The sequence below is a fragment of the Rhinopithecus roxellana genome, chromosome 9, assembly GCF_007565055.1.
Source record: "Rhinopithecus roxellana isolate Shanxi Qingling chromosome 9, ASM756505v1, whole genome shotgun sequence".
In the NCBI taxonomy this organism is placed as follows: Eukaryota; Metazoa; Chordata; class Mammalia; order Primates; family Cercopithecidae; genus Rhinopithecus; species Rhinopithecus roxellana.
In genome coordinates this window covers 74,021,812-74,165,990 of record NC_044557.1, presented here as the reverse complement: position 1 = coordinate 74,165,990, position 144,179 = coordinate 74,021,812, and the positions used below count along the sequence as shown (strand labels likewise).

Sequence of the window (144,179 nt, the reverse complement as noted above, 5' to 3'; positions counted from 1 at the left end):
AAAATATAAATCAATACCAACAAGATCTTTTGAAATTACACAGAAACATGGAAATTAACAATTGGCTCACCAACTCTTGGGTAAACAATGAAACTAAGGTAGAAATAAAAAAATCTTTGAAATTAATAAAAATAGAGAAAAAAAAACTTGCCAAAATCTTTGGGATGCAGCTAAAGCAGTATTGAGATGAAAATTTATAATGCTAAACACCATAAAGAAGTTGGAATAATATCAACTTACATGACACCCAGAGGAACTAGAAAACACAAAATAACAAACCAACCTCAAAGCTAAAAGATGAAAATAAATAACAAAAATTAGAGAAGAACTTAATGAAACTGAGTCCATAAAATAGATCAATGAAACCAAGAGTTGGTTATTTAAAGGAATAAACAAGATTGATAGGCAGCTAGCTAGATTAACAAAGAAAAAAAAGAAGATCCAAGTAAACACAACCAGAAATAACAAAAATGGCATGAAAACTGATCCCACAGAAATACAAAGATCTTCAGAGACTACTATGAACACCCACATACATAAAAATTAGAAAATCTAGATGAAATGGATAAATTTCTTGAAACAAACTCCCAAGACTGAACCAGGAAGAAAGTGAAAATTGGAAAAGACCAATAACAAGCACTGATGAATCACTAAAAACAAACAACAAACAAAAAAACTACCAACCAAAAGAAGTCCTGGACCAGATGAACTCACAGCTGAATTCTAGTAGACATACAAAGAAGAACTTGTGCTAACGCTAGTAAAACTGTTCCAGAATATTGAGCAATAGTGACTCCTATTTAACTCAGTGTATGAAGCCAGGATCATCCTTACACCAAAATCTGGCAGTGACAAAACAAAACAAAAAAAAAAAAAAAAAGAAAAGAAAAATTTCAGGCCAATATCCCTGATGAACATAGATGTAGACATCCTCAACAAAATATTGTCTAAACGAATCCAACAGTACACCAAAAAATTAATTTACCATGATTAAGCAGACTTTATTTCTGGGAATCAAGGTTGATTCAACATACACAGATCAATAAACGTGATTCAGCATATAAACAGAATAAAAAAAATATGATCATTACAATAAATGCAGAGAAAGCTTCTTGATAAAATCCAACATCCCTTCGTGATAAAAACCCTCAACAGGTTAAGCATTGAAGAAATATAATTAAAATAATAGGGGCCATCTGTGACAAACTCGCAACTAAAATCATTCTTAATAGGCAAAAGCTGGAACCATTCCTCTTGAGAACTGGAACATAATAAAGATGCCCACTCTTACCACTCCTACTCAACATAGTAGTGAAAGTCCTAGCCACAGCAGTTGGGCAAGAGAAAGAAATGAAAGCCATCAAAATGTGAAAAGAAGGTATCAAACTCTCTTTGCTGACAATATGATTCTATATATAGAAAACCCTAAAGACACTGCCAAAAGGATCCTGGGACTAATAAGTCACATTAGCAGAGTTTCAAACTATAAAATCAATGTACAAAATTTAGTAAGATTTCTAATCACACAGAATGTTCAAGCTGAAAGCCAAATCAAGAACACAATTCCATTTACAAAAGCTGCACAAAAGAAGAAATACCTAAGAATACATCTAACCAAGGAAGTGAAAGAGCTCACAAAAAGAACTACGAAACGTTGCTGAAAGAAATCAGAAATTACACAAATAAATGGAAAAACATTCTAAACTCATGAATTGGAAAAACAATACTGTCAATATGTCCATAATGCCCAAAGCAATTTACAGATTCAATGTTACACGTATCAAAATACCAACGTCATTTTTCACAGAACTGGAAAAAAAAAATCTATTCTAAAATTCAAATGGAACCAAAAAAAGAGCCTAAATAGCAAAAGCAATCCTAAATAAAAAGAACAAAGCCTAAGGCATTACATTATCTGACTTCAAACTATACTATAAGGCTACACTAATTGAAATGGCATGATACCAGTACAAAAACAGACATACTGACTAGTGGAACAAAATAGAGAATCCAGAAATAAAGCCACACAGCTACAACCATCTGATCTTTGACAAAGTTGACAAAAAGAAAAGCAATAGTGAAAGGACTTGCTATTCAATAAATGGTGCTGAGATAACTGGCTAGCTATATCCAGAAGAATGAAACTGGACCCCTACCATTCACTACATATATAAAAAATAACTCCAGATTGATTAAAGATTTAAATGTAAGTCCTTAGACTATAAAAATCCTAGAAGAAAATCTAAGAAATACCATTCTTGACATCAGTTTTGGCAAAGAATTTCTGATTAAGTACCCAAAAACAATTGTAACAACAACAAAAAAATTGACAAGTGGGACCTAATGAAACTAAATAGCTTCTTCATAGCAAAAGAAACTATCAACAGAGCAAACAGACAACGAACAGAACGGGAGAAAGTATTTGCAAACTATGCATCTGACAAAGGTCTAATATCCAGAATCTATAAGGAACTTAAACAAATCTAAAAACAAAAAACAAATAATCCTATTTCAAAATGGACAAAAGACATGAGTAGACACTTCTCAAAAGAAGATACACACATGGCCAACAAACATATGCAAAAATTATCCGCATCACTAATCATTAGAGAAATGCAAATCAAAACCATAATAAAATAATATCTCACACCAGTCAGAATAGCTACCATAAAATAGTCACACAATAACAGATACTGGTGAGGCTGTGGAGAAAGGAAACATTTATACACTGTTGGTGGGGATGTAAATTATTTCTGTCATTGTGGAAAGAAAGAAGTTTGAAGAATTCTCAAAGAACCTAAAACAGAACTACCATTTGTTCCAGCAATACGACTACTTGGTATATATCCAAAGAAAAATAAATTATTCTACCAAAAAAAATACATGCACTTTTATATTCATTGCAGTGCAATTCACAATAGTAAAGACATGGAATCAACCTAGGTGTCCACCAGTGGTGGACTGGATAAAGAAAATATGGTTCCATACACATTATGGGATACTATACAGCCATAAACAAGAACAAAATCATGTTCCTTGAAAAAACATAGATTCAACTAAAGCCCATTATCCTAAACAAATTAATGCAGGCACAGAAAACCAAATACCACATGTTCTCACTTATAATTAGGAGCTAAACATTGAATACACATGAACATTAAGATGGAAACAATGGACACTGGAGACTACTAGAGAGCAGAAGGAAGGAGGAGACAGGCTGAACAATTATATACTGGGTACGATCCTTGTTACCTGTGTGATAGGACCATCCATTACCTGGTTTGATGGGATCCCAAACCTCAGGATCACACCATATGCCTACATAACAAACTTGCACATGTAATCCCTGAATCTAAATTTTCTTTTTTTAAAAAAAGGTACACAGATTGAGAAAGAAGAATAAAACTATCTTTGTTCACAGAAGACATGATCATTTCCATAGGAAATCTAAATGAATCTTTTAAAACTCCTGGAACAAATAAGTGCTTATAAGAAAGTTGTAGGACACAAGGTTAAGATACAAATGTCAATCGCTTTCCTATATATAACCCTTTTCCCATTTGCCCAAAGAATACTCACCAGTGGGGTTTGCAGTTGCAGCATTGTCTCCAAGCTAACTTTGCCACAAAGTATCTTGCTTTTATTATTTTCACATCATTTGAGTATATCAACTTTGGAAACAAAAGATATCATTCTATTTATTGCATTCTCTTTTTAGTAGTGGTATTTCCACTTACAAAATACAGTATATCTCAATCACTGAAAATGTCAAATCCTAGAAAATACAGCATTCCTACACATGATATTAACATCATTCTTGAGTTGTAGTTTGCCAAAGACTAATTTGATGAATCTGATTTTTCTGAAATAGACAATTCTGATAATTTAGATAATTCTGATGTTAGCTCTGTTTAGAAATAATTCCAAGAACAGGATTTATATTTTATTTTCATATTGGAAATCAGTCAGATTTGTTTCAGCCTCAAAGAGTATGTTTATGTAGAATTAAATGAGCACTGGCAGTGAGCTGCATTTTTTTTTCTTTTTTCTAAACAGGAAACCAGATAAGCAAGGAACAAATGAAATTTGAAATTAAAACACAATGTAATATACATTAGCACCCACAAAAATGAAATGCTTAGGTATAAATCTAACAAAATATGTATAAGATCTAATACATATTTATACAAAATACATGTAAGGTCACAAACTAATAAAAAAACAAAGAAGAACTAAATAAGTGGAGAGATATATTATGTTCATAGATACGAAGATAATATTGACAAATGGTCAATCATGTTTTTCCCAACTTGATCTATAGACTTGCTGCAATCCTAATAAAAATCCCAGCAAGTTATTATGTAGATATCAAAAATCTGATTCCAAAGTTTACATAAAGAGGCAAAAGATGCATAGCCAACACAATATTGAATGAGAAAAATTAAGTTAAAGGATTGACACTATGTGACTTCAAACTTACAGTAATCAAGACAATGTGGTATTGGCAAAAGAATAAAGAAAGCTGTCAGTGGGATAGAATTTGAGCCAAGAAATTGACTCACATAAATCAACTATTCTTTGACAAAGAAGCAAAGGCAACATAATAAAGAAAATGGAGTATTTTTCAAAAAATGGTGCTGCAACAACTATGTATCCACAAGCAAATAAATAAATTTAGAAACAGACCTCATACAGACATACCCAGAATAACGTTCAGGCAAATATATGGACACCCATTGTCCCAATAAAGTTGATGCATAAAAATAACCATATAACATGTAAGCAAGTGAAGAAGCTGGAGTACGCATAGATACAGAAATTTACCCAAGGCCATACGATAAAATAGGGATCTGAGAGACAAACTCTGGTTTACCTCTCAAAGCTCCTAATTCTTCCTTTTCATCATTCTGTCTTAAAGTCAAATAGAATTAGGTATTCTGCAGTATTATATTAACGGACAGTATTAGGTAATATCGCAAAACATTTTTCCTAATAAAAAATTGCTCTTGAACTTTATAGTAATTACTTCTGGGATCTCTAAAGAAAATTACAAGTCCCGTAAATTAAGAACCACCAAGGATATTCTTTCTCCAAAACTGTGATAGGAGTCTGTGAATATCTGAGTTTAAACCAAGATGAACATGAGTGTCAGATACTAAAAAACAAAGATAAAACAAGAGCTATTAACACTGCTAAGGAAAAAATGTGCTATAATGAGTGTCTAAGTGTCATTGTCACTCAAACTGATCCAGATTTACCAATAAATTATTACATTATTTTTCATGTTTAACACTGGGACAGATAGCTAATTATTGTATTAGTGTTCTCCAGAGAAACAGAACCAATAGGATGTATGTGTGTGTGTACATGTGTAATTGTGTACATGTGTGTAATTGTGTAAATGTGTACATGTGTAATTGCCTCACACTATTGTAGAGGCTGGCAAGTCCAAAATATGCAAGGCAGCCTAGGAGGCTGGAGACCCAGAGAACAGTTGCAGTTCAAGTCTGAAGAGCAGTCTGCTGGCAGAATTTCCTCTTCCTTGGGCAGTCTTTTTCTTAAGGTCTTCAGCTGATTGCATAAGGTCCATTCACATTATGGAGGACAATCTGTTTTACTCAAAGTGTACCGATTTAAATGTTCATTTTATCAAAAAATGCCTTCAGAGAAACATCTAGAATATTGTTTGACCAAATATCTGAGTACTGTGGCTTAGCCAAGCTGACATATAAAATTGATCATCACATTTATCTGTGAAAAAATATTCAATATAATTTGTTATTAAGGGATTTCAAATTAAAACAACAAGATATCACTACATACTTAAAATCTGACAATGCCCAATGCTATAAAGGATGCAGAGCAACAGGAATTCTTATTCTTTGTTTGTGGGACTGCAAAATGAAACAGCCACTTTGGAAGACAATTTGGCAGTTTCTGAGCTTGAAAAGCTAAACGCAGACTGACATATGATCTAAAAATCACGCTGTTAGGTACTTACCAAATTGATTCGAAAACTTATGTCTACATAAAAATTTGCATGCAAATATGCATAGCAGCTTTATTGGTAATGACCAAAACCTAGAAGCATCCAAGATATCCTTTAATAGGTTAAGGTATAAACAAACTGTGACACGAATGTACAATGAGCTATCAAAACACAAAAAGATTTTGGAGAACCTAAAATGCAGATTTCTAAGTGAAGCATTCAAATCTGAAAAGGATATATATGGCATGATTCCAATTATATGACATCCTGGAAAAAGCAAAAACTATAGAGTCAATAAAAAGCCAATAAAAAGACACCAGGGTTTAGTGGCAGGAGAGGGAATAAATATGTGAAGCACAGGGGTTTTCTACAGCAATGAAATATTTCTGTATATTATAATGGTGTATATATGATGTTATGCAGTTGTCGATACTTATAAAGATTTGCAAAACAAAAAAAACCCCTATAATTTATGCAAATTTAAAAAATAAAAATTAAGAAGGTTAGTGGATCCCAGGAAGAAATGCAAACTCTGACAAGATAATTTAACTATATTACAAATGTATGAAACTCTGAAGATACAGGTAAAAGGCTGACTTAAATAGCTTTAGAAATAAATGGACTTCATAAGACTAAAGGCAAAAAGAACTGGACATAAGGACAGGGCTCTAGTGGATAAAGCCATTCTCCATGAAGGTAGGTGTTAAAAATTTTAATACTGCTACATACCTACATTGACTTTGAACAATTAAGTAAAAGCATGGTGGGTGGCTGGTGCCAGGATTCTCGGTGTTGGAGGAAAGCAAGAGGAGGAGGCTAGAATAATCCATGTGGTAATTGATTAGAGTTAAACATATCAGTATAATCTGAGTATACTAAAAGATAGTTACATAGTATAATATTTATGGATATGTATAAATAAATGACTTAGCACATACTCATATATATCTATGCTTTGTCAGCCGAGAGGCTGTATTAGTTCGTTTTCATGCTGCTGATAAAGACATGCACAAGACTGGAAAGAAAAACAGGTTTAATTGGACTTACAGTTCCACATGGCTGGGGAGGCTTCAGAATCATGGCAGGAGGTAAAAGGCACTTCTTACATGGTGGCAGGAAGAGAAAATGAGGAAGAAGCAAAAGCAGAAATGCCTGATAAACCCATCACATCTCATGAGACTTATTCACTATCTCAAGAATAGCACAGGAAAGACCGGCCTCCATGATTAAATTACCTCACCTTGGGTCTCTCCCTCAACATGTGGTAATTCTGAGAGATACAATTCAAGTTGAGACTTACGTGGGGACACAGGCAAACCATATTATTCCACCCCGACCCCTCTAAATCTCATGTCCTTGTTTCAAAACTAATCATGCCTTCCCAACAGTCCCCCAAAGTCTTAACATATTTCAGCATTAACCCAAAAGTTCACAGTACAAACTTTCATCTGAGAGAAGGCAAGTCCCTTCCACCTATGAGCCTGTAAAATCAAAAGCAAGCTAGTTACTTGTTAGGTACAATGTGGATATAGGTATTGGGTAAATACAGCCATTCCAAATGGGAGAAATTGACTAAAACAAAGGGGTTACAGGCCCCATGCAAGTCTGAAATCCAGTGGGGCAGTCAAATTTTAAAGCTCCAGAATGATCTCCTTTGATTCCAGGTCTCACGTCCAGGTCATACTGATGCAAGAGGTGGGTTCCCATGATCTTGGGTAGCTCCACCCCTGTGACTTTGCAGGGTACAGCCTCCCTCCTGGATGCTTTCATGGTATGGCATTGAGTGTTTGTAGCTTTTCCAGGTACACAGTGCAAGCTGTTGGTGGAGCCACCATTCTGGAGTCTGGAGGATGGTGGCCTTCTTCTCACAGCTCCACTAGGCAGTGCCCCAGTAGGGACTCTGTGTGGGGGCTCCAGCCCCACATTTCCCTTCTGTACTGCCCTAGCAGAGGTTCTCCATAAGGGCCCACCCATGTGGCAAGTTTTTCCTTGGGCATCCACGTGCTTCCAAACATCTTCTGAAATCTAAGTGGAGGTTCCCAAACCTCAATTACTGACTTCTGTGCACCCACAGGCTTAACACCATGTGGAAGCTGCCAAGGTTTCGGGCTTCCGTTCTCTGGAGCCATAGCCTGAGCTCTACATTGGCTCCTTTTGGCCATGGTTAGAGTGGCTGGGACGCAGTGCACCAAGTCCCTAGGCTGCATACAGCATGGGGACCCTAAGCCTGGCCCACAAAACCACTTTTTCCTCCTGGGCCTCCAGGCCAGTGATGGGAGGGGCTGCCGTGAAGGTCTCTGACATGGCTTGGAGACATTTTCCCCATAGTCTTGGGGATGAACATTAGGCTCCTTGCTACTTATCCAAATGTCTGCAGCCAGCTTGAATTTCCCCTCAAAATAATGGGTTTTTCTTTTCTGTTGCATTGTCAGCCTGCACATTTTCTGAAGTTTTATGCTCTGTTTCTCTTTTAAAATGGAATGCTTTTAATAGCACCCAAGTCACCTTTTGAATGCTTTGCTGCTTAGAAATTTCTTCTGCCAGATAGCCTAAATCATCTCTATCAAGTTAAAAGTTTCGCAAACCTCTAGGGCAGGGGCAAAATGCCACCAGTCTCTTTGCTAAAACATAACAAGAATCACCTTTGCTCCAGTTCCCAACAAGTTCCTCATCTCCATCTGAGACCACATCAGGCTGGACCTTATTGTTCATATCAATATCAGCATTTTTGTCAAAGCCACTCAATAAATCTCTAGAAGGTTCCAAACTTTCCCACATTTTCCTGTCTTCTCCTGAGCCCTCCAAACTGTTCCAACCTCTGCTTGCTACCCAGTTCAAAAGTCACTTCCACATTTTGGGGTATCTTTTCAGCAACGCCCCACTCTACTGGTACCAATTTACTATATTAGTCTATTTTTATGCTGCCAATAAAGACTGGGAAGAAAAAGAGGTTTAATTTGATTTACAGCTCCCCAAGGCTGCGGAGGCCTCAGAATCATGGTAGGAGGTGAAAGGCACTTCTTACATTGTGGCAGCAAGAGAAAATGAGGAAGAAGCAAAAGCAGAAACCCCTGATAAACTCATCAGATCTCTTGAGACTTATTCACTGACCTTCCCCTGGGCCCCTCCCACAACACATGGAAATTCTAGGAGATACAATTCAAGTTGAGATTTGGATGGGGATACAGGTAAACCATATCAGAGGGCCTAGAAGAAACAGCAGTCCAGTAATTGAGCACAGCTAGTGTCCAGATCTTGGTCTCTAATACCATTCTCAAAAAATAAAAATAAATAGAGATAATTGGATAAATGGCTAATTCTAGGCCTAGGGAAGGAACTGTACAAGATAAGCCTGGAGCATTTTGTAATGCCAGAGGGTAAAAAAGTGTACACACAAAAAATTCTTAAAAACCGAAACCAGAAACACCATATACATTTTAAATCTATGTCAAAGGGAGCCAACTGCTATAAAAGCTCCTGATAGCTGAAACTGAAACAATCTGAGCAACAATATAGCAAACAGTATTGTATCATAACTTGAAGTATAAAATAAATATCAGTCCATATTGGCATAAATAAGCGATTGAATAGATCAATAAATGTCAGAGAAAAGACAAATCTTTTCTACAGAAAATAATCCAAATAATTTATTAAGATAATCCATCCTATAAAATGGGAAGCCTAGCTTCCCACTCCATAAATACTGCCTTTTCCTAGGGATTTTCACAGCAAGTTTACAGCACAAACAAAGGAAAATAAAATGGATTACAGTAAAGAAACATGACAAACACTGTTTTAGCCATGTGTTCAGGATCAATAATCATAAATCATATTGATAGTATATACCTGTGATGGTTAATACTGAGTGTCAACTTGATTGAATTGAAGGATGCAAAGTATTGATACTGGGTATGTCTGTGAGGGTGTTGCCAAAGGAGATTAATATTGGAGTCAGTGGGCTCGTGAAGGCAGATCCACCCTTAATCTGGTGGGCACTATCTAATCAGCTGCCAGTGAATATAAAGCAGGCAGAAAAACATGAAAGAGAGAGAGACTGGCCTAGCCTACCAGCCTACATCTTTCTGCATGGCAAATGCTTCCTCCCTTCAAACATTGGACTCCAAGTTCTTCAGTTTTGAGACTCAGGCTGGCTATCCTTGCTACTCAAGCTTGCAGATCAGGCTGGCTATCCTTGCTACTCAAGCTTGCAGATCAGGCTGGCTATCCTTGCTACTCAAGCTTGCAGACAGCTACTCTGGGACCTTGTGATTGTGTAAGTAAGTACTTAATAAACTCATATATATGTAATATATGAGTTTATATATTATATATTCTCCTGTTAGTTCTTTCCCTCTAGGAAACCCTGACTAATACAGTTTTTGGTACTAGGAGTGGTTCTAGAGGAACAGAATATTAAGGATAAAGTTCTATCATTTGTTTTGGGGTTTCTGGAGTTGGCTGCTTAGTGTGAATAGACCCAAAAATACTAAGGACTCTACTTTTAATAGTATAGAGAACACTGATAGTACTTGACATAAACTGTTCAGAGAGTTATGCAAAACAAATGCATTTGACACTTCTGATTCACTGCTCATGAGAGGCAAGAAATTTAGTGTTTAGTGACTCTATACATAATACTTTTGACCATATGTGGAGAACCAAGAAATATAATGTAGCTGGTTGGTTGCTCCTAAGTTCAGTGAACAAAGTGATGAAAGAAAATGATGAACTTGAGGATTCTGTCTCCCAGCTTCAAAAGCAGATACTGAGCCGCAAATCTGCTAAGATTGCCCTGAGTGAGAGTCTTATCTCCTGTAGAGAAAGAGCTGAATTTGTGGAAAAACAGACTCAAGCTTTTATTTTGCGAGTGGCTGACCTGCAATGAAAGATGCATGCACGGCCTTGCCAGGTGTCTATTGTTAAAGTGAGGGCATTGATTGGAAAAGAATGGGACCCTGCAACTTGGAATGGGGATGTGTGGGAGGACCCTGATGGACCTGGGGACACTGAGTTTGTAAACTGGCTTTTTGCCAGAGGGAACACCTTTCCCATCCTCAGTAGAGGCAACATCTCCTCCCTGACCCATCCGCCATCAGTCTTTCCACATTTACCTGAAGAGATAAACTCTGTGCTGCCTGAGGCAACAGTGATGCCCCACCCCGAGGCAGTTTCCAGGCAAAATAATGTTGATTTTCCTCAGGGGCCACCCCAACACCCCTGTTTGCTTCTAGACCTATAACTAGACCCAAGTCCCAGCGGGCCTCTAGAGATGAGGTTGACCTATGAGAAGGTATGCTACATTCGAAAAGAACTGCTTGAGTTCTATAATTTATGTAAATAGAAATCTGGAGAACAGGCATGGGAATGAAAATTAAGGATATGGGATAAGCTCTTCTCTGTATGTCAGATCTAACAGTGGGAACCACAGTCACCCAACTATAAAATCTAAATACAATGGGAAAAATTGGATCACAAGGTAGCAGGAGCCTAGTGGTGGCACTCGACTATCAGAAGCAAGGTAGGCATGGCTACCATAATGGACAGCAGAGATAAATGAGCAATCAGAATGGTCTGACTCATGTAGAGCTCTGGCATTGGCTAATTAATCACAGTGTTCCTAGAAGTGAAATTGATTGGAAGCCTATTGCATTCCTACTTAATTTATACAAGGAGAAAACTTCTAGGTCAAATGGACAAAAGACTAATTTGAATTATAAAAACAGAGAATCATGGCCCCTCAGTCAATTTCCAGACTTGAGCCAGTTTACAGACCCAGAATCCCTTGAATGAAGAGGAGGCCAGGTCTCCTTGAGGAAGGACCCCACTACATTACCGACAATTAATGCAGTGAATCTCCCTCCCATCCTTCTCGAAGGAGACCTCCAGCCTTTTACCAGAGTAACTGTGCATTGGAAAAAGGAAAATGATCAGCCATTTTGGTGACTACTGGATACTGGTTCTGAACTGATGTTGATTCCAGGCAACCCAAAATGTCATTGTGGTTCTCCAGTTAAAGTAGGGGCTTGTGGAGGTCAGGTAATTGATGAAGTTTTAGCTAGATCTGACATACAGTGGGTTCAGTGGGTCTCCAGACTCATCCTGTGGTCATCTCTCCAGTGCCAGAATGTATAATTGGCATGGACATACTTAGCAGCTGGCAGAACCCCCACATTGGTTCCCTGATTGGTAGAGTGAGGGCTATTATGGTGAGAAATGCCAAATGGAAGCCATTAGAGCTGCCTATATCTAGAAAAATAGTAAATCAAAAACAATATCACATCCCTGGAGAGATTGCAGAGATTAGCACCACCATCAAGGACTTGAAAGACACAGGGGTGGTGATTCCCAATACATCCCCATTCAAGTCTCCCATATGGCCTGTGGAGAAGACAGATGGATCTTGCATAATGACAGTGGATAAGCTTAACCAAGTGGTGACTCCAAGTGCAGCTGTTGTACCCGATGTGGTTTCATTACTTGAGCCAATTAACACATCTCCTGGTACCTGGTTTGCAGCCATTGACTTGGCAAATGGCTTTTTCTCCATTCCTGTTCATAAGGCCCACCAGAAGCAATTTGCCTTCAGCTGGCAAATCCAGCAATATATCTTTAATGTCCTACCTCAGGAATATATCAACTCTCCAGCTTTGTGTCATGATCTTACTCAGAAAGACCTTGATTGCTTTTCACTTCCGCAAGATATCACACTGGTCTATTACATTGATGACATTATGCTGATTGGATCCAGTGAGCAAGAAGTAGCAAAAACACTGGACTTATTGGTGAGATATTTGCATACCAGAGGACAGGAAATGAATCTGACTGAAATTTAGGGATCTTCTACCTCAGTAAAATTTCCAGGAGTCTGGTAGTGTGAGACCTGTCAAGATATTCCTTCTAAGGTGAAGAATAAGTTGCTGAATTTGGCCCCTCTTACAACCAAGAAAGAGGCACAATGCCTAGTGAGCCTATTTGGATTTTCAAGGCAACACCTTCCTCATTTGAGTATGTTACTCTGGCCCATTTATCAAGTGACCTGAAAGGCTGACAGTTTTGAGTGAAGTCCAGAATAGGAGAAGGCTCTGCAACAGGTCCAGGCTGCTGTGCAAGCTGCTCTGCCACTTGGTCCATACGAACCAGCACATCCAGATGCATGAGGTGTCAGTCAGTGGCAGATAGGGATGCTGTTTCAAGCCTTTGGCAGGTCCCCATAGGTGAATCACAGTGGAAGCCTCTAGGATTTTGGAGCAAGGCCCTGCCATCTTCTGCAGATAACTACTTTCCTTTTGAGAGACAGCTCTTGGCCTGTTACTGGGCTTTGGTGGAAACTGAACGTTTGACTATGGGTCATCAAGTCACCATGACAGCTGAACTGCCTATCACGAACTGGGTGCTTTCTGACCCATCTAGACATAAAGTGGGTCATGCACAGCAGCATTTCATCATCAAATGGAAGTGGTATATATACAATTGGGCTCAAGCAGGTTCTGAAAGCACAAGTGAGTTACATGAGGAAGTGGTTCAAATGCCCATGGTCTCCACTCCTGCCACCTGCCTTCTCTTCCCCAGACTGCACTGATAGGCTCATGGGGAGTTTCCTATGATCAGTTGACAGAGGAAGAGAAGACTAGGACCTGGTTTACAGATGGTTCTGCTCGATAAGCAGGTTCCACCCAAAAGTGTACAGCTGCAGCACTACAACCCCTTTCTAGAACATCCCTGAAGGACAGCGGTGAAGAGAAATCTTCCCAGTGGGCAGAACTTTGAGCCATGCACCTGGTTGTGCATGTTGCATGAAAGGAGAAATGGCCAGGTGTGTAATTATATAGTGATTCAGGGGCTATACCCAGTGGTTTGGCTGTATGGTCAGGATTTGGTTGGATGTCAGGTATTTGGAAAAAGCATGATTGGAAAATAGGTGAAAAAGAAATTTGGGGAAGAGATATGTATGTGGATGGACTTCTCTGAGTGGTCAAAAACCGTGAAGATATTTGTATCCCATGTGAGTGCTCACCAACAAGGGGCCTCAGCAGAGGAGGATTTTAATAACCAAGCAGATAGGATGACCTTTTCTGTGGACACCACTCAGCCTATTTACCAAGCCACCCCTGTCATTGCCCACTGGGCCCATGAACAAAGTGGTTATGGTGGCAGGGATGGAGGTGACACATGGGCTCAGCAACATGGACTTTCACTCACCAAGGCTGAACTGACTGCAGCTACTGCTGAGTGCCCAATTTCCCATTAGCAGAGAACAACACTGAGCCCTCAATGTGGCACCATTCCTCAGGGTGATCAGCCAGCTATCTGGTGGCAGGTTGATTATGCTGGACCTCTTCCATCATGGAAAGAGCAGAGGTTTGTCCTCACTGGAGTAAACACTTACTCCAGATATGGGCTTGCCTATCCTGCATGCAATGCTTCTGCGAAGACCATGGACTCACAGAATGTCTTATCCACCATCATAGTATTCCACACAGCATTGTCTCTGACCAAGACACTCACTTTACAGCTAATGAACTGCAGCAGTGGGCTCATGCTCATGGAATTCACTGGTCATACCATGTTCTCCATCATCCTGAAGCAGCTGGATTAATAGAACGGTGGAATGGCCTTTGGAAGTAACAATTACAATGCCAACTAGGTGACAATAGTTTGCAGGGCAAACTAGGTGACAATAGTTTGCAGGGCAAACTAGGTGACAATAGTTTGCAGTTCTCCAGAAGGTCGTGTATGTTCTGAATAATCAGCATCCAACATATGGTACTGTTTTTCCCATAGCCAGGATTCACAGGTCCAGGAATCAAGGGGTGAAAGTGAAAGTGGCACCACTCACCACCACCCCTACTGATCCACTAGCAAAATTTTTGCTTCCTGTTCCTGCAACATTACTTTCTACTGACCTAGAAGTCTTAGTTCCAGAGGAAGGAATGCTGCCACCAGAGGACACAACAATGATTCCATTGAACTGGAAGTTAGCACTGCCACCTGGACACTTTGGGCTCCTCTTACGTTTAAGTCAACTGGCTAAAAAGGGAGTTACAATGTTGGCTGGGGTGATTGACCCAGACTGTTAAGATGAAATCAGTCTACTACTCCATAACGAAGGTAAGAAAGAGTATGCATTCAATATATGATATCCATTAGGCCATCCCTTAGTATTAGCATGCCCTGTGATTAAGATCAATTGAAAACTACAACAGGCCCATCCAGACCAGACTACAAATGGTCCAGACACCTCAGGAATGAAGGCTGGAGTCACTCCACCAGGAAAAAAACCCACAACCTGCTGAGGTGCTTGCTGAAGGCAAAGGGAATACAGAATGGGTAGTAGAAGAAGGTAGTCATCAATACCAGCTACGACCACGTGACCAGCTGCAGAAATGAGGATTGTAACTGTCATGAGTATTTCCTCTTTCTATTGTTAAAAGCATGTTTGTGCATGTATACTCTTGTACTAAGAAAATCTCTTCATTTTATTTCCTTTTCCTTTATCATGTGACATAAAATTTAGTGACTTCATATCAGCATTTAAGTATTATTAACTTTATGTAATAGTATTTGGGTTGGGGATTGGTGTGTTTCTGGTTGTACGAAGGATAGTTGTATTATTTTAGGTGTAATTATGACCATATTATTGTTTTTATTTGAAGATTATGTGTTATCTTAGAAGATATGTATGGGTTCAAGTTGAAAAGGGGTGGGCTTGTTATGGTTAACCCTGAGTGTCAACTTGATTGGATTGAAGGATGCAAAATATTGATCCTGAGGTGTGCCCGTGAGGGTGTTGCCAAAGGAGGTTAACATTTGAGTCAGTGGGTTGGAAAAAGCAGACCCACCCTGAACCTGGTGGGCACAATCTAATCAGCTGCCAGCAAATATAAAGCAGGCAGGAAAACATGAAAAAGAGAGAGACTGGCCTAGCCTCCCAGCCTACATCTTTCTCCCTACTGGATGCTTCCTGACTCGGACTGACTCTCCTTGCTTCTCAAGCTTGCAAACAGCCTATTGTGGGACCTTGTCCTCCCTACAACTAAAAACTGTATTAAGGCTTAATAGTTTTTTCAAATTTATGTCTAAGTCTGTTTCACAAGGAGCTACCTATTGAACTTTGCTGATTATACTAGTTATTGACTGTTATTTGAGATAGCAAATCTTCAACTAAACTGCAATATCATACACTGAAAAGCAACAACTTTTGGAGTCAAGACAAATTTGGAGTCTAATCACAATCTTGCCATGTTGACATTTTTCCTTCTTTTCAAATGGGAATAAAAATAGAATAATTTATATTTGTTATAAAGAGTAGAGATGATGTATATAAAAAGTAGGGCACTTATGATATGCTCAATACACAATATATTTTATTATATTCATGAAAAAATATGTATGCAGTATTTAAAAGTTGCATGAAACATTTTATTTTCATTTTTCTATTACATTATATTCACATACAATTTACAAGTTTTAGGCCAAAATTTTATTTTTGCAATTTTCATTTTAAACCTAAATACTATATTATATATAGTGTTCTATATATAATAAGATATATATATCTCTCCTATTAATCTTGTTCCTCTAGAGAACCCTGACTAACACAATAAATACCTTTGATATGATTTTTTGAAAATGAAATTTTACCTCTGTGATCTTCCTTCCAAAACCCCTAACTCCAGTCTAATCGTGAGAAAAACCATGGGCAACTTTTAAGATTGGAATCCTACAATAGCCTGAAATATTCCCAGAGAGAAGAATCCTACTGTATGGCTGACCAGTACTTCTCACAATTTTCAAAGACATCAAAAACAAAGAAAGTGTGAGAAACTCTCATCCAAGCAGATCATAAAGAGACAATATAACTAAATGTAATTAGTGGTATCTTGGATAGAAAACTAGGGCAGAAAAGGGTATTAGGTAAATACTAAGGACATCTGAATAAATTATAAACTTTATTTAATAATATTATATTAGTTATTAATTGTGTCCATTAATTGCAACGATTTAATGCTAACATGCAAGATGTTAATAACGGAAGGAACTTTGTAGAGTAGTATATGGGAACTCTCTACTATCTTAATTTTTTTATAACTCAAAAACTACTTCAAATAAAATCTATTCAAAAATTGAAGAGACTTAAAACACATTTTTTTTTCTGTCTTTAACAATGTGTTGTATCAAAATATGTCTTATTTTGTACCAGAGAGAAGGGTCTAAGTCACACAAAAAAGGGCCTTTAATGATTGATTGAAAGTCTCACATCACTTCTCTAAATAATTTATTTGATGCTTAAGGTGACCAAGATATTATTATAATGTTTAATAATTCAGCCTGTTAAATGTGAAGACAGGAGAATTAACAATTCCAGTGAAATAAGGGGTTGTTTAAAATTTCCTTGAAAAATACATTTTAGTTATTTTTTAAATGCTCATTTAAATGTTTAATCAAATTCTACATCCACACTGTCCACACTGCATGTAATCATTTGATTCCAGATAGATTATTTTATCTCTCAGGCTTACTTTACTTCGGCATAATTATAAGGGCATTATTTATTTGCTTGTGTTAGAAGACATCTACCTCTAGGCTGGGCATAGTGGCTCACATCTGTAATCACAGCACTTTGGGAGGCTGAGGCAGGGGGTTTGCTTGAGCTCAGGAATTCAAGACCAGCCTGGGCAACATAGTGAGGCCTGTTCTCTCTCTATTAAAAAAAAAAAAAAAAAAAAAAAAAAAAGCAAATACTTAGCCTAGCATGGTGGCACGTGCCTGTAGTCCCAGTTACTCTGGAGGCTGAGTCAGGAGGATCACTTGAGCCTGGGAAGTCATGGCTGCATCTCGCCTCTGCACTCCACCCTGGGCAACAGAGCAAGACCTTGTCTAGAAAAAGGAGAGAGAGAGACTCACCTCGTGCAAAGATTCTCATAAATAGTTGCAAGGATAAAAACAGATCAGTTTAGTTTGGCCTTTATATTTAAAAGGATACTAATATTATGTTGCCTATTCAACACCATTGCCATCTCTGATTATGACCAAGAAAGCTCATCTATTTTCCTTGAGAGGAAGATTTGGGTATTGCATTTGGGTATTGCAATCCCACTGACTCTGCATAATAGATGGATTTCCATGTCATTCCTGTAGGAAGCACCGGCTTATCTGAAAGAGGACTCTTAATCAGAATGTCTCTTTTAAGCTGCTCTTTTCCATGCCATTCTAGAAGATAGCTTTCATTGTCTTAGGCAAGGTGGTAACCTGAATATATCATATAAATATTATTATATCAGCATTATTATGTCATTACTATTTTTTCACTTCTATTTAAATAAACATTTCTACCCATGGTAAACATTGCCAGCCTGGGCGACAGAGTGAGACCCTGTCTCAAAAAATAAAATAAAATAAAATAAAATAAATAAATGAAAAAAACAAAGAAAAAAAAAAGTCATGCATCTATAGCTTAAGGAGAAGATGAGACTTCAGGGTAATCCAATCCTTTCCCTTTCCCTTCCCCCTTTCCCTTCCCCTTCACCTTCACCTTCTCTTTCCCCTTCCCCTTCCCCTTCCCCTTCACTTTTCCCTTCCCCTTCCCCTTCCCCTTCCCCTTCCCCTTCTCCTTCCTTCCTTCCTTCCTTCCTTCCTTCCTTCCTTCCTTCCTTCCTTCCTTCCTCTTTCTTTCTTCCTTTGATGGAGTTTTGCTCTTGTTCAGGAGTGCAATGGCATGATTTCAGCTCCTCCTGGATTCAAGCAATTCTTCTGCCACAGTCTCCCAAGTAGCTGGGTAGCTGGGATTACAGGCACCCACCAACACACCCAGCCAATTTTTTGTGTTTTTAGTAGAGACGGGGTTTCATGGTGTTGACCAAGCTGGGACTTGGTCTGGAACTCCTGACCTCAGGTGATCCACCTGCCTTGGCCTCCCAAAGTGCTTGGATTACAGGCATGAGCCACTATGCTTGGACCAGGGTGATGTTTCTGAAGAATCTCACATTCAGACTTCTCTGTTAGAGAGTGAAAACTAGCCTTATAACTAACTAATTCTAAATTATTTCACCATTTAAAAGAAAGAGTGATGGGTCCAGCATAAGGGTCACAGAAAATAAAGATTCTTTAGGTTAGCCAACTATAATCAGACAAGATCTTTGACTGTGGTTACTTTTTCAAATAACTGAGAAGAACCACATAGACTAGATATGCAAAGTGGTGTTTGTTTTTTGGGGGTTGTTCGGTACTTTTGGTTTGTTTGTTGGTTGGTTGGTTGGTTTTTGTGAGACAGAGTCTCACTCTGTCACCCAGGCTGGAATGCAGTGGTGCCATCATGGCTCATTGCAGCCTCAACTTTTCAGGCTCAGGTGATCCTCCCACCTCAGCCTCCAAAGTAGCAGGAACTACAGGTGCACACCTTCAAATTCAGCTAATTTTTTGTATTTTTCTGTAGAGACAAGGTTTCACCATGTTGTCCAGGCTGGTCTCAAAATCCCAGGCTTAAGTGATTCTTCCACCTTGACCTGTCAAAATGTTGGGATTATAGGCCTGAGCCACCACGCTAACCAATGTGCTAAGTTTTTAAGAAAATTGCATTGCAAATGAACCCACAAGCCTGGTTCAACATTAAAGCCAACCCAGGTTCTAAATCAGTCTAGCAGAAAGGAATTTTTAATACATTTCCAATTATTTTCTAATTAATATGTGATAATTTTATTATCAAGAAATGAATTGAATACATAAAACATCAAAAATAACTGATGGCTGGGCACAGTGATGAGCTTTAGTTCCAGCACTTGGGAAGCTGAGGGGAGAGGATCACTTGAGGCCAGGAGTCCAAGGCTGCAGTGCCCTATGATCTGGCCCATGAATAGCCACTGAGCAATATAGCAAGACTCTGTCTCTTAAAAAGAAAAACATAGTCACTGATGTTTGGAAACATTGTTTATAGTAGCCAGTAATTTTCAAGGTTTGATTCATTAAAGCCAGAGACAGATAGTCTGTAAGAAGCGTGTCTATGAGAAGTAATACATTGTTAGCAAAGAAGTCTATAAAATATAATGCAATAATTGCTCCAATAGAAGCATACAGAAAATCATGAGTTTTCTAAGTGGAGAAGTTGAAGGGAAGGGGTTCTTTTTTTTTTTTTTTTTTTTTTTTTTTTTTGAGACGGAGTCTTGCTCTGTCGCCCAGGCTGGAGTGCAGTGGCCGGATCTCAGCTCACTGCAAGCTCCGCCTCCCGGGTTCACGCCATTCTCCTGCCTCAGCCTCCCGAGTAGCTGGGACCACAGGCGCCCGCCACCTCGCCCGGCTAATTTTTTGTATTTTTAGTAGAGACGGGGTTTCACCGTGTTAGCCAGGATGGTCTCGATCTCCTGACCTCGTGATCCGCCCGTCTCGGCCTCCCAAAGTGCTGGGATTACAGGCTTGAGCCACCGCGCCCGGCAAGGGGTTCTTTTTAGAAGAAATAACAAAAAGAAGGGGTTCTTTTTATAAAGAAAGCCAGAAAAAAAATGTGTATATAATAGGGGGAAACTAAAGATAGAATTAGAAACTAGCTAAGATGAGATTATAAAGAATATAACAGGCTTTGAAGTCAGAGAATCTGGACTTTACCTTTTAAGCCAGTAATACTACTGCTGGTATGATGAACATTTTGTGTGAAATATTACAATCTTATAATCCTAATGATCATTTCAGTGTATATTAGAAAAATATAATCAGCACATTAGTGCTGTAATTTCATCAGTATCATTACCTAGGATTACATTAAACTGATTTCCACTAGTAATCCACCTTATGCAGAAATAAAGGCTGTGTTCATACATAATTAGAAATGTCTCACTCCCTCAGCAATTAAACCATCCATCATAAGCCTTTAGAAATGATTACTAGATAATTATCAGTTAGTGAATGTTAATCTACATGCAAGGTGATCAATTAAAAATGTCCAGGTACTGACAGCAATTGGGACAAAATATTTAATATCTGACAATGGTAAATTAAATACTGATATTGAATAAAGAAAACAAAGAAAAATTATTAACCTGTCAAAATAAATAAATACTCTATATAGATTACTCCAAACATCCAGAAACATAGAAAAAAAATAGTCAGTCATTCGGTTGGCTATGAATGGCAAAATTAAATGATCTAGCTCTCAAACCAATGTAAATAAATTGGAAGAGGGTAGTAAAGGAAGAAAAGCTGGCCAGATGGCGATCGCGACTGTAAATCCCAAGGAATTACAGGAATCATGCCTGTAATCCCAAGTACTTTGGGAGGCCAAGGCAGGTAGATCACTTGAGATCAAGAGTCTGAGACCAGCCTAGCCAACATGGTGAAACCCCATTTCTGCTAAAAATACAACAAATTAGCCAGGCGTGGCGGCACACACCTGTGGTCCCAGCTACTCAGGAGGCTGAGACAGGATGATCACTTGAACCTGGGAGGTGGAGGTTGCAATGAGATGAGATTTTGCCGTTGCACTCCAGCTTGGGTGACAGAGTGAGTCTCCATCTCAAAAAAAAAAAAAAAAAGAAAATCTAATTAACATGACCTTGGATTTTAAATATCATAAATGTTCAATTCTCAATAGGAAAGTTCTACATCAAATATCTATATGGGATGAAAATAGGAACTGCGTCCCCATAAGAATGAAAGTTTGAGATCATGCAGGAAAATATTTTTCCTTCAAATGGCTGAACATTTCATATAGCCAAGACACCAATATTGTAGTCATAATTCACTTAACTTAATCTTTTGTTAACTTTTTTTCTCTATTGACTACCTTTTGGAGATTTTGCCTTCCATATATATATATATTTGAACTTTGTATTAAAAAAATCAAACAGAAAAGTTACTGGTTACAACTGCACTATTAGCTCTGTGAAAGGTTACAAATTTCCCAGTCTTAACAACAACAATGAGAAGTCATATCATTTTGGGAATATGTAAACAAAGTGTATATCAGGAATGAATCCTGTTTTCCAAATGTAATCTTAGAAGTCTACAGATTTGAATACATCTTTAAATTTATTATTCTAATAATGTGATATAATATAATTATATATTTGAATGTTTTCTGCATTTATGAAAATTAAGTGATATCTTAAAATAAAATTTTTAATTTGGAATTTATTTGCACTACTAGAAAAATCTTTGCTAGGTTTCTGGATGAAGATGAGCATATGAGTTCATCACCACAGCAACCAAACCTGTAAATAATATTGTATTAGTCACAGGGAAAACAATGTATGCTGTTTCTAATATTTCTGCCTTTATCCTTGTTATTCCTAATTTATATGCAATCTAACTCTAAATTCAATATGTTAAAATTGTCCTCCCTAAATTAAAAATTGTATTAAGGCTTAATTATTTTTTCAAATTTATGTCTAAGTCTGTTTCACGAGGAGCTACCTATTGACCTTTGCTGATTACACTAGTTATTGACTCTTATTTGAGATAGTAAATCTTCAACTGAACTGCAATATTATACACTGAAAAGCAACAGTTTTGGGACTCAAGACCAATATGGAGTCTAATCACAATCTTGCCATGTTGACATTTTTCCTCCAATTCAAATGGGAATAAAAATAGAATAATTTATGTTTTTTGTAAAGAGAAGAGATGATGTGTATAAAAAGCAGGGCACTTATTATATTCTCAATACACAATACATTTTATTCTGTTCATGGAAAAATATGTATGCAGTATTTAACAATTGCATGAAACATTTTATTGGCATTTTTCCATTATATTATACTCACATATGATTTATAAGTTTAAGGTCAAAATTTTATTTTTGAAATTTTCATTTTAAATCTAAATTGTCAGCATCATCTCATTAATAAATACACAATTTCATTAAATTAAGAACCACTCTACCACTTTATGTCATTTTAGGGGAGCAGTCCTGTCCTATTTCACTGTTGGAGCATAGTCAAGGCTGAGGCAATCAACTAGGGGATGGCCACTACCCTCAGCGATCATCGTGCTGTATTTGCTATGGGTATATGAAGCAAGGCTAGGAGTCAGTAAGTAAGAAGATCATCTCTTTAGTGGAGATGCCAATATCAGAAGATGTGAGTCTGACACCGCAGGTGGCTATTGTCCACCTGAAAGGGGGTGAATACATAAAAAAAAACAAGCAGGAGTTAGGAGGGCCAAGTGATGGAAAGAAACATGATGTTTTGGATAGCGAGGCTCACAATCCAGATTTTATAATTACATACATTAGGAACTAAAGGATTTTTTTGCTTATTATCATTTGAGTTGCATTGCTATCACACACAATAGCATACATTTTTTTCTTTTTTCCTTTTTTTTTTTTTTGAGACAGAGTTTTTACTCTTGTTGCCTAGGCTGGAGTGCAGTGCCATGATCTCAGCTGACTGCAACCTCCGCCTCCTGGGTTCAAGCAATTCTCCTGCCTCAGCCTCCTGAGCAGCTGGGATTAAAGGCACCCGCCATTATACATGGATAATTTTTTGTATTTTTAGTAGAGACAGTGTTTCATCGTGTTGGCCAGGCTGGTCTCGAACTCCTGACTTCAGGTGATCCACGTGCCTAGGCCTCCCAAAGTGCTTGGATTACAGGCATAAGCCACTGCACCCGGCCTGATTTTTTTCTAAAAGTTTTATTAGAAAAATGTTCTTTTGACAAATTTACAATCTACCTGGAATTAATTTTTATATGGTGTGAAGTAGGGTGGATGCAGATGGCTTCCTTATTTTTAATTAAAAAACAACAACAATGACAATTCAAAATCATTATTAGAAAAACTTCCCTGCTCTGTAGTACCACATTAGTTGAACTTTCAGTGTTCATATAAGCGTGATTCTTCTTCTCAGATCCCTCATTCAACCTGTGAGTCTAATTTGGCCATCTTGTGCCATCTTGTGTTAATTACAGGTTTATAATAATTCTTGGTAACAGCTAGAGCAAGTCCTCCCATCTCGTTCTTACTCAAGCTTTTCCAAGATATTGTTGGCATTTTGAAATTGGCTTATCAATTTCATTTTAAAAACTTCTAATATTTATTATTTCATTGATTTAATTTATTAATTTGGGGAGAGATATATTTAAAATATTGAGTTTTCTAACTCTTGCACAGGCCCACCAAATATTTGAATCTTTTTAATTCTCTCAATTTGTTTTACTGTTTTCCATGTAGAGATCTTTTATTAGACACATTCTTAGGTACCTGATGTATTTTATAAATGCTTGCTGACCTTCTGTCCAGAAATCTTCCTAAGCTTCCTTAGTAACTTATTTATTTTTCATTTTCTATACACATAATCATATTATCTGTAAATTCTACATACACAATTCATATTATCCCCATAAACTACATTTTCACTTCTTCCTTTTCAATCTGTATATCTTTCTTCCTTCACTGCACTGCCCTGGCTAGGAACTCTTGTTCAATATTAAATGGCAATGGTAAAAGTGGGTGACCCTTGACATTCTTTTCTCAAAATGAAAGTCTACTTATTTCCCAGGGTTGGCTCTAGGGAGAGTATACCAATCACATTCAAAATATTTTTAAAAAATAATTCAAAGAAAAAGAGTCAAAATATGGTGGAGAGAAATGTGAAGGGAAAGGAGTGGAAAACATTTTCTTTATAAACAAAAAAGAAGAAGGAACACAAAACCAATTTAGATTTGGTGTACTTGGAAGTCAACAAGTAAAAAATGTCATTCATTGTCAGCTCTCTTGAACATTTTAATACTGATAACTTTAAACTTTCCAGGCACTGAGGTTTAGAAAACATAACAGTAGCATTAGATACAGCTTTGCAACTTACTGTCAGCTGTTTCCAAGCAAAGATCTTTAGGCATTTCAGTTATGATATTGCAGAATCTGTCAACCATGTAATCGATCCAATTGATTATCCAAATAATTAAAGCCACAAAATCAGTTGTTTTTCCCAATATTTTAAATCTTCTATGATCTAAATTTCATTTCCATGACTAGATGTTAAAACCACTCTCTCTCCCTGCCAAAATTAGGCTTGGTTTCTGTGGTAGCCAGCTTCCCATATGGCCACCAATGATTCTCACCTCTTGAGTATTCACGCTGTTGTGTATTTCCTCCATCCACTCCTAATGCATAGGGCTGACCTAGGAAACCAACAGAATATTTCAAGAGTTGGTGGTATGGGGCTTTCAAGGAAAGGTGATAAAATATATTAAAAACGTCTTCTTTGTCCTCTCTTAAATCACTCACTCTGGGAAAAGCCAGAGTGAGGCACCATATCGTAAGGAAGCTTAAGCTGACCTATAGAGAGGTCAGTACCTCTGATGCCTCTTGCCAACAGTCAGAACCAACTTTCCAGTTGTGTGAGTGAACCATCTTGAATGTGGATTCTCCAGACCCACTTCAGCCTTCAGATAACTCCAGCCGTGTTCTACATTTTGACTGTAATCTTGCGAGAGACTCTGAGCCAGAACCATGCACCTAAGTGCTTCCTTATTTCTGACAGGTAGAAACTGAAGATAATAAATGCTTATTATTATTTTAAGTCACTAAATGTGTTACACAGAAATAGATAACTAATACAATACCCTTACTATGTCCACCTGTAGTGCTAGTACTTCCCTTGTCATGACACTTTACTATAATTCCATTTTATAATAAATAGATATGTTTGTTCCCACCCACTTAAAGCTATTTGAGAACAGATTTTCTCTTTCATTTACAATTATAAACCTGGGCTTAGCACTGTGACTGTCACTTAGTAGATGCTAAATAAATACATGTGGTAAGAAGGAAGAGAAAGAAAGTTAGGGATCTTGAGGAAGGAGGCAGAGCAAGTATGGCTATATAGAACCCTCCATGGATTACACCCTGGCAGGAACACAAAATTAAACAGCTATCCATACAAAAATGCACCTTCATAAGAACCAGAAGGAATATTATAAGGTAAAAGGGTAGGAAGGAAAGAGAAAGACATTTCTGTTTGACCAAAACCCTCAAGTTTTGCATCAATGAACAGGGACAGCCCATATATATTTCCTGCACAAATGCATCAAACACTTCTTAAAGCAAACCTGACATACGACTAATGACTAAGCAAACTTATTATGACTGATTAATATGAAGTTTTTCTAAAACTAAAACCAAAATATTTTTTATTTGGATGTAAAGAAAGAATCATCTTTGTAGTTTAGTAAAAAAGCAAGCATGGTTTCCAAGAGTACCAACTGCCTAGGCTAGACTAACTGGTGAGTCTGAGTGGGCAGACAGCCAGAAATGAGCAGGAAAGGGAGCCCCTGGAATTTTTTATTTTTTTAGACAGAATTTCAATCCTGTTGCCCAGGCTGGAGTGCAATGTCACGATCTCAGCTCACTGCAAACTCTGCCTCCCAGTTTCAAGTGATTCTCCTGCCTTGGCCTCCCAAGTAGCTGGGATTACAGGCATGTGCCACCACACCTGGCTAATTTTGTATTTTTAGTAGAAATGGGCTTTCACCATGTTAGTCAGGCGGGTCTCGAACTCCTGATTTCAAGTGATCTGCCCACCTTTGCCTCCCAAAGTGTTGCGATTACAGGTGTGAGCCACCATGCCCAGCCACCCTGGAATTTTAAAAAAAGTTCTAGAGATGCTGTCCACTGATAGTCAGCACTGCCAACTGACAGTCAGTAAAAAGGACAATGGCTACATTGGCTACATGTGGCCTCATGGCTGAGCTCCTCTGACCCTAAAAAGACTTATCAGGTCCTAACCAGACATAACCATGCTAGAGATTTTCCCTGTTGATGACCATGCATGCTCCCCCAACAACTTGCCCCAGAGTAGCCTTTTGCTCATTATAATAGCATAAAACACACCCCTGCATGGAGATTTTAGATGCTAATGAGATAGGAAACATGTCTACTAGCATGTACAACCACAGAGCATGAGCACCCGAAGGGACGTCTCAAAACATGCTTGCAAGTGACACCCCCTCACACCCCTTCATGAATAATCATGTAAGATTCTCATAGAGTCCCCCAGCACAAGCTGCTGCTGGCTCATTCTTTTGAGCAGCCCACTCTGTCTCATCTTTCAGAGTGTACTGTCTCTTTAAATAAACACTGCTGCTACTATATTTCCAACTGGGTCAATCTAGAGCTGTCTTCCACTCCTCTCTAGAAATGTACTTTATCTTCTTTCAGTAAACTCTGTTACTTAACCCTTGTTATGCATTGCTTAGCTAAATCCATTCTTCCAAGTTAGACAAGAACCAAGGATTCCTACATTTCCAGTAACAAGTCCTCCTTCCAAGAGTCCTGTTGTTAAGATCCTCACTAGCATTTTACATAGAAATATGTTGTCAACTTATAGGAAAGTTTTAAATTTCACTTTTTGGGAGCCAGGGTTGTAGCAGCAGGCAGAGCAAATATCTAAGGCACAGAGAGAGATAACATTTAATAATTTTGGCCAAGGATTACCCAAAAGGTTTTCAGATATCTATGGAGGTTTTTAATACATATGAAATGAATGGAAGAAAATTATTTTTAACACCCAACTGCTTTCAAATTAAATGAAAGACCCTTTTGTTCCATGAACTACATTAATGCATTCAAATAACAAATATAGACCTGGAGCAGAGATTAGAAATTATTAGAGCCAGGCACAGTGGCTCATGACTGCAATCCTAGCACTTTGGGAGACTGAGGCAGGTGGATTACTTGAGGTCAGGAGTTTCAGACCAGCTGGCCAACATGGTGAAGCCCTATCTCTGCAAAAATACAAAAATTAGCCAGATGTGGTGCCGTGTGCCTGTGATCCCAGCTGCTGGGGAGGCTGAGGCAGGAGAATCGCTTGAACCTGGGAGGTGGAGGTTGTGGTGAATCAAGATCATTACACGGCTCTCCAGCCTGGGCAACAGAGCAAGACTCCATCTAAAAAAAAAAAAAAAAAAAAAAAAAGAAAGAAATTAAGTTAAAGAGAGATGATAATAGAGTTCCAGAAACCACCACCCCAGAGGAACAAGAAAGCAAGAAAAAGAAGCAAATAGGCCCAGAAAATTTTTAAAGATTCCCCCAGGAATTATCTTTTCATATAAGAGTCTTCTCCTTTGATTGTCTATTAACAAGGCCACTTTGCAACTCGGCAGATATAAGTTAAATTGCAGAAAACTAATAGTAATGCAAATAATTTACATTCATAGTAATGCAAATGAGTGATTTTTTTCTGATAGCGACACAATTTATTCCTATTCTATAGAAAAGGTGACCCAAACAGTGTATGTTATTAGCTTATGAGGTAGTAATCATTTTTATATGAATTGGTAAATTTATCTATATATTCCTGAAGATTAGACACACACACAGTCACATACACACCCATATATATGAAATATATGTATAAATATATATGAAATGCATATATATGTACCTGAAATATATATATATATCTATTTCAAACTTCAAATTCTCCTTTGATTAAGTTAAATACAATCTTTGACGTGTTCATTTTTTATTTTTATGGGAGTCATGCTTTTAGCATTTGGAAATTACACTTTAACAAAGTATTTAAAAACAGATCTGTTGAAAGTACATTTTTTAACAGAGGTAACTAAGAACCTTGTCTTCACATATTTCTGTGATATTTTCAACACACGTTTAACTTGAACACAATGTTGAGTGAAAAGGAAAGAACTCTGAAAGGAGAGCAAAGGCTTCTCTCAAAACGATTAAAATAAAATAAAATTTCTAAATGCTAATACACAGTGGATAATACTTTTACATTCCTTTTTAAGATAAGTAACTCTTATCACATGGTCATTTCCTTTAAAAAAAAAAGTTGTACTATTGCAAAATTGTATTTTGAACAATTTACGTATCTGGTGCTTATTGTGTTTTAGTTAAGTTCTATTTATCTATATAATATTTAGTATCAAATATCTAAAGTTTAAAAGAAAGTTTCTTTCTAGACAAAAAAAAAAGAGAGAGAGAGAGAAATTTCAATCAAAAAACTAAACCCAACTAATCAGAAATGTATTTGATCAGCAGCTTTGGGGTCAGGTTCTTCTGTGCTCTTGATTCACTGTAAGCCACAGTCTGTAATTGCACCAAATTCCAGTTAATAGACCTATGGAGTTCAAAGTAGTCCTTGAATATAAATAACCTGAGAACCAAATTTGATTGCTATAGTGTCCTGATAAAATAAAATCCCTTCTTAAAAAAATACACTTTTCCCTGTAAGGTGTGCTGAATTTCAGTTATTCCCTTTGCTTTGTTTCTTTTATCCTCCTGATTTTCATTTCATACTATTAGTCATGCTCATCTGATGTTCTGAGAAAAATGCTTTCTGTAGAAGCAAAAGAAATAATACTTTAATCCTATGGTTAAATTTGAGACTAATACACTCGTCTATGGGAATTGCCAATAAAAAAAAAATGTCATTATAAAAAATATAGGGCTAAATAGCTGAGTCATCTTTACCACAGAAATGTTGACATTCTGCTCTGATTTGGCACAAATTCCTGTTATTATTAATTTGTTTTGGGTGACTGATATCCTCACTCAAATTCAGCTGTTAAAAAGTATGCACAAAGGTGATTTTGAACATATCTTTTAAAACGCTCAGGTCAGTACTCTGGTTTCTCGTCACATCATATATATCTTTTCCTTTTTAAAATTCTCTGGTTGGGTGAAGAAAATGCAAATAATTATAATTTTGGAAAAAGTGAATGTTGTCTTAACTAACATATTTCCATGATATCTATTTTTGTTCTCGTTTTTATAACAAAGCATTCTCTCATTATTTCTCTTCATTTGTGAGAGCTTCAGGGTAGAAATTGAGAAGGGAAATGAAACTCCATGGAAGAACAGAAATAAAGAAGATGGAAAAATAACTGAAATACTTTTTTATTCTCTGCCAGTCTGCAAATTACTATTATAGTTGTATTAAACACTTTGTTCTACTTGCTTTGGAGGAAGCTGTAACCTTATCTCTCTTTATTATGACAAATTAAGACTCATGTTTTGATGAAAATGTACATGCAAACAATAGTTTTAAAATACTAATCTCATTTTCTACTTTTTCCTAGTAAAGAGGTGACTTCTCTCTCTTCCATACTCTATAGAATACTTAAAAAAAAATAAAAACACTCTGGTATTTTCATCGTCTCTCAAACAAAAAGTCTTTGATCATTATAATGGCCAGGATCACTTGGGGATAAGTCCTTTTTTGTTTGTTTGTTTGTTTGTTTTGAGATGGAGTCTTGCTCTGTCTCCCAGGCTGGAGTGCAGTAGTCCAATCTAGACTCACCACAACCTCCACCTCCCAGGTTCAAAAGATTCTCCTGCCTCAGCCTCCCGAGTAGCCAGGATTACAGGATTGTCCAACCACGCCCTGCTAATTTTTGTATTTTTCGTAGAGATGGGGTTTCACCATGTTGTCTAGGCTGGTCTCAATTTCCTGACCTCAGATGATCCAACAACCTTCGCCTCCCAAAGTGCTGGGATTACAGGCATGAGCCACTGCTCCTGGCCCAAGAATAAGTCTTTATTTAGTGTGTTTACCACTAGCGTCCTGAAAATTATTTTTTAACTTTAAAATGGTAATGTCAGCCTCTATATTTAATTTTTGCATATTTTGCCTTTTTCTCAAGAAAATAAACATATATATTGGAAGTCAAAATTTAAGAAAAAATTAAAGAGCTAATAGAAATTTAATTATTTTTCCATTCATTTTTCCATTCATAAATGTTATTTTGTAATTAATGCAGGAAAATATGCCAAATTTATTTCACTGTTGATAACCATCAGCAGCTATCAGAACTATGGACATCACTATCAGTCACCACTGGAAATGGTTTCATTTGAATAAATTAGAAATAAACAAGAAACATACAGATCTTAGAAGGACAGTTTTGAATCATGACAATCAAAGAACACACATGTTGTGGCATTCAAAATCTAAAATATCAAAATTTTGTAAATAGGTAAATAATAATTATGTCTTCACCAACAGATGTTGATAACTCCATGTTTGTCATAAGAGAAGAAAAGAGAACCAAATAGGTAGCAATGGTCTGATCATGAGTAAGATTACAGGCCTCCAACTATTTCTTCAATGTATAACTTTTCCAAGTGTATTAATACCTAAATAAGAATAGGAAAGAGTAAATTCCTTGACATCAATCCATTCTTACGAGAGTATTTGAGGATGGCAGAAGGGGCAGGGTTGCTTCTAATATATGCAACCCTGAGAAAAGACCAGAGTTTTAAATAGCACTGCAACAGAAACGACTTCAAGAGGAAAGCAACAGAAACTTATTTTAGAATATTTTTAGAAAATTTAGTTTAGAATGACACCAGAAGAATCTAATGAAAATTTTTAATGAGGTTAGTGCCCATCGATTATTTAATTCTAAAGCTAGAAACTGCTTTAATTCTAAAGCTGCAGAATCCAGATATAAAATTATAATATCAGCAGGAAGTCTAGCCTTCAACTTGGCAAATGTCTTGGGACCACGCATAACTTCTGAATACTGTTGTATAATGTGAATGTTCAGACAAGTGTGTAAGATCCTAAGGCTCCTCTATGATGACAAAATCATCTTTATCTCTCAAATTTCATCTCTGGGATTAGAGAAGGCCCAGAGAGGGCCATCCCATCAGCCTTCCAGCATGCAGGTTTTAACCTCAAAACCAATGTGAGCACCAAAAGTTAATATTTATTGAACATTTTATGTTCTTGGCACTATGCAGGTAATATACACACTTTAATTTTTGTAATGCCAACAATCTCATTATCAAAATTACAGATCAGGAAACCCAAAGTACTTACCCAAAGGTGGTAATTTTGAAGCCAAGATGTAAACCCAGAATTCTGACTCCACAACTGGTCTTAACCATTTCTGTAAAATTGGAAGGTGTATGTACCCAACATAGTTTAAGCCAGAGTGGTAAAGAATTTTGATAATGAAAGATCCTAGATTAGTGGTTCCCAAAAGCCAGGCTAAAGATTACTACCAGAGTGGCTACTGTAGAATCACCAGAGGCTCTTGTTAAATATGCACATTTCTGGGCCTGATCATCACCTAATCTGATCTTGCAGGTACTGGGTACAACCAGGTTTGGGTACCACTCATCCAATATGTGGTAAGGAGAAATGAGAAATGAGAGACAGAAATATGATCCAAAATCTACAAGACTGAGAAAGGATGGAATTTGGAATGAAGGATTAATAGAGTCGAGCTCCTACTTTCACGGCCATGAACATTGACAAAGGTGTTAGAATTTCCCTTTTAGATGGCTCCTAATGCTTAACACAGAGGCAGATATAGTTGTTTCGGGGAACTAGACTAGGCACTACCAAGTAGAAGATTATCTTCACTAAAACAGACCAAACACTGATTGTTTTGATTTGTATATTTTTTTTAGGCAGTCATATTTCAGGATGCAAAAATAACATGAACACAAGTGTAACACAATATTTCTGACTCTAATTTAAGTCTTTTGAGTCTAGTCAGGTATCCAGGAACTTATACAGATTGAAATGATCTGGTTGTGGAAATAGTATTATTAAAAGACCAGCAGGATAGATTAAAATCAACATCTTTTATTTGAACATCAAGAAAGTTATTGTCTCTAAGGGATATTCAACAGTGGGAAGATATAACTAAGAAAATTACAACATTTATGTTTGACAAGCAACTAGTTTTCTCAATGGAATATAACTGGCACTAAATGCAAAATAAATGAGATAAGTTAAGAGAATTTCATGATGTGTTACGTCTCTGACTTCTTTCATTCATGAGTGAAATCACTTGTGTCCCATTATTGCTATGAAGACTATAAAATCTTAGTTATAATCTTTGTACAGCTGTGACGCAAACCTCCAGTTGGAATGGCAGGATGTAAGAGTTGGGCGCAGTGGCTTACGCCTGTAATCCCAGCACTTTGGGAGGCTGAGATGGGCGGATCACCTGAGGTCAGTAGTTCAAGACCAGCCTAGCCAACATGGTGAAACACCATCTCTACTAAAAATACAAAAATGAGCCTGGGGTGGTGGTGCATGCCTGTAATCCCAGCCACTTGGGAGACTGAGGCAGGAGAATTGCTTGAACCCAGGAGGTGGAGGTTGCAGTGAGCCAAGATCCCACCACTGTACTCCAGTCGGGGCAACAGAGCAAGACCCTGTCTCAAGATAAAAGAATGGTGAATGGCAGAATGAAAGGTTTCTGATGATGTCACCAAGGTAAGGTTGGACAAATCCTGTGGGACAATTCCTTGAAGAAGCAAAGTAGAAGTGTGGAAACCCTGGGTTCCTAATCCTACTTTTGTTACCGAATATGCATGAGATATGATCAAGTTCACCTCTCAATCTCAGTTTTTGTCTTATAGAATACAGCTAATAATCATTGTTCTGCTCCTATCACAAGAAACAGGAAAGTCCTGAGCACCAAACAAGAAAATTGTTAGCCTGGTCTCTTGAGAAATTAACAGTTCCCAGTATTTAGTCTACTGGACCTGTATTCAACTCAAGATCCTATCTCTACTGAATTGTCTATTCCAACATCTCCCAAGTTAACTCAAAAGTTATTCATTTTCTCTTTACCATCTGTATTTACCCTCTTAATCCAGTCTCATGATTTTAAATATGCTTTCAAATTTATATCTTCATCCCAGATATTTCCCATGGATTCTAGTTTTGTATGTCTAATTACCTTTCCAACAGATCTGTTTAAATTTCTAATAGTCATCTCAAAATTTTCAACATAGCCAAACATCTACTCCATATTTTCTACCTATACTCTTCCCATCTCAACTCCAAGACTCATCATTCTTAATGCCTCTCTCTCTTTCATACCCCACATACAATCCATTAGCAACCTTTTTCAGTCTACCTTCAACATATATCTGGTATGCAAACACTTCTCCTGTTATCAGACTGGTCTAAGGCAGCACTATTCCTCATCCACTTGCTGATCTGCCCTGCCGTAGAACTTGCTCACCTCAATACTGCAGCAAGAGAGCATGTTTAAACATTAGTTAGATCAGGTTATTTTGCTGCTAAAACCCATAATGATTTTTCCCATCACTCTTAGAAAAAGCCAAAGTACTTAAAATAACTAATAATGCCCCAGGAGCAGTGGCTCTCAAACAGTGGTGAATTTTGTACCCCCAGGGGACATTTTGAAATTGCGGAGGCATTTTTGATTTTCACAACCGTAACAAACAGGAACAACTCTCACCATCATCTAGTGGGTAAATATCAGAGATGCTGAACATCCTACAATGTACAGGACAGCCCTGCAAGGCAAATAATTACCCACCCTAACATTTAAATATTGTAAAGGCTAAGAAACCCTGCTCTAGACCATCTGATATTTTGTGTAATTCTCTCTCTCTTCTTTTTTTTTTTTTTTTTTTTTTGAGGTGGAGCTTCGCTCTGTCACCCAGGCTGGAGTGCAGTGGTGCAAACTTGACCCACCACAACCTCTGCCTCCCGGGTTCCAGCAATTCTCCTGCCTCAGCCTACCAAGTAGCTGGGATTACAGGTGCCTGCTATCACGTTCAGCTTATATTTGTATTTTTAGTAGAGACAAGGTTTCACCATGTTTTGGCCTGGCTTGTCTCAAACTTCTGATATCAGGCGATGTACCCACCTCAGTCTTCCAAAGTGCTGGGATTACAGGCATGAGCCACCATGCCTGGCTTCTGTGTAATTCATGCTAGGATTGCTCACACCCCAGGGCCATTGCAAATGATGTATCCTGAGCCTGAAATACTCTATTAATCCTAATTCAAGTTCTTACTCAAGAGTCTCCTTCTCTAGGAAGGCTTCTCTGGCTTTGTTACCTACAATTGTACCCTTCTTTCTATCCCCACCACACACTCCCAGCACTCATTATCTCCATTCCTTGATTTATTATTATTTTTGCCACTAATTATAATTTTTCATATCTTACTCATTTATCTTCTACCACCAGAGTGTAAGCTCCTTAAAGGCAGGGATTTTTTCTGTTTAGTGTTTGTCACATGTGTATACCTGGTTCTTAGACTAGTGGCTGGCACATAGTAGGTCTAATATATATCTGTTCTGTGAATAAGGACTATAGAAGCACTAAAATGGTAATACAAATTGTCCTGAAATCTATGTGTCATCTTGAATTTTCTGTCACTTAAAGTAAAAATATAACCATTATCACATAGGAGATTCTGAAATTATTTAACACTAAAATGTTATAATAAAAGGTTTAGACATTAAAGTTCTAGGATAGGAATTACAAACTTAAATGTTTACATAAACCAGGCAACTGGAGACTCTGGGTAACTGGAGAGAGCGTGTCTAAATAAAATGAAGCTGCAGCTATTTATTGCCATCAGTTACTTCTAATGGGAGCTTACTGCCCAGAGTGGCCAGACTGGTTCATTTTCATCAAGGGAAGTGGAAGTATAGACTTTTACTTGAAATCTGATTCTTGAAAGTTAGTAACTATTTCAGTTATGAGATATGCCCAGTGGCTTGCACAATGCCACACAGTGCAGCACAATGCCCCTCCCAGCTAGTGCTGCCATTCCATAATCCATAATGTCTCCTGCCTTGGTGGAGTGAATTGGATGACATAAAAATTATAGAAGCAGGTTCACGGCCTTTACCATTCTCCACTGAAATCTAGAGCAAAACCAATCCTAAATAATCATTTCATGCTTCCTGTCTCCTCTGTCCCGTTGTAACACTGCTTTGGTCTTCTAAGAATATGGGCATTTTCCAAGTAGAAAACACCTACCACACCATCCACATGATGGGAAAAATAGGAAAATTAAAAGAGAGAAATTCTTACCATCTTCCCCCTATCCATGGCTATGTCCTACAGATATGGATAAGTTCTTTTCTAGTCCTATCATGGCATTTTTGTCATTGACCTGTTTTGAAGAATTATCTCTTGAGTTAAAATTGAGGAAAGAGGGTACTTAATTGAATTTTTAACAAATTCTATTTAACAATTTTATAGCTTTACAATACTCTATTCATAACAATTTCTTATGTAAACTGTATAGCTCTGCACAAAAATTAATTATTAAAATTGGTGCCATTGATTGTCTTAACTTAAATGATAGATTTATAAATATAAGCACTCAGTTAAAAATAGAATTAGGAAATGATATTTTATATCAAAAACCTAAGTTTTAGTCCCCTAAAATTTGTATATGAAATCATAGCTAGCCTACTAATTTTATTATAAAGATAATTTACATTTTCAACAATTTTGGGTTGTCATTTTGATATCTATTTTCTTAGGTCCAAAATAACGTTTTATTATATGAATAAAACAATTGGCAAGGTCATAGCCTGTTGTATACTAGGTAGTTCTCTAAAGAAGTATTTTATTACACCAATCATGAATCATTTGAAATATCACAAGTAAAGCAAGAGAAGTTCTACAGTGTGACATATTGCCATTGGGCTAATGTAGCCCTGAAGACTTCTTTTATCAGCCTTGTCATGGAATTCTTAGTGTGTGGTTGGAGTAATGGTTTAGATCCTTTATAAATAAATGATGTTGCTTTACTTGTGTCTTTAGACACACATATCAAGGCCCACAGAGAATGTTTTTCCAAAGCAATCTCTTTCGGTTTTATTGAATCACACAGAGGATGTAGTTACTGGCTCATTGACAGTCATCTCACAATGAGGTGCTGCTTTAGTGAATTCACTACCACCCACGTCGATCCTATGGAGTGCTCACGAATGAACAGCCTATAGTCCAAAACTGCTTCCAGAGGTGTTTTATTTGGCTTGTGTAGTATTTTTATTTCTCATGTTTTTAATCAAATTAGTTGCCAATATTGAAAAAGTGGGATGTTTCACATAAGATTCTGTGTTTTCCACTTCTTTAGACAAAGCAAAAGCTCTTGCAATGAGTCTGCATTTCCTTAGGGTAAAAATCATCAGGAGTTGGCCGGGAGCGGTGGCTCAAGCCTGTAATCCCAGCACTTTGGGAGGCCAAGACAGGAGGATCACGAGGTCAGGAGATCGAGACCATCCTGGCTAACACGGTGAAAACCCCGTCTCTACTAAAAAATACAAAAAATTAGCCGGGCGAGGTGGCGGGCACCTGTAGTCCCAGCTACTCGGAAGGCTGAGGCAGGAGAATGGCTAAACCCGGGAGGCGGAGCTTGCAGTGAGCTGAGATCCGGCCACTGCACCCCAGCCTGGGCGACAGAGCAAGACTCTGTCTCAAAAAAAAAAAAAAAAAAAAAAAAAAATCATCAGGAGTTAACAGGTGAGTCGCTCCCTGTGTAGTGACTCTGTGCTCTGTAGTTCGTTTCAGTTTCTACTCTTCCTATGGCCTACATTCTCCCTGCATACTTTTACATTCCCTGCTTGGCCTTGGAAAGGCCCCAGTGTGTGTTGTTCCCCTCTATGTGTCCATGTGTTCTCATCATACAATCTTGGGAAGTATTGAGGATCCCGAAAATGTTGTGTTTCTGTAGGTTAAATCTATTGACAATTTACCATATTATAAATTAAAAACTTAGAAATTTTTCATTACACCCATTACCTATTCACATAGACAACATATTTGTATAAAAATTAGCTATATAACCAAAAAATGATGAGTAGAGTGGCATTATATTATTTTGCAAAAATCTCTTTAATGTCTGGCTTAAGAAGAGACATGATATCTGCTTCTTCATACAATCTGTTTTGATAGATTGTTTCTACTGAAGAACATGCAGAAAACCTGGCCTCACATAGATATGTACTTAACTGAATTTTTAACTGGAGAAAGAAATAGCATTTCAGTACACTTTCCAGATAATTTTAAATGTTCTTCTTTGATGCTCCATGGTATTTTTTTAAAGATCAATTACCATACAAAATCTGAAATCATATCAAAAACTTTTCACACTCTACTACATTAAAATCTATTGATATATCTTGCATTTTGAACAAATATTTTGCCCATGCATGATTTCGTAACATCTTGTATCGACTATTTGGAAAATATTGTTTCACTAAGCTTTACAGATCTTCCAAAAATTGACGCTTTATTGTGAACAAAATTTAATATAACATATTAAATAACATATGTTAATATATTTACTGATCTCATTAGAAAAGTCTGACTGATATGTTATCCAACATTCTAGTTTTTATTCCCAAGCTTACATTTTACCATTGGCATTAACCAAATACTGCCAGCCGTTTTCCTTAAAATAAAGGACTCATTTTGTTCATTTGTGAAAAATGTTTGCAAAATACCCAAGTGTAAATAACGACAGTTTATCTCTCAGTCTTTCTTTCAAGTAAAAATGGTGTTCTATGAAAAAAGAAGCTAGTTCAGCTCACAATTCAAACGATTGCACAAGTGTTGGGCAATTATATTATACTTGGGCAAGCATTGTACTTCCATATGCTACAGATTTGCGTTACATTTACTTCCCATTTGTCATTCAAAGATTTAGTAAAGTTAATACATTTTGCTGTCTCATTATAAACATTTTTAAGCAAAATTAGTTTTTACACGTGTATAAAAGTGCAGAATACTGTGCAGCACTGTTGGATGCCACTGTCTTTATTCTTACTAAGGTGCCACAATTGCTTCATTCTCAATGCAAAATCAATACAGTAAAAAGGGAAAATAACATCTTAATGTTCTTATGAAAGCTGTTTGACTTTGTGGATTTACTGAAAATGTTGGAGATCCCAGGGGTCAGCTGACTATGCTTTGGGAACAACTAGCTTAGATTACTGGTTCTCATTCCCACAGAACCAGAAACTAGACTTCAAGTAGTGACTCAAGTTAACTGACTCCAGAGTAACTGACTCCAGAGTAATTGACAATCAAATCATAATGTTATGAGCTAGAAATGCAATTAATTAATTTCTAATGGAAGAGATTCTTTTTGAATTATCAGTTTGTTCAAGTATTATATTTAGAGCACCTTTTCTGTTACCTGTAAAAATATATTTTTCATCATAATGTATCTCAATGATTTTGGAGTAAGAGCAAAAGTTTCATAAATAATCTCAATTTTATCTCTTTAACTATGGTAAAGCTTGATAACCTTTTCTACCCAAAATAAAGTATACCTCTCCTGGGACATATTTGTGTCTGCTAAAATCAGTGCTGGATAAGCAGAGCTTCTTTGGTTCTGGAGCTTCCCTTTTCTGACCATGACTGGCAATCTTGACAGTCTTCCACAAGGCATAGCCAAATGATTGCTGCTGCTAATTAAACGATAACCACACTCCAGTTATGCTTCTATGAGACTAAACCTAGATCTTCGGGATTTGATTTTTAAGTGTTATTAGACTCTTCAGTTAAAAATACAGTTTTATTGTTGATTCCCATGAACAGTCAATCATATATGTTATGTGTAGATTTGATCAGATTAATACTTAAAGAATAATGTATTTTTTCTTTTTTAGTTCTTTTAGAGCAATTTCACTGTTACCCTTGTGTATCATCTCAATCATCCCATTAGATATGTCACTTTTCTTAGAGTTTTTCTATTACAATTATCAGAACTGTGCCAGGCTATTTTTTGTGGAAGCTGTCTGCAAAGTCTCTTTCTTTTATGTAGCATTTTTCTTTTGAATAAACTGAAAATTATCACTCCAATCAAATGAAGCCATCACTATTCTCTTTCAATTTAAAGCTCACCTACTCAGTCTGTCTACTATTTTCATTTGGAAATTAGAAATTCTGACTCATTTTTTCATGGAAATGTGAAAAGGGGGAAAAAAGCATATACTAAACGGATATTTAAATAAGAAAAATAACTTTAAAATTCAACACTCATCTGAGGATTTTATGGACACCATGCAAAAAGAAGTTGAACAAGCATATTATGTCTTAAAACTAATGGCAGCAACAAGATGTCATATATAAATAGAAAAGAATTAAGAAAATTGTGCAAATGACAAGCAATTCTGTGAATAGAGGGATGTGGTAAAATGCTGTGGAAAATACGATCTAAGATATTAGACATAGAAATGCCAGGCATCCTTCATCATTGGATCAACCAGTTTTAGAACTGAAGTATCCATATGTTCACTAGGCAATTAGAGAAAGGATATCAATAAATTAGAACCAGGACTTTCAGAGAAAGACAGAAAGAAAGAGAGAGGAAGAGAAAGAGAGAAAGACAGCGCTATGAGGAATAAGTAAGTGGTGAAAAACAAGTTTTCTACAGATTCAGATTTTTAAAAAGACATAACAAACAGCAACAGACAAGATGTAACTGAAGTCATCCATCAAATGAGTCCTTACCTGCTATCAAAGAGGAAAAATAGTACCTTGTAATAAAATCCACCTTAAAATTTATAAACTACTTTACTTATGTATTTTTGTTTTAGTCTCATAAGAAATCTAGTAGGTAAACATTCTAATGTTGTGTGTGAGGAAAAATGCTAACTGGCTAGATGATTGTCCCAAGGTCTGCCAGGAATTTCAAGTGTAAAGCTCAAGCCCAAGATTTCTACGTATTATTCCATCAGCTTTTCACACTCAATGCTACTTGCTAAGGTAAGTATTGAAAATACTCTTTCTAACCAAACTCAGCCATCTATTTCCTTTCCTTCTGCTTCTGGGAACCACATGTCTGAGAAACTAACATTACCATGGTGACTGACCGCAAGACAAGCTTGATTTCTAACCTTAGCTGGGCCTTCAGTGCAGCTTAACAGTAATTCTAATCATCACTTGTTGGCTCTGTATCTCATTCCTTAGCACATAAACTATAATAGTTACCACTTTCCTTTCCTTTCTGTCCCTGTCCTACTTTGAGCAAATTAACTCACCTTTGGCTCAACAGGGACTATGGATGCCATTTGATATAAAATTTTCCTCCACTAAAAACTTAGTTGTCTTCCCCTTATCCTTACGTCTTATCTTGTGCCTACCTCAGATGGAGAAATGCTGCTTTCTTTCCATCTATGCCTCCTCTCTCTGTCTATGCCTCTGATCTTCAGTTTCCAAACATATTCCTGTAACTAACTCCCTTTATATAATTTGCTTTCTTACAATTCTGTTTCATTTTCCTCCACTTTGCATCCACCTCAGCAGCTGTCTCATTTTCTCTTCTTCCTTTTACCATCATTCTCACTGAAATTTAAATGGCACTCCCTGGCCCAGTTTCCTCAACAATGGGCTACATATGGCCCAGAACATTAGACTTAGTAGAGAAGTTTACCAAAAGTTTCTTAAATAAATAAATGAATTAGTGAACATCTTCCTCCAGACTCCATCTATGATTTCTGAGCACACACTCCTGACTTTGAAAGATACGATTAGAAAACTACTTTGCAGTCCAAAAGGAGTTCTTGCATGAAAGAAGCATCATTTACTGCTTTACTACTTGGTTTTTCAAACCATCCATATTCCTCATGTTTTCCTTCCTTCTAATCTTTCTGCCACACCACTACCTTGCACACCTTGAATAGAGACTTCCATTCTTTACTCATCATACCATACGCTATTGTTGCATTATGTATTGCTGCATAACAACCCATCCCAAAGTTTGGTGGTTCAGCTGGGCCATTCTTACTTAGGCTCCCTTACATGGTGATTTGAGCTGAAGACATCTTCCGGCTTCTACAGTCACATATCTGGCCAGGTTGACTAGAATAGCTGGGGTCTGGCTGGGCCTTTCTCTGTTTACACAGCCTCACTAGGCAGCTACCTTGAGCTTCCTCATAAAATGGCATCTCAGGAGGTTGGATTCCTACTTTACAACTACTTTCTCGTGGTATGGGAGCATTTCAAAGGACTTAAGCAGGACTGCAAGGCTTCTTCTGACCTAGCCTTGTAGGTTATATAGCATCACTTTTGCCATATATTGGTTGCAAGGTCAGTCCTAATTCAAAGGGAGAAAACTACATAAGAATACTGGGAGGCATAGTTCATTGGGAAACTATGGTGTATGCAAAACTATCTTTTGATACTAGCTGTTACATATATTTGTTTATGTATATATCTGCTAAACTTCACTATCAAAGAACAGAAATTATGTCTTTGTGTGTCTACTGAATAGTAAACGTTTGTTGATGAAGTCAATATAAGTCAATCAGAAACAAAAATTACAAATGAATCAATTTCCATGAAACTATTTTTAAAGATTCAGGCCATTTCAATTAAAGACAGAAATTAGGATCTATATAAAGCAACAATGTTAAATGAACCTATAAAATAAATGATGCAGATTGAGTACAGTTTGACAAAAATTTACTGATACCAACCATGTATCTAGCATTGTTCTTGCCACTGGACCTCAAGTTGCCTTAAAAATAAATTAAGGCTGGATGTAGTGGTTCACGTTTGTAATCCTAGCACTTTGTGATGCCAAGGTGGAAGGATCACTCAAGCCCAGCAGTTCAAGGCCACCCTGGGCAACACAGTGAGATCATGTTTCAACAAAAAAATTAAAAATCAGCTGGACGTGGTGGCACACACTGATGTCTCAGCTACTTGGCAGGCTGAGGTGGGAAGACTGCCTGAGCCCAGGAGGTCAAAACTGGAGTAAGCCATGATCGTGCCACTATTCTCCAGCCTGGGCAACAAAATGAGATCCTGTCTCAAAAATAAATAAATAAATAGAAATAAAATACAAATTATTCTTTCTTTGTGTATATGTCTTTTGATGGATCAATACAATGATATTTATAATTGAAACACATCCAAAACATTAATTTAACTGTGAAAATTTATTGCCAAGATTATAGTAGACTCCAAAAGCAAAACCACAGAGAACTAAAGAGAGAGAGAGGGCAGGAGGGAGAGGCGGAAAACTAATTATTCCTTCAGAAAAGAGACTTGATACAGGTATGAAATAATTATTCAACAGAGATGCTTAAAGAAACTTCATAAAATCTGACAAATTTTTTAATCCATTTATTTAAAAATTACAGGTTTTAAGACAACTAAAAGGACAATATAATATTAAGCAATAAGGATAATCTGAAGAGCCTGATAAATTGAGTAGTGAACTATTAAATACCAATAAGGTTTTAAATTTCTATGAATATGCCATCTGCATATTTCCAATATATATAATATGTATAAATTTAAACTATACTATGTTTTATAAATGTGATACTTACATGAAATGATATCCTCAGAAAGGATTTCCATTTGCTTTGAAATATTATTTCAAAGCTGAAAAGCCTGAGTAATGTTATATAAGAAACACCAGATGGTAACCATATCATGCTATAATGAAATTTGCAAATGAAAACTGTAGAGGGAAAAGAATATTCCCAATGGTTGATATGCTGAAATAATTGTTTTGCTAAAGAGGCAAAAATTAAATCCAATTCGTATATTAAAACTAGAATGAACCATAAAAATGTTTCACAAAATAATCATCATCTACATTTATCCTAAAACGTTAAGTATTTAAAATGCCATTTACCAGAAGTCTTAAAATTATTCTAAAATTGAAATGTCACTTCCAGAAAAAATAAAATGTCAAAAACTGTTTTCTTCTCTTATCCCCATTCCTCACAAAAAAATGAAATGTTTAGAGCTACATTTGCCAATTTTTCATCACCAAAGTATTTCCACATTGCATTTACTCCCTTTTTAATTTTTTCTCAGTCTCTTTCATTTCCAAATCATCTACCTAGTTACTCTAGCCTCCCAAATCTCCAGCTCTTTCCTACCACAAGTGTAAAAACTGCAATAGGTTAATTGATTTTCCCTTAGCCAAATCAAATGCTTTTTGCATTAAACATCAAAATAATTGAACAGAGAGAACTCAGGTATCTATTTTACTCAACCTAATTTCAATGAGTTATAACCTGGTACCTTTGACAACTTGTCACATAGTACAAGCTTAAAAAATAATAATTAAAATTATGGATATAAAATTAAGAATTGAAATTTTTATTTTCAAAAATCACATGATTCTTTTACATAAAATTTCATTCAGGCATCTTAAATAAATGTCAGTGTTATCACCAGACGTACATATGACAATTTGTTAACACTGATTTCAATAAATATTTCCTGATGATGATTGGCATATTTTGTCCATATGTATGTTTAGTCTGTTAGTTACTTTTCTCTTTTTTTTATCAGCCATACACTATTTACTATATTTACGATGGTTAATACTGAGTGTCAACTTGACTGGATTGAAGGATGCAAAGTATTGATCCTGGGTGTGTCTGTGAGGGTGTTGCCAAAGGAGATTAATATTTGGTTCAGTGGGCTGGGAAAGACAGACCCATCCTTAACCTGGATGGGCACAATCTAATCAGCTGCCAGTGCAACCAGAATAAAAAGCAGGCAGAAGAACATGGAGAGATCAGACTGGCTTAGCCTCCAAGCCTACATCTTTCTCCCATGCTGGATGCTTCCTTCCCTCAAACATCGGACTCCTTCTTCGGACTGGCTTCCTTGCTCCCCAGCTTGTGGACAGCCTATTGTGAGACCTTGTGATTGTGATCGTGTAAGTTAACATTCCTTAATAAATTCCCCTTTTTATGCATCTATCCTATCAGTTCTGTCCCTCTAGACAACCCTGACTATTCCTCACAGTACTCTTAATAATTTTCTGTGGAAACTACAATAAATGCATATACCAAAATTATGTATGTACCTATGTCCCTTTATCATGTCATTTACAGCAAATAGAATTTGCTGGAAATACTATGTTTTTTAGTAGAGCAGCATGTAGCCTGATAATAAATTTAACATCTTTAATAAATACTCATTAACTGGATAGTGGATATATAAATTCATTAATATTATGGCATTCATTTTACTTTAAACAAAAATCACTTACAAATTAGTGGAGCCTCATTGGTGATAAGTTAAACTCTGCCAAATTCACAGCATCTCAATTCTAGTACTCTGAGCATCCTCATGTTTGATTAGAAGGGAGTCTAATATTTTCCAGTAATCTTCACATTCTGAGGGGGATAGAGTGTTGGAAGTTGATCTATGTCCTACACTGCAGTTCATTTCCTCTGGACAGCTGGCCTGTGGTGCTATTCTCTTCTGACCAATGAAGAGGCTCTTTCCTCTGCTCACTACCAGCTCTATTATAGAAGTTTCCCAAAACAGGGCTTCATGACTCTTAATAATACAGTTCTTTCCTTTAACAAGGATCACAGATTTAAGGCATTTGCCAGACAAACCCTGTAAATATATTTAGGGTGGCCAGTCTTCATAAAAAACAAAAGAAGAAGGAGAGGAGAGGAGAGGAGGGGAAGGGAGGGGAAGGGCAGGGAGGGGAGGGGAGGGCAGAGGAGGGAAAGGAAGGGGAGAGGAGGGGAGGGGAGAGCAGAGGAGGGGAAGGGAGGGGAGAGGAGAGGAGGGGAGGGCAGAGGAGGGGAAAGGAGAGGAGAGGAGAGGAGGGGAGGGCAGAGGAGGGGAAGGGAGAGGAGAGGAGAGGACAGGAGGGGAGGGGAGAGGAGAGGAGGGGAGGGGAAGAGGAAAAGGAAAAGGAAAGGGGAAGGAGAGGAAAGAAGGGAAAGGAAGGAAAGAAGAAGGGAGGGGAGGGAGGGAGGGGAAGGGGAGGGGAGAATTAAGACTTTGACCTGTGATATCTACCCTGCACTTAGCGACCTGCCTTACAGCTCGGTGTTATGTTACACTTTCCTATCTTCTCTCTTAGCCCTGCAATATTCCTCTAGCAGTCCAACTGGAGGTACCTAGCAGAGCGCCAACCAGTAAAGTGAAAATATAACATGCAGAATCATCAATGCCACTCAAATATCTCTTTTTGTAAGTTGCAATATTCGACACCAGGATCATCAGCCAACCATCTAAAACTTTAAAGCCTAAGTTCAACCATAAAAAATGAAAAACATTTTGGTCTTAGCCCCTTGTGGTTCTTAAGAATCGCTTTCATTTTCATATGCAGCATTTCACTGCACATATAAACTACTTAGTAAACATTGGCTCTTTTCCAGCTGGTTATATAATTTTCTTTCTCTTCCTATTAGAAATCTTTTGACAGTCACAAGCATTACACAGTCTTACCCTGTAATTTAGTTAAATGAATTCAAAGCTCAATCCTGCCCTCAAGGCTAGGGAAATGAAATAAAACTCATAAAAATGACGGTTAAGCATGTTAATGAGGAAACGTGGCACCACTAAGGAACTATTCAGAAATCTAAGATTGAGAGTGATAACAATGTAAGACAGCAACTTAGACAGAGAATGTAGGTAATAGGTTCATTGTGAAGGAAGGTGACTTATTTCAGGGTGTTCAGAGTTTCTCGTTAAAACAAATATTCCTAATCTCCTTCAGTAGTTCCCAGTGAAAAGATGAAAATCACAATGATGAAAGTATCACTGATTATTCTGTGTTTGTAAAACCTAAAATTATATATTCAATGAAAGAAGTTTCAGCTGGAGCAGCTATAAATATAGCATTTATATAATCATAAAATGAAGTTGATCAGAAATAAAAATTACTTAAGAATTACATGAGATAACCATTTTTCATATAATTATATTAACATGAATACTACTAAATAACTTCTGTTATTGATACCTACAGCATTGACAGTTTGTACTTAGACTTAATCAATATAGGAAATGACAATGTGTTCGAATGAATAAATAGCCATCATTAAATATGTAAAAGTTGTTATGGGAACACAAAGACATGACTAATTGAGCTAGCATTTATTTAGCACCTATTGCTAAGGGTTTGGTGCTTTACCTAATTGGTCATATTTAATTTTTACAACATTTTAATACTTTTGGTTCTTATAAATAAAAATTCATTTTATGGGTTAAAAAATAGGCAAGGGTCTTGGAGTTAAGTGACTTCCCGAGGCCATGCATCTTATACATGGTAAAATCTGTCCAATCCTAGACCTACACTCTTCCTTTTCCATATTCTGCCTCATAATCCTGACTGTAATGAAAAGAATTTCTTCTCACAATAGTTCTCGTGTTCAGATAGCCTGGCCACCTGCCAAAGTTCCCTTGGTTTTAATACTCACCTGGCATAGTGATTATCATTCTAACGTAACTTTTCCCATTGACTGTAGTCTTTTCCTAAATTCTCTTCCCCTTTGTGCCCCCTTCTTCTTGATCTACTAGATTTGTACAACCTATGAATTTGTAGAGCGGTACTCACACACACAATTACATACCTTCAATAAATGATCTGAACATCAGAAGATAGACTTCTGAAGACTGTCATAAAAGCCATATAAAAATATTATTCTCTGTAGATGAATCAGATTAGTTTGTTCAGAGATCCTTTATCAGCAAAAATAAATGTCTCATTATTAATTTGATATATCACATAAAAATTTTTATAGTTATCACTAATCATAATTGCACTCCCAGTTGCCCAACCACCTTTGAATTTTGTTACACTGTCTAGTATTCTTTGTGTATTAGTGAAAACCATAATCACTCCATACATACAAGATTCTTGTCTAGCTATTTTCACTAAATTGATAGTATAAGTTAAGGTTATCTTGACATTTTTTAAGCCAGAGCACTTTCTAAAATTATAAAGCTATCCTTTGCTGGCATTAACATCTCCAGCTTTAGATCCTTCGCTTTCCTTCTGCTTTAAGTTGTCATATGATGACTTTACTATTTCTTGAATTATTCAGGTCTATAACTATGTCTTCCTTATAACAATCCTGGCCGGGCGCGGTGGCTCAAGCCTGTAATCCCAGCACTTTGGGAGGCCGAGACGGGCGGATCACGAGGTCAGGAGATCGAGACCATCCTGGCTAACAGTGAAACCCCGTCTCTACTAAAAAATACAAAAAAAAAAAAAAAAAAAAAAAAAAAAAATCCTGCATCCACATAAAAGCTACATTTTCAATACAAGATAAAAAGTCTTTCCCCAAAAGTGCAAAGTTTATAAATTTTATCTTCTTTTTTCCCAAGTGGTCTTTATGCTGAATTTATTTTTCTTGAAGTGGTGAGGAACCTTAGCTTCAGACCTTAATCTATGGTACATATCAAGCAATTTAACTTTTTCATATAATGTCAGGACTTTTCTGTTTCTTGGGAGCACTGCCAGCATCACTAGTTGCATTTTGTATGAGTCCCATGGTGTTATTCAAGGTTTATGGTATCACACTAACATGATGAAAAATGTGTGAGAACCTCCAGAGATCACTTTTTATTGCAATACACAATTTACTGGAGAGACAAACTGCTCAGGAGGAGATGACTAGCATCACAAAGCATTTCAAGTACATATTCCTTGCAACACTTGAACTCACTGCAATAGCAACAGGAGGCGGCTACAAAATTATTATCGTAGTACAGAATGTAGTATAGTTAATTGTATACAGTTATGATTTAATTCTGTATCTTTCCATGTATAGTCTGCATATGTTTTAATACATTTTAACTTTTTATAATAAATGTGTGTATATATTATGATAGTAAATGATAAAATAGTATATATGTATGTATTTATGCATTCAGGACATGCCTAATTTTTTATTACTTTTTTTGATAGTTCTAGGTAGTTTATGTCCCAGTGTTGTCAAATTGTCACACATCTCCAAAAAGATTTCCAATATATTTTCTGAAAAAAATCCACGTATCAATGAACTCACAGAGTTTAAACCAGTATTATTCAGAGATCGACTATAATCCTCTCACTATGATTATAGATTTGTTTATTTCACCTTGTAACTATATCAGATTTTTATTTTTATTTTGTCATGTTTTAGGTACATACAAGTTTAGGATTGCTGTATCTTGTTGAAAAGTTGTTCCTTTTGTAATTGTATTTTTCTTTATCTTAAATAATGCTTACTGTCCTAATGTCTATTTCTTCTTATATTTACCAATTTTATTCAGTTTATTGTTTACCTGGCATGTATGTTTTATTCCTTTACTTAAAAACATTATCTGCTTTTATATATTAAGCATGTCTTTTGCAAGTAGCAGAAAGCTTGTTATTCCTTTACTTTAAAACTTTATCTGCTCTTATATACTAAGCATGTCTTTTGCAAGTAGCAGAAAGCTTTATCTGCTCATATGTATTAAGGATGTCTTTTGCAAGTAGCAAAAAGCTTTTTTTTTTTTTTTACTTCAATTAAATCTAAAAATAATTCTATATTAATTGATAAAACATTTTACATTAATTCTAGTCACTAATACATTTGGACACATTGCTAACAATTTTACTTACTGCCTTCTATTCATCAACCTTTTTCTTTGCTTACTTGTATTGTTTTAGTTTTTTTACCTTCTCTTATACTGGCTATTGAATTGCTGTGTTCTCCCCTTTCCCCGTTAGCTTTTGTGAAAGTTACTATTTTTCTAACAAATGATATTCAGTTTTTAGTATGCATGCTTAACAAAGTCTAGAACAAATTACTATATATTTTCTCAGCTAACATAATAAAAGATTTTAGATATAATTATTTAACTCAAATGACTGCATTCTTATCTTTGTCATGTATTTTAATTGTCTTGTTATTAAAAACTCAAGTATCATTAGAACTAGTGTTAGTTTTTATAAATAATTATTATTTTAAATTATCAGAATGTTAACCAATTCCTTTCTTGTTACTTTTTGTGAGGTTCAGTTTTCTTTCTTTCTTTCTTTCTTTTTTAAATGGAGTCTCACTCTGTTGCCCAGGCTGGAGTACAGTGGTGAGATCTCAGCTCACTGCAACCTCTGCCTCTCAGGTTCAAGTGATTTTCCTGGCTCAGCCTCCTGAGTAGATGGGATTACAGGCACCCACCACCATGTCCAGCTATTTTTTGAATTTTTAGTAGAGACAGGGTTTCACCAGGTTGGCCAGGCTGGTCTCGAACTCTTGACCTCAAGTGATTTACCCACCTCCACCTCCCAAAGTTCTGGGATTACAGGAGTGAGCCACAGTGCCTGGCCGTTGCGATCATCTTCTTATTCATGAAAGAAGTATTTATTTAGTAGATAAAAAACTATTTCACCATCAATCTTAAATTTTTGTTTAGCCAGTAAGGAACTATAATTTTGTAGCTATATTCTCTCCACTTCTTCAAGATATTATTTTACTATTATCTTATTTCTATTATTTAAAATTTGCTTTTAACCTAATGACTCTTACTTTGGAGGTGGGATTCATCTCGTAAGGATTTTAAGACTTTTCTGTTTTCTTTCAAGTTTTAGTGTGGCGATTATCTTCTCTTAAACTTCCTAATTCTATCCCTTTTCTTAAAAATTTTAATTGACAAATATTTCATATATTTGTTGTGTACAACATGTTTTAAAATATGTACACATTGTGGAATGCCTACTCTAGCTAATTAACATACACCTTACCTCACATACTTACCATTTTTTGTGATGAGAACACTTAAAATCTACTCTTTTAGCATTTTCAAGGATACAATACATTGTTATTAACTATAGTCATCGCATGGTACAATAGATGTCTTGAATTTATTCCACCTAACTACAGTTTTGTATCCTTTGAACAAACCTCCCCAACTTCACCCTCATCTCCAGTTCCTGGTAACCACCATTCTACTCTTTACTTCTGTGAGTTCAATTTTTTTAGATTTTACATATAAGTGAGATCATGCAATATTTGTTTTTCTGTACCTGACTTATTTCACCAAACATAATGTCATATGGTCACAAATAACAAGATTTCTTTCTTTATTTGTGGCTGAATCATATTCCATTGTATATACATACTATATTTTATTTATCCATTTATCTGTTGCTGAACACTGAAGTTGATTTCATATCTTGGCTACTGTGACTAGTGCTAGAATAAACGTGGGAGTGCAGATGTCTCTTTTATATGCTGATTTCATTTCCTTACAATATATACTAGATAATGTGGTGGTTCTATTTTTAATTTTTTAAAGAACCTCCATACTATTTTCTATAATGGCTGTACTAATTTACATTCCTACCAACAACGTGCAAGGGTTCTCTTTTCTCCACATCCTCGCCAGCATTTATCTTTTATTTTCACAGAAGCCATTCAAGCAGGAGTGAGGTGGCATCCCAATGTGATTTTAATTAGCATTTCTCTGATGATCAGTAATGTTGAGCACTTTTTTCATATACTTGTTTAGCCATCTGCGTGTCTTCTTTTGAGAAATGTATATTCAAGTTCGTTCCTCATTTTTGAATCAGGTTATCTTGCTGTTGAGTTGTTTGATAACCTTATGTATTTTGGATATTAACACCTTATCCAATGTATGGTTTCCAAATATTTTCTACCATTCCGTAAGTTGTTTCTTCACTTCATTGACTGTTTCTTTGGCTGTGAAGAAGCTTCCTAAATTTGATGTAATTCAATTTGTCTATTTTTGCTATTCTTCACTGTGCTTTGGGGGTCATATCCAAAAAAATCATTGCTCAGACCAGTGTCATGGAGCTTTTTTTGTAGTAATTTTCTAGTTTCAGATCCTATGTTTAAGTCCTTCATTCATTTCCCCTTGATTATTAACTATAATGTAATGATGTGAGATGGGGTCTAATTTTTTTCTTTTGTATGTGATATCCAGTTGTCTCAGCACAATTTGTTGAAGAGATTTACCTTTCCTCCACTGAGTTTTCCTGGCACCTTTGTTAAATATCTATCTCCTTAAAAAATAATTTGCATCTAATTTACTCCTTGTGATCATTCTACATAATTTCATAAGATAATAGTTTTCAGTTCTCTAATTATCTCTTCTGCTATTTCCAATATCCACTTTAACTCATTCATTAAAGTTTTTTGTTTGTTTGTTTGTTTTTTGAGATGGAGTCTCACTCTGTCACCCAGGCTGGAGTGCACTGACATGGTCTTGGCTCACTGCAACCTCCGCCTCCCGAGTTCAAGCAATTCTCCCGCCTCAGTCTCCCAAGTAGCTGGGGCTACAGGCACGTGCCACCACACCTGGCTAATTTTTGTACTTTTAGTAGAGACAGGGTTTCCACTATGTTGTCCAGGCTAGTCTTGAACTCCTGACCTCACGATCCACCCGCCTCAGCCCCCCAACGTGCTGGGATTATAGGCGTGAGCCACCACAGCTGGCCATCCATTGAAGTTTTTATTTCAATGCTTCTGTACTCTATTTTTAAAAGTTTTAATTTGGTCTTTTGCTCATAGTCTTTCTTTTCCTACTGTATTATTTCCTTATGGGTTATATTCTTCTCATCTATTTAATCATATTAAACAGACATACCTCACAGAACATTTTTCTGTTAGTATGCATCATGATTTTTATTTTCAAACTTCATAGAATATACCTGTCTCAGTGGTCAATGCAATATGTTTTGGCTGCTGTCTACATGGGATTTTTTTGTTTTTTGTTTTCAGTACTGACAGGGTCTCACTATGTTGCCCAGACTGCTCTTGCCTCCTGGCCTCAAGTGACCCTCCTGCCACAGCCTCTGAAAGCACTTAAATTACAGACATGAGCCACCATGCCTAGCTTATATAGAAAAATTTTATATTTGTGTTTTTAAACCTCAATACAATTCTTTTTTCACAAAGTCACATTTGGAGAAAAGTCTCAAGCTATAGTAACTGGTAAAATGTTAAAAGTTAGCATCAACTGTTTTGAAAAATCTTGCTGAGCATCCCACAAAGAGAACGTGTGTCTTGGATGTTGCTGGTACTAGAAGACAGAAGACATATTTACCAACATAAACAATGGCCATGTAAGCAGAGCTCTAACTTGTAAGAATCATTATCCTGAAGCATGAACCCTGTCATCTTTCTTGAAGATTTTTCAAAGCTTCCTCGTTTAGAACCTGGACCAAATGGTGAACTGAACCTGATATACTGCCTGAAATTACTCCTTTATCATTCACTTTGTGTGCACCATCGACTTTTGCCATTGGTTGCAGTAATCACTTCAATGCCCTTTCCCAATTCCCTTCTCTATGCTCTTCAAGCTTCAGGTTTTAACTCTTCTTGTTGAGTAACAATAGCTAATTACAGGAAAATGTCGTGGTTTTTATTGGAAACTGTTTGCATTTTTCTGACATATTTAATTCTGTTTTTGTTGCATCATAATGCAAACACAGTGTTTACAGTACAGCATGCAAACCATCCATTTACTGTATATAGGACAGTATTAAAGATGACATTGTTTTGTAATTAAGAAGCAATGTTCTAAGCATTTTACATGCTAACATACCTAGTAGTTTTTCTTAATTCGTATGTATAAGTTTTACAGTATCTTAGCTACATTTTAGGAAATTGGGTGTTTGGGAATAACATGCAATACATTATACATTATTATTTTTTCCATTTTAAATAATAGGAAAATCAGTTTCTAGTTTTCTTTCTATCTTTTTGGCAGAATACCTGGTTTTCAGTATTTTCAGACTATTCTGTTAGGTAAGGGATAACTATGGTTTTAGTTTTTAAAATCTTCTCTTTCAGTTTATCTATTATCTCAAGCTCTTAAGAGAATTACCCTCCTTAAAATGTCTGCAGGCTACATTCAAGTTAAGTTATATCATTGTATGGTCGTGTGTGTGTGTGTGTGTGTGTGTGTGTGTGTGTGACAGAGGGAGGCAGGAGAGAGACAGACAGATATTCTGCAAGGGATTGTTCCTCCTAATAAGAATTCTACATGACTTTATTTCCAGAAATGTCTTTCTTGAGAGGTTCACTGTTTGTTTCTTACTGCTTTGGGCCCCAGGGATGTCACCAAGCTTGGATCAGTTTTATGTTAAAGTTTCAGTTTAGAGATTTATTTGCAACTTGTGTATTGTAAATTCAGATATAATCCCTTGCTCATTGCTAGCTTGGAGTTTGTATTTCTTACAGAAGACATTTTTTTCTCATCTAAGGTATCAGAAGAAATAAGGTTGATGCTCTACATGGTGGTGGATGGAAGTTTTCACAGTTCTCTTCTCCAAAGAGAGCTGAGCCAGCTTCTTAGGGTACATATATTAAGTGTCCTAATTCTAAGTGTCTCTCATGATGGGCTGAGGCCTTTTTATCTGCTTTTTTGTGAATGTTAAACTCCCAAGCCCCTTAACACAAATGGCCTTTTTCTCGATTCTGTAAAGGTACAGGGATGCCCCAGTATCACCTTCTTAAGTCTACCACATTGGCTTTCAACTCCCAATTCTTGTCTAATGCCAAGGAGCTACATTTCTTCCCTAATAAATCATGTACACGTAAAGTATTTTTGTATTTCTAAATCTTTGCAATGGGAAGCATGTTCACATTCATTTGTTTCACCTTAGTCTATTCCTAGAATTGAATACTGTGTGAAGAAATTAAAACTCCTTATCTCAAATGGCTCAGTTTTTCGAATTTTTTGCACCTTATCCTTTTGAATGGATTAAAGCTGCTTTTCTCTTTCTCTCTTCCCTTTCCATGTGGTTACTGCAATAATAGGTGCTCAACCCTCTTTCAGGGGAGCATAGAACCAAGAATTTAACAGAATACATATAAGAACTGTGGTAGTTTGTATTATTGTTCACAAATATGAATATTTCCTTGCCCCATGATAAGGAAAGGTGTCCTCCTCTGCCTCTGTGAAGTTGAGTTTCACCATACAATATCCTAGTCAATGGACTAGCAGGTGTAATTCATTGCATAGTTGGATTGGCATCTCTTTTTCCTGACTTTGGCCACAAGAGAAAGACACGTCCCAGACAGAGTAACTAGGATAGCAAAATAGAAGAATCATATACAACATCTACAAGAAAACTAGATGGCAAGGTTTCACCAGCATCTAACAACTATAAAATCACGATAGCATGACATCAGCAATGTTGTGGTGGGATGAAGGGCAGAGTATAGACATAAAGAGAAAGCAGACGGACAGTAAAAATGTTTAACGAACCTGTAATAGAAGAATACTCAAGAAGCAGTACATCCTCACTGGAATGGCAACCAAAGCTAGGAGGAGGTTTTGGAAGATCCCACACAAGAGTGAAAGAAAGAAAGGAAGGAAGGAAGAAACCCACAAAGAACACTCGCTCTGCCAAAAACAAACAAACAAATCTTGGTGCTATCTGATGGTGCCGGAACAGTCTGGGCTAAAGGAACTCTTGAAAATAGCAAACAAATACTTTTCAAAAACAAAGCCCTGAGGAAGAAATTCCTGGAAGCAGAATTCAAATTACAGAGACAAAGGAAAGAAGAGTTAGATAAAATTGGAGAAGGGAAGCAGAAAGGGGAGCATTTTTTAATCACTTGGAGAAAATGACAGAAGGGGAAGTTCTAGTGCATGGGGGCTAAAAACGGTTTGCTGGTAACCCCACTCTTCTAAAAGAACATAAAGATGCATCTCACTTTTTAAAATATGTAAAAAAAAAAAAAAAAAAAAAAAAAAAAAAAAAAGAGTACATAATCAGATTCCACTTGAAATGATTATTTTTTTTAAAAAGATAAAGTTTTCCAGACATGGTTGAGCATAAGGTGCCATTGTGGGAGTTGACATCCCCCACAACAAGCACAGAAAGGTTCAGTGCAAGGATCCCAAGAGCCAGGACATCCACCTAAGGCTGTTGGTTCAGCTTCACAGGTTCTGCACAACTCCACCTTCAACCAGGTTGTGCTGCAGAGGTCGTTTATGATTCATACCAACTGGCCACCCTTGTCCCTTTCCCAGATGATCCAAAAGATAAAGCTTCCTCACCAGGAAAACAAACCGAATGTGGTTGTGGGAACCATAACAGATGATGTGCACATTCAAGGAGGTGCCCAAACTGAGGGTGAATACATTGCTGCATGTCAGCATCCAGGCCACAACCACATCCTCAAGGCCACAGACAAGATCTTCACCTTGGAACAGCTGGCCCTAGACTCCCCGACTGGCCGTGGCACCATCTTATTCTCTGATCCTTGCAAGGGCCTAGAGGTATGAAGATATTTCTGCAAGATCCCAGCAGCCCTACACCACCACAGCAAACCTTTTGTCTGCTCCAAGGGCCAGAAAACTAACCTGGGTTCTAACAGCTTATTTAAAAGATTTTTGGATGCTGAAAAAGAGTGAGCGAGAGAGAGGGAAAGAGAGAGAGAGATAAGGAAGAGAATAACCTCTCTATACTAAAAGAATTTCCAAAGCACATGCCCACAAAACGAGACAGAAAAAACAACCTAATAGTTCAAAATAAGCTGAAAACAATTTTTAAATGTTATGAGCTATAAAGAACAACAAAAATCAGAATTATAAAAACAGAAATGCAGTAATTATAGAAAAGGAAGATTTGAAAACAGGAGTGACAGAATTAGAATAATGAGAAAAAAAGCTTATTTTATAAATGGAATTAAAAGAAACATAAGAGTGAATAAACACAATAGACAATGATTTAGGAAAATTAAGCAACTGAAAACAGGAAATGTTTTTAAAAAGAAATGAAGAAGGAAGGAAAGGTTTGAGAAAGGGACAGATATAGAAGGTAAGCAAAGACGATAAAAAATTCATATCAATGACAGAAGAGGACAGATATCTATTCTTTCAGCAAATTTTTACCTACATAATATGGTGTTATTACCTATAGGCATTATGTTGTATAGCATCTCTCTAGAACATATTCATCTCGCATAACTGAAACTTCATGCCGACCTCTTAAGGGAAATAAAAGCGATTTTATTTAATTTTATTTAATTTTATTTTATTTTATTTTGTTGTTGAGACGGAGTCTCGCTCTGTCGCCCAGGCTGGAGTGCAGTGGCCGGATCTCAGCTCACTGCAAGCTCCGCCTCCCGAGTTTACGCCATTCTCCTGCCTCAGCCTCCGGCGTAGCTGGGACTACAGGCGCCGCCACCTCGCCCGGCTAGTTTGTTTGTTTGTTTGTTTGTTTGTTTGTTTGTTTGTTTTTTTTTGTATTTTTAGTAGAGACGGGGTTTCACCGTGTTAGCCAGGATGGTCTCGATCTTCTGACCTCATGATCCGCCCGTCTCGGCCTCCCAAAGTGCTGGGATTACAGGCTTGAGCCACCGCGCCCGGCCTAAAGCGATTTTAAAATTGGCTAACAAAACAAAATCCAAGACTCCGCTGACATTCCAGACTACTAAACCTTCCCAGACATTCTCAGCTCATTCACACCTTCATGCTTAGGTTCACGCCCTTTCCAATTCCTTTGTCTCTGAAATTTCTATTGACTTCTCAAGTGTTAGCATTAATATTACTTCTTCCATGAAGTCCTCTGTGATTGCTTTAGTCAGAAATTAGTCTCTAAGCAACTTTGTGCTTTTATAAGTTAATTAAATCTGACATATTAGAGGCAGTTGTTTACATGGTTCCTTCCTCACTAAAATATGAACGCCTAAAGAACAGGAACAGTGGGTAGTATGTTGGAGCAGCTCAATTATTGAACAAATGAACCAGAGACCAAAGGACACACCATTCATTTAATTATATCACTATAGAAATTCAATCTGATTCTCTATAATTACATTTGTAATTGTAACTGATTATTTCTTTTTTAAATTTAGATTCTCTTACATAATTTTAGATTGCCTCTAGGCATTCAATTAAAATTCTACCTCCCTACATAGTTATTGCTTTTAGATTGTTAAATATTTCTATGCAGGTCTGCCCACTTTGGAATCTTTCCTCTCATGGTTGTGAAAGTTTCTGAATTAATGAATACATCTTTATGGCATCGTTTTTCAAGTATGCTAGCAGGCTTAAATCATTCACTCTTTCGTGTTTCTCTTGCTTACCAATTCGCAATTCCCATTCTTTTTCGCTCTTTTAGGTTTTTATTCGTCAGCAGTTTCCAGTATTGTGTGCTTATTTTTCCATGATTTTTTAATACTAGAACATTTGATGCAGCATATGAAAGGATTATTTAAAACTCAAAAGTCAGCAATAATTACAATACAATTACTTCTGCAACTAACCATGTCTCCCTGTGTCTAAAACAGTATCTTACTGCTATTTTCATTATTCACTTGACTGCCCTGGAATACAGTGTTAACAGAACTATTGACTGTCTATTTTATATGTATAACCATGTCTCCAACTATTTATAAAAGCGTTTTACTTTCATTGCATTACTCACTTGCCATTCGTCAACCCAATGTTGCTTTTTCAATAGAACTCTTTACTAACTTTTACGTATGCATGAGTGAAGTTTCCTGAAAGTGCCAGTAAGCATTCAGTCTTTCTCTGGTATCAGCTATGCCTTTTACCCATTATACCTAGCAAGAGTATCTTGAAATTCAGTGCTTTAAATAACCTACTCAACCCAAAAGTCTACTTAACATAAATATAAAGATATGTTCATTAAGTGTGGAAAAAAATAAATTTACGAACTGATCAGAATATCAGAGTCAGTTTAACTCAAGATGTTCCAATATTTTCCATGTTCGTTTTTATTTTTCTAGGCCAGTATTTATGTTCAGATGATCTCTTGTATACCACTCAATCTGATATAAAATTTCATTTATCCAATAACCATGGATTTTATGAAAGAAACATCCATTTTCAAAAACTGGGAAGGGTCAGAAATTTTACTCGATTTGCAATCTAACAATTTAGCTTGCCACAGTGTCATGGATCCAGAGAGAAGGCAATAGATTCCTGCATCAAGGAAAAGGACTTTATTACTCACAGCATAGCAGGCAGCATGAACATCAGCATCCTTACCCAAGTTCCCAAAAGGTAATATGAAAGGCTAGACGACACCAGCACATAGTGGGTTGCATCACGGGAAAGAAGCCAAGGGCCCTAGCACCTTGTGAATGACTGACAAACACTGTAGCAATCAGCATACAAAACAATAGCCTACCCTCAAGGAACAACCAGTCATGCAGAAGCTATGCTGTAGTTACCTCAACGAACTTTGGTGTCTATGTGACCAGCTGCAAGGATGGTTTGGTATTAGGAGATGGATAAGTCTTGAGATCTGCGGTACTCAGCAAAATCACTTAGAAATGATCAGGGCCCATGGTGGACTGCCTCACCCAACACCACAAATCTTATATTTCTGTCATATAAAGAGTTATATAATGTTAGACTTGTATCCTAATTCTAACAACGATGACTTCATATTAAAAAATGTTGCAACAAAGCAGAACTTTTTAAAGCACATCAAAACTTAACCACATTCACAACCATCACGCTCTTCCCTTTATTCATGCTCGTGCATCAGCCTTCAGCTGTCTTTTATATAAATCTCATTGCTTTCACACAACAATGATGAAATGTCATTGAAATCACAGAGGGACTTTGTCTGGATGTCCATTATAGCCACAGACATCTGCTACCGCCCACTTCTCCATTTCTTCCTCTTTGAATTATTTTATGTATCTCCACACATTCAAATATTTCTTCAAAATTTAACTTTAACTTACTATATTTTCTTTCCAGTGAGTACCTTACTTATATTCCCCAATAATTAAGTCATGAGTTTCATTTGGAAAGTTTAAATCATAAGTTTTCAGATAAATCTATCAGATAAATTTATCTTTCAGATAAATCTATAAATCAATCTAGTTATAAAATGTACAATTTATATTAAATAGTTTTGAATCAGAAAAATACATTTCATTCATTGAATATTTTCAAATGCCATCAAGTCCTTGGGATATAAAGATAAATATAAGATTATTTTCTTTAGAAAGCTCATAAATTAATAAGAAAAATAAACATAAAACATTGTAATTAATGCAATAAGCTATGTACAAGGTAAACAGGTATTATAATACCAAGGAAGATATTATGAAGTCTTTACAATGTGGATGATCTGAGCCATGTTTTAAAATAAGAATAAGAGTTTATCAGACCAAGTGAGAGAGAATACCCATGGTAAAACCAGTAATTTGTTTCCAAAGAATAACATAACTGAGCCTCAGACCAGTAACTATAAGTAATAATTTTCTTCCTTCAAAATGTTTGTTCAAAGCAAAAGTCACCTGCAAAGGATGTTAAACAATTCAAAATATTATTTATTCAATGAACACTTTGGAGCACTTGCTGAGTGCTCCAAAATTATTAGCTTTGGAAATAGTAATTTCATCTGTCTAGTAATTATAGAATTTCCATATTCACCAACTGAATTAATTAAATCTAAATTTTATGGATTGACCAAGAAGCATAAAGATGCAATATTAGAATTCTTATGTGTGTGTGTGTTATTATTATATTACTCTTAATTTTAATATTACTCTATAATTACATGTTATTATTATATTAACCAATTAGGATGAATCATATGAAATTGCCATTGACAGTCCTAAATGGTTCCACCTAATAGGAAAAAATTTTAATTGCATAATGTAAATATTAGCTTTGGATTCTGATAGGGTGAATCTGAATCTTGCGAAACATGCTTATAGCCTATGCAACTTTGAGCAAGTTGCAAAACCTCTCTGATCCTCCACTTCATCATCTATAGAACAGAGATAGCAGAATCAACCTGAATTAGTTTTGTATTTAATTGCCTAAGAAAGTCCCAGTCACAGCAGTCTAACTAAACATGGGCTTTATTTTTCTCACATAACTAAAAATACTGAGGTAGAGAAACAAAAAGTGAAGTTATAGTTGATAATTAGGTCATCAAGAAGGGGAAGAAATTGGGGCTTCAAGAAGAGAAATTGAAAGGTTTATAAATGGCCAGGTGGCAAAGATGGAGGGGAGGGCAAAGGTTTGAGAATTTTTCAAGAGGTCAAAGCTGCAGAATTCTGCTTAAATTAGCATAGTTGCTTAATATTTTTGTTGTTTACCATGAAAGAGGTTGCTTTTGGATGAAGCTATTTCCAAATAGCTATTTAATGCCCCAAGTGATTATTTTTGCATCTCTATTCTTAGCATCCATTGTTCCTCACGTTTTCAAAGTGTCTGCTGAATGTTCAGGCATCAGGTCAGGTTTTAGGCAAACATTAGGAAGGGCAAAGGGCAAAAATCCTCTCGTGAAAGGCTTTGGGAAAAGATTCTCTCCCAGTGATTTCCACCTGTAACTCATTGGTCAGAATTGTGTCACATTCACAAACCTAGCTCCAGGACAGATTATGAGTTTGAATATTTCACTTTCTAACCACCATAATGTATAAGGATCAAAAAGAAGGAAATTGGAATAGATATTGAGTCCCCTTCAGTATCTGCACACTACTTTTATAGACATCTAAATATTAAATGAGGAAAACTATGTAAAAAATATGCTTAGTAAAGCAGCTGGAAAATAGTAACTAATTGAGAGCATTGTTAACAATGACATGATGATGATGGTGATAATGATGTTTTGACGATAATCATTAAATAAAAGTTTAAATCTTGAACATATGTAAATAATTGTTACTACTAAAGTGTATTTAAAATATATATCAATTCAATATCTTTCTCTGGTAAATGACAATATTGGTAACAACAAAAGTACTAATTAATCAAAGTGAAATTATATCTAGTTACCTCATATCTATAACTTTGCTGGAGTTAAGGGGTGTATTTTTAGGTTGAAAAACCTCGTGTTTGATTTCTTTCCAAAGTTTATTTTCTTGGAAAGTTTGAAGACCATCTGTGAAGTTATTTTGAGATATGAATGTAAAAAACTGCTATTTTATTCATTTTGAATGCAGTAATTTTTTAAGCAGTCTGAATATTCTCAGCAAGAAATAAAAAGTGAAGAAAAAAATTGGCAATGTAAGAAAGTTTTTTAGAAACACCAAAAAATTTATCATAGATCAATTTGTTTGGTTCCACCTAACTTAAATGGTTCTAATGATGCTTATCAATTAAGTTGAAACTCTTCCTATCCTTTGGTTTGGTTAGCTCCTACAGGTTTCATCTTGATCCCCTGAGTATCATTTCTGAAGCACCTGGTTGGATACATTCAAATCTCTCTTTTAAGCCTCGAGCTGCTGGATCTTTATCATCTGACAGCACAGGGGTAGCCATTGCAGAGGTGGAGGAAGGGCTAAGATATTCCTCTGCATTTAAGTCATCATCTTGTAGGTCAAAGAGACACATAAAAAAATAATTACCATATAATATAATTAGTGAGCTGCAGGGGCATTAACAGAATGTCATAACAACATTGAAGAGAAGGTTACTGGCTCTGCTTAGAGAATACGGAGAATAGTGAGCAAGGTCTCAAAGGATTGGTAAAACTTCCAAAGGCAGCAAAAGAAGAGGAAAGCACTTCAAGTACGTGACCAGTAAATTAAAAGGTCATGTCAATTGGTGTGGTGTGCCTGCAACAGAGGAGACGTAATGGGAAGTTTAAAGATAAATGAAACAGAAAGGAATCCAGGGTTCAGTGGTAAATGTCTCAATTTCTGTTATAGGACCATAGGGAACTATAGAAGGCTCTGAAGTAGCAGGTGAAATGAGTCAGGTTTGTATTTTAAATTGCCAGCTCTTGTATGAGTGTGGAAATTGGATCAGCAAGGGAAAAAACTGGCTTCAAGAAGAGAAATGGAAAGGTTTATAAAAGACCAGGCTAGTGGAGTGAGGCTAGGGCAGAAGGCAAAGGCTCGAGAAACATTCAAGAGGTCAAATCTATAAAATTCTGATTTAATTAACATGATTGTTTAGTTGTTATTGTTGCTGTTGTTGTTTACCACAATTTTGGTTTGCTTTTAAATACAGCTTTTTTCTCCTAGCCTATTTAAATATTTAAATAATACACCCTTCTCTTAAATACATTCTCACCTCTCCCTTTATTATTCTTCCACTTAACTATTTCTTAACTGCACATGGAGATCCTGAGCATTCCTCATGCATCCATTTAGCCACTAATTCATTCTTAATGTCCTCTTCATTTTTCTCTCCCTCATCTTGATACACACATTACGGCTATGTTTAGGAAATACAGGGATAAAAGTGTATTTGAACTATGAGAGTGATTGTCTTTTCATTTTCACTTATAGCCCCTTATAGATATTCAACCACACAATGCCAAAGTAAATCTCAATTCCATGAGTTAATGACCTTTTAGAGGTGTCATATTTCCAAAACATAGCCTATTTGATCCATTGAAAGGATCTTGCTTTAATATTAGCTCTGTGGTGAAAATATCTGTCTTGTTAATTCCCACTGTATAGTTATAACAACAGTACTTTGTTTTTTATAGTTCAACTAGCTGCTCAGATTTTATGTAAATATCATAAAATTCCCTTGGTGTGTCCACATTAAGAAAAAAAAAACATCTACTTGTCCTGCAGACAAAAGGGAAAAGAAAATTGTATACCCATCTCTTCCATAGTGTGGAGGGATGATACTATTTCTATTCTGATTATGAATTTCAAATTTTGCTTATCCTAACTTTATCACCACTTAATTAATTTGAAACTTTACTTCAAGCATCAGTAACTCAAGTGGACCTCATCCAAACATTACTGAATCAACTTTGATACACTCTTAGTGCACCCTTCCAGAAAGGAAACATATCTTCAGCAAATCGGCAAAATTTTAGTTTCTTACCTACAGAGAATTTTAAATAAGAAACCTTATTTTGTTTTTGTACAGAATAATATAATGCAAAACCATGTTGAAATTTTCAGTTCTATTATAATTGACATGGCTATCAGTCATTGCCTATAGTCTTACAGATAAATTTGATTAGATTTTTTCCACAATGAGTAATAAAAAAGCCTTAATAGAAAATATTATGACCAATATACAGATGCTAAGTTAATTTTAACACTTCACTTTTGAAATAAGAATACTGCAAAAAAAATTTTAGCCTCAAATTATTTATCTAATAACACTTACATCTAAATAATAGATTTCATGTATAATGAGAGATGCAAAAGGAGAAATGTCACTTATAATTTCTTTAGTTACAAAGGCAGCTGCTCTACATTGTGAAAAATTTAGTATGATTAAATTATTTTATATTTAATTAAAATGTCCAGATGCATATTTCCCTTTAAGATAATGATACTGATATTGTATGTCAGTCAAATAATAACCAGTATCATATTTTAAGTGCTAACAGTTATATTAACATTTATACAGAGAATGAATCTGACAAAAGAATTATTTAATAAAGGAGTTGAAAAAATCACTACTTGTTAAAATAAAACAAGAATCAAAATGTTATAATTTGAGCTCTTTGTCTCGCTTCTATGCCTTGGTTTACCTCAATTAATCATTCTGAGGCTTTCCCTCCATCATCTGAGATATAGTATTAAGCACTTTAACTGGTCCACAACAGCCCATAGAATGCTTAGCATAATATACATAAAGGTAGCTGTATTTTGGATCTGATTTTTGCACAAACTGTAATAACCATTATTCTGATGTAATTTGCTGTATAATAATTTTCTATAATTCACAAATGTATTCACATTGATAAAGACTTAATAGATAACTCATAATGAAACTTCCATGAAACAGCAAATTCTCAATGTGATGTTTCTATTTTACAATTATATTCTTTGTAATATCTTCCTTATTTCACCTATCTCATTCCATAAATTTCTATAAAAATAGAAGAAAAAGAAGAAACTTTGTTTTAGTAGTCTATGTTGGGTAGGAATTTCATATTTGGCAAAACGCTGATACTGTTTACTTTGTGACTCGGGCCTTTGTGGTCATTTGTTCTGTATGTACCGATATCCACATTTATTTTAGACCATGGGGCTCCATATGTATATTAAAAGGCATCTTATCATATTCATACATGCTTTTCCTTTTTTTTTTTTTTTTTTTTTCTTTTTTTGAGACAGAGTCTTGTTCTGTCACCCAGACTGGAATGCAGTGACATGATCTCGGCTCACTGTAACCCTCCGCCTTCCGGGTTCAAGCGATTCTCCTGCCTCAGCCTCCTGAGTAGCTAGGATTACAGGTGCGTGCCACCGTGCCTGGCTAATTTTTGTATTTTTAGTAGAGAAGGAGTTTCACCATATTGGTCAGGCTGGTCTCGAACTCCTGACCTCATGATCTGCCCTCCTCGGCCTCCCAAAGTGCTAGGATTACAGGCGTGAGCCACAACTCCCAGCCTCAAACATGCTTTTCCACACATGCTGATATAAAAGTCAAAAATGAGAATGTGTCCCCTATTTTGCTGGTTGCTTCTTTTTTGACTTGATAAAGCTTCTCAAAGTCTTTACCCAGGCCCTTTCAGTAACATGCAGCCCCATATAGGAGACTTCTTTTAGTAACTTAGCTCAGAAAAATAATCTATCAAATAAAACTTGATCAAGATCTAAACTATTTGACTTTATTGGCCTTGTGTTATTCTTTAAGATCTATTTTTAAAATCCAATACTTTTGTGGATGAGAACAGAACATTTAAGAGGTAAATTTGCTTTGAGCAGCATAAAATAAACATTCTACCCTAAGTGTAAATTAGTCATGCAGTATTTTTTTCTTCTGACTCTAGTGTCTCTGAAAAATTGAACTAGAAAACACATGTTCATGTTAGCTTGAGAGTAGGTGATGAAGCATGTCAGAAACCCATCATTTGAGTCACCTGAGGAATATGCCTCAGAGCAAATGTGGTTAGAACAAGGGAGTACAGAGTAAGTTTTCTACGGGGAATTTATTCCAGTTTCTTGAAAAAAACAAATGACAGTTTAGGGCACATAGTAAAGGATGATTTTTTGACATCTGTTTTGTTTTGAGATTGTCTATCATTTTTCTTTAGTAATTAATGTTTTTCCATAGATCATAAGGTGTTGGGCTCAAGATCTTTCTTAAGCTTCCATAAATAAGAACTAATAACGCAACCAATAAGAGGCTGTTACAGGAGCAAAGACGCAATTTATAATGACAACTCAAAATATTAAATTCCTACAATAAAGTTGGCCAAAAATTTCCAAAATTTATTTGAAAAAATCCAACTCACTGAAAAATACAAAAGAAGCTTTGAATAGAGAGAAAGGCATGCCATTTTACAGGATAAAAACATTTAATATTATAAAGATGTTAATTTTCCTTAAAATAAGCTATACATTTAACTAAATTCCAATAAAAATAACAGAAGAATGTTACTGAAGCCAGATAAGAAGATTATGAAATTTCTTGTATACAAATTAATCAAGCAAAAGCAGCTATTTTAAAAACTGAAAATGAAGGGTACTGAATCATGTTAGCATTACCAGATATAAAGACATATGAGGAAAACCAAATGGTTTTCAAGACAAACATCCCAATAAAACAGATAAAAAATAAAGTGCTGAAATTAACACAAATACATCTAAAAATATGATTATTAATGCTGCATTATTTTATCAGAGAAGCAAGAATATGAATTATAAAACTAATGATTCTTTCTTTGACTCTATTTTCTTATCAAAGAGATTTATTAAAAAGGCAACTGGCCGCACGCGGTGGCTCACACCTGTAATCCCAGAACTTTGGGATGCTGAGGCGGACAGATCACTTGAGGTCAGGAGTTCGAGACCAGCCTGGCCAACATGGTGAAACCCAGTCTCTACAAAACATACAAAAATTGGCAGAGCGTGCTGGCATGGCAAAAATTGGGAGGCTGAGGCAGGAGAATTGCTTGAACCCGGGAGGTGGAGGTTGCAGTGAGCTGCGATTGTGCCATTTTACTCCAGCCTAGGTGAAGAAGCAAGACTCAGTCTCAAAAAAAAAAAAAAAAAAAAAGGCAAACTATCGGTCAAAAGTTATAAAACTAATCAAAGGTCAATTAAATTGCTTTATTGAAATAAACTTCATTGCCAAGATGGGAACACAAAAGTTACTCTAACCCTAACCTAACTCGTCTTATACCTAGTAAACTAAAAGTCATCAAATTATTTATCCTTTTTTTAAAAAAAAAGGAGGTTGGGAGATGAAAAGAGAATTAACACTTACCAATAGTCTTATAATCTTTTGGTCTTCAAATTTTATGAGATAGATATGTTAGTCCCATTTCAGAAAATAAAGTAGCTTTCCAAAGATCATATTGTTGACACATAGTGGAGTTGGTATTGGTAATTAGTTATCTAATTCAAGCCTGTTCTTAAGTAGTAATATAAACTCTAATAATATAAAACTTAATTAAAATTTTAGTTTAAATGTTTACATACTAAGAGTCACACTCATGATGTAGAATAACAGATGTCTACAAGCTTAATTGTTCTAATGACAAAACAAAGACACGAAGGCTTATAGAATAAGGTACACAGCGACTACGTGAGACATTTTTCTGAGCTGAGCAGAAGCCAGTCACAACTATTCTTGCTAATCAGTTAGCATAGCTTACAGTTTTCAAATTCTTAGAAGTTTGTAAAGTGGAAAAGTGTGAAACAGAAGAGAAAAATCAGGAGTTTTGATCCTTGAATAAGAAGGCCAGTTGAGAGACAAGGAAAGGAATGTCCAGGAAAAACCCAAAAGTTACATAGACTACTGCTGCCAGTAACAGAGGAGAACAGCGAGGAAGGCCTCGATTGTTAAGGAAGAGACTCAGGTTAAATGAGGCATATGCATTAATTTAATAAAATTTAAAAATTTAGAATCACATTAACTACTAATCAATAAGAGTCCAGGCTTTGTTTAAAAAAAAAAAAAAAAAGGAAGGAGTACTGATTTGGTTGGTTTGAAGAAATTATTTAAACCCTACAGTCTGTAATTTACTCATTTGTAAAATTAATGGATTAGACCTTAATCTAAAGACCTAAGTACCCTTCCAAAGCTGAAATTATACTCATTTTCTCTTTACATATTTTACTTTTTATATCCCATTTTTGTTTTTTAAGTAATCTGACAAATGCTTATTCTTTCTGATTTTTTTGTTATGTAATATGTATCTTGAAAAGTATATTTGAGTTTAAAATTTTAAAAGTCTGATGTGATAACCACAAGCCAGCTGCTCAGGATTTGAGCCATCACCACTGCCTACTAGGCTGTCCTCAGTTACAGGTAAATTATATATAGAAAAGAACATCCTATTATCTGGCTTAAAAATCCAAATATAAAAAGGAATAACGTCAAAGACAGGAAAGAAATAAAAATGACTAAGAGGGGAGAGGGGATTTAAAATTAGTCAAGAAAAGCAGGAACTGCCACATCATTTGCAGGGCTCAAGGCAAAATGAAAATTCGAAGTCCTTGGGTCAAAAAGCAGAAGAAAAGTACAATTAAAGGTACTAAAACATAATTTTTTTTTCCTTAAAAATGTTACCTGTAAAATGTAATGGGGTAATAGTAATTCATATGTAACAACAAATTGTAAATATATATATATATATTTGGCATTATAATTGTATGCAACATAACAAATAATACTTTATTAATATGGTATCTTGATTGTGCATGTAAGTGTTCTGACTTACTTTTCTGCAAATTCGCCTTCCAGGCTGAATATTTCTTATCCAAAATGCTTAGGACTAGAAGTGTTTTGGATTTCAGATTTTTTTTCAGATTTTGGAATAGATACATTATATTTATGGGTCGAGCATCTCTAATCTGAAAATACAAATCTGAAATGCTCCAATGAGAATTTTCTTTCAACATCTGGTTAACACTCAAAATTTTCATACTTTAGAGCATTTCAGATTTTGTGCTGAAATGTAGTAGGTCATTCAAATTTAGAATTTTAGCAACTTCACTTTCAATCAATAAAATTGAAAGTGACAACAGTCACTTGGCAAATTCAAACTACATGTAACTTTTTAGTATTTTTACATTTGAAATGTAGCTTTCTGCTGAAACAACTGTTATTGGAGCTGTTGAATATTTTATAGGATGTGACAAATTGGGTTAAATTTCTAACAAATTACATAAAATATAAATTTGGTACCTTTACACCAACGTCTCTTGTGGAACTTTTTTAATAAAAAAATTAATTTATAATACAAATCAATTTCATGTAAGTCTGAATTTAATTTTAAATGTAATTGTATACCATTTTCACATCTTCTCTGACTTTTGCAACTTTGGGAGCATACAAGAAAACAAAAATGGTTTCATAATTTGTCTAGAATTCAAAACACCATTTATGCATTCTTCAGCAACAAGAATAAAATGATATTAAAGTTGTCATTCTTTTAAATAGTTGATTTGAAGTTTCATATAAAAATAGTGTTCTTTTCCATTAAATGCAACAATCTTTGAATTTCATTTCTCTTTGTAAGCTTGTAGACATTTGCCTTACAACATTGCAGCACTTTTAAAAACCGGAGATACTACACTCAGGAATTCTAATAACTGATACGTTTTATGGCAGTGTCCATGTGGACACTTTTATTTTGCAATAATATACAGAAAAGTTTACTGCTTGTGCAGCAGCAACTACTGTCCTGGAGGCCAGAGAGTTAATAATTCTGCAGCCACAGCGGGGACACGCTCCTAAGTCCCAGCACTGAAGGGCAAGGCCACACTGACTCCAGGTAGAGCCCCACCACTCCCCAAGCGGTGGCCACTGCTGTTACCACTGCCTCTACCACAGCCTCCACTGCCTGCCACTGCTTCTGCTGCCTACCATGCCATGGCCTTTGTCCTTCTGGGCCCAACTTCCAACCAACCGCTGGCTCTAAGCCCCATACTGTCCCCCACGGCCCCTCTTCCGACTGCCTAGAACTGCGTATGGGCCCAGCCACCTGCCCAGACTGTCTCTGGGTCCGACCTTCTGAATCTACGTGCTGCTGCCTCATCTTTGCGCATGCGCTATTGTCACGTGGTATTTCGCTTTAGAAACACAAGTCAAAGGTAAAATTATTAGGAATTTCAAAACAGAGATAGCAGAACATTGAACAATGCTAGTCACGAGAGGGAAGGAAAAGGGAGCAGAGTAATAAAAATTATTTTTAATGAACATAAGGATTAAATGACAGAATCATTAACTTTTTTGCCCAGTGCTTGGAGGGCATTGAATAAATACGGTTTCCTTATCCACACACAACTCCATCTTCCTACAATACCACCCTCATTAGGAACATTACTGCACAAGTCGCATGTCCAGGAAGCTGGCCGAGAAAAAGGGAAAAAGAAAGCAAGAAAGAAAGGAGGTAGGGAGGGAGGAAGGAAGGGAAAGAAAGAGAGAGAGAGAAAGGAGAGAAAGAGAGAGAAAGGGAGAGAGAGAAAGAAAGAAAAGGAGTTGGGTACAACAGATTAATGTAACTGCATGTTTTAGCAAACATTCAAATTGGTGTTTTTATTCAAAGTAGTCATAATGGAAGTTTACACATTTATACAAATGATGCTACCATGGCTCAAAATAACGTTCAGTTTGCTTCAATGGTAATTGATGAGGCACATGTGAAATCTAGTCTTCTTAAAGCAGTTTTCTTGTTATTGTTTTTTTTTGTTTGTTTTTACTACCAAGCAATAATGACTCAATGGACCAATTATTTACAGAATCTGCTTGGGATAACTCTTACCTTAAAAGATGAATAGGCCAGGCGCAGTGGTTCATGCTTGTAATCCCAGCACTTTGGGAGGCCGAGGAGAGTGGATCACTTGAGGTCAGGAGTTCGAGACCAGCCTGATCAGCAGGTGAAACTCCATCTCTATTAAATAGAAAAAATTAGCTGGGCATCTGTAATCCCAGCTACTTGGGAGGCTGAGGCAGGAGAATCCCTTGAACCCGGAAGGTGGAGGTTACATCGAGCCAAGATTGCACCATTGCACTCCATCCAGCCTGGGCAACAAGAGTGAAACTCTCTCTGTCTCTCTAAAAAAAGAAAAAAGAAAAAAAAAAAAAGAATATAATCAAAAGAATAGAGCAGAAAACAAAGCTATTCAAAACCCAAGGATTTTTTAGAAGGAAGAAGATAAGCTGCAGGGATAAATAGAAAGAGAAGGGAAAGTGACATCTGCCATTAACATACTATTTACTACCCTGGAAGGGCAGTGAAAGAGGAAACTATGAATCAATTATAAGTTGAAATGTTATTGGAGCTGATTCTTGACTAACGAGATGAAATGTTATTGGGACTGACTTCTGAATAACTAAAAAGTTTGAAAACTTGAGGAATTAGATCAGAGATATTAACAATACCAGCTACTCAGCAGGAAGGATATTTGATAGAGCAGAGTTGAGAATATTTATTGGAAAAAGAAAATCCATCCATGTTTACACTTCAGTGAGTTCATACACACACATACTTGCATACAAATTATATACAAAGTGTGTACTTTCTTGCCTTTATGTCTTTGTATATTCATTTCCTGTTACCTAGCAGACTCCTTCCATCTACCCCTGAATTTTCCAGTCATCTTTAAAATTCAACTCAAATTCCATGATATCCTGTGAAGTCTTTCCTATTTTAGGCACAGTTCTCCTCTTTATTCTCTCATGGATTTTTCAGGCATATTAATTACTTGTTTACATTTCTCTTCCTAAAATAGTTAGCTCCCTGACAGAGAAGCATCATTATTGCATCCCTTCTTCTACAGAATCCGGCATATAGAAGGCATGTATGTAATAAAAGCCTGTTGAATTAATTAGTTAATTTAATAGAGTTTAAGAAGGTGGCTTTTTAAAAACTTTAAAACAATATTTTAAAATGGCAGTATTGATCACTTGAGTTCAAAATGCCTACTTTTGGCTGGGCATGGTGGCTCATGCCTGTAATCCCAGCATTTTGGGAGGCCGAGGCAGGCAGATCATTTGAAGCCAGGAGTTCGAGACCAGCCTGGCCAATATTTACCAAAAATATAAAATTAGTCAGGCGCTGGTGGCGCACAGCTATTCAGGAGGCTGAGGTAGGAGAATCGCTTGAACCCGGGAGGTAGAGGTTGCAGTGAGCTGAGATTGTGCCACTGCACTCCAGCCTGGGTGACAGAGAGACTGTCTCAAAAAAAAAAAAAAAAAAAAAAAAAAGCCTACCTTTTAGGGAACTTTTATTTGTTTCAGTTCTGAAATTGAGTTTGAGATTTGATAGATTCAATCAATTCCCTTATTAGTTTATTGCTGTATCCTTGATCAAGTGGCTTCCTCTCTCACTATCTCATCTGCTTTTTGCATCTCTAAAATTGAAGTAATAAAAACTAATTTTTATGAAGATTAGGAGGATTAAGTGATAGAATCATTAATTTGTTTGCACAGTACTTCGAGGGCATTGAATAAATATTTCCTTCTTCACATACCACTCCAGCTTCTTAAAACATTATCACATTCATTATTTTATAGACATCCTCAAATGTGATGCACATAAATGAGAAAACAATGAAAAATATCTAGCACTATACTTGGCATACAGTAAGTTCTTAATATCCAGAATTTTTTTTCCTTCTTGCTGATTAGTATAGCACTTCCTTTTATTTTACAGTAATGACCAATAGTGAGAAAATACGGGCTAGGGAGGGCTGGAGAGTAGATAATGAGAATGAAATAAATGAAAATTGGAAAAAAATAGCCCACAAGTTGCCACTCAACTGTTATAAAATATATGTCAACCATTCTTCTGGGTGCTCTGCATACATCTGTTTTTTAAATCCACAAGACAAGCAGATGAAGTCAATCAAATCTGGACTCAAATTGTTGCTCTACAACTTGAAAATTGTGTAATTGTGGGAAAGTTACTTAGTGACTTTATATCTCTGTTTCTCATCACTGAAATGATAATCCACAAAATGTCTGGGTTGTTTTAAGGATTAGGTTCTCACTGTATAAAGTGCCTACAATCTAGCATGACCTAGTGCACAGGAGTTATTGCAGTTATTTAACTCACACACTATCACACATGGGGTCAGTGGTGACACGGACATCTACTGTCCATGCACATTGGGCTTTAGTTGCCACTCCTGTTCCTCCAAGATTTCCAACACCTAGCTAATTAAACATTAACTAATTACTGTGGCATACTTTTCAGGTATAATTAAGGTTATAGACCTTAAGATAAGGAAAATTTCCTGGATTACCCTGGTGTGCCCTATATCAATTGAGCCCTTTAAAGCTGAGAAATGTCTCCAGCAAGAATCAGGAGAGAGATGCCACACAAGAGGAAAGCAGAATAGAGACAATGCAGAAGGGGAGGTAGAAGCATAAAAAGAATCAAATTTCCATTGCTAGTGTTAAAGATGGAGGAAGGAGACCACAAACCAGAGAATGCAGGCAGCCTCTAGAAGCTGAGAACCCCCAGGCAACAGCCAATGAGTACATCGAGACCACAGTCCTGTAACTCCATGCAATTACACTTCAAACAATCCAAGACAACTTGAAAGGAGATTCATCCCTAGAGCCTCCAGAAAAGAAAGCACCTTGCCAACACCTTGAATTTGGCCTTGAAAAACCCAGATCAGAGAAACAGCTGAGTCACACTACACCTGGACTTCTGAGCTACAAAGCTGTGAAATGACAAACGGGAATTGTATGAAACTGTTAACTGAAGCAGCAATGTTTAATAGCAGTTAAAGCAAATGAATATACCCCATACGGAGAAGATTCAAATTATTATTGAGAATAGGAAATATTTGAATCCACTAAAATTGCAGGAGTAATGTTTGTTTAATTCATAGTGTACCTGTTTTCCATGTATAATGTTTTCAAAATGATGTGCAAATCGCCCTCTTAATGATACTAATAACAATAAGGTTGAAAAATGTAATCATATGGTATCCTTTGTTCATTTTCACCAGAGTGTACCAATATAGCAAAAGAAATATCTCTAAATAGGTACACTGTTACATTTAATTTTTAATATGATTTGATATACCAGCAGATAAATCTGATAACATGCCAGGGTTTTTAAGAAATAGAGGGAATTTTTACAGCTATATTTGATGGACATATTCAGTCACATTATTAGGAAGCAGACTTTGGTATCTGCAAACAACAGGCACAGAAATTCTTATGTGTACTGAACAGGAAAAATTAACACAAATGTTCCTGACAGCTGAGACTGAGCTATTAAAAACTGTGGGAATGCTCTCAGCAGAGACGCTACCAAAATAGAAAGCAATCTTTAATTGAAGAATGACAACTTGTAAGAAGTTTCTCTGTTTCCCACCCTGCCCTCCTGTGGCCCGATTTTTATTTTGTACTGTATATAGCAATTATTTTATCTCTGATCTTCCTAAGCATTGATTTTAAAGAAATATTCTACAGGATTTGTTGATAGTTTTCTGCCTTTTGGTTGGGAGAAAAATTTTCATTGATGTTCTTATTCATCAAGCTATAAAAAAGAGCTTTTTAAATTATAACCCCTAAATTCTCAAAAAGCTCAAGTCAGGAAACTAAAGCCTCTGACTTAAACTGACATTCCTAGAGGCAGTTCAGATATGGAAGTGGAATGTGCCTAGCTCTCATTCATTCATCAGTCCAACAAATGGTTATTGAGCAACTACTATATTTTTGAAACTGTATTAGGTACTGGAAACACAAGTGTGAACATAGCAGACACAGTTCTTTCATCCTACAGGGGAAGATGTTTGATAAGACAAGTGTAATGAGAGCTACAGAGACGTACATGAAGTCAAGACAGAAGCCATGGGGAATACAGGTTGAGTATACAATTAAAGAAAGAATCAAAATAAAGGTTAATTCCAGAGAGCTGGGTAAAGAAGTAAAAACCTGGGGGAAAGCAAATACCCTAACAGTAGGTGGTGCAAGAAGCTTAGCAAGGAGTTTCCTGGTGAGAGTCCCAGAGGTTCTAGAATTTCTACTCAAGAACATGTTATAAAGTGCTTTAGACCTCTCATCTGGGTGAAGATGGAGCTATTACTGGCATAAGAATGTGTAGAGAAATACTAATAAACCTGAAAGAGATCATTGCAAATGGCTAAGTGAAGAGAAGTTATTCTCAAATCAATTCAACATCTCTTTTCTGGAGTAATACTGGGTCACATCAGAAAAGACACCTTTCTGATCTCCCCATGCCCAGTGGGGCCACTGTGAAAAATTGTTTGTCCCCAAATACTTCCTCTACTTCCTCTCCTTCAGAAAGTGTTCCGTATCCCTAATCACAAAGAAGAGGCTCCAAAAAGGAGTGTTTTAAGCCATGTTTAGCTTATACTAGCAGGGTTTAGTTGAGAGTAATTTGAGAATATAGCCTAAGTTCAGGAAAACAGAAGCTGAGGCAATGAGATGTTAGGTTGGGTGGAAGAAAGAAACTGGATGTCTGGACGAAAATCTTCTTATCTTCTTTTTTTTCTTTTTTTTTTTTTTTTGAGATAGAGTTTCACTCTTGTCACCCAGACTGGAGTGCAATGGCACAATCTCGGCTCACTGCAACCTCGGCCTCCCGGGTTCAAGCGATTCTCCTGCCTCAGGCTTCCGAGTAGCTGGAACTACAGGCACACACCACTACACCTGGGTAATTTTTTTTTTTTTGTATTTTTAGTAGAGATGGGGTTTCACCATGTTGACCAGGCTGGTCTTGAACTCCTGACCTCACGTGATCCACCTGCCTTGGTCTCCCAAAGTGTTGGGATTACAGGCCTGAGCCACCGCGCCCAGCCAGATGAAAACATTCTTAATCTCCTTCCCAATTCTTCCTAGGCTGACCACAGGGTCAGTGAAAGATAGAATATGTGAGGGTCATGTTCACTAGTAATAAAGAACCACTTGCATCAGAAACCTTCCACCACCTCCCCTCATGGGAGTGCAGTGAAGCAGGTGTAACTACCATCCAACACATCTAATTGCAGCATTTCTGAGTCCACCAAAAGAGACATTGGGGTGGACTGAGTCTGTGGAAGAAAGTGGTGGGGATTCTTTGTAACTATTTTTAGACTTAAAGCAAATTTCTGGTAAAGGATGACAATCTAAATGTAATTCAGAAGGTCTCCAAGATTATCCTGGGTTCAATGATTGACTAGGAGGAATTACAGATCTCAGAAAGTCATTATGTTCACCAACAGTTTATTACAGTGAAAGGATACAGGTTAAAATCAACAAAGGGAAGAGTTGCCTAGAGCAGGGTTGAGGAGAGACCAAGTGTGGTGCTTCGTGGTGTGTCCACTTGTCCTTTCCCAGTAAAGTCATGCTGAAGTCATCCTCACAGCACTAACAAGAATTCTAGACAGAAGTATAGGTAAAATTAAGCATTTATCAGGCTGCACTTTGACCCACTTCCTTGTAACCAAAAGTCACTAGATAACAGTTGCATCTCTACCGTTCCAGTAGATAGGATTTCTGATGTTAGAATCATAAGGCTTTTGTTTAAGAATTGCTTAAGATGTTTTTCAGATCCTAAATTCCAACAAAACAGGTGAAACCAACCAGTTTGAAGACCCCCACAGAAGAACAGAATCAGCGTAAGAATACAGTTTCTTCTGCTCTCTGCTCTGTCACTTCACCCTGTACTCTCCACATGTCAGCCCACTCCAAAACCCTTAATACCTCTAGTCCCAAACTCTTCAGGGAGATGGATTTGAGATTTCTTCCCATCCCCTCATTCAGCAGGTCTACAATTAAACTTTAAACCCCTTTCTCTGATGCAACCCTGTGTCTCACTGTATTGACTTGCTGGGTATTGAGCAATGGACTTATTATGGTTACAATGCAGATAGCAATGATTTCTCTTAACAGTACTGTGTGACAGCATGCATGGAGTACTGCCAAACAGGGAAACTCACCCAAATCTTGGTGTTCAGAGTTTTATTACTGCTTGGCCACATAAACATCGCTGACCACCTGCCTGGCTGACCTGTCTCCAGCCCCTCAAGTATCAAGTTAATACTGCATGGCCCAAGTTCTCTACCACAAATCATCAAGTACCTGGAATGGCCCAAGTCCCCCTGGTAAACAGACACTTTCATCAAGCAGGACATTCTAAAGGCTTAAAGGTTATCTCCCAAAAGCTAGTTAAAGGCTGAATGATTCTTGGGCAAGGTTAATTTTTTACTGTACACTGAGCAAGTGAATTCCCTGCATTCACAAACTCTGTAATCCTTTTCTTTCATTTTAATAAACTTAAGCTTGTTTATAGCATTAAGTAACTTAATGAGTCTTAAAGCTTTAAGTATTTTTAAAGGACATTCTGTTACTTTTAATCTCAATTAAAATGTAATTAACACATTTTATTCCAAATGAAAAAGTATCACATGACTTTCCAAAGAGTTTCACAAATTCATAGGACTGAGATCTGGTCATAAACCACATAGGCTTTATTCTGGAAAGATCTTGGTAGGCCTAGTCTTGGGTCACATTTTCTAAGTGACCAATGCCTTCAAATTATTTATGATAAACCAGTAGACCAAAGGAAAAGCTGGAAAGGGAAACCGAAGGCTCTGTTGAATGCCTTGTTAAAGGGAAGCTACTACAGAGTCAACCATACACATGTCTTCCAAAATCATAATGTTGATGGTCAAGCAGAACATGGAAACAGCAGTTTCAGCCCAACTTCACATGTCTCAAAATCAAGAGAGAGTGTTTGCCTTATAAGATAGCCTCAGAGGGAAAAAACAGAGCTATAAACATTAGCAGGCTTAGTACATATCTATATTATTAAGCTCTTCAAGAAACTGAAAAAATGACTAGTGACTATATTTTTAAACCAAATCAAAGGGAGCCCTCAAGTTTAGGACAAACTGTTGCTTAAATGCCTGTCTTCTCAGCCACCGCCCCCATACATATGCTGAACACATTATACCATCAACAGAGAATTTTAAAATATAAAAAGCTACATTGATTTTGTATAATGAACATCAAGAAGTCCAAATTTAAAATGGAACTTCCCTAAAAAAAGGGCATGTCATTTTAAAGACATTTCATTTTTTTTAAAAAAGGACAAGAGCAGTACATAAAATTTCCCAAAAATGGAAAATATGAAAAAAGTGAAAGTATTATAGACTGGATATTAAAACTCAGCAATTCTAATATATGCTAGGACATCAGAACAAACTGCCAGTCAATTTTAAGTTTCCAAAAGATGATTATGATTTGGGTAATCACTGAAATCATAATTGTGTATGTTTTCAAAAAATAAGTCCCTTTAACATTTTTTATGAAGGACTATTATGACCAGATCAAACTAATTCTCTTAAGTACCAAAATGTGGTGATTTTTAGATAAGAAGAAATAACAGAACTGACATATCTTGCCTCAGTCAATTTTTTGTTTAACTATTGCCCATATAACCATCCAATGACAATTTGGGAAACAGGGTTTAGCTCATAACACCAACGCATTGGGATATAGTGGTGGGGAGAATTACTCCAAAAGTGGTTTTCTGTAGTTGATTGCTGACTTGAAATGGGGATTTTGAGTTGATCCTACTGGAGTGTTTCCGTCTTCATTTGGAAAAAGGAACACTTGCTATGGTAACTGTGCCCTTGTGGCGTACACTGTCAGTAGCGTGATCAATATCACATCCCCACGTCTTCTCAGTTTGTTTTGGGATGGTACTTTGCCCACTTTGCAACTTCCCTTGTAACTAGTGGCAGCCATTTAACCCAGTTCTCCTGGCCAAGCAGATGTAAGGGGAGGTCTTAAAAGCTTCCCAGAATATCTTTTGCATTCTTGGTAAAATGAATAATGTGCCTGGTATCACCCCTCTTTACTAATTCTTCCTGCTTTAAACACTAAAATGATTCCTGGAGTTGCTGCAGCCATCTTGAGAATATGATGTGATAGGAATGAAAATGAAAACAGAGATGATAAAACAGGATATGATAAAGCTGGTGTCTTGTATGGGTTGTATTAGTGAGGCCATTTATCAGATGAATATGCTGCTGTAACCAACAACCTCAAAACCCCAGTGGCCAATGAAGGCTGTGTTCCATTAGACTGTCACGTGATATATCACCAATTACCATGGCAGAGGGAAGGGGACTTGGCAGAAACACTAACTCTTCAAGGCTTCTCTGCCCAGAAATGCCACATGTGCTCACATTCCATTGGCCAGAGCAACTATAGCTACACCTAACTTTAAGGAAGAACAAAGCATAAATCTATCATACAGAATTGTACTATTCTATCATTTATCCAAGAAGGAAGGAAACCAAAACACTGATTAACAACATTGATGAACAATTCAACTTTTTCTTATATGAGAGAAAAATAAACTACTGTTTAGCCACTTAGAGTTCAATTTTCTATCACTTCTAACCAAAATTGTTCTTAACCAACAAAGTAGAATTATTCTAAAATTGCATATGTAAAATTACATAGAGAAATAGGATTATAGTTCTACTCAGCAATATTCGGGATTCTTTTTAATTTTATAATTGGTCTTCCAAATGCTCCCTCCTTAAGGATAATGGATTCATTGCAAGATTCACAAATTGATTTGTTTTGACCCTAGGTTGGAAATCAAAACAGAAATCAAAGGAGCTTGGACTGTAGCTCTGTGCCTCAACAAAAATACCCTGCAAATCAACACTCCTGGAAAGATCAGCAACCAATAATTAATTTAATCATTACAGTTGGAAAAGGCTATTACTGTGTCATTCTCTTTTAAGGCATATTTTGGTTACTAAGAATAATACTACCAGTCTAGAGAATATCAAATGTGTCCAAAATTGTCCTAAGCATTTCATATATGATTAGGTTACTTAAACCTCACAAGGATCCTATGGAGTATACACTGTTATTCACATAAAATACATGAAGAAATTGAGGTTTATTAAGATTAAGTGACTTACTCAAGGTCACTGAGCTAATGAATAGTATATTCATGACTGAATCGCAAATCTAACTATATAGCTCAAGGATCTGTGAGGTTGTACTATTTCTACATTCTGAAAAGATTTTCCAAGTCACCAATGCCTTTTTAAAGCACTGGATCTTCCTTGCACTGTCTCAAACTCATATTTTAATTCACCCTTTAAATTCTTGTTTCCTCACTCCAATTTCTGTACTCTTAAACGTATACTCTACTACTTCTCTTGTACTTACTGAAATAAAATTAACTTCACAGTGAAAAACATCTAAGCTATTCAGTGTAAGAGGAGGGAACGACCTGAAAGGCACAGTAAATCACAAGTCGAACATAAGCAAACAATATAGGGATGTCATCTTAAGACTTGAATGTAGAGGATTATGAAATACTCAGGCAATGAATAGTAGTTCAGAAAAACTACTACTCTGTATGCTGTGTAGTCCTCTTATTCTAGTATCACTTATTGAAACACCCTTGTAGACCTGCATTCATTCATCCATCTTATAACATTTATTATCAATCATGTATATAGTAATTGTAATATGTGAGGGGCACTGTCTACAAAAATATGAAGACACGGTGCCCTCCCTCAAGAACAGTTACGGGGGCCAGAGCAAGATGGCCGAATAGGAACAGCTCCAGTCTCCAACTCCCAGCACGAGCAACACAGAAGACCGGTGATTTCTACATTTTCAACTGAGGTACTGGGGTCATCTCACTAGGGAGTGCCAGACAATCGGTGCTGGTCAGCTGCTACAGCCTGACCACCAAGAGCTGAAGCAGGGCGAGGCATCGCCTCACCTGGGAAGCGCAAGGGGGAAGGGAATCACTTTTCCTAGCCAGGGGAACTGAGACACACAACACCTGGAAAATAGGGTGACTCCCACCCCAATACTACGCTTTAAGCAAATGGGCACACCAGGAGAATATATCTCACACCTGGCCAGGAGGGTCCCACGCCCACGGAGCCTCCCTCATTGCTAACACAGCAGTCTGCCATCTAACCACAAGGCAGCAGCGAGGCTGGGGGAGGGGCGCCCGCCATTGCTGAGGCTTAAGTAGGGAAACAAAGCCGCTGGGAAGCTCGAACTGGGTGGAGCTCACAGCAGCTCAAGGAAACCTGCCTGTTTCTGTAGACTCCACTTCTGGGGACAGGGCACAGTTAACAACAGCAACAACAAAAGCAGCAGGAACCTCTGCAGACGCAAACGACTCTGTCTAACAGCTTTGAAGAGAGCAGTGGATCTCCCAACACCGAGGTTGAGATCTGAGAAGGGACAGACTGCCTGCTCAAGTGGGTCCCTGACCCCTGAGTAGCCTAACTGGGAGACATCCCCCACTAGGGGCAGTCTGACACCCCACACCTCACAGGGTGGAGTACACCCCTGAGAGGAAGCTTCCAAAGTAAGAATCAGACAGGTACACTCGCTGTTCAGCAATATTCTATCTTCTGCAACCTCTGCTGCTGATACCCAGGCAAACAGGGTCTGGAGTGGACCTCAAGCAATCTCCAACAGACCTACAGCTGAGGGTCCAGACTGTTAGAAGGAAAACTATCAAACAGGAAGGACACCTATACCAAAACCCCATCAGTATGTCACCATCATCAAAGACCAGAGGCAGATAAAACCACAAAGATGGGGAAAAAGCAGGGCAGAAAAGCTGGAAATTCAAAAAATAAGAGTGCATCTCCCCCTGCAAAGGAGAGCAGCCCATTGCCAGCAACGGATCAAAGCTGGTCAGAGAATGACTTTGACGAGATGAGAGAAGAAGGCTTCAGTCCATCAAACTTCTCAGAGCTAAAGGAGGAATTACGTACCCAGCGCAAAGAAACTAAAAATCTTGAAAAAAGAGTGGAAGAATTGACAGCTAGACTAATTAATGCAGAGAAGGTCATAAACGAAATGACAGAGATGAAAACCATGACACTGAGAAATACGTGACAAATGCACAAGCTTCAGTAACCGACTCGATCAACTGGAAGAAAGAGTATCAGCGATTGAGGATCAAATGAATGAAATGAAGCGAGAAGAGAAACCAAAAGAAAAAAGAAGAAAAAGAAATGAACAAAGCCTGCAAGAAGTATGGGATTATATAAAAAGACCAAATCTACGTCAGATTGGGGTGCCTGAAAGTGAGGGAGAAAATGGAACCAAGTTGGAAAACACTCTTCAGGATATCATCCAGGAGAACTGCCCCAACCTAGTAGGGCAGGCCAACATTCAAATTCAGGAAATACAGAGAACGCCACAAAGATACTCCTCCAGAAGAGCAACTCCAAGACACATAATTGCCAGATTCACCAAAGTTGAAATGAAGAAAAGAATCTTAAGGGCAGCCAGAGAGAAAGGTCGGGTGACCCACAAAGGGAAGCCCATCAGACTAACAGCAGATCTCTCAGCAGAAACTCTACAAGCCAGAAGAGAGTGGGGGCCAATATTCAACATTCTTAAAGAAAAGAATTTTCAACCCAGAATTTCATATCCAGCCAAACTAAGTTTCATAAGTGAAGGAGAAATAAAATCCTTTACAGATAAGGCAAATGCTTAGAGATTTTGTCAGCTACCAGGCCTGCCTTACAAGAGACCCTGAAGGAAGCCCTAAACATGGAAAGGAACAACCGGTACCAGCCATTGCAAAAACATGCCAAAATGTAAAGACCATCAAGGCTAGGAAGAAACTGCATCAACTAACGAGGAAAATAACCAGTTAATATCACAATGGCAGGATCAAGTTCACACATAACAATATTAACCTTAAATGTAAATGGACTAAATGCTCCAATTAAAAGACACAGACTGGCAAACTGGATAAAGAGTCAAGACCCATCAGTCTCCTGTATTCAGGAGACCCATCTCACATGCAGAGACATACATAGGCTCAAAATAAAGGGATGAAGGAAGATCTACCAAGCAAATGGAGAACAAAAAAAAGCAGGGGTTGCAATCCTAGTCTCTGATAAAACAGACTTTAAGCCATCAAAGATCAAAAGAGACAAAGAAGGCCATTACATAATGGTAAAGGGATCAATTCAACAGGAAGAGCTAACTATCCTAAATATATATGTACCCAATACAGGAGCACCCAGATTCATAAAGCAAGTCCTTAGAGACTTACAAAGAGACTTAGACTCACATACAATAATAATGGGAGACTTCTACACTCCACTGTCAACATTAGACAGATCAACGAGACAGAAAGTTAACAAGGATATCCAGGAATTGAACTCATCTCTGCACCAAGCGGACCTAATAGACATCTATAGAACTCTGCACCCCAAATCAACATAATATACATTCTTCTCAGCACCACACATCACACTTATTCCAAAATTGACCACATAATTGGAAGTAAAGCACTCCTCAGCAAATGTACAAGAACAGAAATTATAACAAACTGTCTCTCAGACCACAGTGCAATCAAACTAGAACTCAGGACTAAGAAACTCAATCAAAACCGCTCAACTACATGGAAACTGAACAACCTGCTCCTGAATGACTACTGGGTACATAACGAAATGAAAGCAGAAATAAAGATGTTCTTTGAAACCAATGAGAACAAAGATACAACATACCAGAATCTCTGGGACGCATTTAAAGCAGTGTGTAGAGGGAAATTTATAGCACTAAATGCCCACAAGAGAAAGCAGGAAAGATCTAAAATGGACACTCTAACATCACAATTAAAAGAACTAGAAGGCAAGAGCAAACACATTCAAAAGCTAGCAGAAGGCAAGAAATAACTAAGATCAGAGCAGAACTGAAGGAGACAGAGACACAAAAAACCCTCCAAAAAATCAATGAATCCAGGAGTTGGTTTTTTGAAAAGATCAACAAAATTGGCAGACCGCTAGCAAGACTAATAAAGAAGAAAAGAGAGAGGAATCAAATAGATGCAATAAAAAAATGATAAAGGGGATATCACCACCGACCCCACAGAAATACAAACTACCATCAGAGAATACTATAAACACCTATATGCAAATCAACTAGAAAATCTAAAAGAAATGGATAATTTCCTGGACACTTACACTGAATAGACCAATAGCAGGCTCTGAAATTGAGGCAATAATTAATAGCCTACCCACCAAAAAAAGTCCAGGACCAGATGGATTCACAGTTGAATTCTACCAGAGGTACAAGGAGGAGCTGGTACCATTCCTTCTGAAACTATTCCAATCAATAGAAAAAGAGGGAATCCTCCCTAACTCATTTTATGAGGCCAACGTCATCCTGATACCAAAGCCTGGCAGACACACAACAAAAAAAGAGAATTTTAGACCAATATCCCTGATGAACATCGATGCAAAAATCCTCAATAAAATACTGGCAAACCGGATTCAGCAGCACATCAAAAAGCTTGTCCACCATGATCAAGTGGGCTTCATCCCTGGGATACAAGGCTGTTTCAACATTCGCAAATCAATAAATGTAATCCAGCATATAAACAGAACCAAAGACAAGAACCACATGATTATCTCAATAGATGCAGAAAAGGCTTTTGACAAAATTCAACAGCCCTTCATGCTAAAAACGCTCAATAAATTCGGTATTGATGGAACGTACCTCAAAATAATAAGAGCTATTTATGACAAACCCACAGCTAATATCATACCGAATGGGCAAAAACTGGAAAAACTCCCTTTGAAAACTGGCACAAGACAGGGATGCCCTCTCTCACCACTCCTATTCAACACAGTGTTGGATGTTCTGGCTAGGGCAATCAGGCAAGAGAAAGAAATCAAGGGTATTCAGTTAGGAAAAGAAGAAGTCAAATTGTCCCTGTTTGCAGATGACATGATTGTATATTTAGAAAACCCCATTGTCTCAGCCCAAAATCTCCTTAAGCTGATAAGCAACTTCAGCAAAGTCTCAGGATACAAAATTAATGTGCAAAAATCACAAGCATTCTTATACACCAGTAACAGACAAACAGAGAGCCAAATCATGAATGAACTTCCATTCACAATTGCTTCAAAGAGAATCAAATACCTAGGAATCCAACTTACAAGGGATGTAAAGGACCTCTTCAAGGAGAACTACAAACCACTGCTCAGTGAAATCAAAGAGGACACAAACAAATGGAAGAACATACCATGCTCATGGATAGGAAGAATCAATATCGTGAAAATGGCCATACTGTCCAAGGTTATTTATAGATTCAATGCCATCCCCATCAAGCTACCAATGAGTTTCTTCACAGAATTGGAAAAAACTGCTTTAAAGCTCATATGGAACCAAAAAAGAGCCCGCATTGCCAAGACAATCCTAAGTCAAAAGGACAAAGCTGGAGGCATCACGCTACCTGACTTCAAACTATGCTACAAGGCTACAGTAACCAAAACAGCATGGTACTGGTACCAAAACAGAGATATAGACCAATGGAACAGAACAGAGCCCTCAGAAATAATACCGCACATCGACAGCCATCTGATCTTTGACAAACCTGAGAGAAACAAGATATGGGGAAAGGATTCCCTATTTAATAAATGGTGCTGGGAAAATTGGCTAGCCATAAGTAGAAAGCTGAAACTGGATCCTTTCCTTACTCCTGATACGAAAATTAATTCAAGATGTATTAGAGACTTAAATGTTAGACCTAATACCATAAAAACCCTAGAAGAAAACCTAGGTAATACCATCCAGGACATGGGCATGGGCAAGGACTTCATCTCTAAAACACCAAAAGCAACGGCAGCAAAAGCAAAAATTGATAAATGGGATCTAATTAAACTAAGGAGCTCCTGCACAGCAAAAGAAACTACCATCAGAGTGAACAGGCAACCTACAGAATGGGAGAAAATTTTTGCAATCTACTCATCTGACAAAGGGCTAATATCCAGAATCTACAAAGAACTCAAACAAATATACAAGAAAAAGCAAACAACCCCATCAAAAAGTGGGGAAAGGATATGAACAGACATTTCTCAAAAGAAGACATTCATACAGCCAACAGACACGTGAAAAAATGCTCATCACCACCCGCCATCAGAGAAATGCAAATCAAAACCACAATGAGATACCATCTCACACCAGTTAGAATGGCAATCATTAAAAAGTCAGGAAACAACAGGTGTTGGAGAGGATGTGGAGAAATAGGAACACTTTTACACTGTTGGTGGGATTGTAAACTAGTTCAACCATTATGGAAAACAGTATGGCGATTCCTCAAGGATCTAGAACTAGATGTACCATATGACCCAGCCACCCCACTACTGGGTATATACCCAAAGGATTATAAATCATGCTGCTATAAAGACACATGCACACATATGTTTATTGCGGCACTATTCACAATAGCAAAGACTTGGAATCAACCCAAATGTCCATCTGTGACAGACTGGATTAAGAAAATGTGGCTCATATACACCATGGAATACTATGCAGCCATAAAAAAGGATGAGTTTGCGTCCTTTGTAGGGACATGGATGCAGCTGGAATCCATCATTCTTAGCAAACTATCACAAGAAGAGAAAACCAAACACCGCATGTTCTCACTCATAGGTGGGAACTGAACAATGAGATCACTTTGACTCAGGAAGGGGAACACCACACACCGGGGCCTATCATGGGGAGGGGGGAGGGGGGAGGGATTGCATTAGGAGTTATACCTGATATAAATGACGAATTGATGGGTGCTGACGAGTTGATGGGTGCAGCACACCAACATGGCACAAGTATACATATGTAACAAACCTGCACGTTATGCACATGTACCCTAGAACTTAAAGTATAATAAAAAAAAAAAAAAGAAGAGTTACATCCTGTAAGGAAAATACATTCAAATGGTTATATATATTGTAGAGGCAGCATGTTCAACGGCACAGGGTAGGAGAGGTTGAAGTCCCAGGGAAATCCTTACAGTAGCCAGAGGCATTTTTATGAAATGCAAATCATGTCATATTTCTTCTCTTCTTAAATCCCTTCAATGATATTTCAATGAAATTTTACTAAAATCCCAACTTTTTACCTTGACTTAAAGGGATCTACAAATTCTGGTCCTACCTGTATTTCTTCTTCTCTTCACTCTCTCTTCTATTCACTAGACTTTAACCATATAAGCTTCTCCCTCCCTTTAGAACACACAAAACTGATTTGCAGCTCTAGATATTTTACACTTTTATTATCTTCACCTGCAGCATACTGTCCCCAGATTCTTGTTTAAGTTTTTCACTTTCACCCTTTAAACTGCAGGTCAAATGTAATTTCCAGGGAGAGGATTTCACTCAGCCCTTCCTCTACTCTACTTATCTTATTGCCTTGCTTTATGATCTTTATCACCCTTACCACCAACTGAAATAATCACATTCATATCTTTACATGTTTGTTATTTGCCTCTCCCAAATCAAATACAACCTGCATGAGGCGTGGAAACTTCTCTGCATCCCCAATGTCTAAAAGGTTACCTGATGCATAATCTCGCTCAACAAACTTTTAATGAAGAAATTAATTAATAAGCAAGTTAGTAGCCTCTATACAATTGGTCTGGACATAGAAAAAGAACGATGAAATTTCACATTGGACAGAAATTCAAGTCACATAACATAAGAAGCATTTTTATGCCACATAATTTTGACAATTCTTGGGTACTACTTCAAATCCTAATAGCCCCACCTCTAACTCCAGCCACTACTGTGGAAATCATTTCCATGCGTACTTTGGACAGGAGCATTCTTACAGGATGTTGCCTTCCAATATCCCATACGTCTTACTTCCTGTCCTGGACATTCTCTGATAATATGCTAGAGACACCTGTAGGATCACACGTGCCAGTTATGTGTGTACAACCCAGAAGGGTAGGACCATTGAAACCCACAGAGCTCCCCTTCACCAGGAAGGAAAAGGAACTGAAGGACAAATACTTCCCTTTTTAGTCTCCAGCAGGGAGTTCTTCAATACATTTGAGAATTTGGGAACTTAAGATTCCTCAAAAGGTTCCTGCTCCCTGGATCACTTCCCAAATAAACCATGTGCATGGAGATCTTGGTCTTCAGCTCTGCTTTCCTAAGACAGTATGCCTAAAATAGCATGCCTACGAGTCTAAATTTTCTTCCTGTAAACAATTAGAAATCTTTGAAGGCTTTTGAGTAGGAAAGTAACGATCATTTTTGCAAGAAAAGTCATTTTGATGATAGTGTGAAGGGTGAATTACAGAAGTCAAGGCTGATGTTTTGACAACTAATCAGAAGATAAATTCAGTAAACTAGGTAACAATAAGTGCTGAAACTCCAGTGATGAAAGTGGGTATGGAATAAAAGAGAAAACAGAGATTGTGAAATAAATGGGAAAAAATGTGTAAGGACTATGAAGTAGAGGAGGTAAGCATTAGTAATCACATGGCCTATAAGTTGTTTGCTTCTGTCAGTGTGCTGCAGCATATTGGGTATACTACTCCTCAAAGAGTAGTGACATGATGAAATCCAATCTGCTTTCCAAGAAATTTCATAAAATTAGCACACATTTTTCTGGCATGCTTTAAACATAGATCTTATGAAGATGAACCGAGACCTCTAGGAAATTCTTTCAGGCTTGGGACTCAATAATAATATGGTGCTTTTAGCAATTTTTATTTTCCCTGTTAAGTAATTTTTTGATGAGTTTACTTTTTTAGTGTCATATATTATATAAAAACGTATTTTCCAAGTTTATTTCACTTGTGGAGAAACTGGAGAGTAATAGAGTGCCATGTTTTAAAAACACAACACTATACATGTGGCTGACATGTGAAAGTCAGCGTTACAAGCTCAAAGTGCCTGACTTTCAAATACAGCCCAACCAGTAAAGACATGATAAACGTACAAAGGAAGCCCATTATAATGGTGGTTTGGGTCACTGGGCAAGAGAAGAAGAAAGATGACGAAAGAACACGGGCTCACAAGTAACTATTGCTCATTAATTCTGACTGAGATCAATAAGTGATGTTCCTTCCATTCACCCACAGCAAGCATGGGTACATTTGAGATAAATGAAAGCCTCTTCTGCTTAAGGTAACAGAAAAAATTATATTAAATGGAATTTTTAATGTGAATGAATGCTGACAATTTCTTGTTAATAATTTCATTTCATTTTGGCAGGAACAGTCAGATCTCAAAATAATGTTGAAAAGTCTGACAAGAAAACTCAATTACAAAATATGGAAAAATGGAGAGAAATATTTAGTGATGGACATAGCACAATGTTAGCTGACATTTACATTTCTTGATTATATTGAATTAATGGCCTCTGTGCTAATGGTAATTACATAAAATGGCATAGTGAAAAGGCCATTGTGTTACATAAAATCTCCATAGAAACAGAAACACACTAGTTTATCTTCCTTTAATGCTGTAAGGGCATTAATTTGTCACTGTAAACACATTTTCATTTAATTAACCCTGACTTTATTTGTGTGGATAAGTCTCTATCCCAAGACATTTATTTTTCCATTACTAACACAAGTCCCTCAACTCAGCACCAGACTCTTGATCCTTATGGAAGGATAACCAATCCTGACACACATACCACAACCAAACACGAGCCAATGTGCTTTATATCTGGACCAGAGGTGTGGAAACTATGGCTTTGGGCCAAATCTACTGTCTGTTCTTATAAAGTTTTATTGGGACAAAGCCATGCCCATTGTTTGTGTATTGTCTATGGCTATTTTCATACTACAATGGCAGAGTTGAGTGGTTGTGACAGAGAGAATATGACCCATAAAATTTAAATTATTTATCTTCTGGCACTTTACAGAAAGTTTGAATACCCTAATCTTCCCTAATCACTTGAAAATCAACATTGATCACCCTAACATGTGATCAGCGAAGTAGCTACCAAGATGGTAGCAGGATTATGACAATATACAAAATGCTATTCTCTTTAATCCTAAAACTCTTTAAATTTTCCAATTTGAACATGGCTAAGAGATACCTATTCTTAAGCAGTAGGCGCTCAGAACCACCAAGGTTTAAAGCATCATTATGGGAAAATGGCCATCTTTATTCCCCCAAATGTTTTCATTTTTCTCGTTATACTGTATCTACTTTTCTGCTCATCCTTCCACCAGCAATATCATTTAAGATAGGACACAGTATGAGAAAAAGAGCAATTTTGTCAGACTACGGATTTTAAAACATATAGCTACTCATATGAAAATTAAATAGTTCAACCTGTCCAAAGGAAACACAGTTCCATAAAATCAACTGTACCTCCTCTACAGAGAAAATACAATTAAACTACCATGAAAATAACTGCAAGTAACTAAAGAATGGTAAACATTTTTGCAGAACAAATTTTAGAATCAACCTTTGTAAGAAATTGTACATCCCTATAGAGTCTCCTAGGAAGAAACTAATCTTACTCACTACAGTGATAGCTAGGAGAAAGAACAAACCTCACTTCCTACAGCATGGGAGAAAACTATCTAATATCACAGTGAATTTACATAGAGCTGGTGTAGAACTGGGAATCTGCTTTAACCAATTCTTCAGGTTCTAATGGGAATGGCTATTGAACCACACTCTATAAAATACAATGTTAATTGCATCTCAGCCTTTTGGCTAAGATCAAGTGTAGTATCTCTTCTTATCAGTTTAAAACACAATGTTTATTTTCTCCACTGGTATTATACATTCATACAACCTATCTTGCAATAATCATTTTAAAATGATAAAATAATATGCATTTATGGTAAAAGAATAAAATTCCATTTTAAAAGCTTTGGTAAACTAAATAATTTTTTGAAAAGACAAGATATTTTAATGACTAAGAAATCGTAAAACCTTAGTAGGTTCTAAGATTGCAAATCTCTTCTGTTATTTTGCCATTTGTCTATTAACTATTAACCTTTTTGAAAGAAATATTTTATTTGAATGGAATTAAATTCATCAGTTTCTTTGCCTGATGGGTTATGCTTTGAAAATGTAAGATTTTTTTTTTTAATTAGGGAGGAGAGTTTTTCATGAATGGTTATTGTTTTATCTGTCATAGTGAGGTTTAATTTAAACAGAGACACATTGTACTTAGTAGGAATTATGTTTTATTATTTTTCCATAGAGTTGGATAGCCTTATTTTGTTTTTTACAACACATCTATTTCCCATTGACTTAGGGGTCATTCTTGGCTATGTTTGTATATCTCCACAAATTACCTTTACACAGAGGTCTGTCTCTGTTGTTCTCTAATCTTTTGCATTGATCTGTTCTGTTCTTGCACTGATTCACAGTGCTTTTATTACTGTCTTTGTAATATTTTATTTATATATTTTATTTTATTTATTTGTATGTAATATATAATTTGTTAAGAATGTCTATTTATATAATAATAAGTAATCCATCCAAGATCATGAAATGTCTTTCTATATATTCACTTTCATCATAAAGATCCTATGTTTTTGGTTAAATTCAAAATATTTTTTTGATTTCTATTGATTTTATAAATTACAAAACAGATAAAGGAGATAGAAAAAGGAAAAATACAGGCTCACTTATGAACCTAGGTGCATCATAAAATTATAGCTAACGATGAAAACATGGAAAAGGTGATGGGATATGACTCCCTTGAATAGGCTATGTAATAGAGCAAATGTGATAGAATGTCACTCCTGTGAACAATTAGAACTGTTAAGAAGGTTTTGCAAGTGTACTAGTGCCAACCCGAAATAATTGAAAAGATCAGAATCTAGATTAAAAGAGATTATTCAAGTGTAAAGCTAAGAATAGCCATTCAGGTAAATAGGATCAGTACTCCAAAGCTAAAAGTTAAGGTCCACTTATACAGACAGAAAACAATGAAATTTTGTAGGATTATAACATTTTCTATACAAGGCTAGTTTATGAGTTACAACAATTTAGCTGCAGTTTGTCTTCTTTTTTCATATATCTTGCTTTACTTTTCTTTCTAATTTAAAAGAATATATTTAACATTCCCTCTTAAATAATGTGATACTCATGAAGTCTTTGTGGGAGAGAGGAAAGAGAAAAGACAATTTGTAATTAAGATCAATAGGTAAGAGGGAAGAAGTCTTCCCCAGCATCCCTCAGTCATTTACAATATTTTATAAAAACAATATAGGTAAAAATGCTAACATATAATCAGAAAAACAAATGTTACAGCTGCCTAGATTATAGTTGCTTGTTTATGTGACTCAGGTCTCATAATTACATTCCATTAAGACTCAAAACATTTTAAAGTTCCAACAGCTTAGATTGTGAATTACTTATTAGATTGTGAATTACTTATTTTCACATATGGAATTCAAGCTGTAACAATCATTAGAGGAAATGTGCAGAAAAACTGAAAGAAGACCAAAGAGTATCTGTAGAGGAAGCCACATTTAAGGGTAAAAAAGAAAGAAGCATAATCTAAAATCATATGAAAAGAGAAATATGAAGGCTATAATAATAAAAATGAGAAGGTTATTAATGATGTCAAAGCTGTGGGAATTGGAAAGAGGATTTAGTGAAATCAGAAGACAAGTGTGTGATTCCATTACTTAAACTTATTCTTCATTTTTAAAGATGTAAAATAGTACTTAAGTGTAAACTGTATCATTATTTGTGTTTATATGATTTAACAGAAAATGGTTCCTAAAATTTGTGAAATTTTAAAATCTGACTACATAAGATTCAATTCTAAATTTTCCTAAACTTTTGTTTTATCATATAAAACAAAAAAATGTTTAGAAGACATTTATCTCTTTGGATAGCGCTTTACTGTATTCTAGAAGGAGTTTTTGGCATATTTCCTATTTACTGTGGTATTCATTTTTATTTTTCCTTTTAAATTTTTTCACTTTTGACTTGACCCTACTCATTGAAGTAAAAGAAAATCTGTGCTTTTTGTTCCATAATTCTTCAATTAACTTCTTTTTCTTATTTTTAAGACACACCACAGAAAGTTAGGTATATAGATATGGACTGATATATTGTGTTATCCATCTAACAAGAAAACCCCATTATATTGTAATGAAAATGTGATTATTTTATAGATTTGGCTTCAAAGCCTAAAAATCGATTTGGGTAATACTTTTTCTTGAAAGATACAAAACACAAATTTTTCTATTATCTACCAATTTTATCCATTCAAATGACCATTGTATTTTCCTAAGAGACTTAGTTTTGTGCTAATAGAGATAGTATCAAACACTCACATTTACTGACATCTAAATGCCACCATGTTGTGTGAAATCTAGATGTAGCCTATTGTTATAAAAATGTCAGTCCATTGTATCACCCATAGACAGTCTTGAAAGATAATGTTTTATAGAGTACTTATTCTTTATTGATTTCGAATGAACAAACAAAAAATGAAAGCATACTTTAAAAAGTCATACTTAAATTTTTAAAATTGCAGCTAACATTTGGGCTTTCTGAACAGTCCCTGAATAATATTTAAGAACCTAGACTCAAGCCAGACTGTCTGGTTTGTTGGTTCCTTGACTTACTCTTTATGAAGCCCTGAGCAGGGTGTCACACTTCTGAGCACTTATTATGTGCAAGCACTGTTCTATTTTCCATTAATTAACACAATTTACAGACGAAACAGTGGTGGCACGGGAAGGTGAACCAATTTGTCGAAGGATATTCAACTAAGTAAATGCAGAGCTGGAATTCCAACCAAGGCCACTTGACCCGCGAGCCCAAGCTCTGTTTAATCTCCATTCTATAGCTTTCATTTTAGTATTTTGGCTACAATGATTTTTTAGAAATGAGCAACTGTACTTTTTTGAGTTTAGCAGCTAATTTTCCTTAATTAAACAGGAATGGTCTTCTGGGGGGACACAGCCCTCTCTATAGCAGGTACTTATACTCTTGTGCCATAATAGCCTTATTAGGAGAAAATCTTGCTGGAGAAAGTGCCGCACCTTGATATCAAAATAAACCATTAACTCTTATTTCAACAGACTCTCAAAAATGCATGGCAATATTCTGCTAATCTGTTTAATGATCTGCCACAATTGGTAAGAGTTATTTCAAAACTTTTCTCCTCTCGTGAAACCTCCAAGTGTACCCCACACCTGTGGCCCAGAAGATGAGGCACTAACTTGAGGCTATCTGATGGAATCTTTTTAACTTCTCGATTCAAAACATTGAGACCTGTGTACATAAGAATCTACACACATGCTATCTTCCTTCCTTCCTAAAAGAAGTGAATACCATTTCCTCCTCCTAAGGCCTATCCCTCCATTAACATTCTAGAGCCTACTCTACTGCATTTATTCATTCAAAACCTGAACGCTGAGTATGTCTTTGCCATCTTGTGTTCTTTTTCTTTTCTTTTTTTTTTTTTTTTTTTTTTTTTTGAGACGGAGTCTCACTCTGTCACCCAGGCTGGAGAGTAGTGATGTGATCTCAGCTCACTGCAACCCACCCCTATGCGCCTGCCTCCTGGGTTCAAGTGATTCTCCTACCTAAGCCTCCTGAGTAGCTGGAATTACAAGTGCCCGCCACCACGCCCAGCTAATTTTTGTAGAGACGGAGTTTCACCATGGTTGGCCTGGAACTGCTGACCTCAAGTGATCCGCCCACCTTGGTCCCTCAAAGTGCTGGGATTACACGTGTGAGCCACCACACATGGGCTCTTGTGTGCTTAAGTATGCTCAAGTCTCAGTAATCTTCCCTCTTACCTCACAGCCTCCTGCAACTACCACTTTTTTCTCTCCATCCTTAATAGCGAAACTTATTAAAAGCATCAACTGTATTTTTTATCTTCATTTCCACCCTACCATTGACTTCCTAGTCCAGGATTCTGTCAGTAACATCCTACATAAACAGTTTTTACTAACATTATCTACACCCTACAAGTAGCTTAATCAAGCCCTGTCTTACTTGATATTTTAGCAGAATTTCACAAATCCTACTACAGAATTACGAATTTTGTTTCCCAGCAGAGAGCTATCCTTGACTTCCACATCTATATCTCTAACTGCCTACTTGATATAACTGCTGATGTCTCAGAGATAAATCAAACTGAATTCACATTTTCTCACAATCCATCCCATTGCAATGTTTCCTATTTCAGTGAATGGCTCAATGCAAGTTATTAACCCTGGAGTCTCTTCGAGCCTCCTGCTCCCTCACTCGTCACCCAATTTTCCATCACTGTTGATTTTATCTCCTAAGTATCTGTCTAGTCCATCCATAGAGAGTTTATATGTCATACATCATAGAACATCCTCAGCACGGTATGGGACATCATTCTATAATTGAGCACATGACTATTTCTGCAGTGAATCGTTAATTAACATATCACTAAATTGGGTGAATGATAACTATAAACAGCTTCATGTCAATTGATTTCATGTTCTGATGTCATATGAGTTCAGTTAGGTCAGAGTTTCTATGAAGTGAGTTATAAAAATAATTTTCAGTTACTGAAATTGAAATTCAGAATTGTGGCTAAGCAATTGTGAATCTGCCACAACTTACCAAGAAGTAATATGTATAGTGGTTAAGAGCATGGACAGCAGAGCTAGAATATCTGGGTCCAATTCCATCTCCATCACTAACTAGATCTTGCACAAGTAACTTAACCTCTCTGTGCCTAACTTTTCTCATCTGTAAAATGTGACTAATGAGTTACCTATCTCATAAGATTTTTGAGGAGATCAAATCAGCTAATGCATGTAAAGTGCTTAGAACAGTGTTTGATAAGAGTACACAATCAGTATTAGCCACCGCAAAGTTTATGCTATTAAAACCAATGGTGTAGTTCAATGTCCTTGTACTTATGAAACTTGGAAAACTTCTTAGCCATAGGATTGTTTATTTATTTAATTTAATTTTATTTTTTGAGAGACAGAGTCTCTCTCTGTCACCCAGGCTGAAATGCAGTGGCATGATCACAGCTTACTGCAGACTCAACTTTCTGGGTTCAAGCGATCCTCTCACCTTAGCTTCTCAAGGAGCTGGGGCTACCAGGGGGTACAACCACACCCAGCAAACTTTTTAAATTTTTTTGTATAGAAAGGAACTCGCTATGTTGCCAGCTGATCTTGAACCCTTGGGCTCAAGCAATCCTCCTACCTCGGCCTCCCAAAGTACTGGGATTCCAGGAGTCAACAACTGGCCAGAATTGTTGAATCAAAGGAAATATCACTTAAAATTTTGAAAAATAATAGAAATCATCCTTCCCAACATTTTCAACAATTAATACTCCCCAAAATATAATATGAGCTTACCCAACATCCCAACATCCTCTCTGATGCTGGATAAACTCAACCATTTTGGGAAATCTGGAAGGTAAGAAAATTACATATATCTTGTAGTTTCTATTATTTCTTTAATCATGGGAGATTCTTTTTAAATTCCTTTAATTATGAGAGAACAAAGTATTTCATTAATGTATTGGTTATTTATATTACTGCATGTTTACATCTTCTGCCTATTTTTAATTGTGAAATATCTGGGGTTTTTTAATATTTAAAACCCGTTAAAGGAAGAATAGAAACTAAGTTTTTTCTTTCATATATATATGTGTATTTGTATGTGTGTATATATTTATATATATATGAATTATTCTTAGTATTTAATATGTCACCCATATGAGTTGTCCCAGAACGGGGCTGCCCTAGATTCCCTGCCATGCCCAGTCATTAACCAGGAGCAACCAGTTAAAAGCATACTGTTGGTACAAATGCAGTGGTAGATTCAGGAAGCAGCAGCAGGGGCCATCATGCCGCTATGCTCCCTGCAGCAGGAAATCTCTGCAGTAAATTTCCATAGCTACCAAAGCCCACCTTGGGGCAGTACAGATCTACCACTCCATGAAGGTCTCGAGGACAGCCCCTCCACAGTTCTTGTGGGACTCTCTTCCCAAGGAGAAGTGTGAAAGCGGAGGGTTAGTGAGATGAACTAGAGTCTTATCATTATAGTTGGCTGCAGGACCACAGTTGGTACTCACCCTTGCCTGTCTCTGCTTTCCATTCTAAATTTCTTGTAACTTCACCTATTACCTCAAGAGGTCTGGGTAACTACTGTGACCCGAAACTTCCTTTTTGAGGGTGGTGAGCACTCAGTAATCATACTTTTTTCTGGTTGCATTGCTGTTCTTGTTCATTCATGGTTTCAATAGGGCAAGGTAGTAACGGAAGGCAACCAAAGATCACATAAGTATAGCAAATATTTCTTCCTGCCCCATTATATAAAAGTGGCCTATATCCTCCTCTTGGTCAGAGTTGTCAACCTCTGCCATGATGATGACTCTTCCTTACAGATTCCTGGACACAAAAACTTTCTGGCGCCCTGACAGCAAATGACACTTATAGTTCAATGGGAAATGTGCTGTGCCCCCTGTCAAAGTGAGTTGCCTTTAGGGACCAAGACCTCCAACCCTGCAAGTGTAGAGTAGTGGGACAGGAAGCACAAGAGTTATTGGGAAGGGTGGTATGTAGGGCTATTCCTGCTTAAACTCCTTTGTTTCTGAACTCATGTATTCTTACTGGGGACACAGCACTGTGTGCACTGTATAGAGGTCTCTGGCTTGATATATACAGTTTATCCTGAACGATGACACCTCATTCTTTCAGAGCGTTACTTCTAAAACTTTGCCTTTGGCAGGATGTTCCAGCATGCAGTGATGACAGCTCTTCCATGCATGGTATGATATGTGATCTAATCAGTGGATCCAATGAAACTAATCCTCCACATTTTCATGTGTGGGATATGGAATTCGATGTCCGTGAACAGGCATCCCATAGTCCCACGATAGTAGTGCTGGCTGAGCTCTATGGGTGGTAAAGAAAAAATTACATGCAGAACATTAATCTATCCCTGTTAAGGCAAGTTACTGGCCCTTCCAGGACAGAGGGTTATACTATATGTATATTATAGTGTAGTTGATTGCCACAAACTGACTCGTTGGTCTCCTTAAGGAAGCATGTCGCATCGGGGGTTCAGCACTGGCTCTCAAGTTTACTAAGCTTCTTTTTTTTTTTTTTTTTTTTTTTTTTTATTTTTATTTTTATTTTTTTTTTTTTTATTTTTTTTTTTTATTTATTTATTTATTTTTTTTATTATACTTTAAGTTCTAGGGTACATGTGCATAATGTGCAGGTTTGTTACATATGTATACTTATGCCATGTTGGTGTGCTGCACCCATCAACTCGTCAGCACCCATCAATTCATCATTTATATCATGTATAACTCCCCAATGCAATCCCTCCCTCCTCCCCCCTCCCCCCTCCCCATGATAGACCCCAGTGTGTGATGTTCCCCTTCCCGAGTCCAAGTGATCTCATTGTTCAGTTCCCACCTATGAGTGAGAACATGCGGTGTTTGGTTTTCTCTTCTTGTGATAGTTTGCTAAGAATGATGGTTTCCAGCTGCATCCATGTCCCTACAAAGGACGCAAACTCATCCTTTTTTATGGCTGCATAGTATTCCATGGTGTATATGTGCCACATTTTCTTAATCCAGTCTGTCACAGATGGACATTTGGGTTGATTCCAAGTCTTTGCTATTGTGAATAGTGCCGCAATAAACATACGTGTACATGTGTCTTTGTAGTAGACTAATTTATAATCCTTTGGGTATATACCCAGTAGTGGGATGGCTGGGTCATATGGTACATCTAGTTCTAGATCCTTGAGGAATTGCCATACTCTTTTCCATAATGGTTGAACTAGTTTACAATCCCACCAACAGTGTAAAAGTGTTCCTATTTCTCCACATCCTCTCCAACACCTGTTGTTTCCTGACTTCTTAATGATTGCCATTCTAACTGGTGTGAGATGGTATCTCATTGTGGTTTTGATTTGCATTTCTCTGATGGCCAGTGATGATGAGCATTTTTTCATGTGTCTGTTGGCTGTATGAATATCTTCTTTTGAGAAATGTCTGTTCATATCCTTTCCCCACTTTTTGATGGGGTTGTTTGTTTTTTTCTCGTATATTTGTTTGAGTTCTTTGTAGATTCTGGATATTAGCCCTTTGTCAGATGAGTAGGTTGCAAAAATTTTCTCCCATTCTGTAGGTTGCCTGTTCACTCTGATGGTAGTTTCTTTTGCTGTGCAAAAGCTCTTTAGTTTAATTAGATCCCATTTGTCAATTATGGCTTTTGCTGCCGTTGCTTTTGGTGTTTTAGACATGAAGTCCTTGCCCATGCCTATGTCCTGAATGGTACTACCTAGATTTTCTTCTAGGGTTTTTATGGTATTAGGTCTAACATTTAAGTCTCTAATCCATCTTGAATTAATCTTCGTATAAGGGGTAAGGAAAGGATCCAGTTTCAGCTTTCTACTTATGGCTAGCCAATTTTCCCAGCACCATTTATTAAATAGGGAATCCTTTCCCCATTTCTTGTTTCTCTCAGGTTTGTCAAAGATCAGATGGCTGTAGATGTGCGGTATTATTTCTGAGGACTCTGTTCTGTTCCATTGGTCTATATCTCTGTTTTGGTACCAGTACCATGCTGTTTTGGTTACTGTAGCCTTGTAGTATAGTTTGAAGTCAGGTAGCGTGACGCCTCCAGCTTTGTCCTTTTGACTTAGGATTGTCTTGGCAATGCGGGCTCTTTTTTGGTTCCATATGAACTTTAAAGCAGTTTTTTCCAATTCTGTGAAGAAACTCATTGGTAGCTTGATGGGGATGGCATTGAATCTATAAATAACCTTGGGGAGTATGGCCATTTTCACGATATTGATTCTTCCTATCCATGAGCATGGTATGTTCTTCCATTTGTTTGTGTCCTCTTTGATTTCACTGAGCAGTGGTTTGTAGTTCTCCTTGAAGAGGTCCTTTACATCCCTTGTAAGCTGGATTCCTAGGTATTTTATTCTCTTTGAAGCAATTGTGAATGGAAGTTCATTCCTGATTTGGCTCTCTGCTTGTCTGTTGCTGGTGTATAAGAATGCTTGTGATTTTTGCACATTAATTTTGTATCCTGAGACTTTGCTGAAGTTGCTTATCAGCTTAAGGAGATTTTGGGCTGAGACGATGGGGTTTTCTAAATATACAATCATGTCATCTGCAAACAGGGACAATTTGACTTCTTCTTTTCCTAACTGGATACCCTTGATTTCTTTCTCTTGCCTGATTGCCCTAGCCAGAACTTCCAACACTATGTTGAATAGGAGTGGTGAGAGAGGGCATCCCTGTCTTGTGCCAGTTTTCAAAGGGAATTTTTCCAGTTTTTGCCCATTCAGTATGATATTAGCTGTGGGTTTGTCATAAATAGCTCTTATTATTTTGAGGTACGTTCCATCCATACCGAATTTATTGAGCGTTTTTAGCATGAAGGGCTGTTGAATTTTGTCAAAAGCCTTTTCTGCATCTATTGAGACAATCATGTGGTTCTTGTCTTTGGTTCTGTTTATATGCTGGATTACGTTTATTGATTTGCGAATGTTGAACCAGCCTTGCATCCCAGGGATGAAGCCCACTTGATCATGGTGGATAAGCTTTTTGATGTGCTGCTGAATCCGGTTTGCCAGTATTTTATTGAGGATTTTTGAATCAATGTTCATCAGGGATATTGGTCTAAAATTCTCTTTTTTTGTTGTGTCTCTGCCAGGCTTTGGTATCAGGATGATGTTGGCCTCATAAAATGAGTTAGGGAGGATTCCCTCTTTTTCTATTGATTGGAATAGTTTCAGAAGGAATGGTACCAGCTCCTCCTTGTACCTCTGGTAGAATTCAGCTGTGAATCCATCTGGTCCTGGACTTTTTTTGGTGGGTAGGCTATTAATTGTTGCCTCAATTTCAGAGCCTGCTATTGGTCTATTCAGGGATTCAACTTCTTCCTGGTTTAGCCTTGGGAGAGTGTAAGTGTCCAGGAAATTATCCATTTCTTCTAGATTTTCTAGTTGATTTGCGTAGAGGCGTTTATAGTATTCTCTGATGGTAGTTTGTATTTCTGTGGGGTCAGTGGTGATATCCCCTTTATCATTTTTTATTGCATCTATTTGATTCTTCTCTCTTTTTTTCTTTATTAGCCTTGCTAGCGGTCTGTCAATTTTGTTGATCTTTTCAAAAAACCAACTCCTGGATTCATTGATTTTTTGGAGGGTTTTTTGTGTCTCTATCTCCTTCAGTTCTGCTCTGATCTTAGTTATTTCTTGCCTTCTGCTAGCTTTTGAATGTGATTGCTCTTGCCTCTCTAGTTCTTTTAATTGTGATGTTAGAGTGTCAATTTTAGATCTTTCCTGCTTTCTCTTGTGGGCATTTAGTGCTATAAATTTCCCTCTACACACTGCTTTAAATGTGTCCCAGAGATTCTGGTATGTTGTATCTTTGTTCTCATTGGTTTCAAAGAACATCTTTATTTCCGCTTTCATTTCGTTATGTACCCAGTAGTCATTCAGGAGCAGGTTGTTCAGTTTCCATGTAGTTGAGCGGTTTTGATTGAGTTTCTTAGTCCTGAGTTCTAGTTTGATTGCACTGTGGTCTGAGAGACAGTTTGTTATAATTTCTGTTCTTTTACATTTGCTGAGGAGTGCTTTACTTCCAATTATGTGGTCAATTTTGGAATAAGTGCGATGTGGTGCTGAGAAGAATGTATATTCTGTTGATTTGGGGTGGAGAGTTCTATAGATGTCTATTAGGTCCGCTTGGTGCAGAGATGAGTTCAATTCCTGGATATCCTTGTTAACTTTCTGTCTCGTTGATCTGTCTAATGTTGACAGTGGAGTGTTGAAGTCCCCCATTATTATTGTATGGGAGTCTAAGTCTCTTTGTAAGTCTCTAAGGACTTGCTTTATGAATCTGGGTGCTCCTGTATTGGGTGCATATATATTTAGGAGAGTTAGCTCTTCCTGTTGAATTGATCCCTTTACCATTATGTAATGGCCTTCTTTGTCTCTTTTGATCTTTGATGGTTTAAAGTCTGTTTTATCAGAGACTAGGATTGCAACCCCTGCTTTTTTTTGTTCTCCATTTGCTTGGTAGATCTTCCTCCATCCCTTTATTTTGAGCCTATGTATGTCTCTGCATGTGAGATGGGTCTCCTGAATACAGCAGACTGATGGGTCTTGACTCTTTATCCAGTTTGCCAGTCTGTGTCTTTTAATTGGAGCATTTAGTCCATTAACATTTAAGGTTAATATTGTTATGTGTGAACTTGATCCTGCCATTATGATATTAACTGGTTATTTTGCTCGTTAGTTGATGCAGTTTCTTCCTAGCCTCGATGGTCTTTACATTTTGCCAAGTTTTTGCGATGGCTGGTACCGGTTGTTCCTTTCCATGTTTAGGGCTTCCTTCAGGGTCTCTTGTAAGGCAGGCCTGGTGGTGACAAAATCTCTAAGCATTTGCTTATCTGTAAAGGATTTTATTTCTCCTTCACTTATGAAACTTAGTTTGGCTGGATATGAAATTCTGGGTTGAAAATTCTTTTCTTTAAGAACGTTGAATATTGGCCCCCACTCTCTTCTGGCTTGTAGAGTTTCTGCCGAGAGATCTGCTGTTAGTCTGATGGGCTTCCCTTTGTGGGTGACCCGACCTTTCTCTCTGGCTGCCCTTAAGATTTTTTCCTTCATTTCAACTTTGGTGAATCTGGCAATTATGTGTCTTGGAGTTGCTCTTCTCGAGGAGTATCTTTGTGGCGTTCTCTGTATTTCCTGAATTTGAATGTTGGCCTGCCCTACTAGGTTGGGGAAGTTCTCCTGGATGATATCCTGAAGAGTGTTTTCCAACTTGGTTCCATTTTCCCCCTCACTTTCAGGCACCCCAATCAGACGTAGATTTGGTCTTTTTACGTAATCCCATACTTCTTGCAGGCTTTGCTCATTTCTTTTTCTTCTTTTTTCTTTTGGTTTCTCTTCTCGCTTCATTTCATTCATTTGATCTTCAATCGCTGATACTCTTTCTTCCAGTTGATCGAGTCGGTTACTGAAGCTTGTGCATTTGTCACGTATTTCTCGTGTCATGGTTTTCATCTCTGTCATTTCGTTTATGATCTTCTCTGCATTAATGAGTCTAGCTGTCAATTCTTCCACTCTTTTTTCAAGATTTTTAGTTTCTTTGCGCTGGGTACGTAATTCCTCCTTTAGCTCTGATAAGTTTGATGGACTGAAGCCTTCTTCTCTCCTCTCGTCCAAGTCATTCTCTGACCAGCTTTGATCCGTTGCTGGTGATGGGCTGCGCTCCTTTGCAGGGGGAGATGCGCTCTTATTTTTTGAATTTCCAGCTTTTCTGCCCTGCTTCTTCCCCATCTTTGTGGTTTTATCTGTCTCTGGTCTTTGATGGTGGTGACGAACTGATGGGGTTTTGGTATAGGTGTCCTTCCTGTTTGATAGTTTTCCTTCTGATAGTCAGAAGGACTCTCTGTTGGTCTGTTGGAGATTGCTTGAGGTCCACTCCAGACCCTGTTTGCCTGGGTATCAGCAGCAGAGGTTGCCGAAGATAGAATATTGCTGAACAGCGAGTGTACCTGTCTGATTCTTCCTTTGGAAGTGTCCTCTCAGGGGTGTACTCCACCCTGTGAGGTGTGGGGTGTCAGACTGCCCCTAGTGGGGGATTTCTCCCAGCTAGGCTACTCAGGGGTCAGGGACACACCTGAGCAGGCAGTCTGTCCGTTCTCAGATCTCAACCTCCGCGTTGGGAGATCCGCGGCTCTCCCCAAAGCTATCAGACAGAGTCGTTCGCGTCTGCACCGGCTCCCGCTACTTCCCCTGTTGGTCTTCAGCTGTGCGCTGTCCCCAGAGGTGGAGACTACAGAGACAGGCAGGCTTCCTTGAGCTGCTGTGAGCTCCACCCAGTTCGAGCTTCCCAGCGGCTTTGTTTACCTACTTAAGCCTCAGCAATGGCGGGCGCCCCTCCCCCAGCCTCGCTGCTGCCTTGCGGATAGATCGCGGCAGACTGCTGTGTTAGCAGTGAGGGAGGCTTCGTGGGCGTGGGACCCTCCCGGCCAGGTGTGGGATATATTCTCCTGGAATGCCTGTATGCTTACAGCGCAGTATTGGGGTGGGAGTTACCCGATTTTCCAGGTGTTGTGTGTCTCAGTTCCCCTGGCTAGGAAAACGGATCCCCTTCCCCCTTGCGCTTCCAGGTGAGGCGATGCCTCGCCCTGCTTCAGCTCTCGCTGGTCAGGCTGCAGCAGCTGACCAGCACCGATTGTCCGGCACTCCCTAGTGAGATGACCCCAGTACCTCAGTTGAAAATGCAGAAATCACCGGTCTTCTGTGTCGCTCGCGCTGGGAGTTGGAGACTGGAGTTGTTCCTATTCGGCCATCTTGCTCCGCCCCCCTACTAAGCTTCTAAGGAGCCATCTTAATAGTAAACTTATCTCATCCCCTATAGTTCCTGTCAGGGTTTTAAATTCCTCTTCCAAAGAAAGTGCCACCAAGCTAATAAATTATTATTTGTCCTATTTTACATTCTAGCTCTTTTATAAAGCACCCTAAAAATCTAATCTCAGGCACGCTCCCCTGGCTCCTACAAGTACCCTATAACTCAGTTTCACAATGCCTTCAGATTATAAACTTTCCCTTATCAGGCCCAGCAGATGGGATATGTTGAAATTTAAACTTAATTAGCTTGGGAGCCAGAAGAGGAACAAGGAAGAGTTCCTGAGTGAGACACCTGTTATCTTACATGGATAAGGCCTCTGCAGAGCATGATAGCAAAGGTTAACCACTTTTCTAGAGGATCTGCAGAGCCAACCTATACAGGCATTTCACCCCAAATGTCCTTTCTATGTTTCTGGATTCTGGGTTTCCAATTCAGAGCCCTGAATTCAACATAACAGACCTTTCTTAAATCATGAACATTCAAACTTCTCTGGAGCTCTGTGACTCTGTCAAATCTTTGTTTTTCTGCACAGTTGTGTCTGCACTTCTACTCAGAAGATAAGGTACTCATTAGAAGCTACCAAGGAGGCTGTCCGGTTCCCACACTTAGCTTTTAATAGCTCTCAGTTTCTTATTATTCCTATGTAAGATGACAATACAACTTGGTACTAACAAGCCAATGCTGCTGTCTTTGTAAACATTCCCCTCACTTCCATATCTCTCAAATATCTGAGTCATCACACCTGCAAGGGCATTCCCCTTCTTGGTATGCTTTCCCAAGTTACCACTGGTGAAATATTTAGCAACTGAGCCACCAACTTGTGCCAGGGATGATCCGCTAAGGATGGCATCTTCTTTGCTCACTAGGTGCTTGGTAAGCTAGTCTCATATCCTCATCCTATCACCTGCTTTCTTGGATCCCTCTCATAATTATTTAGGTCTTCTGAGAAGCATTTACCAATATGAGATTATGCATGTAAGAGATTTATTTGAAAAGGGAACAGGAGAAGGTAGAGGGAACCTTTAGGGTGACTCCTGTGTAAGGAGTGAGGGAAGTAAAGAGGACAGGGTAGGAGGAATCACAAATAGCAACACTGGCAGCACAGTTCTAAGAATGGTTGAACTAATCAAAAGATGGGGCAGGTCCTTGATCTAAAGACACACACAGGAAGAGTCCAGTATCTAGCAATAATGGGCTTGTCTTACTACCTTTGCTGTGCTCAGTCATTAGCTGAGGGTAGCTTGCAAGAAGTATGGCCTTAGCGCAGACAGTGTCAGACCCACTGGGGCAGTAGATGAAGCCATCAGTTAACTATGCTGTCTGCAGCTGGAGAACTGAGCAGTGACTTTTCCTGACTGCTACATCTGCAATGCTATTTGATATGGTTTGGCTCTGTGTCCCCACCCAAATCTCATCTTGAATTGTACTCCCATAATTTCCATGTGCTGTGGGAGGGACCCAGTGGGAGATCATTGGATCATGTGGGCAGTTTCTCCCATACTGTTCTCCTGGTAGTGAATAAGCCTCGTGAGATCTGGTGGTTTGATAAAGGGAAGTCTATTTCTCTTGGTTCTCATTCTCTCTCTTGCCTACTGCAATGTACGACCTGCCTTTCACTTTCTGCCATGATTATGAGGCCTCCTTAGCCATGTGGAACTGTAAGTTCAATTAAACCTCTTTTCCTGTATAAATTACCCAGTCTCCGGCATGTCTTTATCAGCAGCATGAAAAGACTACTCTATTACAGTCTATACAAATTTAAGATTCCTGGTGAAAAATAACCAATTCTGTTTAACCAAATCCTTATTTTTAAGCAGAACTCTAGGTCATTGGACTCTTAAAACACAGTCCTACACCTCTCCTTTAAAAAGAAATTTCTGTGTTTTATAGCTGTAATTTTTCTTTTCTCTGAACATATTTTATTATGATTATATTTTGAATTATAGAAGTTAACCATAGCTTAACTGTAAGGTAAGCGAATATTCTACATTATGACTCAGGATATATATATATATATATATATATATATATATATATATATATATATATATTTAAAAAGCTCTCTCAAATAAAAATGTAATTTATTATATTAATTTTCTAATAATGGTAGAAGTCCATAAGATCCACTGAGGGTTTTCTTCATATTGGTTCTCCACAAAACCCAGAACAGTGTTGATCATTGAGCATTAATGTATTACTGCAAAACTTAATTACATTGAAATTTGTAGTTTAATTTTGAATGGATGTGTTATTAAACATTCCTATAATCACAATACCTTTCAGTCTCAGGAGCAGCTTAAACCACACTTGAAAGACATATGATGCACTATTTATTACAGCTGTTGCTTTTCCTATTAATGATTTTTGAATTGGTTTCTTTTTCTAGATTGACAACTTCCATTAAAGCTCAGGATGTTGGGGATTTGAACATAAAAGCAACTCTGGTGGATAATTAGCATACTATACTACCTCTGAGAAGAAGTTATATTTTTGATAAACACCTCTAAGTACACATGGTATGTGCTTAGTACTTATTTTCTACTAAACATAAAATTAACACATGTCATGGGAAGCACCACTATTAAGGATTTTTGTTTTGTCAGATATCTTTTTTCAAGCATAATAGTTCTTTATGACATTGAATGCTCATTTGCTCAGAATCAGAAAGGTTACTTCATTTTTAAAATCCAGTGACCAGAAATAGAAAGAGAAACTGCATCTTCTTTGTGGTTGACTGTTGGAGCAGTGGCACATGCAGAAACCACTGTCAGTGCCCTGGGAGACCAGAATGTGCCACCCTAGAGCATGAAGAATTTATTAGCTAAAGTCAATTAGGAAGCAGCCAGTAGAGGAAGAATTCTCTCTATCCTCCCCCTTTTCTGCCTAAAGACAAGATACAAATTCTTTACTGAAAACAACTCTTATTAGTTCAGAGATGGCACCAGAGGAATCTACACATGAGTTTTACTGCATTCATTTCTTCCCACAATTTCCCACCTTTGGAAGAGTAAAACTGTTTTCCTTTGGTCAGTCATTTTTCCACAAATGTATTGTTCTTTGTTAAAGATGCTACATAAGCCAGAGCTGTAAGCCACTGCTTTGAGTTCCCATTCATTGAGGTTTTTCCTGTATGATGTGCACTACATGCATTAATAAACTTGCTGTTTTTCTCTTGTTAATCTGTCTTTTGCTACTGGGTCTGTCTCAATTATGAACATACAAGAGTTGAGGAGAAATTATATTCCCTCCCTGGCAGTGCCCTTTCAGGTCCCTTTTGCTCATCTTACAATGGCTGAATAGTCTGCTAATGAATCACATCTGTTACTTTTTGTGGAGAATTTTCCTCAACCAGCGGGAGCCTTCTTACCTCCTGCCCCATGGGAAACTCACAGAAAGTGACTTTTTGTTGTGAGGGTACACAATTTCAGCCCTAATTCTTTAAAATGGGAGAAATTATGTGACAAAATTGGTTCCCTGTCACTTCCTCAATAAATCACTTGCCCATCTCAGACTCTGAATCTGGGAAACCTTACCTATCATAACCTATCATACTATAAATTTAACAATTCCATGGACTTTACATATGGACTATACTTCCTTTTAAATAACATGGGAAATCTACCAGTAATAAGGTCCTGAAGAAAAAATATTAGATTATAGAAAAATTAGTGGAAAGATATGCAAACTCCTGTAGGAAAATTCACCTACATGCTGTAGCCAATAGGCTACTCGTGATCATGAGAATATAATGGTGATATTTCCTGGCACACAACTCCGTAAGCTCTTGGAATCTCCAAAGTGATAAGTGTCTTTTCGTATCCTGATGAGTTGTGAATAGCTTCCAAATGAAAGATGGCCACCAGAAATACCAGGGCATGATTATAGGATTGAATCTTTTAGCCCTATCCACAACCTCCAGGGAAGGGAGAGGGGCTGAAGGTTGAACTGATCACCATTGACCAATGATTTAATCAATCATGACTACATAACGAAGCTTCCATTAAAGGGCTTCCAGATAGCTAAATACCTGGAGGTTCCTAGAAGGAGGCATGTCCTGAGAGTACATGAAATTTCTGTGTCCCTTTCTACATACCTTGCTCTATACATCTTTTCTATCTCTCTGTTCCTCTGTATTCTTTGTAATATCCTTTACAATAAATGGTAAACACAAAGTGTTTCCCAGAATTCCACTGGTCACACTAGCAAATTAATCAAAACCAAGGTAGGGGTCATAGGAACCCCCAGTTTATAGCTGGTCAGTCAAAGTATAAGTGATTATTATTTGCAAACTGTTGACCTGACGTGGGGGACAGTCCTGTGGAACTGAGCCCTTAACCTGTGGGATCTGACAGTATCTCAAGCATAAACCAAAAAGTATCTGAGATAGGTGTCAGTTAATTTAGAAGTTTATTTTACAAAGGTTAAGAATAATGACCCATTACACAGCCTGAGGAAGTCCTGAAAACATGTTTCCAAGGTGGTTGAGTTACACTTTGATTTTGTATATTTTAGGGAGACAGAAGACATCAACCAATACATGTGAGGTACACATTGGTTCAGTTTGGAAAGGCAGGACATCTCAAAGTGAGGGCTTCCAGGTCACAGATGGAAGATCATAAGATTTTCTGATTGGCAATTGGTTGAAAGAGCTACTATCTGAAGACCTAGAATCAATAGAAAGGAGTGTCAGGGTCAAGATAAGGCATTGTGAAGATCAAAGTTATTATTATATAGATGAAGTCTCATAGGTAAGCATCCATCCTTAGGGGCAATAGATGGCAAATTGTTTCCTTTTCAGACCTTTAAAAGGTGCCAGACTCTCAGCTAATCTTTTTAGGATCAGAAAAAGACCTGGAAAGGGAGGGGGATTCTCTATAGAATGCAATTTTTCCCCACAAGAGACAGCTTTGCGGAGCCATTTCAAAATATTTCAAAGAAATATATTGGGGTAAAATACTTTATTTTGATCACTTTCAGAGACCCCTATATGTCATGTGATGCTATAATAGAGCCAGGTTGGAATGTGGTATCTTATTGCTATGAAGAGCCTATTTTGTCAGTCTTCGGATCTGTGTTTTAATGTTAATGCTGGTCAATTTTATGCATGAACTCCAAAGAGAGGAGGGTATAATGGGGCATGTTTGACTCCCCCTTCCCATCATGACCTGAATTCCTTTTTCAGATGTCTTTGGCATCCCCTTGGCCAAGTGATGTGGTCTATTCAGTCAGTCAGGGGGCTTAGAATTTTATTTTTGGTTTACACCAGGTAGGAAGTGTCATAATTGAATTAAATTAGAAGACAGCCAGCTGGTGTCTGCTGCAGAATTGCTTAGTTGGTGCGTAAGGTAAAGCCCCCACACATTTGGTGTCAGAAGTGTTGGGTTGACAGTATGAGTGAGTGTAGGGGGAAAAGTCTCTTTATTTTTTTCCTGTCTCTCAGACTACTGATCCTAAAATCTAGAAAGAAAAAAATATATTAAATATTAACATTTTCATTTTCTCTCTACCTGTGAAGGGAAGATTTTAATAAAGACCCACATACTCTGGGATAGAAGTCATCTCATCTCCAGTACTAAGCAAACAACTTTCTGTATGCATAAGCAAATGGGGGTGAAAGAAAGATACCAGTCATATAGATTCAATTGTTTAAATAAAGACAACACTGAAGAGTAAAAGTAATTTTCTCTCACAAAATAAGGTTGCAGCAAGAATAAGAGACAACTTTTAAAACCTCCAGCTCATCAAAGGAGATGAGACGTATTGAAATGAGTAAATCATGAACTAAGTGTTCTAAGATCAGGAAAGACCTTTTCAAAATGAAAAACATGATTGCTAATTTCAAAACTAAATTGAGACTTCCTCAGTCCAATAATAAGAAATGTATTAATTATGTCTTCCATATCTTTGATGTTTCAATATCTTGGAGACTTGCTGACATGAGAGAAAATGTGCCTCCTAGGGAAAGCCAACACTTAGAGATAAGTAAATGATTAAAATGCTGGCATGCCTTTTGTATTAGTCCATTCTTTCATTGCTATTAAGAAATATTTGAGACTGAGTAATTTATAAAGAAAATAGGTTTAATCGATTCTCATTTCTGCAGAATGCACAGGAAACAGAGCGGCTTCTGCTTCTGGAGAGGCCTCAGGAAGCTTAAAATCATGGCAGAAGGCAAAAGGTAGCCAGCATCTTACATGGCAGGAGCAGGAGCAAGAGAAAGAGGGGAGAGGTGTTACACCCTTTTAAGCAACCAACCAGATCTCACTAGAACTCACTAACTGTCATGAGGACACTACCAAGAGGGATGGTAATAAACCATTTGTGAGAAATCCACCCCCATGATCCAATTACCTCCCACCAAGCCCTATCTCCAACATAGGGAATTACAATTCAACATGAGAGTTGGGTGAGGACACATATCCAAACTTTATTACCTTTCTTTTCCCAACTAACCAATCCAGAGTTCATTCCTCAACTACTTCATGTATCATATTCTCACACTCTAAGCCACTATCTATCTACTCAAATCACCCTAGGGTCAGGTACCAGATAACTAGGGAGAAACTGTATACCCTGGAGCCCACTGAAATTATTCAAACTATTCCATTCTAAACCTGCTCACCCTTCCTCACTTGTTCCTTCCTACAGAAGATATAAGACATGCTCTTCTCCACATATTCCCCACTCTCCCTGCCTCCAGATCAACTCTGGTGCTCTCGGTGTGGCCCTGCATGGCATGCCATGCCTCCTGTTTCTACGGATCTAGTAATAAACATATTTCTTCTTAACAGTCCTTTCCATGTCTGCATGTCTTACCATATGTGATTAAAACAAATCCCAGGTACCCTTAATACAAGAAAACATCAGAGAAACAAATTAAGGGATGTTCTATGAAACACCATTCTATAAAGTACTCATCGAAACTGTCAAAGTCATGAGAGACAAGTAATAACCAAGAAACTGTAACAGATTGGAGGTGCCTAAGGAATCACAGCAGCTAAATGTAATGCCAAATCTTGATTTGAGCCTTGTCTTAGGACAGAAAAAGGACAGTGGAAGCACCGGAGAACCCAAATTAAAGGAACAGCTCAGCTACTAGTATTTTACCAGTGTTAACTACTTAGTGTTGTTAAATGTCCTATGGTTATGTAAGCTGTTAACGTTAGTGGAAACTAAGTGAAAACTATACAGGAACTCTCTGGTGCCATCTCTGAAAGCCTTTTGCAATCTAAAAATATTTCAAAATAAAACTACTAAGAAAAAATAAAATAAATAAAACTAGATTAAGTCAATGAATAAGATCTCGGATGCAGTAGAAAATGAAATCACTGGCAGAAAGATAAGCCTGAATGATTCACTCAAAGGTCAAAAGAAAAGTATGCAATATTAAAATAAGAGAAAAGCAAAGAGTACAAAAGACAAGAAGAGATAAAGAATGTAAAATATTAATTACAAAAGGCTAGGTATGAGAGAGAAAATGGAAATTATATTAGAAATTCTTGAATTTCAAGTAGTATATATGTTATTATAAAATAAAATTAATAAAAATAATCTTTCTTTTATTAAGAAAGATTCCTGATGAACATTTTAATTCCAAGATCAAGAAAAATTTTTGCATTAAGGAAGAAAAAATACAAGTAACATATAAAGTAATAAAAGTCTTACTAACCTCAGATTTCCAAACTGTGGCACTAAATGCTAATGACCAGTAATTCTGAATACATAGGTTCATGTAACATGAATTCCACATTCAATTACATTATTTTAGATGTAAAGGTAACAGAGAAATATTTACACATATTTAAAATGAGAAAGACTTCATAAAGCTTTCTGGGGGTGGGAAACTAAATGAATTTACAACCTAGTCAAGAAATAAATCAAAATAAGAATGCAAGAATGGGAAAGACAAGATGTAAAAACTACAGTCATCAACAATAAAAGGGGTTAAACTTGGAATTTAAATCAAACTAAATGTTATATTTATATATTTGAAGTTAGAACAGATGCTAAATTATTTTTGTTTTGTTAATAGTTCTATGACAGTCTTTATTTTGTTGCTTCAATATTGAATGTATAAGTTATTACTGTTTTAAATTATAATTTTAATTGTTATAATACCTTAGATTTATTTTAGACAGTATCACAAAACCAGTCTTTGATTTTTTTAATGAGGGAAATATGGATTATTCAATGACTGCTTTTAGAGTAACTATTCAATCATTTGGATAAAATAAAGTTAAATCCATTCTTTATAATCACACAAAAATAAATTTCAGCGAGTTAAGTTTTAAAATTTACACAAGTGAAACAAATAGATTGAACTATAGTGGAATATTTATACTTTCTTAAAGGTAGAGAAGGTTTTGTTCTGAATGTGGTAGAGTGGGAAGAACACTGGCTTTTACTCTAAAGAGTAATTGAAATTTTGCCTATTCTGAAACGTGAAGCTGAAAAACTAAATAGGGTTCTTGTAGAACTCAAAAGCCCAGGAAAACAATAACCAACAAGGAGAAGGACCAATGGAAAGCACCTTAGACTTTGAAGTGAAACCCCAAAGGATTCTATCCTAGGAGTAAGGAAACATCACAGACTTTACCAGACTCTAAGGGGCACAAGCCCAGTGTCATCATCTCAATCCATGACAAGACAAAGGTGATCTGAGATTGAAAGAACACGCGCCCCCCATAGCTGACTACCAAAAGCAAAAGTAAATCCTCTTTGGAAGAAAGAAAAATATCTAGAATCTCAAATGATTAACTACAATTTTTAACAAGCCATCTGTAGCACCCAATCAAAAATAATGATGTCGTACAAAGATAAGAATTGACTAAAACCCAAGAAAAAATAGAAGATAGAATCACACCTAGAAAATATCCAAATAATGGAGCTACCAGATATAAAACTTGTATTTCATGATTAATGGTATCAATGGATTGCAAGACAAAAGCAAAGTTGTGACAAAATGTGAAACTATAGAAAATCATACGGAAATTCTATAATGTAAAAATATAATCACTAAAATTTAAAAGTAATTAGATGATTTTAATACCAGGTTACATAATATTAAAGAAAGTTCAGAAAAAAAAATTCATAATTAAGAAAAAACTAACGTTTAGAAGATTTGGCCGGGCGCGGTGGCTCACTCCTGTAATCCCAACACTTTGGGAGGCCGAGGCAGTCGGATCACGAGGTCAGGAGATGGAGACCATCCTGGCTAACACGATGAAACCCCATCTCTACCAAAAATATAAAAAATTAGCCAGTAGTAGTGGCAGGCGCCTGTAGTCCCAGCTACTCGGGAGGCTGAGGCAGGAGAATGGCGGGAACCCGGGAGGCGGAGCTTTCAGTGAGCCGAGATCGCGCCACTGCACTGCAGCCCTGGCGACAGAGGGAGACTCCATCTCAATCAATCAATCAATCAATCAATAAAAGATTTGAAGAGTAAGCCAGGCGCAGTGGTTCATACCTGTAATCCCAGCACTTTGGGAGGTGGAGGCAGATGGATCACTTGAGGTCAGCAGTTCAAGACCAGCCTGGTCAACATATTGAAACCCTGTCTGTACTAAAAATACAAAAATTAACCAGGCCTGGTGGCACCCGCCTGTAATCCCACTACTCAAGAAGCTGAGGCAGAAGAATTGCTTGAACTTGGGAGGCAGAGGTTGCAGTGAGCCAATCTCGTGCCACTGCACTCCAGCCTGAGTGACAGAGCAAGACCCTGTCTCAAAAAATAAAAAAAGAAAAAAAAAGAAAAAAGATTTGAAGAGTATAAGAGACCTGGAATATAACAGAAGGGTCCGTGCTTCTATAATTGGACATCCAGATGTGTAGATAAAAGAGAGATTGGTCACAGATTCAGAAAACAGTATGAACTCCTTAAAAAAAAGGAAAAGAAAGAAAAACCACCTCAAGGTACATCACGATAAACTAATACGTTTTTAAAATTAAGACATTCTTAAAAGAAGTTCAAGAAAAAATACAAATGCCATTCAAAGATTCACAATAAGACTCACAATTGATTTCTCAAAAGGAAAAAAAAGAAAATGGAATGTCACCAAAAAGTTCAATGAAAATTACTTTCTAACATTACATCCAGTGAAAATATTCATAAACAAAAAAAACAAAATGGGACATCTTTATACAAACAAAAAATCTGAATCGAATTTTTACCATCAGATCTATTATATAGGAAATATTAAAAGATACCTTTGCAGAAGAGGGAAATTATCCCAGAGGAAAATCTCAGAGATGTAAGAAAAAATGAAGAGCAATGTATAGATCAAGTATAGTTTCCTACATAATATTGACTGTATAAAAATAATAATAGTGTCTTGTAATTTAAAATTATGTTAAAGAATGTACATATATAGCAGTACCTGGGTTGAAACTAAATGCTATAAATATCCTTATCAATATATTATTTTAGAAAACCAGGAAGGTAAACCCAAAGATATTATGAGAAAAGAAATAATAAAGATAACATAAAGAAATTAAATAGAAAATGAACAAAGAATAAACAGGAGCAACAAATCCAAAACTGGATTCTTTGAAAATAGTAATAAAATTTAAAACTTCCTGGCAAGACTGAGCAATTTAAAAAAAGGGAAAGAGAAGACATAAATAACCAATATTAGGAATGCAAACAGGTGCATTATTATATACCACATGTATATTACAAAGATCAGAGAAAAATATTACAGAAATAGGAAATTATTCTAATAATTATTCATGTTAAAAATAAAACGCTTAACTCATATAAGATATAGAATGCCCAAATAATCTTATGTTCATCATAAGATACCATCTCACACCAGTTAGAATGGCAATCATTAAGAAGTCAGGAAACAACAGGTGTTGGAGAGGATGTGGAGAAATAGGAACACTTTTACACTGTTGGTGGGATTGTAAACTAGTTCAACCATTATGGAAAACAGTATGGCAATTCCTCAAGGATCTAGAACTAGATGTACCATATGACCCAGCCATCCCACTACTGGGTATATACCCAAAGGATTATAAATTATTCTACTACAAAGACACATGTACACGTATGTTTATTGCGGCACTATTCACAATAGCAAAGACTTGGAATCAACCCAAATGTCCATCTGTGACAGACTGGATTAAGAAAATGTGGCACATATACACCATGGAATACTATGCAGCCATAAAAAAGGATGAGTTTGCGTCCTTTGTAGGGACATGGATGCAGCTGGAAACCATCATTCTTAGCAAACTATCACAAGAACAGAAAACCAAACACCGCATGTTCTCACTCATAGGTGGGAACTGAACAATGAGATCACTTGGACTCGGGAAGGGGAACATCACACACTGGGGTCTATCATGGGGAGGGGGGAGGGGGGAGGAGGGAGGGATTGCATTGGGGAGTTATACATGATATAAATGATGAATTGATGGGTGCTGACGAGTTGATGGGTGCAGCACACCAACATGGCATAAGTATACATATGTAACAAACCTGCACGTTATGCACATGTACCCTAGAACTTAAAGTATAATAAAAAAAAAAAAAAAATCCCTCATTTTAACTAGAGATCTCCCACTGGCTTGGATCTCTGAGTTGCATGTTAAAGGAAGAATGAATAAATGCATGAATGAAAAAAAAAAAAAAAAAAAAAAAGAATCCATAGTATAAAATTTACCAATAAAAGTAATTCCAATTCCATATGCCTTCACCAATAAATCTTCCAATACTTGTGGAAATATAACACTAGCATTACACAAATAACTCCACAGAGTCGAAAAAAGGAGATCTTGTACTAAATTATTTTATGAGACCAGGAAAAACTTGATAACAAAACCTAACAAAAATGGTAAGAAAGAAAAAAATTACAGACCAATCTGATATATAGACATAATATAAAGTTACAAGTAAAATGTTACAAATCTAAATCCAGTACTAATTATATTTCAATCAGGCTAGATTTTTGTCTAAAATGCAAGTTTACTTTTAATATTTTAAAACAATGCAAATTACCACATTATCAGAATAATGAAGATATATCATGTAATCAGCTCAATTAATGCAGAAAATGCAATTGATAAACACTCATTCATGATGAAAACCATAAGCCAGTTTGAAATAGAAACTTTCTTTATCTGAAGAAAGATATTTACAAGATAAATTTAAAGTCTATGATAAAAGCTATCCATAACGATCAATCTCTGATAAAGGGTATTTACTCCCAAATTGTGCTTAATGTCAAAATGTTGAGAGCTTTTCCTCTGAGATCAAAAACAATGCAAGAATGCTCACTATTGAAGGGAGTTTCCAAATGGCTGACTAGAGGGTCCTGGCATTCCCCTTCTCCACACACACACAAAAAAGGACCAACACAGAGAGGAGATAACATGTTAAATAGACCTTCTATGAGAGAGTACTAAAATTCACCAGGGAGGTGACAGAAAGGCTCTTAGGCATGAGAGGAGGAAACTGAAGCATCCAGCCCAACAGGACTGACTCAGAGCCTCAAGGAACTCCCCATTGCAAGAAAAAGGTAAGTGAGAGATTCCCCAGCAGTCCACAACCCCTCCACATAGTGTACTCTTGCAATCTTAGCCATGAAAGAGCCCCTCAGCCCTCACAGGCTCTGAGACTAGTATACAGAGCACTGGGAGTAGAGAAAGTGATATTGCTCCAAAAGAGTTCACACAAAGTTGCACACACCCACTTAAACAAGCAGCTACAACACAGCAACATTTTAAGAACCCAGCCCCCACTAAACTACATCTTGTTTGGGGCCCAAGAGCCACTGCATCTCCACATCACCACTAATATACTCCCACATCCACCCAGAGGGCTGTAACATCACTACACCAGCTGAACTCAACAGGCTGGCCAGGTTCCTAGTACTCTCGCCCATGAGGGTTTTACATCCCAGGGAGTGTACCAGGGAGGCTGCCTCTGAGAAAAAGGGAGCCAAAGTATAAGTTACCTACAGCCAGAGAGGCATCTGCCCAGGGCTGCTGTTACTGACAACAACCCCATCCTCTCCAATCAGGGCCACTGTGCACCAGCACACACCTTCAAGGAACCTGGGCATGAGCCTACATGGGTGCCATATTCATAACTGAGGACAGGGCCGTCACCACCCACCACCACCATCACTGACACCTGAAAACACTGTCTGAGGATCTGGGAACCAATCTCCCTCAGCCACTGCCACTGGTAGGAGTGTCCCCATTGAGGAAACCGAGGACAGGTCTGACCTGCCTGCCACTGCCACTGCCACCACCCACAAATGTTATCCAGGAGCCTGGGGACTGATCCACCCTGCCACCACTGGTGCACATGCATGCTGTCCAGGGGCATGATGACAGGGTCACTCCATCTGCTGCCAGTGCCTGTGCACACCTGCCAAGGGCTTAGGGACCAGCCTGCCCAGCCTGCTGCCACTGCCACTGGTGCCCACACTCACCACTCAAGGGCCCAACAATTGACCTGTCAACACTACTGTTACTGATGATGCAACACACACAAACACAAGACACAAGAGAACACAAATAAACAATACAAATAAATCAGAAAAACAATTCATGATCTGAGTGAGAAATCCAACAAAGAGATACTCATTTAAAAAAGAGACAACCTAGAACTATCGAATTTAATGAATGAAATAAAATATGTAATCAAGAGCTTCAACAATAGACTAGATCAAGCAAAAAAATAGATTTCTGAACATGAAGGCAGGTCTTTTGACATAACCAGTAAAACAAACAAACAAACAAACAAAAGAATGTAAAAGAATAAAGAAAGCCTATATAACTAACTAGAACTAGGAAAGCAAGAACAAATCAAACACAAAATTAGTAGAAGAAAATAAATAGCAAAAAATTAGAGCAAAACTAAACAGAATAAAAAGTACAAAGGAGTAGCAAAATGAAAAGTATGTTTTCGAAAAGATAAAATCAATAAGCCACTAGCTCAACTAACCAAGGAAAAAAGAGAGAATATTCAAATAAATAAAACCAGAAGTGAAAGAGAACACATTACAACAGATACCACAGAAACGCAAAGAATCATTTGAAACAATTACAAATAAATATATGCTAACAAATTGGAAAACCTAGATAAAATGGATATATTAGTGGACACATACAACCTACCAAGATACAGCTAGTAAGATAGAAAACCTGAACAGACCAATAATCAGTAAAAAGATTGAATCAATAACAAAAAGCCTCTTAACAAAGAAAAGCTCAGGATCAGATGGCTTTACTGCTGAATTCTATCAAATTTATGAAGAAAAACTAACACCAATTTTCTCATACTGTTCCAAAATAATGAAGATGAAGGAATTCTTCTTAACTCATTCTGTGAGGGCAGCATTATCCTGGTACCAAAAACAGACAAGAACGCAACTAAAAAAGGAAACTAGAGATCAAAATCCCTGTGAATAGGTGCAAAAATTCTCCAAAAAATACTAGCATACTGAAATCAACAACATATCAAAAACATAATACACCATGATCAAGTGGGGTTTATCCCAGGGATGCAAGGATGGTCCACCATATGCAAATCAATTAATGTGATACATCATATCAATCAGAATGAAGGACAAAATCCATATGATTATCCCAACAGACACAGAAAAGGCATTTGATAAAATTCAACCTCCCTTCATAATAAAGCTCTCAACAAATTAGGCATAGGAGGAACATATTTCAATGTAATAAATGCCATATATGACAAACTCACAGTTAGTATCATACTGAATACAGAAAAGCTGAAAGATGTTTTTCCTCTAAGAATTAGAACAGGACAAGAATGTCCACTTTTATTACTCTTATTCAGTTTAGTACTGGAAGTTCCAGCCAGAGTAATCAGGCAAGAGGAAAAACTAAGGCATTCAAACAGGAAAAAAGGAAGTCAAATTGTTTCTTTTTGCAGATGACATGATGTTTTATATTGGAAACCTATAGACTCCAATATATCAAGGTTATATATTGAAAAACCTAAGGATTCCACCAAAAAATTCTTAGAAGTAATAAATAGAATCAATAAAGATGCATGATAAAAATCAACATACAAAAATCAGTAATATTTTTGTATAGCAATAACAAGCTTTGTAAGAAAGAAATCAAGAAAACAGTCTCATTTACAGTAGCCACAAAATAATAATAATACCTAGGAATAAGTTAACCAAAGCAGTAAAAGACTTCTACAACAAAAACTACAAAACACTGATGAAAGAAATTGAAAAGGAGACAAATGAATGGAAAGTCTCCCCATGCTCATGAACTGGAAGAATTATTATTGTTAAAATGACCACACCACCTAAAACGATCTACAGATTTAATGCAATCCTTATCAAAATTCCAACATGCTTCACAGAAATAGGAAAAACAATTCTGAAATTCATATGAAATTACAAAAGACTATAAATAAAGCAATCCTAAGCATAAAGAAAAAAACTGGAGGTTTTGTAATGTCTGACTTCAAAATTTACGACAAAGCTTTAGTACTTGAAACTTTAGTAGAGCATGATATTGCTATAAAATAGACACATAGATCAACGGAGCAGAGTAGAGAACCCAGAAATAAATCCACCTATTTACAGCTAAGTGATGTTCACTAAAGGTGCCAAGAACATACATTAGAGAAAGGGAAACCTCTTCAATAACTAGTGCTGAGAAAACTGAATATTCATATGCAGAAGAATGAGACCAGGCCCCTATATCTCACTATATACAAAAACCAATAAATTGGATTGAAGATTTAAACATAAGACCTGCAATTATAAAACTATCAGAAGAAAATCTAGAAGATACGTTTCAGGACAGCAGTATAGGCAAAGATTTTGTGACTAAGACTTCAAAAGCACAGGCAAAGAAAAAAAATAGGCAAATGAAACTGTATTTAACTAAAAAGCTTCTGTACATCAAATGAAACAATATAGTAAAGAAACAATCTGTAGAATGGGAGAAAGTATTTGCAAACTATTAACATGACAAAAGACTAACATAAAGAATATATAAGCAACTCAAACATCTCAACAGAAAAAAAAAAAAACCTTATTAAAAAGTAAGCCAAGTGAAAATGGCCATACTGCCCAAGGTTATTTATAGATTCGATGGCATCCCCATTAAGCTACCAATGACTTTCTTCACAGAATTGGAAAAAACTGCTTTAAGTTCATATGGAACCAAAAAAGACCCCACATTGCCAAGACAATCCTAAGTCAAAAGAACAAAGCTGAAGGCATCATGCTACCTGACTTCAAACTATACTACAAGGCTACAGTAACCAAAACAGCATGGTACTGGTACCAAAACAGAGATATAGACCAATGGAACAGAGCAGAGACCTCAGAAATAATACCACACATTTACAGCCATCTGATCTTTGACAAACCTGACAAAAACAATAAATGGGAAAAGGATTCCCTATTTAATAAATCCTGCTGGGAAAATTGGCTAGCCATAAGTAGAAAACTGAAACTGGATCCTTTCCTTACTCCTTATACGAAAATTAATTCAAGATGGATTAGACTTAAATGTTAGACCTAACACCATAAAAACCCTAGAAGAAAACCTAGGGAACACCATTCAGGACATAGGCATTGGCAAGGACTTCATGTCTAAAACACCAAAAGCAACAGCAGCAAAAGCTAAAATTGACAAATGGGATCTAATTAAACTAAAGAGCTTCTGCACAGCAAAAGAAACTACCATCAGAGTGAACAGGCAACCTACAGAATGGGAGAAAATTTTTGCAATCTACTCATCTGACAATGGGCTAATATCCAGAACCTATAAAGAACTCAATCAAATTTACAAGAAAAAAACAACCCCATCAAAAAGTGAGCAAAGGATATGAACAGACACATCTCAAAAGAAGACGTTCATACAGCCAACAGACACATGAAAAAATGTTCATAATCACTCCCCATCAGAGAAATGTAAATCAAAACCACAATGAGATACCATCTCACACCAGTTAGAATGGCAATCATTATAAAGTCAGGAAACAACAGGTGCTGGAGAGGATGTGGAGAAACAGAAACACTTTTACACTGTTGGTGGGACTGTAAACTAGTTCAACCATTGTGGAAAACAGTGTGGCAATTCCTCAAGGATCTAGAACTAGACGTACCATTTGACCCAGCCATCCCATTACTGTGGATATACTCAAAGGATTATAAGTCATGCTGCTATAAAGACACATGTACACGTATGTTTACTGTGGCACTATTCACAATAGCAAAGACTTGTAATCAACCCAAATGTCCATCAGTGACAGACTGGATTAAGAAAATATGGCACATATACACCATGGAATACTATGCAGCCATAAAAAAGGATGAGTTCGTGTCGTTTGTAGGAACATGGATGCAGCTGGAAACCATCATTCTCAGCAAACTATCACAAGAACAGCAAACCAAATACTGCATGTTCTTACTCATAGGTGGGAATTGAACAATGAGATCACTTGGACACAGGAAGGGGAGCATCACACACCGGGTCCTAATGTGGGGAGGGGGTAAAGGGGAGGGATAGCATTAGGAGATATACATGATGTAAATGATGAGTTAATGGGTGCAGCACACCCACATGGCACATATAATAATAGATGTAACAAACCTGCACGTTGTGCACATGTACCCTAGAACTTAAAGTATAAAAAAAAAAAAAAAAAAAAAAAGTGAGCCAAGAATCTCAGTAGACATTTCTCAAAAGAAGACACACAAATGGTCAACACGTACATGAAAAAAATGCTCAACATCACTAATCATCAGGAAAATGCAAATTAAAATCTCAATGAGATGTCATTCAAATGTCTTAAGACAGCTATTAACAAAAAGACAAAAAATAAAAGTGTTGATGAGGAGGGGCAGAAAAGGGAACCCCTGTACCCTGTTGGTGGATGTATAAAGCAGTACAACCATTATGAAAAAAAGTATGGAGGCTTCTCAAAAACCTAAAAATAGAACTACCATCTGATCCAGCAGTTCCAGTACTGGGTATTTATCCAAAGAAAAGGAAATCAGTGTATCAGAGAAGTACCTGTACCTTCATGTTTATTGCAGCAGTATTAACAAAAGCCAAGATATGCAATCAACCTAAGTGTCCATCAAAAGATGAATGGTATACTATTCAGCCATAAAAAGAATGAAATTCTGTCATTTGCGTGACATTAATGAAACTGGAAGTCATTATGTTTAGTGAAATAAGCCACACAGAGAAAAGCAAATATCACATGATCTCACTCATACGTGGGAGCTAAAAAAGTGGATATCATTGAGCTAAAGAGTAGAAAGATCATTACTAGAGGCAAGGAAGGGGAGTGGAGATGAGAGGCTGGTTAATGGGTACAAACATACATTATATAGAAGGAATAAGTTCTAGTGTTTGGTGGCACAGTGGGGTGTCAATAGTTAAAAATGATAATGTATTGAATATTTCAAAATCACTAGAAAGGAAAATATGAAATATTTTCAACACAAAGAAATGATAAATGTTTCAGGTGATGTATATCCTAATTACTCTGATTTGACCAAAACATGTCATATGCATACATCAAAATATCAAATAGCCCCCATAAATATGTACAATTATTTTGTATCAATAAAAATGCTCACTGTCAACACTTCTATTTATTTGTTATACTTGAGATCCTAGTGCAGTAATGTCAGAAAAATAAACCTATAAACCTCTACAAAGAAGCTATTGCAATTAGTAAGTAAACAATTGAAACACATTTTTAAAAGACAGCACTTGTAATTACATTAAGAAGTCAAATATCTAAGAATAAACCTAATTTAATATCTGCAAGACCTCTACACAAAAAATAACACGTCATTGAAAGAAACTAAAGAGACCTAAATAAATGGAAGACTATACCATATGTTAGAAGATTCAATAAAGATATCAATTTCCCCCAAAACTTTCATACATTTAGTGCAATTCCAATCAAAATCCAGCATGAATTTTTGTGAAAACTTTCAAATTATTTGTAAAATAAATACAGAAATACAATGAGTCAAAAATAGTTATGATCTGATCCTCTTACTGAAGACAAACCTGAAAGATTTCCCCTCTCAGATATCAAAACTTGTTTAAAAGCTACAGTAATTATAATAGTGTGGTGTTGGTGCAAAGATGGACTAGTAGACAATGAAATAGAATAGAGAGCCCAGAAATAGACATACTTGTTTTCAGTCATATGACTCACAACAAAGGTGCCACTACAATTCAGCAAGGAAAGGTTGTATTCTAAATAAAGGTTACTGGGCCAATTAGATATCCATAAGGGGAAAAGCATAAACCTTGAATCCTACCTTATAACACACACAAAAATCAATTCCAGGTGAATTGTAGATATAAATGTGAAAAGGTAAAAATAAAGTTTCTAAGTCATCATTATCTAATAGAAACATAATGCAACCCACATAATGCAATTCTCAGATCTATGCATAAAAAGATAAAAAGAAACAGTGAAATAATTTTAATAATATATTTCATAGATTACAAATTAATATATTTATTGTTAATGAAATTATTATATTAATATTTAATTGATTAGGTTATAATTATTAATTATGTTACTATAATAATCAATTGTTATATTAATATATTTATACATTTAATATATTAAATAATATATTTAACACATCAAAAATGTTATTTCTAAACGTAGTCAATGTTAAAATGTTAACAAAATATTTTATATTTATTATTCATATTGTCTTTGAATTGTACATTTTATAATTATAGTGCACGATTAAACACATTTCAAGTATTCAACAACCCTTGTGACTAGTGACTACCATATTGAATAGCACAGCACAATGCAACCTAGAAAAACATCATGGTGGCCTTAGAGTGGGGAGAAGCTTCTCAAATAAGCTCCAGAAAAATTGGAGATAAATAAATTGCATTCAAATTATTTAACTTTTGTAAAATGAAATTTAACATAAAAGTGTGAAAAGGCAAACTGTGGGATGGGTGGAGATATTTTCAACACTTATAACCAATGAAATGTTCCCCAGATTATATAAGAAATCCTTTAAATCAAAAGAAAAATAAAAAATCAGATTACTTGGTATAAAAGAAAAAAATAGGCCAGGCATGGTGGTTCACACCTGTAATCCCAGCACTTTGGGAGGCCTAGGCAGGTAGATCACCTGAGGTCGGGAGTTCAAGACCAGCCTGACCAACACGGAGAAACCCCGTCTCTACTAAAAATACAAAATTAGCTGGGCATGGAGGCGCACGCCTGTAATCCCAGATACTGGGGAGGCTGAGGCAAGGGAATCACTTGAACCCGGGAGGCAGATGTTGCAGTGAGGCGAGAATGCGTCACTACATTCCAGCCTGGCAGCAGAGCAAAACTCCCTCTCAAAGAAAAAAAAAAAAGAAAAAAGAAAAAAATAAGAGATTTAAGAGGGCTGTATTAGTCAGCTAGCTACCATGAAAAAATACTTCAGACTACATGGCTTATACAACAAAAATCAATTTCCTCACAATTCTGTGGCTGGGAAGCCCAAGATCGAGGTGTTGGCCAATTTGATTTCTCATAAGGGCTTTCTTCTCCCTGGCTTTCAAATGGCCTCCTCACTGTGTCCTTACATAACAGAGAAAGAGAGCTCCCTTTACATGTCTTGTAAGTCTTGTAAGGGCACTAATCCTATTGGTTCAGGGACCCTCCTTTAGGACCTCATTCACCCTTAACTACCTTCATACCCTGTCTCCAAATTCAGTCACATTGGGGGTTGGGGCTTCAACATATGAATTTTAGGGAGACACAAACATTCAGTTCATAACAAAACACTTCACAAAAGAGAATATCCAAATGATAAATATGAATATAAAATATGAAAATGTGTTCAACATCATTTATCTTCAAAGTAATGTAAATTAAAACACAATAAATACCACTGTGCACCTAGAATGACTAAAATGAAAAGGAAAGACAACAACAAACACTGACAAAGATATGCAACAACTGGAAGTCTCATACACACTTCATGCGAGTATTAATTGTTTCAGCCACTTTGAGAAATAGTTTATCACCTACTAAAGTTGAATATGTATGTATACTCTGACTCAGAAATTTCACAATCATATGTTTACCAAAAGACTAACAATAGCCACATTCAAAAGCAACGCAAATGTCCACTGACATAATAACATACAAATAATTTAAGGTATATTCATATAACAGTATGCCACGGAACAACGAAAATGATCAAGCTATTTGTTATTCGATTGAATTCCCAGAAGCAGACCCAGAGACAAGAATTCAAGTTCAACTGATTTGTGTAGAAGATGACTCCAGGAACTATTACTAGAGGGGTGGAGAAATTAGACAGGAAAGGGAATCCAGCCAATAAAACATACATTAGCAAGCCAGTTATCATTGCGAGTAAGTGGAACTTAATCCCACTGGGGAACTCTGAGACTCATTGTCAAATACTTGCCTCAGAGTTATGTTACCCATGGAGTGGGGAAGCTAGGGTATTTATACACAAACTTTTGTCAGGCTTTGATTGAGATCTGCTAGACGGTCATTAATTTCTCTATATTTCTGGCTTTCAGGTGCAAGAGGTGAGGCAAGACAGCCCCCAGGCAGGTACAATTTGGCCTCACTCACTACAACAATGGCCTGAAAAAATGTAGGTAGAGAGTAATGTTAGTCTCTGCCGTACTTCTGCCACGTATGCTAACATAGATGAATCTCACAAATATTATGTTGGAAAAAAAGTCAAAAACAAAAGAGTACATAAGGTATGCTTCCATTTATATAAAGTTCAAAACTAGGGCTGGGTGTGGTGGCTCACACTTGTAATCCCAGCACTTTGGGAGGTCGAGGCAGGAAGATGGCTTAAGCCCAGGCATTCGAGACAAGCCTGGGCAACAAGGTGACACCTCATCTCTACAAGAAAAGTAAAAAATTGGCAGGGCATGATGGTGTGCACCTGTGATCCCACCTACTTGGGAGGCTGAAGTGGGAGGATTGCTTGAGCCTGGGTGGTGGAGGCTCAAGCAATCCTCTCAGTCTCAAAAAAAAAAAAAAAAAAAAAGTCAAACCCAGGCAAAACAAAAGTGGTAGAAGTCAGGATAGAGGGAAGGAAGGAGAGGAGATTGGAAGAGGGCACAGAGAGACTTAGGGATGTGTATGATTATTTATTTTTTGACTTGGGTGGAGAGTACACAGAAGTATTCACAGTATGACAGATAACTCACTGAGCTATACACTTATAAACTGTGCATATTTATGTACCCATGTTATTTCCAACTTAAAAGTTGACCTTTTTTAATGGGAGAGGAAACAGGGAAATCAAGTCAGCATTTCAACACAGGCTGCCTATGTAATAGCAGTCACAGTTAAGGCAGACATTTGTATCACGAAATAGTGTCTAGAAAATGGAAATCTCTATTAACACCTCTCACTCAGCTCACTTTTTCTTGTTCATCAGAGCAAGTAGTTGGGGGCAGAAATGTGGCATTCCATTTACAAAGGAACTAAAATCACATTTCCTACTCAGTGGCTGTGGTAACTCCTGAACCATAAACAAAAACAAGAAAATAAGGCACTCCCTCTTTCTACCTGTGGCAGGAGTCTCTTCTGTGCATGTTCAGCCAATATTTATTTCACTGATGTTTTCTTCACATCTAAACCCATATCTTGCTCCACAGGTATTATGCTGGGTCTGAGTTCAGCTGGGAAGGCTGGAGCTCATAGACTCACCAGGTTTTTCCAGTTCTGAGATTGATAAGTTGGGAAGAAATGTGAAAAGAGGGTTCTTAAAGCTCAGGTTGTTGAAATCAGCCAGGATGGGACCAAGGATTCTACTTAAAGAGCCTTAGTAAAGAAACACCCGCTTCCAGCTGAGTCTGGAAGCTAAGCAACTAATAAAACATTTTCTTTTTCCAAAGCCAAGATAATTAAGTCCATATATAGTCCACAGTTTATTTATCTAGGTAAGTCTCAGTTTCTTGCCAATAATAATATGCTTTGATTCTAGTCCCTCGCTTGGCTTTTCTCTCTGGTTTGTCTAAAAGTCAAAAGCAGCTGTCAGCACACCAACATGGCACATGTATACATATGTAACAAACCTGCACGTTGTGCACATGTACCCTAGAACATAAAGTATAATAATAAGAGCAGCTGTCAGGAACTTTGAGTTTACAAGGACCGTAGCACTAAGACTAGACCAGACATAGCGCTAAGACTAGACCTGAGTTAGCTCCTACCTGGAGGTTCTAAGACATCATTACAACCCTGCCTCCTGGTCTCTTTTCCTTTGTGTCCAACAGAAAATATTCAGGCATGTCACCATCTCCACGGTGCTTCAGGTAAGGAGAAAAGCATATAGTCTCTATACACAGAGTCAGTGTGACATGAGACTTTTAGACATTTGGTAAACTCTGGTCTGGGATAGAACATAGCATAGAGGAAGAAGAGGGGTTCAGGAGCTGGAATGTGAAGCAGCCACAGGAATTACTTATTTTTAATTTTTAACAGTTTAGCTCGTGGCCAACTCCCAAAATAAAATATCCGTGCCTACCACACCCTTCCTGAAGTTAATCCCTGTGTCACTAATTTCCTGATTTTGCTTTGCTTTCTCATCCAAAATAAGAAAAATCGACTTGAAACCAACTTGCTGTGCAGTCATCCTCACTCTCCAAGCACCAGTTAAGAGCATTTAGAATGCAGGGAGCACGGAGAAAGGAATGTTGTCTGTCCATTGCTGTGTCACTAACTCCTAGAACAGTGGCTGGGACATAGGAGATATGAAATATTAGTTTAAATAAATGGTTAAACTATTAAAGTATATAGTATAATTTTCTGATTTTAAAATACATTTTAAATAAAAATCTTCCATCATTCTCTATTCCCCCCGAGTCAAATATAAAATTACTCTCCAAAAAAAGGTGATTGAATTATCAATACAGAAAGATACTTGAACTATTTCATGATTCCATGAGCTTATTTCAAAGATGAGATGCTAGTACTCAAAGAAGGCGGGCAGACTGTGCAAAGTTCCTTGACTACTAAAGTCCAGGCCTATAGGCAATTCCAGGCTCTCTAATTCCAGACAAATGGTTTTTGCATGTTGCCTCCTGGGCTTTTCCTCTGTAAGTTACCTGACCTACTCGGCACACAATGCCACTTACTGTTTCTAATTATTTCTGAATTTAAATAATACTTCAATCATGTTGACCTTCTCTAACTTGCAGTTGAAATGTTATATAAATCTTCTACTTGCTGCAAACACTGTGGAAGAGCAATTTTATAGCTAAAACAGTCCTGTTTTTACCTAAAAATACAAATCTCATCCCAGGTTATTAAATGTTGAAGATGAAAAACATAATTCAATTCCATTACCCATGTATTCAGTTTTCTGAGTTGACCTAGAAAAGTTAGAAATTTTTAAACTCTGGAGGAACCCCCAGAAGAGGAACTCACACCAAGATAATTTGTCTTTCAAAAACAAACATCATTCTATTACTTTCTTAAAAGATTTCCTCTTGAATACAGAATTTTGAGTGCAGTAAGAAAAGACATCAGAAGCCCATTAGTAATTCTCTAACTTCTGAATGTTTAGTTTATTTCAAATGTGAAATATATCACTGTGAAAAAAACATTTGTTTTCATGAGAAAATTCCCCAAGAGAAGAAATGTTTCTTAGTAGCATACTGATCATTTAGAACTCCCAGACACTGTACTATACATAACTTTTGACACTTTATGTACAATTCTGAAATTTCTAAGAACCATAACATGAAAAACTATTGAGCAAATGTTATAGTCTCTACATTTTGTTTTCTGCAATCTCTATTCTAACCTAACTTGATTATTTTGTTGTCATTGTTCATGCATTTTTGCTAGCTTTTACTCTTCTTTTTTTTTTTTTTTTTTTAATTATACTTTAAATTCTGGGATACAAGTGCAGAACATGCAGGTTTGTTACATAGGTATACATGTGCCATGGTGGTTCGCTGCACCCATCAACCCATCATCTACATTAGGTATTTCTCCTAATGCTATCCCTCCCCTAGCACCCCACCTGCTGACTGGCCCCAGTGTGTGATGTTCCCCTCCCTGTGTCCATGTGTTCCCATTGTTCAGCTCCCACTTATGAGTGAGAACATGCTGTGTTTGGTTTTCTGTTCCTGTGTTAATTTGCTGAGAATGATGATTTCCAGCTTCATCCATGTCCTTGCAAAGGACATGAACTCATCCTTTTTTATGGCTGCATAGTATTCCATGGTGTATATGTGCCACATTTTCTGTATCCAGTCTATCATTGATGGGCATTTGGGTTGGTTCCAAGTCTTTGCTATTGTGAATAGTGCTGCAATAAACATACGTGTGCATGTGTCTTTATGTAGAATGATTTATAATCCTTTGGGTATATACCCTGTAATGGGATTGCTGGGTCAAATGGTATTTCTAGTTCTAGATCCTTGAGGAATCGCCACACTGTCTTCCACAATGGTTTAACTAATTTACACTCCCACCAACAGTGTAAATGCGTTCCTATTTCTCCACATCCTCTCCAGCATCTGTTGTTTCCTGACTTTTTAATGATTGTCATTCTAACTGGCATGAGATGGTATCTCATTGTGGTTTTAATTTGCATTTCTCTGATGACCAGTGATGATGAGCTTTTTTTCATGTTTGTTGGCTGCATAAATGTCTTCTTTTGAGAAATGTCTGTTCATATCCTTCACCCACTTTTTGATGAGTTTTTTTTTTTTTCTTGTAAATTTGTTTAAGTTTCTTGTAGATTCTGGATATTAGCCCTTTGTCAGATGCAAAAATTTTCTCCCATTCTGTAGGTTGCCTGTTCACTCTGATGATACTTTCTTTTGGTGTGCAGAAGCTCTTTAGTTTAATTAGATCCGATTTGTCAATTTTGGCTTTTGTTTCCATTGCTTTTGGTATTTTAGTCATGAAGTCTTTGCCTATGCCTATACACTGAATGGTATTGCCTAGGTTTTCTTCTAGGGTTTTTATGGTCTTAGGTCTTACGTTTCAGTCTTCAATCCATCTTGAGTTAATTTTTGTATAAGGTGTAAGAAAGGGAAACTTGATCTTGATTCCATTTACTATAACTATAATGATGAAGCAAAAGATATTATTTTTATTAGTAATAAACTACGTTCAAGATGAAGAGGATCAAACCCAAGATGTAGCTCCATCAGAAAAGAGAAAATGTGTCTCCCTATCTTAGAGAGTCGGATCGTGAGGGGTCTTGTAAGTTACTGGTACAATGTTCATTTTAGATATAATGAAGCTGAATCTGGTGTTCAGAGGGTTGAACTGACTTTCTCTCCAAAGATGACAAAATCTTTAAAGCAGCATTTAATGACTAAAACGACAACCAACTGTTCCCTCCCTGCTTCCTCTCTCTTATGTAGTTTTAAAACTTATGAATTTTTATTTCCTTACACCTTCTTTAACAAATTGGACCTATCTCCATTTAAAAAAGATCTCACCAAAGATGACAGGAAATGCTCAATTTTGTTTCATCAAATCGTGATAGCCAGACACATTTCCTAGCAATCTATATTAAACACAGAGCCGTAGTGTTTGCATTTAAAATTAACTATGAACAGTTCTGACACATAAAGAGGTGCTGGTTGTGCTATTGCTGATTCCAAAATGGGTTGACAGGAGAAATCAACTCACAAAATTGGATGCTTTTGGATTTTTCCTAATAGTCTAGAAAAATATTGTGGAAGAGATAGTACGCAGTAAGTAGCTGATCCAATAAACAAGACCACTTTGATACTTCTCTCATGTGACATATAAGCAGAAAATGATGATTTAAAATAGGAAACAGCCAGTCATAGTCCCTTTTCTTTCTACCTGAGTTGCCCCTAATGATTTCTCATTTTCTTGGAGACCCAGAAAACTTGAACTCTCACAGCTTTTAGATACTTGACTGTCATTTATTTCCTGGCCAAAGAGTTTATTGCACAGGAATTGAATAATACTGAAGAGCAAATAGTACTCTAGCTAACATACCTTATTTTCATATTTGTACCATATATGGCCAGTATTTATATTAGACCAATACAGTGGGGAAAATATAATCATAAATAAAACAATTACTCTGCCCTCAGGAATCTCAGGCTACCAAGTAGATAGAAAGAGGAGAAAATAATACTCATAGCAGCAAGATGGGAGGATAAAAACAATTCTTCTTGAGGGAATCGGGGAAATCTGCACAGAAAAGGTGATATCTGAGTTTCGACTTTAACATTAAGAAGGACTGTCAGGTTAAGAAAGATAGCATAATGCAGTGCAGTGGACATTAAAAAAAGTCAGCTGGGTGATGCTCAGAGAGGGTGAATGTACAGATAGGGAAGAAAATCAAGGTTAGGTTGAGAACAATTTTACATGCCCTATTCAGTTCAGGGGCATAATGTTTGTTTCAAATCCTTCATGATACATTCAACTGGGGAAGAAATAAACTCAGAATGGCTTAACTAAATAGTTATCTCATGTAATGAGAAAGATGGAGATAGGCCCTTTTCAACATAATTAATTTGAAGACCCATCAACACCATCAAATACCTTGGCTCTTTCCTTCTTTCGTTTTAGCCGTCTTTAACATATTGGCTTTGGCCTTGAAACTAGTCCCCTCATAGTTTCAAGATGGCTGTCCTCAACAGATATTCCTCTATGGCTATGACCAAGAATTGTGTCATATAACTAGTATTCCTAAGTCAATTAATAGCCAAGGGAAATGGAATTAACATGATTAGCTTGAACTAACCAAGATTTTCCCAATTTATATTGAAGTATATTCCCTTCAAATACCAAATTGAAATTTCAGTTTTGGTAGATTCAGAATTCCAAGGAAATAAATTACAAGAAAAAAGTTATCAGTGTGTTACCTTCAAATACAATATTAAAATCTCACGTTTGGGGGATGGCTCAAGCAAGGAAACCGAGACGGAATCACAAGTTATGAGACCAGTGTAAAACCCGTCTTTTGCTAGCGGGCGACGACGCGTTGTAGTCCCAGCCCGGAGAAAGAGATGGCGAACCCGGAGCAATGACCAGCCAGACTCTCATTTAAAAACAAGGTAGGTTCTGGTGAGGGATGTTGATAATGGGGGAGGCTATCCATGTGTGGGGACTGAGGAGTAAAAGGGAAATCTCTGTACCTCCTCTCAATTTTGCTGTGAACCTAAACCTGTTAAAAAAAAAATAAAGTCTTTAAATAAAAACAAATACACTAGTAGGAATCATATCTGGATGCAGCCCATTTCGCTGAAAAGCCAAGTTGTATAGAAATTTAATTATCTTAATGTAATATAGCTAATTCATAATGCAAATAAAGACACTTTGGACTAAAATATGATTTAGTAAACTTGCCAAGTTTCACAAGAAGATTCAGTCCTCTTTAAGTTTATTTATTGTACTTTTAGGAGTAGTTTTCTACCTTTTTTTCTAATTTTAACTGTTGCAGAAATGTTACATGTAAGAGGTTTCTTTTGGGCATTCATTTTCTACTTTACTAAGTATTTGTAAAATGTAATACATTTAGATACAATACACCTTAAATTATTTTTGCATACTATTGTTCATTTTGTTGAAAGTAGTTTTGTAATAGCTTTATTGGGGTGTAATTGGCATGTGATAAATTGTACATATTGCATCTGTATAATTTTATAAGTTTTGATATATGTCTATCTGTGATGCTATCCTTTTTTCAGAAATGTTATGATTTGGGGTTTTATATTTAGGTCTATAATCAATTTTAAGTTACTTTTGTTATAATACAAAATATAAATCAAGGGTTTTGTTGTATATAGATAACTAGTTGTTCCAATATCTTTTGTTGAAAAACCATCTTTTCCCCTATTGAATTACCTTGGCATGTTTAACAAAAATCCCTGGATTTTTGGACAGTTTCTACTGCTACGTCTTCAAGTTTACTAATCTTTTCTTCATCAATATCAAATCTTCTTTTAATCCAAGGAAATGTGTTTCTCATATCAGATATTATATTGTTCATTTCTAGAAGTTCTATTTGGGTCCTTTTTATTTTCTATATTTTTATATAACAAGCTCCGTATTTCTTCTATATTCTTGAATATATAGAGTATTGTTAGTATAGCTAATTTTATATCTTTGTTCACTATTTCGAACATCTGTGTCATATTTGGATCTCTTTTACTGATTATTTTCCTTTGCTCATTATAGGTTGTATTTTATAGTTTGTTTCTACACTGGGTAATTTTTCATTTGATACCCAATTTTTTTTTTACACTTGCTAGATGTTGAGTAATTTTATGTCCCTATAAATATTATTGAACTTTACTCTGCTAAGCAGTAAGTTGCTTGGAAAGAATTTGATCATTCTGAGACTTCCTTTTAAACTATTTTAGCCTGGACCAGTGCGGCTTATAATCTAGAACAAACGTGGCCCCATTAGAGAGGAAAGGCCATTCTGAGTTCTCTACGTGTCCCGTAAATTATGTAGTTTCCCACTTTGACTGGTAGAGATACACCAACTACTCCCAAACCTGTGTGAGACCTCAAGATTGTTTTCCCTGCTTATTTTAGGTATTTTAGAGGTTTTCACCCACCCCCTACCCCTTGAATAAAGTAGTTTCATTATATGCGTGTACTAATGCAGTACTCAGCTGAAGACTCAAGGGAGACCTTCTGCAGTTTACCTGTGAGTTCTATCTCTTGCCTCTCCAGTATTCTTTTCTTTTTTTTAAATTTTTATTTTAGGTTCAGGGGTACATGTGCAAGCTTGACATATAGGTAAACTCATGTCATGGGAGTTTGGCATACAGATTATTTGATCATCCAGTTACTAAGCATAGTACTCAATAGTTATTTTTTCTGATCCTCTTGCTCCTCCCACCCTTCATCCTCGAGAAGGCTCCAGCATCTGTTTTTCTGTTTGTCTCCATGTGTTCTTATCATTTAGCTCCCACTTAAAAGTAAGAACATGCAGTATTCAGTTTTCTGTTCCTGAATTCGTTTTCTAAAGAACATAGCCTCCAGCTCCATTCATGTTCCTGCAAAGGACATGATCTCATTCTTTTTTTATGGCTGCATAGTATTCCATGGTATATATGTGCCACATTTTCTTTATCCATCCATTGATGGGCATTTAGGTTGATTCCATGTCTTTGCTATTGCAAATAGTGCTATAATGAATGCATGTACGCATGTGTCTTTATGGTAGAATGATTTATATTCTTTTGGGGATGTACCCCGCAATGGGATTTCTGGGTCAAATGGTAGTTCTGTTTTAACTTCTTTGAGGAATCACCACACTACTTTACACAATGGTTAAACAAATTTGCACTTTCACCAGCATTGCATAAGCATTCCCTTTTCTCTGTAACCTTGCCAGCATCTGTTATTTTTTGACTTTCTAATAATAGTCATTCTGACTGGTGTGAGATGGTATCTCATTGTGGTTTTAATTTGCATTTCTCTAATGATTAGTGATGTTGAGCTTTTTTTCATGTGCTTGTTGGCCACATGTATGTCTTCTTTTGAAAAGTGTCTGTCAATTTCATTTGCCCAATTTTTAATGGGGATGCTTGGTTTTTGCTTGTAAATGTGTTTAAGTTCCTTATACATTCTGAATATTAGACCTTTGTCAGAAGCATAGTTTGCAAATATTTTCTCCCATTATGTAGGTTATCTCTCTACTTTGATAGTTTCTTTTGCTGTGCGGAAGCTCTTTAGTTTAATTAGATCCATTTGTCAATGTTTTTGCTATTGCTACAATTGCTTTTGGCATCTTTGTCATGAAATCTCTGCCAGTTCCTATGTCCAGAATGCTATTTCCTAGGTTGTCTTCCAGAGGTTTTATAGTTTTGAGTTTTACATTTAAGTCTTTAATCCATCTCAAGTTGATTCCTGTATATGGTGTAAAGAAGGGGTTCAGTTTCGATCTCTGCATATGACTAGCCAGTTATACCAGCATCATTTATTAAATGGAGAGTCCTTTCCCCATTGCTTATTTTTGTCATCTTTTTCATCTCTCTAGTATTGTGCCTTGTGAACTGTAGCCACACTGGCCTCCCCAGACTCCCAAACTCCTTAACTCAAGATGACTGCCTCATTCCACTTGGCTTCCACCTCCCTGAGCAGAAGCTTGAAAACTCTTTCCAAGTGGTAAGCTGGGTCTGTTGTAGGAGGTACCTTATTTGTTTCCCCTTCTTCAGGGAATCACTCTTCTGGACTACCTAATGCCCAGTGTCTAATAACTACTGCTTCATATATATTTTTACAGAATTTTTTACTTGTTTCAGCCAAAAGGGTAAATCTGGTCCATTTTGTCTGAAAGGGGAAGTCTACTCTAGACAGTTTCAATAATTAGTCTAAATGCTTAAAGCCATGTCTGTATTATTCTATTTGTAATGTATAGTTATCATTCATATTATTTCTTATGGATTCATTAAGTTAGTCTATTTCAGTATTCTTGCTTTTTTGTGATTTGTATATCATTTTGATTTTATATTATTTTGTTTCATCTGTAGGCTTTGTGTACTATGTAAATTTATTAGGTAGCCAATATCTATGAACATTTAGTAGGGTCTTATGGTTTGGATACTAATCAAGAAAGGTGTTCTCCAAAAGGACAGAACTAATAGGATATATATATATATATATATATATATATATATATATGAGTTTATTAGGGATAATTGGCTCACATGATTACAAGCAAAGTTCCATGGTAGGCGGTCTGCAAGCTGGGGAAGAAAGAAGCCAGCAGGGGCTCAGTCGGAGTACAAAAGCCTCAAAAGCAGGGAAGCCGATAGTGCAACTTTCAGTTGAGCCCCCAGCAAATTCCTGGTATAAGTCCAAGAGGCAAAAGGACAAAGAAGCTGGAGTTTGATGTCTAAGGGCAGGAGAAATTGAAAGAAGCATCCACCATGGGAGAAAGATGAAAACCAGAAGCAATGTTATTCCACCTTTTTCTGCCTGCTTCACTCTAGCTATGCTTGCAGCCAATTGGATGGTGGTGCCCACCCACGTTCTGTCAGAGAAGGATCCCAGGAATAGTGAAAAGAATAGCCAAGAATAGTGTGCCTGAAGTCAAACCATCATACCTGTGTATGTAGATAGTCAAAGGGGAATCTGTTTGCTCATTGTTGACAAATACTGAGTCTGAGAAGCAAGTTCCATCAGAGAATGATAAATATAAACAACAAAAAACACTGATTAACCTCTTAGTAACACCCTGTGTTTTGTTGTGAAAGGTAATTCAAAGGATGAGATAGTCTCTAAAAGCTATTTCAAGATTGAGGACATTTCAGGAACACATTTGGTGTTCTCTGGAGAACACAGATATGGTACGTGTGAAAAAAAGTCTAAATTATAAAGATCAAACTGAAATGACAAGACAACTGAATCAGATAAAAAGAAAGATAAGAAATAAAAGCAGGAAAATCTCTCAACCTGTGTGATGATCTACAGTGGAAAATTTTTCTAACATCAGCTCATCCTTTCATTCTTGAAATGAATCCTACTTGTCCATAATGTTTTGTTCTTTTATTATGCAATATTTTTACAATAAAATTGCTGGTGTTTTAATTGAATTTCTGCAATTAAATTATTTTCATTTGATTAGACATTGTTTTCCTTTTTTGCACAAATTTTCAGATTTTAGTATTAGAATTACATTAGATTTCTAAAAGAATTGTGAATCTTTTATAGTTTCTTTATACTTTGAGACAATTTAAATATCAGAAATTGCTCTTTGAAGGTTTACAATCAGAGCTGGGTGATGTTTTTTGTTTGCAGATTATGGAAAAGAAGTATTTATTTGCCATTTTTATCAGTTCTGTTTATAGTTTTATTTTAGTCACGTTTTGAACATTGCTTACTGTTAATTCCGGATAACTCGTCTTCTCTGAAAATCATCCATATAATCAAATTAATTTAAATTTGGCACAGAGTAAACTATTTTCTTATAATTGGAAAATGTAACACAGTGTGTGGTTATTTTCTCTTTTCTATTCAAAATATTATGCATTATTGCTTTTTATTGGTAGTACTAAAAGTTTGTTCAATTGGCCTTGTCACAAATCTTGTTCTTAGATTTCTTAATTTTATTTATCAATTATTTTCTAATTTACTCAGTTCTGTTTTTAGCTTTCTGAATTCTTTCATTATGTTCTTCTTAAAATCTTCTTATATAAGCAAAATATCAAAATTTTTTATTTTCTTCTTTCTTTTAAGTAGCTAAGTTTTAAAAGCCATGAATGCGTCTCTTTGCCAGCATCTTATAAGAAAGCTTGTCATTTTCATTAACTTCTTTGCATCCTGTAATAATAATTTTTATTTCCCTTTTGGTCCAACAGTTATTAAAATTATTTAAGATAATTCTTAAATTTAACTTTAAGTTTGTTATAATCATTAAATTTTGGTAGCCAAAAAATACATCCAATATGGGTTCTAATTTTTGGTGTTATCAGGTTTTCTTTCAAAATAAATTTTATGTATATTTGAGGTTCACAAAACAAAGTTATGAGATACATATAGTAGTTAAATTATTACTACAGTGAAGCAAATTAACATGTCTATAATCCCACATACATTTTTGGGGACAAGAGCAAGAAAATTTACTTATTTAACAAAAATACCTAATAAATTGTATAAACTGACATCTTCATTTTGTGCATTAAATCTCTAGATTTGCTTATCCTACATATATGCTACTTGGTAATTTTAACCTACATCTCCTCATTTTATTCAGGTTTTCTTTGAAGGCAAGATTTATCCTATCTGTCATTCTCTTACCACACACTATCTTCTTCATCACATTATCCTATTTAACTTCTTTCACAATATTAATCAATTTTTGAAAATAACATTCTTCTATACTTGTTTATATGTATGTTTTCAATCACATTTCATTATAAAAGAGCCTTGCTCATACTACTATGTTACAATATAGTGACTATTCATAATGAATATTTATTGGTGAAATGAATATGGACAATCTTGTTTTATTTCTATAGACAATTTAAAGTAATGCAAATTTCTTTTCATTGTGTAATTATTGTCTTTAAACGATGTGTATAATTTGTGAGACATATGAAGTCATCAGAGGAAAGAAAGAGAAGACAAAAAGAGAAGGGTGCAAAGACATGCAATAAACCTAAATGTCCATCAATGATAAATTGGATAAAGAAAATGTGGTACAGCTACACCATGGGATACTATGCAGTCATACAAAAGAATAAGATCATGTCCTTTGCAGGGACATGGATGGAACTGGAGGTCATTATCCTTACCAAACTAACACAAGAACAGAAAACCAACTACTACATGTTCTCATTTATAAGTGGGAACTAAATGATGAGAACACATGGACACATGGAGGGGAATAACACATACAGGGGTCTTTCAGAGGGTGTAGGGTGGAAGGAGGGAGAGGATCAGGAAAACTAACTAATGGATACTATGCTTAATACCTGGTTGATGAAATAATCTGTACAACAAACCCCCTTGACACACATTTACCTATGCAACAAAGCTGCACTTGTACCCTTGAACTTAAAAGTTGAAAAAAAAAGTTTTAAGTTTAAAAAAAAAGTATGGGAGGATTCTCTCCTAAGGTAAGATTTCAATCTAGCAATCAAAAGTACAGCTTAGAATGGACTTGAACCCCAGAGGCAGAGGTTGCAATGAGCCAAGATGGCACCACTGCACTCCAGCCTGGGCAACAAGAACAAAACTCTGTTAAAAAAAAAAAAAAAAAAAAAAAAAAAAAAAAAAAAAACTAGTAAACAAGACCCAATGATCTATTCCTTACAAGAAACACACTTTACCTATAAAGGCACACATGGATTGAAAATAAATGTATGAGCAAAGATATTCTCTGCAAATGGAAACCAAAAAACAGCGGTAGTGGCTACATTTATATCAGAAAAAGTGGATTTCAAGGCAACAAGTATAAGAAGAGACAAAGAAGGTAAGCATATGATTATGAAGAGGTCAATTCAGTAAAAGGACATAACAATTTTAAATGTATATGTACCCAACACTGGCATACCCAGATATATAAAGTGAACTTTAGAACTAAACAGAGACATAGATGGGACTTTAATACCCCACGTTCATCATTGGACTGAGCTTCCAGAGAGAAAATCAGCAAAGAAACACTGGACTTAATCTGCACTATAGACCAAATGGACCTAATAGATATTTACGGAACATTTCATCCAATGGCCACAGAATATACATTCTTTTACTCAGCATGTGGACCATACTCAAGGAGAGACCACATGGTAGATTGCAAAATAAGTCTTAAAACATTCCAAAAAATGAAATAATATTAAGTGACTTCTCTGACCACAAGGCAATAAAACTAGAAATCAATAACAAGAAGATTTTTTGAAACTGTGCAGTCACACAGAAGTTTAAAAATATGGTCTTGAATGACCATGGGTCAATGAAGAAATTAAGAGGAAAATTGAAAAATGTCTTAAAAATGATAATGGAAATAAAACATATCAAAACCTATGGGATACAGCAAAAGCAGTACTAAGAGGAAAGTTTGCAGCTATAGGTGTCCACATCCAAAAAGAACAGAAACTTCAAATAAACAACCTAATGATACATTTTAAAGAACTAGAAAAACACAAACAAAACCCAAAATTAGCAGAAGAAAAGACATAATAAAATTAAAAGCAGAAATAAATAAAATTGAAATTTAAAAATACAAAAGATCAATGAATGAAAAAGTTGGTTTTTTAAAAGATTTTTAAAAATATCATGAACTTTTAGTCACACTGAGAAAAAATGAAAGAAGTCACAAATAAATAAAATCTGAGATGAAAAAGCAGACATGAAAATTGATGCTATAGAAACTAAAAAGATTATTAGTGGCTACTATGAGCAACTATATGCCAATAAACTGAATAATCTAGAAGAAATGGACAAATCCTTAGACACACAGAACTGGCTAATTGAAGCATGAAGAAGTTCAAAACCTGAACAGACCAGTAACTAGTAACAAGGCTGAAGTCGTAATGAAAAGTCTCCCAGTAAAAAAAAGCCCAGGACCCAATGGCCTCACTGCCTTATTATACCAAACATTTAGGGAAGAACTAATACCAATCCTACTCAAAGTATTCCAAAAAATAGAGGAGGAGGGAACACTTCCAAATGCAATCTGTAAGGCCAGTATTACCCTGATACCAAAACCAGACAAAGACACATCAAAAAAAGAAAACTACAGGCCAGTATCTCTGAAGAACATTGATGCAAAAATCCTTAACACTAAAAATTCAAATTTGACACTACATTAAAAAATTATTCATCATGATGAACTGGGATTTATCCCTGGGATGCAAGAATCATTCAACATATCCAAAGCAATTAATGTGATACATCATATCAACAGAATGAAGGACAAAAACATTATGGTCATTTTAAACGATGCTGAAAAAGCACTTGATAAGATTCAACATCTTTTCATGATAAAAACCCTGAAAAAACTAGGCATTGAAGGAACATATCTCAGCATAATAAAAGCCATATATGACAGACCACAGCTAGTATAATACTAAATTAGGAAAAAAATTAAAGTCTTTCCTGTAAGATCTGGATGGAACATGACAAGTTTTCCCACTTTGACCACTTTTACTCAACAGAGTTCTGGAAGTCTTAGTTAGAGCAATCAGATAAGAGAAAGAAATAAAGGGAATCCAAATTAGAAAGAAAGAAGTCAAATTGTCCTTGTTTGCTGATGATATAATTTTATATTTGGAAAAACCTAAAGAATCTCCTAGAAAACTACTAGAACTGTTAAACAAATTCAGTAAAGTTGCAGGATAGAAAATCAACATACAAAAATCAGTAGCATTTCTATATACCAATAGTGAACAATCTGAAAAGAAATTTTAAAAAGTAATCCCATTTACAATAGCCACAGATAAAATTAAATATCTAGGAATTAACCAAAAAAATGAAAAGTCTCTATAATGAAAACTATAAAACACTGATGAAAGAAATTGAACAGGACACACACACAAAAAATGGAAAGAAATTCATGTTCATGGATTGGATGAATCAATAGTATAAAATGTCCATGCTACAGATTCAGTGAAATCCCTATCAAAATACCAATCTACAGATTCAATGACATCTACAGCAGTCTACAGATTTAATAAAATCACTATCAAAATGTCAATGACATGATTTACAGAAATAGATAAACAATCCTAAAATTTATATGGAAACCCAAAAGGCCCAGAATAGCCAAAGTTATTTTTAACAAAAAACATAAAACTGGAGGAAACACATCACCTAACTTCAAATTATACTACAGAGCTATAGTAACCAAAACAGCATTGTAACGGCATGAAAAAAGAAACATAGACCAATGGAGAAGAATAGACAACATAGAAACAAATCCATGTATCTACACTGAACTCATTTTCAACAAAGGTGCCAAGAATGTACACTAGGGAAAAGACAGTCTCTTCAATTAGTTGTGCTTGGAAAACAGAATATACATATACAGAAGAATGAAACTAGACTCCTATCTCTTACCATATACAAAAATCAAATCAAAATAGATTAAAAACTTAAATCTCTCAAACTATGAAATCATTACAAAAAAACATTGGGGAAATTCTCCAGGACTTTAGTCTGGGCAAACATTTTTTGAGTAATACTCCATAATCACAGGCAACCAAAGCAAAAATGGACAAATGGGATCACAACCAATTTAAAAGCTTCTGCACAATGAAAAAAGTGAAGACACAACCAAAAGAACGGGAGAAAATATTTGCAAATTAGCCACCTGGCAAGGGATTATTAATCAGAATATATAAGGTCCTCAAACAGCTCTACAGGAAAAACGCAAATAATCCAATGAAAAAAACATGCAAAAGATTTAAATAGACTTTCTCAAAAAAGAAAACACAAATGAATGGCAAATAGGCATATGAAAAGGGGCTCAATATCGTTGATAATCAGAGGAATGAAAATCAAAACTATAATGAAATATCATCTCACCCCAGTTAAAATAGTTTTTATCCAAAAGACAGACAATAACAAATGCTGGTGAAGATGCAGAGAAAAAGGAACCTTTGTACGCTGTTGGTGGGAATACAAGTTAGTACAACCACTATAGAGAACAGTTTGGAGGTTCCTCAAAAAAACTAGAAGTAGAGCTAATGTATGATCTAGCAATCCCACTGCTGGGTATATACCCAAAAGAAAGGAAATCACTATGCCAAAGAGATATCTGCACTCCCATGTTTGTTGCAGCTGTGTTCACAATAGCCCAGATTTGGAAGCAATCTAAGTGCCCATCGACAGATGAACAGATAAAGAAAATGTGGTACTTATACACATTAGAATACTATTCAGCCATAAAAAAGAATGAAATTTGGCCAGGCTCAGTGGCTCATGCCTGTAATCCCAGCACTTTGGGAAGCCGAGGCGGGTGGATCACAAGGTCAGGAAATCAAGACCATCCTGGCTAACACGGTAAAACCCCATCTCCACTAAAAATACAAAAAATTAGGCATGGCAGCATGGGCCTGTAGTTCCAGCTACTCAGGAGGCTGAGGCAGGAGGATGGCGTGAACCCGGGAGGTGGAGCTTGCAGTGAGCCAAGATCACATCACTGCACTCCAGCATGGGCAGCAGAGCGAGACTCCGTCTCAAAAAAAAAAAAAAAAAGAAAAAAAAAGAAATTCTTCATTTTTAACAACATGTATGAAACTGGTGATCATTATGTTAAGTGAAATAACCCAGGCACAGAAACATAAACATCTCATATTCTCACTTATTTTTTGGAGATAAAAATAAAAACAATTGAACTCAGTAAGATATATAGAGAATAGAAGGATGGTTACCAGAGGTTGGGAAGGGTAGTTGGGGAGTGGGAAGGAGGTGAGAATGGCTAAGGGGTACAAAAAAATAGAAAGAATGAATAAGGCCTAGTATTTGATAGCACAACAGGGTGACCATAGGCAATAATAATTTAATTGTACATTTTTAAATAACTAAAACTATAATTGGATTGTTTGTAACACAAAGGATAAATGCTTGAGGCGATGGATACTCATCACCATGTGATTATTATGCACTGTATTCCTGTATCAAAACATCTCGTGTACTCCATAAATATATACACCTGTCATGTACCCACAAAAATAAAAATAAAAATAATAAACAAGTGCAGCTGATTTTTTTAGTTTTAAATCTTTGTCTCTTCTAGACACAATATCAATAAGGAACCTAAAGCTCTAACTTTTCCAGCTGAAAGGATATGTGGTTAATGGCTTCAATTACTAACTACAGAGATGAATTCATATTTACTACATAATAAATTTGGGCACCAGGGTGAGTAAGAGTATCATAAGTCATATACTACTTAGTCATGATCAACATTCAATACCACATTAGCTACTGCAATCTCCTGCTATGACAGGCTACTCTGAATGATTTGATTTCAGTTTGTCACATAGAACAAATTCTAACATAACCTTTGTCTTGTACCTCCCACCAAAGCTGAACTCATCGTCAAATATAATAATAGCGTGAAGAAAAGTCTTCATTTATTCTGAGTCAGAATACCGTAACTGTGGAGAGAAGGACTGGTATCCCAAATATCAAGCAATTAATTTCAAAAGTTCTTTGACATTCTACCTATAATTTCAAAATCAGTTGATCAGCTTGGGGCTGTCATAAGTTTCTTAGAAAAATGCATGGCTACCTTCATAGTAATAAGAATTATAATGAGAAAAATAACTGACAATTTATGAGAATTTAGGAAGTACCAGGTACTATTCTCAGAAATAATTTAGTTAATCCTCACAGCAACTCTATGCAATTAGTCCCATTCGATATAGAACAAAAACCAAACTGTGGAGCAGAGATGCCACAGAATTTGTCAAAAGTTAGAGTAAGTGGCAGTGACAAGGCCCAAACCCAACAGCCTGGCTCTAGAATCCCTGCTCTTATCTATTACGCAATTGTCTTTCAATTTCTCAATTGAATTATTGCCAATGAAGTTATGATAAAAGCAAGCTCTAAAAAGAGAAAAGCATTTCATGTGAAGTTGTTTACTATTCTTCTGATTTTGAAAGTAAAGCAGAGAAGGGTAAACAAAGCCTAGTGGGAGGGGACAAGAAGGCTTCTTTCAATCTTTTCTTCTTTGAACAATTTTCATGAGTTCTCACCAGTGACCTTAAGCTTATATTGAACAATCATTTTTTTTCAAAATCTCTTCCACATACAAGACTCACTCAATAATGTAAGAAAATTTCAGTAGAATGTATAAGTTTATTTTACAGATATATAGTGTATCTACGTAAATATGTAGACAGATGTAGGAATCCCAAATCCACATTCTGTCTCTAACCAGACATCCCTCCATGAAACATCTCTCAGTGATGATATTTATGCACAAAATACAAGGAAAGGGAGATAAGTGCTTTACTCTTCATCTGGGGCTTGATTTCAAACTAATTTAGTCTCCTAATCTACTAACTGGATGCAGAGAAAACTACTTTTGCTGTATCTAGAGGCAGATCCACGTCTGGAAACTAAATCAGACTAAACAGCCTCCTTGATCCCTTCACACCTAAATTCACACCCAAATCCTCAATCTTACCATTTAATGGCAAGCCTTATTTAGGACCCCCCCTTTTATTGTTACTATTGCTCTTATACTTCCACCTGGGCAAATAAAATGGAAAGTGTCATCTTCAAAGGCATTATTTATAGTTCTCTGATATT

At 36.6% G+C, this 144,179-nt stretch overlaps 1 pseudogene; it reads left to right on the top strand.

Moving 5' to 3' along the window:
* Nucleotides 1-89,749: 89,749 nt before the first annotated feature.
* LOC115899850 lies at nt 89,750-89,855 on the top strand (annotated as a pseudogene).
* The last annotated feature ends 54,324 nt before the right edge of the window (nt 89,856-144,179 follow it).